This window comes from Pseudorasbora parva, chromosome 8, assembly GCF_024679245.1.
Source record: "Pseudorasbora parva isolate DD20220531a chromosome 8, ASM2467924v1, whole genome shotgun sequence".
NCBI classification, from domain to species: Eukaryota; Metazoa; Chordata; class Actinopteri; order Cypriniformes; family Gobionidae; genus Pseudorasbora; species Pseudorasbora parva.
In genome coordinates, this window is record NC_090179.1 from 17,403,842 (window position 1) to 17,548,020 (window position 144,179).

At 39.7% G+C, this 144,179-nt stretch overlaps 4 protein-coding genes and 1 long non-coding RNA gene across 13 annotated transcripts; 2 read left to right on the top strand and 3 right to left on the bottom strand.

The window, feature by feature from the left end:
• Positions 1-1,923: 1,923 nt before the first annotated feature.
• On the top strand, positions 1,924-19,489 carry LOC137084203 (B-cell receptor CD22-like). Of its 4 annotated transcripts, none has more exons than XM_067450238.1 (18): positions 1,943-2,002; positions 2,602-2,645; positions 2,751-3,161; positions 4,651-4,971; positions 5,071-5,325; positions 5,447-5,713; positions 5,887-6,147; positions 6,253-6,534; positions 6,701-6,964; positions 9,627-9,881; positions 10,227-10,314; positions 10,506-10,614; positions 10,821-10,901; positions 10,938-10,996; positions 18,024-18,081; positions 18,164-18,267; positions 18,373-18,424; positions 18,591-19,489. In XM_067450238.1, exons 2-18 carry the CDS (start codon positions 2,612-2,614, stop codon positions 18,825-18,827), a joined length of 3,138 nt encoding a protein of 1,045 aa, XP_067306339.1. In that variant the 5' UTR covers positions 1,943-2,002; positions 2,602-2,611; the 3' UTR covers positions 18,828-19,489. The 4 variants fall into 4 exon arrangements, with proteins under 4 accessions (XP_067306338.1, XP_067306339.1, XP_067306342.1 ...); XM_067450241.1 differs by having other exon boundaries at positions 10,506-10,569; XM_067450237.1 differs by having other exon boundaries at positions 1,924-2,002; positions 2,605-2,645; positions 10,821-10,996.
• LOC137084204 (uncharacterized) lies at positions 12,102-15,891 on the top strand. The gene is made up of 5 exons (XR_010906717.1): positions 12,102-12,349; positions 13,054-13,098; positions 13,986-14,130; positions 14,967-15,059; positions 15,484-15,891. It is a non-coding gene; the product is annotated as an uncharacterized lncRNA (long non-coding RNA).
• Positions 19,490-37,764: 18,275 nt separating the features above from the next.
• si:ch73-380l3.4 (sialoadhesin) lies at positions 37,765-59,902 on the bottom strand. 2 transcript variants are annotated; one of them, XM_067450247.1, is made up of 11 exons: positions 59,808-59,902; positions 59,636-59,686; positions 54,279-54,659; positions 49,648-49,935; positions 49,253-49,546; positions 44,283-44,315; positions 40,362-40,658; positions 40,082-40,184; positions 38,335-38,403; positions 38,114-38,132; positions 37,765-37,988 (listed from the first exon to the last, which is right to left on the bottom strand). In XM_067450247.1, exons 2-11 carry the CDS (start codon positions 59,670-59,672, stop codon positions 37,926-37,928), a joined length of 1,584 nt encoding a protein of 527 aa, XP_067306348.1. In that variant the 5' UTR covers positions 59,673-59,686; positions 59,808-59,902; the 3' UTR covers positions 37,765-37,925. The 2 variants fall into 2 exon arrangements, with proteins under 2 accessions (XP_067306348.1, XP_067306349.1); XM_067450248.1 differs by lacking the exon at positions 49,648-49,935.
• A 45,773-nt stretch (positions 59,903-105,675) lies between these two features.
• Positions 105,676-109,713, bottom strand: si:ch73-380l3.3 (sialic acid-binding Ig-like lectin 13). The gene is made up of 9 exons (XM_067451623.1): positions 109,526-109,713; positions 108,814-109,197; positions 108,438-108,725; positions 108,204-108,333; positions 108,054-108,101; positions 107,910-107,936; positions 106,170-106,226; positions 105,970-105,988; positions 105,676-105,863 (listed from the first exon to the last, which is right to left on the bottom strand). Exons 1-9 carry the CDS (start codon positions 109,560-109,562, stop codon positions 105,807-105,809), a joined length of 1,047 nt encoding a protein of 348 aa, XP_067307724.1. The 5' UTR covers positions 109,563-109,713; the 3' UTR covers positions 105,676-105,806.
• Positions 109,714-110,790: 1,077 nt separating this feature from the next.
• On the bottom strand, positions 110,791-139,087 carry LOC137084205 (sialoadhesin-like). Of its 5 annotated transcripts, XM_067450242.1 has the most exons (21): positions 138,952-139,087; positions 138,690-138,744; positions 136,145-136,528; positions 130,253-130,540; positions 129,859-130,152; positions 129,132-129,512; positions 128,507-128,794; positions 128,124-128,417; positions 125,691-125,726; positions 125,264-125,605; positions 124,862-125,158; positions 124,579-124,696; positions 124,131-124,169; positions 122,256-122,282; positions 122,077-122,139; positions 121,940-121,984; positions 121,798-121,824; positions 121,668-121,712; positions 115,492-115,560; positions 115,156-115,174; positions 110,791-115,028 (listed from the first exon to the last, which is right to left on the bottom strand). In XM_067450242.1, exons 2-21 carry the CDS (start codon positions 138,727-138,729, stop codon positions 114,981-114,983), a joined length of 3,144 nt encoding a protein of 1,047 aa, XP_067306343.1. In that variant the 5' UTR covers positions 138,730-138,744; positions 138,952-139,087; the 3' UTR covers positions 110,791-114,980. The 5 variants fall into 5 exon arrangements, with proteins under 5 accessions (XP_067306343.1, XP_067306344.1, XP_067306345.1 ...); XM_067450243.1 differs by lacking the exon at positions 130,253-130,540; XM_067450244.1 differs by lacking the exons at positions 136,145-136,528; positions 138,690-138,744; positions 138,952-139,087 and adding an exon at positions 134,060-134,123.
• Between the last annotated feature and the right edge of the window lie 5,092 nt (positions 139,088-144,179).

Below are 144,179 nucleotides of genomic sequence, written 5' to 3' on the forward strand. Positions count from 1 at the left end.
CACTCCGAGAGAAACAGTTCAGTTCAAGACGATGCTATCACGCATGCAGTATCTCAGCTCACCAGTTCTCACAGCAAAACATGTCTCAGTTCAGTGAACTGTTGGAGTTACAACATATACTTCAAAATATTAGTTTATTTATAGTCTGAGGGACTGTCACTCATGTCAGAAAGTGAGTAACTATAGTAACTTGTGAGATCAGCGCTGATTTGAGACGCGAACCGTTTAGAACGATTCAGTCCGATTTGGTGAACTGGTACGACCGGATCACTGAAAAGATCCGGTTAAAAAGAACGATTCGTTCGCGAACCGGACATCCAGTGGCTATTGTTTAGGGTTCTTGCCACCACGAGACAAATCGGCATTGCAAATTGAACATATAGCTCGACTTGAATTGCCTTCTTGTGACTGAAAGTACTGCCAAACAACACATTTTCTGTTCACAAGTTCCATTTTCACTTTCTCACAGCCTACTGCATTCGAACGGTCCACCTAGTAAACACATTGCCATAATCAACCACGGCATCATGTTCGACCAGTATCGCGTAGTGCAAGCGGGTTCGGTTCGGTGGAAAAAAATTCTAAGGTTCGGCAGAAACCGAACCCAGTCAAAAAGCCCAATATTCGGCCGAATCCAAACCCGAATCCTGGATTCGGTGCATCCCTAATAATAAATCAGAATATTAGAATGATTTCTTAAGTATCATGTGATAGACTGGATGTCATGTGACACTGAAGACTGGAGTAACGATCCTGAAAATTCAGCTTTGCATCACAGAAATAAATGATAATGTAAAGTATAATACATTGATAACCAAATATTTTAATTTTTAATAGTATATCACAATAAAAAATAAAAAAAAAATAAAAAATCTGTATTTTTGATCAAATAAATGTAGGCTTGATGAGCAGAAGAATCTTCTTTCAAAAACATTACAAATAGTAATGTGCCCAAACTTTTGGCCTAAGTGTACTATACACCATAGTTTCTCCCCCCCCCCCCCCCCCCCCCCCAATGGTAGTCAATGGCTGCGGAGATCTGCTTGGTTACAAACATTCTTCCAAATATATTCCTTTGTATTCAGCAGAACAACAAAATCATGTGTTTAAGAGAACAAATCCATCTTCCTGAGAAATTGATGCAACATGGTATCCGTAATAAAAATGGAACAGTGTGTGCAGACAAAATACAATAAACGTTGTCATGTTTCAATTTACCAAATCATATTGATGATATTCTTTGGCTCTGGCATGTTTTATTCTCAACATTTGAGATGCTGTGGCAATGAAATTGGTCCGCTGGTTAGTCCAGTTATCCATTCGTATATGTTTTTTTGTTGTTGTTGCAAATCGAAGGGATTTATTTGTTAAATGTGTTTCCATCATAGTTTATGTGCATGTCTATTTTATCAGGTAAAATTGTATCTGCCTAAATTGAACACATACACTTTTTATGGGCATTTGTATGTTTCCATCAAGTGTTTTTTTTAGGCAATATCCCAAAATGTGCATAAAAATAGGTGGATGGAAACATAGCTAATGAACTACACTATCTTAGAAATAAGATAGCCCTCATTGAACCCACAACTGTAGGATGTGGTTTGGTCATTCAGTAAATTATGTTGAATTACAGTATATCCTTATGGTCATACAGTATTTACATTCTGAAAGACACTCACGTTGACTTTATGAAAGACACTCACGTTGACTTTTCCAAGCTGCACATGATACACCTACATTAAAAGGGGGTTTTATTTTCTGAATAGTTTCGAAACAGAATTAACTGCTGCCACAGGAAGTGAGCTTCACGCTTGGGTGACAGAATTAAAATATCTCTTTATCGCCACCAAGAATATGTGCTTTTTGCCTATTTCTTTTATGTCTGAATGTTCATGCATGCAAATATAACAAGTTAGAAATACACATGGATGAAGTTCTCCTTTTGTTTCTCGGTTTGAATGTTGTTAAGCTGCCCATTGAGAACAACGCATTTGATCTGAAGGTAAGATCATTTTAATTGCCTTTCATTATTGTTTATCTTAATAAAACACATTTAGTTGTCAAATTACTTACGCAATCCTGCATGACAAGCACTGTGCTTCTTCAAAACAAAACTTTCTGACATGAGATTGTGTCATTTTAGTGTGAACTAATGCTGTTTGATGTCAATTGCGCTGTTAATATGAATAGATGCATTACTATGTGTTAAGATGAACTAATGCTGAAAAAGGGTGTTGTTCATGGTTAGTTCATGTTAACTAATGCAACCTTATTGTAAAGTGTTACCTGGAGGGGATGGCCTGATGTACGTGTTACTGCAGCGTAAATAAAATAAGGTGACAAATTCAATAATAAATAAAAAACATAGAACATTTTCAATTAATAAGTTCGGTGTTGTCAAAATCACATTTTACGGCAGGCATCTGTTCCACAAGGATGAGCAAAAAAGGAAGGAAAAAAAACAGTCTGACTCATTCACAGCTGTGCCCTCCAAAATACACACATTCACCCACACACACAACAACAAACAGCAAATGTGCCATCAGAGTTTTAAAGACACTGGTGCCCAACTTAATAATATAAATGTCTTTATTTCATTAGCAGCTGAAGTATGGTTCCTGAAGGGATTCTTCTGCTTCTGTTTGGTATGCATTGTCTGGATTATGTACTGAATATGTTGATTTTTATAAAATGACTGTCCTAATTTGTTGGAATACATTAAACTGTTACCGATGTTGTTTTTCCTACAGTTATTCTTACAAGTTCCTTCGCAGACTTGTTGAAAGTTAAAATAAATATGCTTGAAAAAACAACTGAGGAAGGGTCAAGTATAACCATCCCCTGTGGTTATTTAAAACAAAAGGAACAGTCGAATCTGAAACTGCTGTGGTTTAAAGATCCATATTTTGATACAAAATCAGAAATGTTTAATGGGACTATTGTATACAGCAACACAAAAGAACGCCCCCAGTCACCAGATTATTCCAACAGAGTGGAGTACATGACTAATTTAACATCAACCATGCAAATAAAGGAATGGATACAATGTGATTTAAGAATCACAAATCTACAAAAAACAGACAGTGGGAACTACAGCTTTAGATTCATTGGTTCAGAAAAAAATAAGTACATGAGTAAAGCTATGACTCTCACAGTCAAAGGTGAGCAATGTTTTTCTGAATGGGACTCATTTGTTGTTTCCTTGTATGAAAAAATAAATAAATCTGTCTTCATTTACTTATCCTCTATCCGTATTCCATGGAACATGCTGCTCTTTTCTTTAGACAATGAAACAATGTGACCAAGGTTCTCCAAAAATTACAACCAACAAGTAATAATAAAGAATATAATAAATCCATACAATCCTGACATTAAGGGTGCGTTCACACTTGTCATGTTTGGTTCGATTAAAACAAACCCTGGTGCGATTGCTCGTTTAGTGCGGTTCATTTGAACATATGTGAAAGCTGCCATCCGAACCCTGGCGCGGGCCAAACAAGCGGACCAAGGCCGATAAAAAGACGGGTCTCGGTCCGCTTCCAAACAAACTCTGGTGTGGTTCGATTGATATATGAACGGAACACGGGCCAAAGACATGTAAATGAACCAAAAACCAGACTTAATGTCACAGGATGCGACGCATAGTCAGATCGGTGTATCCAAACGTGCATGTTTCGAGAATGCTAGAAAAAACACACAAAAAGCATACCCGGTTCTTCTCATCAAAGGACCCGTGTTGCCCATTTGACGGTACAGATGACGGAACTGCCATCTCTTTTGAATAAAAGACGCCCGTCTCTTTTCTCCATACAACGGAGGAAATCCTGTTGCTGTTTTAAATGTTTTGAGCATTTTATGAGCTCTTCATGAGTTCTCTGCGGGTAAAAATAATGCCATAGGAACATGCATAAAATTACTGCATTTAACCCAGCACACAGCATTGTTTTGAATGTTCGGTAAGCAAGCTCCTACATCATATAAGCTGACCAATCAGGTTGTGAGCGTCACCCTATGCCTTTGGTTCGGTAACTTTAGGGTTGCTGTTAAACTGGCCAGTGTGAACGCTTAGCGGACCAGGACTATATGTTTTGTTTTTGTTTTTTGGTCCAGACCAAACTAACCGAACTACAAGTGTGAACTAAGTCTTCATGAAGAGTCCAAATTACGTACTAAGAACGTTTGCGTTAAGTTAATGTTATTTCTGCATTCGCTCTAAGTGTTATACATTTTTTTTCTTGATTATGCAAACTTTAAGGGAACATTATTATTATTTTTATTTTTTTATTATAATTTTACAAAAATTATGGGAAGAGAACTTCAATGTTCTGAAACAAGTAGTAACGCACAAATGACAAATGTCCAACTCAAATATTTCAGAAAAAAAAAAAAGTTCCACAAACATGTATAAATTGTTCTAATGCTAACATTTTGAGAATATTAAGACCAGATAACTTTGAACAAACTTTTTGGAAAGAGGCTTTCCAAAATGTTAACCAACATTCTGAGAAGAATGTTCACTGTTGGCTGATGCCAAACACTGGTTCTCATATGTCTCAAAATGTGCCAAATTCTAAATAAGAATGTTTTTTTGGTTTTTTTGTTTTGTTTTTTTTTAATCACCTGTACTCCATAATCTACTCTTTATTTCAGACAACCCTTGTAAGGTGCATGTTAAACCACCAGAGCTAGAGAATCCACTCAAGGAATTCGAAGAGTTTACTGTCTACTGTTCCACATTTAGTTCCTGCTTGAAATATCCCGAGTGGCTCATCCATGCAGGACAAAAGCAAGAATGGACGTCCTCCTCATTAACCGATATGATCATAGAGACTGAGGAGGAAGAAGAGGGCAGAAATGTCACCAAACTAAAATTCAATGTGACATGGATGGATGACAAAAGAATTCTGTCTTGTCGTCCAGCCCAATCTCAGGACATATTCCAGATCAGGAATATCACCCTGTCTGTGGAATGTGAGTGTCTATGGAAACAAACACTGTGCATTTACTGTAACTGACCAATGTGATGACTGTTCACTCAATGAGCCACCTTCATCTCTTTTTCTTCTCCAGATGCACCTAAAGAGACAACTGCAATTGTGAGCTCCAGTGTTGTGAAGGAGGGAGATTATGTCACTCTCTCCTGCACCAGCAGAGGAAACCCTAATGTTGCCTTCTCATGGCTCAAAGATGAGAAGTCATTGTCTCAGGATGTGTCTAACTTGACACTAAATCATGTGAAACCAAAAGACAGTGGAAATTATTCTTGTACAGCTACAAACAAGCATGGATCAATGAAATCAAATATCATTATAATTGATGTGAAATGTGAGTTTTATGTTTTATGTAAACAAGAAAAACCATCCCCATTTAATCATCTGCTCAATCATTATAATGTTAACTCTAATAATTATTTCTTGTAATCAAAATGCATTTTGCATGCCTTCAGATGGTCCAAATTATGTCACAGTGGAACCTCTGGTCAAAGTTGAAGATCTCAAAGAGGGAGACACACTGATACTTAAATGTTCAGTCCAAGAAAGTAACCCGCCAGCCACGCAGTTTAAATGGTACTTTAAGAACAATGTGCTACAACAAACCAACAACATATTAACCATCTATAACATTGCAGCAGGCAATATAGGATCTTACCATTGCCAGGCTGGTAATGCTTTAAAAAGCGTGACGTCAAAAAAAATCCAGGTATCTGTAAAGTGTAAGTATTACTGTGATTAATAATGAAGATGTGTAATTAATTTTCAGCAAAATTAACTATAATGTATGTTAGATGCTGAGTCGCTTCACTTAAGTCAATTATAATTATATATGTCTACCAAAGTCTGCATGTAGATTACAGTGTGGTAAGCTTTCTAAATCATTTTTAAACAGATTCGCCACAAAACATTGAAATACAAGGCAACGACTTTGTACGAGTGAACTCTAGACTGACTTTGACATGCTCTGCTGAAGCTAACCCTAAACCAGTGTACACGTGGAATCACATAAATGGACTGTCTAATTTCCCATTATCATCTCAAACTGGACAGTTAAACATTGACAATGTGACCATTCAACATGCAGGGCAGTACACATGTGATGTTAAAAACACCATTGGAACCAAATCACGCTCCATTAATGTTGATGTGCATTGTAAGTCTGTTTTGTTCCTAAATCTAAAGTCAAGGTGAATCATTTCACATGTCACACATCCCAATCATTTTGTCTCTTCTTCACACGTCTCCATGAACTATGCAGATCCTCCATCTAAGCTCAGTTTGAATATGAAAAGTGAGGTGAGAGAGTTTGAAGAACTCTCCATTGTCTGCACGGTGCAAAGCTTTCCTAAGTCAAAGATCACGGTGACAAGATCTCAGTATGTTCTCAGAAATATTCAAAGCACTCGAGGGAACATCACTGAATCTGCAAACTATTTAACCGTATACTTGAACGTAACTGAGTCAGATGCAGGAAGGTACAAGTGCAAAGCCGAGAATTCAGAGGGGAATCTAGAAACTGAACGGCATCTAACTGTGTTGTGTAAGTATCAAAACTAAAATACCTACAATTATTTAAGATATTTCAAGGACTTGTGGCTTATTTCAAGGAACATTATATGCTTTAATTAAAACTGATCAATGAGACTTTTAGCATTTCTTCAACTAAAAAAATGTGGATTTCATCTTCTTATATATCACGTTTGTAGATGCACCTAAAAATGTGACTGCAAGTTCTAAAGGAGAACAGACGTTTGGGAGTCAGCTGACTCTTACATGCAATGCTCGCGCCAAACCTGCTCCATCCTCATATGAGTGGATGAAAAGATTCAATGGACAATTTAAGACAGTTGGACATGAACAGAAACTGCACTTTGATTCCCTGAATATCTCTGACTCTGGTCAGTTCATCTGTATTGCAATTAATTCCATTGGAAAAACAAGATCCCAATCAGTGGAAATCAGGGTGAAATGTGAGTATTTTTCCATAATTATTATTTGACACAATCTTTTAGAAGCAAAAAGGATTCTTTGACTTTTCTGAAAGAAATGTTTTTGTTGTTGTTGTTTTTCACTGGTTTAAGTAGTCTAATAAATAAGGAAGCTGGAAAAAGAAAAAAAAGGTCAGACCTGCATTTTTTCTTCCTAAGAACTGGACTTTATATCACACAATTCTGAATTTTACCCTCAGTTCTGCCTTCCTTCCTTCCTTGTTTTTGTTTTTTTTGTGCAATTCTGTCTTGATAACATGGAATTGCAAGTTTATATCACGCAATTGTAAGATGAAAAAATTCTGAATTTGTAAGAAAAAGTCAAAGCTATACAAAAAGTAGAACTGAAAAAAGGCAGGAAAAAAAAAGCAGAACTGCAAGAAAAAGAATCAGAATTGTGAGAAGTCAGAGCTGTGGAACAACAAATCAGAATGTTGAGATATAAACTCAACATTTGTGATAAAAAACGTCCCACTGGCAAGAATACAATTCAGAATCCCCCCCCCCCCCACACACACACACACACACATACAATTCTGACTTGTTTATATAACAATTCTAAGAAAAAAGTAACTCCATTCCACCGAATGGGTGACATTTGCTGGTTGTAAAATTCAAAATTAAACTTTATTTAATTTATTTTTTCAACACTGAATCCAATACTACACATATTTAACTCTTCAAAATCTGTATTGGTCAATCTCAGGTAACTTTATTTAATATTTTACAAGGTTTCGAAGCAGAGGATGGATGCATGTTTTCTCAGTCCTGTTACTAAAACCCATGTGCCGTTTAAAAAGCATGTTTAAAACCATGTTAATTCATTCCTTTGTTTTCCCTTCAAGAAAGTGTATATTTTAAAGAAATGTTTGGTTATATCTTCAAATAATTAATATTTGTGACTAAATAACACTCTATATGAAGACAAAGTGTATTTAAAAAAAAAAAATATTTATATTTTTTTCATTTTAAAGAAGACTGAAGCCACAAGTTTACTTTTTTTCAATAATTTGATTTATTAAACAATTGTGTAAATGATGTACTAAACAAAACTGATAAAAACAGTGGTTTAACTGTATTTTTTTAGAAAAAAAGTAAAATTTTGTAAAAGGAATGAACATTTTGTAACAGGAATGAGGACCGTGTAACAGGAATGAGTGTCCATAATGTGTGTCCATGTGAGTGTGAGAGGGAGATTGTACATAGCCGTGTGTGCATGTGAGTGAGTGAGATATCTGTGTTGAAGGGATGTACTATGTGATAGTAGTACTTGACAGCAAAGGAGGTGGAAAGAGAAAGATAGAGAGAGCGAGAAGGAAGGAGAGAGGGAAGGAAAGACAAAAAGGGTGAAAAGAGAGGGTTGCGGGTGTGTCTCGGTCCTTTCCTTGCAGCATGCCATGGGTGTGTGTTGCTGGCACCTGCATAGTATGGGTTTTATCCATCTTCTATAAAAGATAAGAAAGACAAAGACAAAAACGTTTAAGTCACTTCGTGGTGAACTGGCTGCCTGTAAGTATGGTATTCACATTGTAAAAATAATCCTAAATGTCTAAAATTTTTCATAATTTCAACTGTAAAACTCATAAATCAGGGGAATATTATATCAACTTACATTCAAACTTTTAAATCAACAAAAAAGAGGACTCTACTCACTCCTGTTACTTTTACTCAGTCCTGTTATTTTTCATATGAGTAACAGGACTGAAAGTAACAGGATTGAGTTTTAAAGCAAAAAAATTGCAAAAACATGCCAAATTGCCACTTGGCTAAGTAGCTAATAGCATGAGGACAGTGAGCAAATTGTAGTGACTTACCTTAAGTTAATATTTTTAAAATAAACAAATAACCTAAGAAATAATTTAAGTAACAGGACAGTACAATGAGATATGACCTTCTTAGTCAAAGTTACAATTTCATCAAATATACAGAAATAAAAATGAGAGGACTTACTTTTGGTCTTCCCATGGGCTATATAAGATTCAGATGATGCAACTTCCTGTTAAAAAGCTCCTTTAGTGGCATGTTCCAAGTTTTTAGAGGGGGCAATGTGTGAGAGTAACAGGACTGAGTGAAAACATAGGGACACGACTAAAATGTTTATTTTATATAACATATTATGGATTTTTTAAATTAAATTTTTATTTGTTTAAGCATAGATGTTATGGATTTACACAACAATGCAAAAAAAAAAATGATTTCTGAACGATTTTAATGATAATATTTCATGATAAAGTTTAGATTTAGATACCGGGGACATGTAAAAAATTCTATTTTTTGTGTTCTTAGTAGTTTTTATTAATGTTTTAAATTGTATATTTTACATTCACAGTTAGATTAATGTTCAGGACACGTTGCTTAATAATAATACGTATTTTAGAGTTAATTTCCATGTAAATGTGTACATACAAAGTCCTGGGGACTGAAATGTTACCCATTCGGTGATATCATTAGATAAAAAATTACCTTTTTCATTTTATATTCTGTGACAGAAACAAGCTTTCAAAAAGGATTGACTTTGTCATGATAGTTTCTTGAATGGATTAATATTACACAACTTTCAATTCTAACAATATCACATCATGGATGTTTGGATCACATAAATGTTGATTATGAAGGTTCCTGTCTGTTTGCCTGTTTTCTGCAGATACTCCAAACATAAATATTATTCATAACATGACAGATGAGCGGACTTGGGAGTTTACAGTGTATCTGACCTGCAGTGCAGATGCGTATCCTCCCGCCACTGACTACAAATGGTACAGAAAGGAGGACAACACGACCGTCCTGTCAGACCAACAGAACTTCACTGTTCTACCTCAGAACCCAGGAACATATTACTGTACAGCGACCAATAGTATTGGAAAATCCCAATCCAAAAACATTGTGTTATTTCTCAGCAGTGAGTATGAAGAGCACATGCACAGAAAGCACTTGGGGAAGAGTTTCTCGTCTTAATGCCCCGGCTTAATTACTCGTTTTATAATCGAGCATGTCTTGCAGTTTAGAACAGTCTATTACTAGACTATAGACTATTTTATGACAATTTCTGATCTAACTGATTTGGACATTAAGTTTGGGCTTTTAGGGAGGGATGAAAGCACACCATATGCCATTTGCAATATTTTGGACTATTTTAAAAATTTACCTAGGTTAGGTTATGAATTTGAGGTTAGATTAAGATGATCAGGGTTGTGTTTTGGAAATGATGTGATCATGATTTCTCCATAAAACTCTCTTATTTTAGGTAACTCTCTTAAGGTGTTCTACCAGATAATCGTACCTGTCTTTCTCCTGTTGATGCTCATTGCTGCGGCCATGTTTCTGATACACAGGTACATACGTATTTCTTCTCTTCTTCTTCTTTAAGTGAAGAAAATAATCTTAAAATAAGCTTGCATCATGAATTAATTTGTCTTCATATTAGTGGTCCTTTAAGATGTTGATTTTGGTTTGTGACTGTTACTTAGGACTATTTCCTTTTTCCAGTCACCATCTTCCAATCATTGTGGTCATTATTTTTCAGGACTATCATCAAGGCAAGATTGGATCAGCAAAGTGGAGCAGATAATCCATTGTGTTTTTTCCCAGTAATCCTGTCACGCTCTTCTACAGTGGCAAACTTACTTTTATTGGTTATTTGAATTAATTTTGTTTCAGTAACTGGGTTAGTTACTCGAACACAGTTTAATAAGCATGGCTTTATATATATATATATATATATATATATATATATATATATATATATATATATATATATATTGGTTAAGTTTTGCTTATTAAGCAAGTATCTGTTTACTTAATAAAATATGTGTTCTGTTTGGAATATTTGGAATATCAGGGATCGCAAAATAACACCCGGGGAAATATGTCAATGGAAGACATTCCTGATCCATGTCATGGAATAAGGGTTAATCCATCACATCCAACACCCCATTCCCAAGATCCTACACAAACGCATCCAACACCCCATTCCCAAGATCCTACACAAACGCAGGACCTCAATCCCAATCCAAGGTAACAGCTACAGAATTGATGGAGACATTAAAAGGATAGTTTACCTCAAGTTTTTTCTTATATGCATGCCTTTTTTCTTCAGTAGAACAGTAGAGGGACTGGGTATAGTTGTAACATGGGGAGAGTTGCAACACTACCAATTCCATAAATCACAGATAAGATAGGAGTTATATGACAGTTTCCGTTTCCTCTGGCTTCCTTTACGATCCCATATGGATGTTTTCCAGTCTGTATTGCTATCACTCCTGAAGCTACATAATATTTTTTTTGAATTATTTATTATTTTTTTAATATTTGTTAACATCTCACAAAGTTTGTGAAGAAAGGTTTAAGAATTTTTTTGCCATTTGTAGTAGACATGTAGCTAAAAAAAGGTTAGGTGCTAAAGAAAAAAAGTGTTACAACCATACCTGGTCTCCCCTAAAGAAGATTTTTAGCTGAAACTGTGGTCCTTGGTTATTCATATAATAAAGTCAATGGATACTGTCACTTTGAGAAATAAAAAAACAGATACAGGCAAAACAAAACTAATACTCATTGCTCCTGATGATATATTGAGGTCTTATGAAGCGAAACAACTGGTCTGTAATCTCAGCAAATGTTCCTGACCAAGGTCACGGCTAGCTGTTAGATAATGACGTGTGCAGGAGCAAACTCACACGTGAGCTGACGCTGCGGTTCTTTATAACAGAGAGGAAAGTTGTTCTTGTATTGTTCATCAAAGTGGCACTTGTGCTTATCATAGATACCACAACCTATATGGACTGCATTTATATTTATATAGCGCTTTTAACAGACCCTATGGCCATCCAGAGCGCTTTACATTTTTGCCTCACATTCACCCATTCATTCACCAACGGCGATGTCAGCCATGTAAGGCGCCATCCAGCTCGTCTGGAGCAGCTGGGGTTAGGTGTCTTGCTCAAGGACACCTCGACACTTGGTCAGGTGGAACCGGGGATCGAACCACCAACCTTTCGGTTTGTAGACAACCTACATGAGCCACTGCCACCCCATTTCATTATATGAAAAATGAAATGTGGTGGAATGGTTAAGTTTAAGGGTAATGGGTTTATAAGTACACTGTTATCCCTGAAATTGTTTTAATTCAAATTATTTAGGTACAATAAACATAAACTCCAACAGATTTGCTCAATAACAACATGTTTTTAGTTTGTTGTACGATTTGCATGATGTTGTTCATTCTATTCTGGTTGTTTAAATTGAATGTACTGAACAGAGCCTATTTTGGTCTGTTGTCAATGCGACGCAATACAAGGAAGACGCTGATTGGCTCTTTGAACTGACGTCAGGCATGGACGCAGCTGCGCGCATTTTTATCAACGTTTGCTGGTGAGTAGGACATGTCATTTTACATTTTGGTCTCAAACAGCTATAATACTATTAATCCCTAATAAATAAGATGTATAACAGTTAGCCAGTAAAACTAAATGTAAGTTTAGGCTGTGTCAATACATGTCACATAGTAACTGTTACATGTCAACGTTCGTCACCGATCAATTGCATCCGCCACTTTTTACAACGTTAATTCTTACGACATGCTCTCTGGGAAAGTGATAATCACATTTAAAATTGAATACTTATTCTTTTTTGGTCAATAATTCTCATCAAACAAACAACTGCACGCTTCAACAGCTGAGATATTCAAACAATATCTCGTTCGGTGGTGTTTGTGAATCTTGGCAGTTTAACTTGCCTTGTTAGAAATGCTCAACGTGGTTTTAACGTAAATACAGCGTAACTTTATTAGTTAGGTTTTATACGTTTTTGCATGTCTTTGTGAGTGAAGTATTAAACAAAACAGCTTCAATTGACAAACCTGAGAAAAAATACTAATCCATATCTGTCTTAAAGAAATGCAACCTCGTGCTCATCAGCGTGGTGTTAGCTAGTACATCAGTTACATGCTAAATAAATAGATGGCTAGATAGTACTTTGTTTCAAGAGACAATTTTGTCAATAACAGATCAAAAGATGTAAATTTGCCTTGTCAGCTAGTAAAAAGCACTCTAATGTGGATTTGTGTTTCTCTGCAGATTTCAAGAAGTTCAAAGCAAGCCTAATAAAGATGATCTGGAAATGTAAGTATTGCATATATGCTTGTGACAAAAGGGGATACTTATTAAAACATTACAGACTTAAACATGGGAGCTATGCAAGAAGCCAGCCTTTTCCATGCTTATATCAGGAATGTTTATGTACTTTTAAGTTTTTTTCAATAGCTTTAAAATACACTTATCTCGTTTTCATACAGCGACTGAAAAACAACAATCCGTGGGGAAATTTGAAGCTAAGTTTCGCTGTCAGCTTTGTGATTTTCTTGAACCCTGTAAGATTACAGAATATTTTGCCCACCTTCGGCACAGACATCTCAAAGACCACCAAAAAGTTAAATGTCCATTTCAAGGCTGTAGCTTTGAAAGCAGGGTATATTCCACATTCAGTGCACACAAAAGTAAGCATCACCAAGATCAAAATGAGAAAATGTTTAAACCAGAGCTAATAGTAAAAATAGAGAGTAATGAAAATGAAAATGATGACAGTGTAGTTGACACTCATGAGTGTGCTGTGCAGGAGATGCTTCCAGATTAATTGGGCCAAGATGATTTCAATGCAGAAGCAAACGAAACACTATCACAAGACTTAGGAGAACAATTGGAACATAATTTAGCAGCTCTTTTAAAAAAAAATGCAAACCCTCCTTCACATACCAGAGAACTCTGTTCAGGAAGTAATTCAACAGCTTTGCCATATAATCCAGTTGTCCCAGCCACTTTTGCACAAGCATGTGAAGGCTGTTTTTCAGAAACACTTTGGACATGTAGATGAGTCAGTTGTGAAAGAGGTAGTTGAGACTGTGGCAGAGAGTGACATATTGTCCAAATCATGGCTAGATAATTATTTGACAGTTGTTAAATCTTCACAGTTCCCTGATGTTAACACATGCTTTTTTGTTTTACTATTTCAGGTGTATCAAGAATTCAGCCGGGTAGTTGGGAAGAACCTTAAAAAAGAATTTTATGGCTCTCTTGATCGTCACTGTCCACAACTGATTCAGGTCAAAGAGAGGTCTCGCTGGGCAGATTTTGAGCGATCTTCTGCATCAAGCCAAGGTTTGTAAATTTAAGTTAATGCCATTGTTTAATTTTGAAAGCCAGATTACTTAAAAGGGATCGTTCACCTAAAAATTTAAATGTAATGTTTATCTGCTTACACCAAGGGCATCCAAGATGTAGGTGGGTTTGTTTCTTCAGCAGAACACAAATGAAAATGTTTAACTCCAACCATTGCAATCTAAACATGCGCAGACAAATCCTTATTAAACACAGTGACTTGTGATGACACATTGATGTCTTAAGACACAGAAAGATCAGTTTGTGCGAGAAAGCGAACAGTATTTATATAATTTTTACCTCTAATACATCACTATGTCCAACAGTCTTAAGCGCGTGATCACTTCCATTGAGTGAGGTCAATGTACACAATATGGTATAGAGATACACGAGAGAGAGATGATCACGCGCTGAAGGCTGTTGGACGTAGTGGTGTGGTAAAAATTATATACTTTTCGGTTTATCCCACAAACCGATTGTTTTTTGTATTAAGACATCAACGTGCCATCATGAGCCGCTGTGTTTAAAAAGGATTTGTCCATGCATGTTTTGTTTTTTTTACTCTCATAGATTCTGCTACCATTCAAATGCATTATATGATTACATTATACAGACAGCAACAGTTGGAGTTAAATCTTAATTTGTGTTCTGCTGAAGAAACAAACACACCTACATCTTGGAGTCCTTTGGTGTAAGCAGATAGACATATAATTTAAATTTTTGGGTGAACTATCCCTTTAAGACTGTTCAGTAACGCAGACAAAATTATGATTAATGTAAATTGCCTTCCTTTTATGTTGACAAATTATATTTTCTTTTCAACCTCCACACCTCAGGCTACTGATATCGTTGACATGCGACGTGTTGCTATGAGAGGGCTTCCGGTACTCCTTGGCGATGACCCAACTGAGTTCTTCAAAGCAGGCTTTGTAAGTATTTTTAATGCAGTTTTACTTTTTGTAATTTTTTTCTTGATGTGCATTTAAAACCCCACCAAAAAACAAAGTTATAGTTTAGTTAAATGATGAATGTAAGGATGAGGTTTTAGTTTTAAGTCATTAAGGATAAATTTAAATTCCTGTCATAACACTTATAAAACTCTAAAATACAATCCTGGTTAATCTCATAATTTTACATAATTTTTAATGTAATCAGTAGTTAATGTCATCCAAAGATTTATACAAATGTAAACGAAAACACACATGTAATGTGTAAATATTACTGACCTTCTGGAAACATTTTTATACATAATTCGCAAAAAAATATGCCTGCATACAACTAATAAAAACATTATCAATAAAATTAATATCTAGTGCTAACATGTGTCTTGGTAATGTTCATGTTCTTGTCCAGGCTTCTGATGATGGAGACTCGTACCAGCATGTGCCAGTTGGAATCCTCAGCTTAGAAAATGAAGATGTGGCTCTGCAACCCCTGTCCTTCTGCCTCCACCCATCCTCGGTGGGAATCATTTTGGGGGGAATGTTGTAATGGACAATTTAGACAACATACCCCAGACCAGGTCTTCTTTTTGGTTTAACTTATGCCCTGCACCTAGACTACCCAAAGTGCATGGGCAACACCTTTTTTTCATTCAGCAAGTTTTGCTTGCTTTGGGCAAGAAGGAGTTGAAGGGCAAGATTCTGGCTGTTACAAATCAGCTTACCATGTAAAAGGGTAAAGAAAAACATACTGTACTTATTAAAATTTTGGGAAAGTTTTGAAATACTGTTGTAAAGATTTACAATTGGGTAATTGGTACTTCACCCATTTTACTTTTGTCACTCTTTGAAAACTGATTTTGATAAGTGAATTCCAATAAATTGTAAGTCCAAATAAATCATTGTTATCCTTTGTCCTTGTTTGATATCTTTATTAAATCATTGACCGTAAATAGCTATTTAAATTAAAGTTTTGGGTTCTGCAACATTCATCCATGATAAATGTTAGCATATACAGGTTGATTGAACTTAAAACATTTATGGAAACTCGTTGCCCTAAAAAAGTTGATTTTGTCTTGTTGAAAAAACAAAAAAATTCCAGTTTAATGTACGTAAAATTTCAATAGCACTGAATTAAAAATTATTAGTTCAATTAACTAAAAGTTTTTAATTAAATGCTGTTAAAATCTTAAGTACATTAAACTGGAAATGTTTTGTTTTTTCAACAAGACAAAATCAACTTTTTTAGGGCAACGAGTTTCCATAAATGTTTTAAGTTCAATCAACCTGTATAGGCTTGCAGTGTAGGGTTATGTGTAAAGGAAGTGTCAACAGTGTAATAAAAAATGTAATTACACAAATTAATAACAGATTAAAGTAAATTCCATTCATGTATTTTTTAAAATGTAAGTACAATGTAAAATCATGAATGTACACAGTACATACAAGTCCCTTGTATCAAATTATTTGTACATAGTAAGGCCACTTAATATAAAGTGAATCCATACATTTGAATAAACCATAGACCGTAAAAAAATATGGACGACTCGACATCATCCGTTTCCGCTTGGCAGATTTGAAGCTTTCAGGCGGCCTTGCACGGCACGGACATCTTGGGACCGAGTCTGCACTGTAGCGATTTCGGGACCGGAGTTGCGCAGTAGAGCGCAGGAAGTAGAGCAGGAAGTACAGTCGCGATATCAAAAGCCCGCCCACACTCTCGCAGATGCAGAACAATTAATTATGTTGGTGTGAAATAAACAGTTATGGAAATGTAGAAATTAAAGCTAAAGCTCCAATCTGCTCCCAAAAATGTCGAAAAAAGTCCGTTAGTGCCTCAGTGACAACTTCACTCAGAGAAGCCGTCAGTCTCAGCTGTCAATCATGACGTCACACAGCCGTTTTTATAACATCAGATAACTAACTCAAACTAAACTTATTTTTAAAACGAACACCTGAAATGAAATCATCGTGATGATAACTGCCTTCAGTGACATAAACTAACTTTGGGGAGAAAATATTTGAAGTGTAATTTTATTATTTAGTTTGCCTCGCGTCCATTAGAAAACACAGAGGGGCGGCTATACTGGGACCTGTCACCGGGGGGCGATCGAGGCACAAAAGCTTCAGTAAATGAGAGGGAGACTGCAGGCTTGGAATAAACCCACAGAATTTGCAGGTAATGGTTAGTGCACAATCAAACTGTTGTGCACCACATACTGTATTTAATTTCACTGCCATGGACATAGAACCAGACAGCGTAGGCCTAACTGAAGTACAAGTGGCCTAACTTTATGTGTAGTTTCATCAGCATAACCCACACATAATTATATACAAGACATTTTTGCTTACCTGTCTATTACAAAAACATGAAAGATTCTGTCAAGTCCAAGTTGGCCTAGAAGCGTTCCATCCCAAAAATGCCACGGCGATATTGATCCAATAGATGTCTTTAATTTTTTGGGAATCTCTGTTCTCGCCAATGATTAATCCTTTCCTGACTGAATGGCACAACAGTGGTGTGCTTCTGCATTTGTTCACACAATTTCTCTGGATTTACAAATCCTTGGGAACTTTTGGGATAATGTAAATACAGAACTGTGCAAGTTTTTTTGGATATTTTCTCAGGACTCTTAGCTGAGGCTGAGGCTGTCTTAGCTGACAATGTTGTACATAAAGTTCATTTTCTTGCACAGACTGAATTTTTAGCTTAATAAGACCTCAATGTATCATCAGGAGCCTTGGGTAGTAATTTTGTTTTGCCTGTATATGTTTTTTTTGACATCTTTAGTGACGGTAGCCATTAAGTTGCATTATAAGTTTCAGCTATTCTTTACTGTTCTACTAAAGAGAAAAAAAGACATTTTCATTTTAGGGTGAATTATCACGTTAATGTCTTTTTCACTAATCTTTATCACTTTTTGTAATGAAAATATATTTTTTCCTCTTAAGGCCGAAATCTAATATCCACACGGTGTATTCTGCCATTAAACTGCCACAAATGAAACTGGTGAGAGAAAGTTTTTCTTTTAATGCAACAGGATGCCATTGCAACATCAAAATTACAAAAAACTGTCTTTTTGTTCTTAAAGGGAAAATGTTCCCCAAAACCACAAAAACCTGAATATGTGGACAATGACTCAGCTGCCTTAAACTATGTCACTCTTGATTTCAAGAGACAAAATGAGCCAAAAAGGTAAATCAAGTATACAATTTGCATTCCCACAAATTAACTGATATAAAATCAAATGAAAACAATAAAAAATGCTTTTGATTAATAAATGTATAATTGTGTTTTTAGAGCACCTGAAGGTTCAGCAGTCTATGCCATGGTAAAAAATAAGCAGTTGAAGGTAAGCTGTGAGAATTTGAACATATTTTTTTTTATCTTCTATTACTTTATATCAACAAAACAACCAGTAAGGATAAACCAAATTTTGATTTGTGGAGAACAGTTTTATACAGCTGTGTAGTATACATGGATAACCTTTTATTATTATTATTTCCTCCTCATCCTAGAATTCCCAATCAGAACACGATTATGAGAATGTTTCTTCTATATGTGCACCAAAACGTCCATTCATCAATGCAGACTGGGAATCTGATACTAGCGAAGAAGATGAAGTGAATTACTCCACTGTGTCTTGTTCTGCCAAACCTATTGTTAAAGAACCCAAACATAATCATAATTTTAGCAGTTCCAGCTCTGATAATGAGGACATAACTGAATATTCAGCCATAAAACATAAACAGTAGGAGTTTCCAAATGAAGTATTAAAACATTAATCTGTATTATAATTAATAATTAGTCTATGTTATTTGAAAGTTAAAATTAAGATTATCATATACAAATTATTATTCTATTAGAGTGATAAGAATCTATCTGGTTTTCATTTTTTCAGTGTCACTTGCAATTGCATTAATACAATATTGAAATATTCATAAATATGCTTAAAGATACTATTCATTCACTGTAAAAAAAAAAAAATCAGGCACCAACTGAAAAAAATTCTGATCACATCTTCATTTATTTGGCCAAATTGAATTTCTATGAATTAAATTGCATCAATTCACAGAAATTAAACTTGGCCAACTGAAAAAAATAGATGTGATCAGTCACTAGAACATTTTCAATGAACATTTTCAATTGGGGCATGAATTTTGTTTTACAGTGGTTGTATCAACATGCCTTATATTTGTGTGATGAATTTAGTGGTGCTTGCTTGGAAAACTGTGTATCCATAAATTAATTGTTTAAATAAAAGAAAACGTCTCCCAAGCTTACTGATTTCAGGAAGGGATGACTGCACAGGTTTATTAAGCAAATCATTGTTCTGCAGTGTGATGCATTTAACATGAAACTTTGTACTATATTTGTGGTTATTGAAGAAATAAAACACATACATTATATTTTGCTCCCCCCCCAAAAAAAGTCACTGTTTGTATTTAATTTCCATGAAGAGGTGCATCAACTTTTGGTCAAGATCTTGTATTTAAGGTCTGGACTCCGAGATGTCTTACACACAGTATAGCCAGTTATGTGGAGCTTGCCGTTTAGTCCCCACCCTTTGGATGTAATGGGTGGAGCTTGACATCTAGCCCCCACTCTTTGTATGTAATGGGTGAAGCTTGACGTCTAGCCTCCACTCTCTGGATGTAATGGGTGGAGCTTGACGTGTGGCCCCCTCTCTCTGGATGTAATGGGTGGAGCTTGACGTCTAGCCCCCACTCTCTGGATGTAATGGGTGGAGCTTGACATTAGCCCCCACTCTTTGTATGTAATGGGTAAAGCATGACGTCTAGCCTCCAGTCTCTGGATGTAATGGGTGGAGCTTGACGTCTGGCCCCCTCTCTCTGGATGTAATGGGTGGAGCTTGACATCTAGCCCCCATTCTCTGGATGTAATGGGTGGAGCTTGACGTCTGGCCCCCTCTCTCTGGATGTAATGGGTGGAGCATGACGTCTAGCCCCCATTCTCTGGATGTAATGGGTGGAGCTTGACGTCTGGCCCCCACTTTTTGGATGTAATGGGTGGAGCTTGACGTCTGGCCCCCACTTTTTGGATGTAATGGGTGGAGCTTGACGTCTGGCCACCACTCTTTGGATGTAATGGGTGGAGCTTGACATCTAGCCCCCACTCTCTGGATGTAATGGGTAGAGCTTGACGTCTAGCCCCCACTCTTCGGATGTAATGGGTGGAGCTTGACATCTAGCCCTCACCCTCTGGATGTAATGGGTGGAGCTTGACGTCTAGCCCCCACTCTCTGGATGTAATGGGCGGATTTTGACATCTAGCCCCCACTCTTTGTATGTACTGGGTGGAGCTTGACATCTAGCGCCCAGTCTCTGGATGTAAGGGGTGGTGCTTGACGTCTAGCCCCTACTCTCTGGACATAATGGGTGGAGCTTGACATCTAGCCCCCACTCTTTGTATGTAATGGGTGGATCATGACATCTAGCCCCCACTACTGAATGTAATGGGTGGAGCTTGATGTCTAGCCCCCACTCATTGGATGTAATGGGTGGAGCTTGACATCTAGCCCCCACTCTTTATATGTAATGGGTGGAGTTTGACGTCTAGCCCCCACTCTTTGTATTTAATGGGTGGAGCTTGACGTCTAGCCCCCACTCTTTGTATTTAATGGGTGGAGCTTGACATCTAGCCCCAACTCTCTGAATGTAATAGGTGGAGCTTGATGTCTAGCTGACGTCTAGCCCCCACTCTCTGGATGTAATGAGTGGAGCTTGATGTCTAGACCCCACTCTCTGGAAGTAATGGGTGGAGCTTGATGTCTAGCCCCCACTCTCTGGATGTAATGAGTGGAGCTCGAAGGTCATGCTATGTCAGGCAATGTAAACTGGCCAAACATACCCATAATTCTTTACGCTCTGATGACGTTGCCGCCCAGTTGGTCACATGACTTGGCAATCTCTATACTGCATCCTACACAGGGGGTGCTTCCCAGTTCTTATTTGTGCATCCTCGTTTCCTTTCCTAGCTTCCTTTCCTCGCTCCTTAGCTCCACCCCTTCAGGATGCGAGGGAAGGACGCGAGGAAAAGACGTGAGGACGGAGGAATTGAATCAAGTGAAATGATATATTCTTGTTCCCTTTCCGTCAATTTATGATGACACCGCTGGATTTAGTAGGGATTCTTCAACATTAGAGATATTTATATTGTGACCTTCAGCCTCCACAAAATACCACATTTGTCCATATTTTAATTAATATTACCAGTTATTATTAACAACAAATTCCAGTTATGAACTGCTTTTTATTCATTGTAGTCTATAGTATTGGTTTTCATTTGTTTTTCTAATTGTTTCGTTCATGTGCTTTGATATAATTCTGCAACTGTCAGTTGTTGTTATTTGACAAACATTTGTGTCTTGTACATGTAAACATAATAATAATGGTGAATAAACTGTGACACGATATGAAGGGGGAGGAGAATTAATGCGTGCTTCACGTTTAGTCAATAAGACACTTCGGTAAAGGAAACACCTGTGTATCCTCGCTCACGACTCCTCAGGAAGACTCCTCACTCCTCGCCTCCTCGCGGTGCAATTAGAGAATTGAGATCTCCTACAAGATGGCTGAACTCCATCGGTTTCCAGGTCATAGCATGGAGGACGGAGGAGCGAGGAAACGAGGAGGGATATTGAGAAGCTCCCAGGATGTGTCCTCTGGAGGACGCAGCCTTCGAAATTTAACAAAATGAGACACAGCTTGAAACAGTTTGTCATAATACTGGTTTGCTTTCTCTCTTTCTCCCGCTGCTGGCCTTTCTCTGTTTCCCCCTTCCTCCAGTTAGTCACACATCCACACTTGATTTCAGCTGTTCCTCATTACCTCATCACGCTCATTCGTGTCTCACCTGTCCCCTCTTTCCCTCTGATTAGCTTCTCTACTTCTAGTCCTTGCCTTTCCTTTGTTCTCTGCCAGATTATTGACTTGTTATTTGAATGTATCAGATCACTCGACCTTGAAGACCCTGTCCTGTCCTGTCCTGTCCTGTCCTGTCCTGTCCTGTCCTGTCCTGTCCTGTCCTGTCCTGTCCTGTCCTGTCCTGTCCTGTCAAGTCCTGTCCTGACCTGACCTGACCTGACCTGACCTGACCTGACCTGACCTGTCAAGTCAAGTCCTGTCCTGTCCTGTTCTGTCTGCCTAACTGTCTTCAGTGTTTGTGTACTTAATCTGTACTCTGCCCAGCTCACCTGCTGCTGAATGCAGTGATCGGCTCCTAGGACTCGTCCTTCTATGGCTGCCGCTGCCTGCCACCGCCTATCCCGTCTACGGACCGGTCAACCCTGCATAGGTCGTCTTCTACTTAAGATGTTTGTTAAAGCTACACTTTCCGTTTGTCAGCCTCAGTGGCTGTTTGCCTTATTTTCATTAAAGAAATTATTACCTGCTTTCGCTTTTGGGTCCTCTCATACTGACTGCATAGAAGCTTTGACTCAATCTGACACCCGTCTCCACTGTGACCCCTGCTGGTCAGAACAGTGTAAATGCAACAAAAACCCAGTCCAAACATGCATAAAAAACCTTTTATGAATCTATTGCAGACATCCCAACCTGTAAAAAGTAATTTCAGGGAGGTATCTCAGTTTGAAGAATATTACTGAATATAAAAAAAATCCATTATTAAAAATAAAATAAAAACCTCCTTTGTTGTTCAGTCGTTGTACAAATAGGATGATTGGTCAGTGTAGTATTTGTCCTACCCCTCCTCCACTGTGATTGGACGGTTAGGTAAAAATTGACAGTGACGAGCACTGTCTATCACCTACCCCAAAATAAAGACTGGGCAAACTAAATAAATATTATTTATTTGAAATATATATTATTATGGTACATAGTGTATCAAATGGAATGTGCTCAGATCAATACTTAAAAAAAAAAATTACTGAGTCTTTCCGAAAAAACAGAGCGGCTGGAGGCGTATCGTGTGGGCGGAGCTAATGAATGACGAGCGTGCACAAAGCGGGACCGCTCCGTCAAAAACACACTTCTTTGGTAACATTGTTGATTTTGTGAAGTCCTGACAGCAGTGACCGTGGGGATCCACTTTTGCGACACTACTGAAGCGTGATGTTGTGATGCTTCCCGTCATTTCTGCGTTCAAATCGGTTGAAATGCAGCGCTGCCTTCCTGGAATGCTATGCGGGGCATTAAAGTCGCTTGACGTCACCCATAGGAATAAAGTGGAGCGCGGCACGACAGAAGTGTTGCACGGACGAGTGGATCTGCACCCTGAGAGCAGTGTTTATGGGCGTGCATTTGCTCTCTCGCTCTAGTCACGCGCGCGCACCCTTCCGGGAGAAGAGCCCGTACGGCCCATACAAGGACCTTCCGCTCTGTCGACGTCAAGTGGACCCATACTCGGAAAAAACTCTCCGAAACTTGTGAGAAACCGGAAGGAGTATTTTTGACACAGAAATACTCCATCAAACGTCCAACTTAGTTTTTGAATATATTAAGACGCATAAGGACGAGCGACACCAGTGAAGGACGAGAGAGGTCCAGGCCTGGACTTTATGTAGTGCTTTTGTCGCCGGTTCACACCTCCTTCCTTCCCTGAACGACAAACTCTGCTACAGTTGTGCAGTGGCGGTTGTGGAAAAACACAGTCACTGCATAGCCTTCCTGACTGAACTTAAAAAGGATGCTGTGCCTTCTATGTTAGATCTGACAGGAGTGCCTCAACACACTTATGTAAATAAAAAGTTTTTTTACTGTGTCACTACTGCTTTGATACAGCCGTGTTGTAACATATCGTTTGATATGTTTTAATTCGATATGATTTTTGATTTGTTTGATTTGTTGAAAAGAACAATAGAGTAAATCCATAAACACTATATTGTATCTTGATAAGCACTGCTTGCAATCATACAAAACCAAATATGGTAAGTGATATGTCAGTTTATCAGATGCCATCTACTTTGTTCTCAGAATAACAAGATAGGGGGTGCTTAGGGTGGTATGGCCATAAGGATAAGCTGCTGCCAAATTTGGGCCATTTAAGTCATTAAAACTTTCTTATTTATTTTTATTTAATTTCTTTCTTTCTTTGCCCATGAGCCAAAAAAGCTTACAGCACCTGGTATTCCCAGGCGGTCACCCATCTGAATACTAACCAGGCCCGACTCTGCTTAGCTTCTGAGATCGGATGAGATCAGGCACACTCTTAGAAGATTAGGTTCTATATAGCACCTTAAAACGTTCTATCGGCGCTACGTAGTTGGAACCACTAAAAGGTTCACTGCAAAAAATGCTTTTCTTACTTAGTATTTTTGTCTTCCTTTATTAAAGCAAAAATGCTTACAGCACCTGATAGTTCAAGTTCATTTATTTATATAGCACATTTAAACAGCCGCAAGACAGACCAAAGTGCTTTACAGAGCAAGCATATAAAAATAAAAGCAGCAAAACATACATAAGAACATAGAGAACAACTAAGCTAAGATTAAGAATAGAATCAAGAAGCAAATGTAAAATAATAAGAACAGTCTAAGATAATTAATCAATATGCTAACGAGAATAGATATGTTTTGACCAGAGACTTAAAAACAGAGAGGTTGGGAGCAGTTCTGATCTCCAGGGGCATGGTGTTCCACAGACGAGGCCCTGCCACCGCAAAAGCACGCTCCCCACTACGCTTAAGTCTGACACGAGGGACTACCAGCAGCGCCTGGTCGTGGGATCTGAGACTTCTGGACGGAATGTACGGATGAATAAGTTCAGAGAGATAAACCGGTGCTAGGTTGTGTAAAGATTTGAAGACGAAGAAAAGAATTTTGAAATCTATTCTCTGCCGGACTGGTAACCAATGTAAAGATCTGAGGATGGGAGAGATATGATCATATTGGCGACAATTATGGATGAGTCTGGCCGCCGCATTTTGGACTAATTGAAGACGGGAGATTTGAGAAACTGATATACTGCAATATAGTGAGTTGCAATAATCCAGTCGACACGTGATGAAAGCATGAACCGCCATTTTCAGAGTTATAGGAGTGAGAAAGCCTTTGATTTTAGATAGTAAGCAAAGTTGATAGAAACCAGATGAGACTACAGATGAGATGTGTTTATCAAACTATCAAACAAAAGACTGGTCAACAAGAACACCTAAGTTCCGCACTCCTGTAGATTTAAAAGGAGATAGACTCCCCAAGTCTGGGCATGTGTACTGGGACCTTTCACTTGGGCTGAAAACAATGACCTCGGTCTTATTATCAATAAGGGATAGGACATTTTGAGATAGCCAAGCCTCCACCTCCTTTAAGCATATCATTACAAGCCTTTTTATGACTTTCCTCTTTTTGGATTTTATTTTAGCCTCATGATATTCCCAGGTGGTCTCCCATCCAAGTACTAACCAGGTCCAACCATGCTTAGCTTCTGAGATCGGGCGTGCTCAGGGTGGCATGGCCATAAGCGAAAGCTGCTGCCAAATTTTGGCCATTTAAGGCATTTAAACACTCTTATTTATTTGAATTGAATTATTTTCTTTCTTCGCCCATGAAACAGAAATGCTTACAGCACCTGGTATTCCCAGGCCGTCTCCCATCCAAGTACTAACCAGGCACGACCCTGCTTGGCTTCTGAGATCAGACGAGAGCAGGCATGCTCAAGGTGGTGTGGCCAATTCGAAATTAAATTTGAAATTTGGGCCATTTAAGGCATTCAAACACTTATTTATTTTAGTTAAAAATTTTCTTTCTTTGGCCATGAAAGAAAAATGCTTACAGCACCTGGTATTCCCAGGCGGTCACCCATCTAAGTACTAACCAGATCCTGCTTATCTTCCGAGATCAGACATGCTCAAGGTGGTATGGCCATAAGCGAAAGCTGCTGCCAAATTTAGGCCATTTAAGGTATTCAAACACTCTCATTTAATTTAATTCTTTTTTTTTTTTTACTTTCTTCGCCCATGAAAAAAAATGCTTACAGCACCTGGTTTTCCCAGGCAGTCCCATACGGAAATGTAATATATGTCTATATATGAAATATCAATATATGCAATATATGTGATATATAAAGTAAAAACATATATGAAACATATTAGAAATTGGAACAATTCCATATATTGACATATAAATGTATCCCATATATTATGTATGTTAATGTATGTATAATACATATTTTGACATATAGGTCTCATATATGAAATATCCTAATATGCTCATATAGAGTAAAAACATAAATGCACATATATGCACAGCATCAGAAATTTCATATATTGACATATATCTTTAGTCCACATATTATATATGTTTAAATTATATATGTGACAAATCATTATCACTGTCAAATGCCGCAGAGTCTTAAAATCTATACTATGTATAAAACAAATGACATTTAAAATATAAAATATTTATAATGTTACTTATTGTCAGGTGAGGCAAGAGATGAAGGACTCAAGGGTGCAGAGGTTAATGGGCTTTTTATTAGACTTCAAAAATAAGCAATCGAAACAAACAAACCCCTACATGCTTGTAACTGGCTCATCTTAGTTTTTTATACAATAAGAAATCCTCAAAAAAAACGGGAATTCACTTTTGCCAATAGTTTGTGTTCAAACTAACTGTAAGATTCTCAATGAGGGAGTGAAAATAAATTGTATCTATTTAACCACTGAATGAGATAACATAGTAACAATTAGCACATGGATGGAAATCTAAGACAGCATTGTGAATATCAAAGCTCAACACTATAAGTAAACAAATAAACAGTAAATCAATTCCAAACCCAAAATACTAGTGATACACAAACAAAAAACAGTACCAAACAATTCAAAATGCCCTAGAGGGAAAAGGATATACAGTCTGCAATGCAAGTCTCTTGAGTGTTGTAGAAGGCCCAGTCCCAGCAGGCAATGAAGATATACAATCCTAAATCCTAGATTAGACACTGGCACAATCCAACACAGGTCAGAAGTAGGTATCAGTGCACTCAAGCCCCATAACAGAGTCCTCTGCGAGCTTCTCTGGAAACTGCCAAACACTATGAATTAACATTTTTATGGGTACATAAAAATGTGCATTTGAACAAGATTGTAAAGCATTAAAATGTACAATTCACTTAACTCTCAAACACAATGTGATTCCAGGCATTTTCACCCATTCTCCATTGCCATGCCTCTCCTCTATGCTACTCGTAAACTTAAAACCACTTCCTCCATTTGTTGCCCTCTAGAGGACAGGATGAAAAATGTCACCCATGTACCAGAGTAACTGTACATGCTACACAGAACAAAACATGAAAGTACACGCCATGGTTAATGATGAGCACAAGCCGCATGCTAAACAACCCTAAACACATGGACAAAAGAGTGTATACTGCCCAAGCAAAACTAGATGCTCACACGAGACCAAGCGAATGCTCAAACTGTACACTCACAACGGGGAGAAAAACACACATGGAGCTTTTAATGTCCAAAGCCTGAAACAAAACCAAATTATGAAATTCCAGGATTCAAACACCACTATATAAATCCATATAAAATCCTATACAAGCATACTGAATGTTTGCATATATTATGTTTAAATAAACTTGCATATATAAATTCGACATATATTGTTTACATATATGGCATTAACCTACAGTACCATATAAAAAATCATATAAATAATTTTTATATATGTATATATAATAATTATTCTATGGGTATTTCATACATGGTATAAACCTATATCTTCATATATCGTGAGAATGTATATATGCGCTAATAATGTATTGCCTTATATGAAACATATATGACATCACTACTCGGATATAGGGACATATATGTACATATATTACATATCTGTATGGGGTCTCCCATCCAAGTACTAACCAGGCACGACCCTGCTTAGCTTCCGAGATCAGATGAGATTGGGCATGCTTTTTTTATTATTATTATTTTTTTTAATAGATCAGTCATTATAAAACATTACAGATTTTTTTCAAGACATTCTCTTTCCAATCATATAAAATCAACCTTCATACCTTTAAAAACAAAATTCATACCTTTTTACAAATTCAGTTCTAATCCATTTGGTGTATATTTATAAACGGATCATTTTCACCTATCAGTTTATCCAGCATCTGCATCTTCCCCTCACTCTTAAAATACTCTTCCAACGTCTTAAATACTCAACCAGAACAAAGAACAATAAACATTTAGCACCCAGATATTTATGCAGCTTTTGGCTCTTTTCACAGACCCAAATGGTCCCACCTATCCTTGAGGCCTGACAGCAAATGTTTATCAAAAGATCTTTATGTCCCCACACCAGAGGAACAAACCCAGTTGTCCTTCTTTTACGACTTGTTTTACTAGTGCGGGAATGTAACCTGTTCCACTGATGTGAGAATGAAACCTGTTTACCAATCACACCAAAAGTATTTATATTGACCATACAAAAGAGATACTTGTGGCAGTATCTGTGAGATTTGCATGTTTGTGTGACCCTGATACAGAGGGCGAGAGGGTCATATCTCAGCAGGGGTGAGGAAATAGGATTGGACCAGGTGGAGTCTTGTTTTCTCTTGTATTCAGAGAGTGAAGTTTTATTGTCTTATTGCAGCTTTGATCCCTTGAGTTTGTTCTCAGGTGAAATCCATTCGTACACATCCATCCATTATCTTCCACTTATCCAGGGCCGGGTCGCAGGGGCAACAGTCTAAGCAGAGACGCCCAGACTTCCTTCTCCCTAGTCATTTCCTCCAGCTCCTCCGGGGGAACCCCGAGGCGTTCCCAGGCCAGCCGGGAGACATAATCCCTCCAGCGTGTCCTAGGTCTTCCCTGGGGCCTCTTCCTGGTGGGACATGCCCAGAACACCTCCCTGGGAAGGCATCCAGGAGACATCCGAAATAGATGCCCGAGCCACCTCAGCTGGCTCCTCTCGATGTGGAGGAGCAACGGCTCTACTCTGAGCTCCTGCCGAGTGACCGAGCTTCTCACCCTATCTCTAAGGGAGCGCCCAGCCACCCTGTGGAGAAAGCTCATTTCAGCCACCTGTATCCGGGATCTTGTCCTTTCGGTCATGACCCACAGCTCATGACCATAGGTGAGAGTAGGAACGTAGATTGACCGGTAAATCGAGAGCTTCTATGTCATATTACATTCCTCGCAACAGTCAAGAAAACATTTATCACACTTTGTTTTTCACAATCTATGTTGACTCTTAATAAGAACAATTCTGTTCATTCTCAATTTCATCTCTCTTATCCCCCAATAATTATTTTACCACAGTTTTCATTTTCAGTTTAAAAGCTTATAATTCTGTACATGACGAGAACATATGAAAAATTCCTTCCTCTTTTATTAAACAAACTTTACACATAGCATTATCAGTTAATCCCATTTTATGCAGTTTTAATTCTGAGAATATTATATTGTCTTATATGAAAATCTAAGTTTTCCAATCTTGCATCCATATACCATTTCCTCATATTTTTCCATAACATTCTTTCATCAAAATCGTTAAAGACTTTTTCCCAAAACTTAACTGCCGCCGGCACTTTAAACACTGAATTCCTAAAAAAATATGTATAATTCTTTCACCGAACTTTGATTAAAAGGAACGTCTTCTCCTTTCTCTTTTATAAACACCTTCATTTCCCCCCTTTCAATTCCATTTTCTTTCTCAATCGTCTTTATCTATTGTCCAGGAATCGCTTCCTTTACCTGTTCATACTGCTTTTCCAAGATTTTCACATTTATATCCTCTTCAACCTCTTTCACCTCATCCACAATTGCATGGAGTGGGAAAAATCCTTCTTTTACTTCGTATAAAATGTCTTTCACTCGCTTAAATCCAGCCTTAATCCACTGTTTAAAATACAACTCTTTTCCATTATATAAAACATTGTTATTTAAGAAAAATGGTTGATTTAACATTTCTTCTCTTCTCCTAGGAATCATACCCACATTTATTTCTCTTAACAGACACAAAATGCAATTAAAATGTCTGTTCAACATGAACAGGGCCCTTACATGACAACGAGATGAGTTTCTTTAGAAATTACCGTTTCTTTCGAAAATTCTAGAGAAGGTCGTATACGGACAGTTGAATCCATTTTTAGAACGTCATCATGTTCATGAAGTGTTTCAGTCTGTTTTTTAAGCCCTACATAGCACAGAAACTGCTCTGTTGAAGGTTTTTTAACAACTTACTACTTGCTACTGACTCCCGAAACTTGATTTTAATTACACTCGATCTCTCGGCTGCATTTGACATGGTAATAAAATCTTAATCTCACGCCTAGAGCAATGTGTAGGGATTACGGACACTGCATTGAGTGAGTTTAGCTCCACCCTGTCTGAGAGAACGTTCACAGTTCATATGTGGGGTCCTCCAGGGTTCTATTTTGGGGCCTATATCGTTTTCCCTTTACATGCTGCCCTTGGGGAATATTATAAGGAAAAATGGTATTTCCTTCCACTATTATGCAGACGATATGCAAATGAGGAGGTCCACATTGGTTGTTAGACTTGGACCTTAGTGAACGCCTCGGTTACGTATGTAACCCTCGTTCCCTGAGGAGAGAACGGAGACGTAACGTCAGTGACTGACGAATGGGGGTTTCGCTTAGAAGCATATAATCTCCGAGACTAGAAAGCGCCCAATGTCAGTGCCAATGCCATGGGCATGCGAGATTTGCATGCGTAACTCCGCCTACCCACATGGGTATATAAGGAAGTAGCTGGCATAATTGCATTATGTTTTACCTGCTGAGGAGCCAAGTTGAACTCCGTTTCAGCGGTACAGCGGATGTGGCAGCAGGACGTTACGTCTCCGTTCCCTCCTCAGGGAACGAGGGTTACATACGTAACCGAGACGTTCCCTTTCGTTCTGTCACTCCGACGTAACGTCAGTGACTGACGAATGGGGGTCCCAATGTAATCATGCCACTCGGCTGTCTTCCAGTGCCCTGCGCAAGCGTGAGAGCCCTGATGCAAGTTAGGACGGTCAAAGGCCTCTACTTAACGCAGGAATACCAAGGTACACTGGGAGGCATATTCCAGGAGGAGATATGCGCCAAGATGCCTCCCCGTAGGGAGGACTTAAGAATACACGTATGACCCGAGGGGCTGCATACGGAAGATCTCTGGGGTACCAGCCGCAGGTGGATTTTTAACCCCAGGGGGTTACACCCACCGTGGTTACACAGCTCAGGGAGGCTTACGGTGGAAATACACATATGGGGGTCGCCGGAGGGGAACCATGCACATGGGGCACCTGGCCTGACATGAGTGTATGGGCTAAGGGCAGATTTACTGGCGTCGGCGTCGTCAGTGCTGAAGGAGCTCAGGGCTCTCGGGGAGCTCACCTGAGAAGAATATCGCACGTATCCAGTCCGTGGAGTGGAATGGCGAGCAAGCGAAGACACCTGAGCCAATCCATTACCGGCCACTTGTAGAGGCAAGTACATAGTCAGATACAGGCTCCACTCGGAGATTATAGAATCTGGCGAATGTGTTTGGTGTCGACCAGCCTGCAGCTCTGCAGATGTCTGTCAGCAGAGCGCCATGCGCTAAAGCCCAAGAGGAGGCCACACTCCGAGTGGAGTGGGCCCTGACCCCAAGGGGACATGGACCCTGCTGCTGGTAAGCCAAAACAATGGTGTCCACTATCCAGTGAGACAGCCTTTGCTTTGAGAGAGCCTTCCCTTTCAGCTTCCCACCATAACAGACAAAGAGCTGGTCTGAGGTCCTGAAACACTGCGTCCTGTCTACGTAAGCGCGAAGGGCGCGTACTGGACAGAGCAGTGCCAAGGCTGGGTCTGCCTCCTCCAAAGGCAGCGCTTGCAGGTTCACCACCTGGTCTCTGAACGGAGTGGTGGGAACCTTGGGCACATATCCAGGCCGGGGTCTCAGGATCACGTGAGAGTCAGCCGGCCCGAATTCCAGGCATGCTTCGTCAACCGAAAATGCCTGCAGGTCCCCTACCCTCTTGATGGAGGCCAATGCGGTCAGGAGCGCTGTCTTCATAGACAAGAACTTAACATCTACTGACCGCAAAGGCTCAAATGGGGCCCTATGCAGAGCACTTAGAACTACTGAGAGGTCCCAAGCGGGTACGAGAGGAGCGCGAGAAGGATTTAGTCTCCTCGCACCCCTCAGGAACCTGATGACCAGGTCGTGCTTACTTACCGGTTTACTGTCCAAGAGGTCATGGTAAGCAGCGATAGCGGCCACATAAACCTTCAGGGTGGAAGGAGACAGCCTTCGATCCAACCCTTCTTGGAGAAATGAGAGCACAGACCCGATCGGGCATTTCCAGGGGTCTTCTTGGTGGGAAGAACACCAACTGACGAAGAGGTTCCACTTCAACGCATAGGCCTGTCTCGTGGACTCAACCAGAGCGGAAGTGATGGTAGCCACCACAGTAGGTGGTAGGGTACTCAAACCTGCCGTGTCCCGTCCAGGAGCCACATGTGGAGATTTCAAAGATCGGGACGTGGGTGCCACAGGGTGCCCTGTCTCTGAGAGAGGAGATCCTGTCTCAGAGAAATTGGCCAGGGAGGGGCTGTCGCAAGGAGTACTAGTTCTGGGAACCAGGTCCGGCCGTGCCAGTACGGGGCGACCAAAGTGACCTGCTCCTTGTCCTCCCTGACCTTGCACAAAACACGTGCAAGAAGGCTCACTGGGGGCAACGCATATTTGCGTAGGCCCTGCGGCCAGCTGTGCGCCAGTGCATCCGTGCCGCGCGTGCCCTCGGTCAGGGAATAGTACAGGCTGCAATGGGACGAGTCGTGGGAGGCAAACAGATCTACCTGTGCGTCCCCGAACTGATCCCAGATCAGCTGGACCGACTGGGGATGGAGTCTCCTCTCCCCAGGGATTGACTGAATCCGTGAGAGCTGCACGGTTCAGGATCCCCGGGATATGGACAGCACTGTAACGACAATGACTTATGAGTTTAATGTCTCGGGGAATAATTAACTCAAAAGGGATTTAATATTCAATATTCATGAATTTATGAATATAATTTGCCAGTCGTTCATTACGTATTAAAATTTTCCGATAGGGAAAATTGTTTAATTAAATACAAGTAACCCTTTACGGAATTGCTTGAAATTATCCTACTAAGTTTGTCCTGCAAATTAGTTATAGACTTTACAAATCAATTCTCAATAAGGGATTACTGCTTTACGAGCGCATAAGAAACATTAACTTTACTGATCAGGACAAGTTCAATATTTCAAATGGTCATACAGTTTACTTTACTAACATAGTAGCATACGCAGTTAGGTAACGTTAGATCGCAAGTTTCATTAACTTTGTGTATGTGGCAGAATAACAGATTCAACTCATTAAATGTCTTTTGGAGGTTTAATAAACACAGACTAAAAATAACACTACAATTCACACAGAAAGTACATACTAAATATGCATCAAGAGAGTAGAAGTATAGATATTAACGAAAGAATACATAAAAGAGAATAATGAATAGACTTAAATTAGAGAGAGATAAAAGAGAGAGAGAGAGAGATGAGAGAGAGAGAGAGAGAGAGAGAGAGAGAGAGAGAGAGAGAGAGAGACAAAGAGAGTGGGGGGGGGTAAGAAGCAGCTTTCCTTCAGTTCATCAAATACAACCTTCACGGAGTTAACTTGTCCCAACGGGAAAATAACACACCCTCTTTACAGCAGTTTGAATTTGGAAGATAATACTTGCTCTAGTTGTGGCTTCTCGCGTGTGTGCGTTTGTTCCGAGTTCAAATGCCCTGCATGTCCGGTGGTTCTTTACGAGGTCGAAAGGGAGCGGCTGGTTGCTTTCTAGAGACGCTCCGTGTCCTCCTTCTGAAGAATGCCCTTGGGGCTAGTAAGTTGATGACTCAGTAGGGAAGCGAGGAGAACCAGGGAAGAGGGGAAGAGGGAAAGAGCTGGGGCCTGCTTGGAGGGCCTGCATTGGTGGCATGGCTTAAGTGCCAGCCACCGTGGATGTTGGCTCCCACAGGGAGAGAGTTGGAGAAGTAAGAGCGCAAGAGATTTTCAGAGAAGAGAGAGAAGATTGTCTCCACTGGTCTTTTAAGGTCTGGAAGTAGTCCCACCCTCCAGGGTTAGACTTAACCAATGAGATTGTTGGGATTTCCAGGCGGGAAATTCCTCAGCAGATTTTATGGCTCTTTGTTTCAAAGCTCGACTCAGTGGGTCTCTGACCATTCATACTGTAATTAATGCAACAAACACACACTGCATTTTCTGAATAAGTGATATACATGGAAGTGTAAGTCGTGAAGTGAGCATTAATTTGATAGGAGACATGACATATATGAGGTTATCTGAACTAGTACTTTGTTAAGACAAAGACAAAAAGATGCAAAATACCATACAGAATAAACATTTTACAAGACAGTTATGTGTTTACATATAATGTCCTGGGGTGCATGTTCATTTATAGATGGTTTGTCTATAATTTGAGGCAAAAGCTCTGTGTCTTAAACTCTTTGTGTCTGAAACTTCATGTGGCCAAATTCTTTTGGGCCATAAAACATCTTATCAGATGGTTTTCCAGGGTAACGAAGAATCTTTCTCTGTTGTGTTGGGGGAAGGTCTGTCAGTAAGCACAACGCTTTCAAAAACATATTTGTTAAATGTAACTGGCGATTGTGTGTTTGATTCGCCTGAGTCGCTACAGCACGAAGGGACCTCAGGTGCTTATGACTCCATAAAACGAGATGGCGGGTGAGTTGGGACATGCAGCGGGAGCGTAGACCGCCCTGGTGGTTGATGTACGCTACTACGGCCGTGTTGTCCGACCTGACTAGAACGTGTTGACCCTTCAGCAACATTAGGAAGCGGTGCAGGGCGAACCGTACTGCCAGCAACTTGAGGCAATTGATATGCAGGTGGCGCTGGCTCTCTGTCCATTGCACATGGCACCCCAACCCGTGGGGGACGCATCTGTTGATACAACAACATGTCTGGAAACTCGTTCTAAGGGCACACCTGCCCGTAGAAAGCTGAGGTTCGACCACTGGGTGAGTGTCTGTCTGCAGGCCAGAGTCACTGGGACCTGGAGCGTGCCAGACTGCCATGCCCATCTCGGGACTCGATCGCGAAGCCAATGCTGAAGCGGTCTCATATGAAGCAATCCGAGCGGCGTCGCCACGGCTGCAGATGCCATATGCCCCAGGAGCCTCTGAAACAGTTTCAGTGGAACCGCACTCTTGCTCTATAACTGACAGAGGCAAGTCAGCAGTGACTGCGTGCGCTCGCCGTTAAGCTGCGCGCACATGGCGACCGAGTCGATCTCCATACCGAGAAAAGAGATCCTCTGCACTGGGCAGAGTTTGCTCTTCTCCCAGTTGACCCGAAGGCCCAGACGAGCTAAGTGGTGGAGAACCAGGTCTCTGTGTTCGCACACCCGGTCCCGAGAGTGAGCCAGTCATCGAGATAGTTCAGGATGCGAACCCCTTGTTGCCTGAGTGGCGCAAGGGCTGCCTCGACAATCTTCGTGAAGACGCGAGGGGACAGAGCTAGCCTGAATGGTAGTACGGCATACTGATATGCCCGCCCTTCGAATGCAAACCGTAGGAACGGTCTGTGTCGCGGAAGGATGGACACATGGAAGTACGCATCCTTCAGGTCGATCGCTGCAAACCAATCGCATGAACGAACGCATTCGAAAGCGTTTCGCAGTCAACATCCTGAACGGAAGCCTGTAAAGGGATCGGTTCAGGATGCGAAGGTCCAAGAACGGCCGTAACCCACCGGATTTCTTCGGTACAATGAAGTAAGGGCTGTAGAAGCCGGACTTCATCTCGGCTGGAGGGACGAGCTCGACCGCGCCCTTGGGGACTCTCCCAACTTGCCTCTCTTCATTGGTTACCTGTCCAATTCAGAGCTTTAAGGTCCGCTGACCATTTGCTCTTAGTTGCTCCACAGGCAAAGTTGAAGACCAGGGGGGACCGAGCCTTTTCCGTGGTGGCCCCGAAGCTCTGGAATAGTTTGCCTCTTTAGATTAGGCAGGCTCAAACACTTGCTGTTTTCAAATCTAATTTAAAGACGTATTTGTATAGTTTGGCTTTTTACACTATTTGAGTACTGCTCTGTTATTGTTTACTTGTGTTTTGCTGTTTACAGAGTGTTCACATGTGAAATGTGACAGAGGGAAATATAGAGAATGAATATGAGGGGACTTAATGATTGAATGCATTGTTTGTAGCTTATTCACTAAATCACGTTTAATTTAAAAGTTATCTGACCATACGTTTTCTTTACATAAATACTTTAGACCTAAAGTACCATTTAAAAGTTTTAGACCTGTATATTTAAAAAAACAATAAAAAAAATCTGTTTTTCTCACCAAGGCTGGATTTATTTTGATCCAAAATAGTAAAAACAGTAATGTTGTGAAATATTTTTACAATTTAAATAAATGTATTGTCTAGCTAGTTTACCAAAACAAAAACGCTCCCCATCCAACCTGGTGTACAGTAGTAGTTTGACATTCTGACAGTAAAACCATCATCTGTGACTCTGACAAGAGGGTCTGTTTCAAGATATGTATAATACACCTGTGGTACATTTAAGTACCAAGCACAAAATGTGTTACACAGCTAGTTGTTATTTCTGAACCAGCTTTTTTGTCTGATAATGATTATGCATGTTTCCTTTCACATCCATTGTACAAAGATTAATATTTCTGAGAACAGTTGTTTTAATAACAATCCGTTCATTCAGGAACAACTTTGTGAAACAATATTTAACTAATATACAGCTACACAATTTGCTGTTTAATAAAGTACTGCATATTCTACAGACTTGCTGTTTGCCTAACAAAATGTTTTTACAGTTTGAATAAATTACTGCAGTTGACCCTTGTCTCTGATTGGCCTCTTGCACTAGATCCCATCCCTTCAGTCTATAATACCCTGCTCTAATCTGAATGCTGAAACACTTGGTTATCTATTTTCAAACATATAATTTAGGTGGTGATATTTTGGGAAATGATGATTGTGAATCAAACATATAATTTAGGTGGTGATATATTCACACAGACCACAGGGTGAGCACCCCCTGCTGGCCTCACCAACACCTCTACCAGCAGCAACCTGGTTTGGCCTGGTTTGACCAGGGGGTTTCAATGGGCGTGGCGTTCCCCGAAGTCTCATCTACGATGACGCAGTGTCTCGTTCCCACTCAGGGAACATGGGTTATATTCATAACCCGAGACGTTTTCCCAGTTGGTCTCCCATCCAGGTACTGACCAGGCTCAGTCCTGCTTAGCTTCATTGGGAAACCAGTCTTGGGCTACAGTGTGATATGGCTGCTGGTTGATATATGTTATATGTTGCAAATTCATTCAGCTATTTTTTGTGCAAGCAAGCAGTGTTAGTTTCTGTAGAGGAAGTTAGCAGCTATAAAAAGATAATGATGCCATCAACACTTGCAGTGATCTTTGGTCTATCAATGTCCAGAACAAATGCAAATTAGTTATTTAGAGAACACATCAGATGATTTTTCTGATGATATACATATAACAAGTGATGCTTCTCTAGATAGAGATGACTCATCCTGCACTATAGACTTTTGCTACACAAATTCTAGAATGAGACTCTTCTCTCTCTGTTAATTTAAGCAAATAAATCATCTAATGCTAGATTGTAAAACACTTTCTGATTCATTTTATATTTATTTATGGTTATGTTCTCAGACAAACATGCTGGAAAGCATTGATACATGACAGAGTTGAGCAGAGACAAAGCATTAAGAAAATCAATGAAGTCCGTACATGCTACTGACTCAAAAAACAGACAGTGATTATATTTCTAAAAGTATACAATCTGCTCCACTTATTTTGAGCAAAAAACAACAACAAAACACACTGTTTAACCTTGTTTTGTACATTATCATCAGACATTTCCGTACACGTTGAGTTCTTCCATGTTGGCGTAATCAGCCTCATAATTGTAACCCTTAATGTAATATTTGAAGAAAAAAAAAAGAAAAGGAAAAAAGACAGAAATCAATAACTTATTTTAGGGCAGATTTTGAAATATTAGAATTTGAACATGTTTTCACACAAAAATAATATACTCACTGAGTCGGATTTTGGCTCACTGAGGTTGATAGTGAAAAGAAAAGGACACAAAAAAAAAACATTTATATTTGCTTCCATCATGGCAACTGTTAAGTTAAAGGAATATTAAAGTGGTATGTGAACTTTTATAATGACACTCTGCTCATATACTGAATAGTATAACTTTGCTAAATAACATGCTGGGTAATGGGTTTAGACCTTGAAAGACAAATTCCATGTACCTCTTTGGTGATGGAATATGAGGTTTGGAGAAAGGCTTGTTTCCTGACACTGTACATGCGTTGTTTGGCCTGTGAAAAGATAATTTTAATCAGTGAGTGTTGTGTAGAAGCAAGAATGTGTGAGGCTGTGAATTGTATGAAGATAAGTAGTTATGTAAAACAAATGATGGAAATTAAATGGTTCAGTGTACCAATACAACTGTAAACATTTTTTTCAAATGTGTCAACACTGTGGTGATATCAAACTGATATGTTAAAAATGTACTAATCATAACTGAATCAATGTGTACCAGTACATTTGTTAAAGTTAATTACCTTTTATTTTATTAGAAACATTCACGGAAAACTTCTTCATTTTAAGAATACAATACTGACTTGTAATGTGCTCTCAGATTTGCATTGTTTCTGGGTGATTGCAATAAAAAGAGAAAATAAAACTGTCAAATTGGAGCATTTTATTACATAAATTCAAAGGTTAAGGTTGCATCCTTTAGGCCGGGGACACACTGCAAGCATGCCGTGAGTGTCTTGGCTGCGTGGCATGTCCGTTTTTACGGACATTAATTAAGAAGCGAACATTGAAGTATAATATTCTATATATATATAACCTCTCCTGTTCGAACTGCCCATACCAAGCGGGACTCAAACTTGGGTCCACTGGCATGAAAGTCGGATGCTCTAACAATGAGGCTAAGGCCGGAGACACACTGCAAGCGTGGCGTGAGCGTGGCGTTTTCTCTGTCTTTGCACACCAGAGTCGTGTTTGACGCGGCGTTGCTGCTGCTATTAATGTACAGGAAAGTCCCAAAGGAAAGTAACAAAGTCCTATACTTCATGTTAAATATAAATATATTGCCTATTGATACAGCAAAGACAACGTCGGCAGTAGCCTATTGACCATACATATCTATGGTATTGATTTCAAAATAGGCTACAGAACATTTTGTTCTATATTGACAGGTTTAGTATTTCAAAATAGATAATTATGTTGTTTTTTATTATTACAATTAGGCCTATATCTGCCTTTATGTTAACCTATAGACTTTCAAAGCTGAAAATGTAATTTATTAATATGTATTCGTGTCAAAATGACATATAAACATCATTTCCTATTCTGTTTTGCCTAGAAACGCTTCCAACACGCTCGCGTGTCGCGTGAAAAATAGGCGTCTCTTCTATTTGAAGCATGCACGCCGAGCGCCCGTGTCACGCAGGCACACTGCGTGCTCTAACCGGTTAACATGGGAGCCAAAATAAAAATGGACACGCCATGCAGCCGAGACACTCACGGCATGCTTGCAGTGTGTCCCCGGCCTAAAGGATGCAACCTCTAGTGTCAGTCACTAGAGCGTCTTTTGAGGACAGAGGAGTGAGGTTTACTTGCACAGTGACTACTCGTTGGCCTCCGTTACACATACCTTTGTTCGGATTGTGTTTCTGACCCTTGCATTTCACGACAATGCTGTCTGCAATCAATAAGGACGATGCAAAAGTGAGATACAGCTTCACTTTATGTTTGTCATCCTTGCTGTTACGGTCTAAAATATTTATTTCAATTTTTGAGCAGCACTATCTAAATATTATCTAACCCACGTTTGGCGATAATCTGATAAATTATCTAGGAAGAAATTACAAAAAGAAGCAATGCAATTTTGACCTCAGGATGGCACTAGTCAGTTTGAGATAGATATTTTAAACACAGATTTTCTGAAGGATTAGTATTTGCAAAAAAAAAAAACATACAAACCTGTGTCGCCTTTTATATATGAAGACTCCAGTAAGTATGCAAATGAGGATGAAGATAAGTGAAGAAGCAATGACATATGGCTCAAATCCAACCCCTTGAACTCCTATGATAAAATTATTGTTGAAAGGATTATTAGTCACATATCACATCATAAACTTCAGGTTATTTTTGTCCAGTCATAATAAAAAACAGACCAATGCAAAAAGCAAATCGGATTTACAGAAATCTCAAGAAAAGGTCCTAAAAAAAACTTATTGTAACTGTATCAGTCTGTACTTACTCTTAACAATCAGTGAGGCAGTACTGTTCTGTGTTTTATCACCCCAAAATTTGGCACTGCAGACAATTTCCTCTTTCTCTTCATTTCCAGTTGGAATGAAGGTCACAGCGGACATTGTTTCACAAACGCCTCCACCCATGTGATTGTGGCTAATAGTTTCTTGGACTGTTGGGACGCTCCAGCTGATTTTGGGAGGGTGAGAGGAGCATGTGTGGTTGACTGAGCATTTGACGGTGATGCGCGTCCCGGGCTCGGTGTCTTCAGGGAGGGACGACATCACAGGTTTGTCAGGAAATGCTTTAAAATTTCAAGAAGCACAAAACAGTATATTAGTTATGGGATTTGATGAATGAATTACACTTGGTGTAAATGCAGTTCCCTTTATCGAGGGAATTTGCGTCGTCAAATGACCACACTCTGGGGAATGCCCTCGGCGTGATGTCTCTGAAGCATGAATGAAATCTGTCACCAATCTGATTGGTGCTACGTCATGACGTAGTAAGTGACGGCATATGCGGAAGTTATAAGAGGACCCCTTCACATAGTAAAGACAGCTTTTGCTCTTCAGCGGAGGCGCTCTGTGTGAAGAGCATATTGTTTGTCTATTTATTGTTTGTCACCATGACGGGGAGAATAGAGACTAGTAGAATATATCGGCGCATGGTCATGCCTCTCGAATATTTCGGCTTGGGCCCTGCGTACCGTGGGAAGGGGTTACAGACTGCAGTTCAGAGTTCCACCACCGAAGTTCAACGGTGTGGTCTGGACCGTGGTCCCCCAGGTCCAGAGGCATGTTATTGAACAGGAAGTACGTATTCCTCCGCCAGACAGGGAGTCGGGTTTTTACAGCCGGTACTTCATTGTTCCCAAGAAGGATGGGGGGTTGCATCCAATAATAGATCTGAGGTACTTGAATCTGTCTCTGAGGAGATTCAGGTTCAAGATGCTCACCATTCCAGCCATCGTGAGTCAGATCCAGTTCTGAGCGTACCAGTATCGGGTTCTTCTTTTTGGCCTAGCTCTTTCCCCCCGCACCTTCACCAAGTGCATGGATGCAGCGCTGGCCCCGATCAGGCTCCAGGGCATCCGTGTACTCAATTATATCGAAGACTGGCTCATATTGGCCCAGTAGCGAGAGAAGGTGGTTCGGCATCAAGATGTCATTCTCTCCCATCTCAGGTGCTTGGGGCTGAGACTGAACACAAAAAGCATGTTAACGCCCTACCAGAGGACCACGTTCCTGGGAGTCTTATGGGACTCAACTACGATGCGGGCTCGAATGTCCCCCGCTCATGTCGAGTCCATAGGGGCGGAAGTCTCAGCTATGAAGCTAGGCCACAGCCGCACTGTGAAGCAGTTCCAGAGATTTCTGGGCCTCATGGCAGCAGCGTCCAATGTGATTCCGTTCGGCCTGCTATACATGAGACCCCTCCATTGGTGGCTGGGAACCAGGGGGTTTACAGAGAGGGGAAATCCTTTTCATATGATCAGGGTAATCCGCAGATGCCTTCGTTTCCTCGTCATATGGAAGAATGGGTTCCTGTCCCAAGGGCCAGTGTTGGGAGCGTCATGTTGCAGGAAGATCCTCTCAACAGAAGCATTTTTCTTGGCACATCAATTGCCTAGAAATGTTGGCGGTTTACAAGGCTCTGAGGAGCTTTCTCCCGGACCTCCACAGCCCCCATGTCCTGATACGGTCTGACAATATGTCTGTGGTATCATATCTGAATCATCAGGGGGTCATCTGAGGTCGCGCCCACTATGCAAGTTGGCGCATCAGATCCAGGTCCAGATCGAGGGAGCAGACGTCCTGTCGAGGCAGGGGCTGAGGCCTGGGGAGTGGCGACTCCACCCGGAGGTGGTGGAGGCCATGTGCGAGAGGTTTGGCCCAGTGGAGGTGGATCTGTTCACGTCTCGAGAGACGACCCACTGTCCACTGTGTTTCTCCCTCAGGCATCTGGCCCCCCTGGGGCTGGATGCCATGACACAGACGTGGCCGAGGTTATGTCTGTATGCATTTCCCCCGATCGCTCTGCTCCCGGGAGTTCTGGAGCGGGTCCACCGGGAGGGCATCAGCCTTCTTCTAGTTGCACCCCGGTGGCCGACCCGGGTTTGGTTCTCCGACATTGTGGCACTTCTAGACAGCCTTCCATGGCAGGTCCCTCTGAGGAGGGACCTGCTGTCTCAGCCAGGGGGCATGATCTTTTACCCCAGGCCCGAGCTGTGGGACCTCTGGGTCTGCCCCTTGAGGGGGCTCAGTACCTAGGGGAGGGCCTGACAGCCGATGTCGTGGAGACCATTCTCAGCTCTAGAGCTCCCTCTACGAGGAGACTGTACAACCTTAAGTGGAATGTCTTTTCCAACTGGTGTCGAGAACGGGTTCCTCCAGGACTGTTTCTCCGCTGGGCTAACCCCATCCACTCTGAAGGTGTATGTGGCTGCCATAGGGGCTTTACACTCGCCTATAGATTCTGGACCATTGGGGAGGCACCACTTGGTTGTACGGTTCCTACGTGGGGCCCGGAGGTTGAGGCCTGCGGCTCATTCCAGAGTCCCAGCCTGGGATCTGGCAGTGGTTTTTGAAGGGTTAGCTGAGGCCCCCTTTGAGCCACTGGAGTCGGCCGAGGCGAGAAACCTGACCCTTAAGGTGGCCTTTCTCCTCGCCATCACTTTTCTGAGGAGAGTTGGGGACCTCCAGGCATTGGCGGTGACGCCAACTTTTGTCCTGGAGTTTGCCCCAGGCGGGGTGAAAGCCATCTTACACCCCAGACCGGGCTATGTGCCCAAGGTTCCATCTGTGGGAATGAGGTCAGTGCTTCTTCAGGCTTTTCATCCTCTGCCTCACACGACGGCTGAGGAAGCTAGGCTGCACCTGCTCTGCCCGGTTAGGGCCTTGAGAATTTATTATGAGAGGTCAGCACAGTGGAGGACATTGCACCAGCTGTTGGTGTGTTTTGGCCCATCTAAGAAGGGGCTGCCTGCTGCAAAACAGATGATCAGTAATTGGAATTGACTATAGCCGTGAAGTGAGGGATCACTTCACGAGGGGCTTGGCCTCCTCGGTGGCCCTCCTTTCGGGAGCTTTGCTTATTGAGTATTGGCATACTCTTTGTTTTCTTTTTCTGCTCTGAAGCAGAACGGTCCATTGTCATGCATTTCCACATCATCCATCTCAGGGTACAGTTCTGCTCATCCGGGTTTCTTAGGAACCTTGTGCGGCCTTTGAAGTTCTCTAAGATGTTGCCTGCATTAGTGTGGGGCGGCAGTGGCTCAGTGGTTCATGTAGGTTGTCTACAAACCAGAAGGTTGGTGGTTCAATCCCCGGTTCCACCTGACCAAGTGTCGAAGTGTCCATGAGCAAGACACCTAACCCCAGCTGCTCCCGACGAGCTGATGGCGCCTTACATGGCTGACATCGCCGTCGGTGTATGAATGGGTGAATGTGAGGCAAAAATGTAAAGCGCTTTGGATAAAAGCGCTATATAAATGCAGTCCAGTCCATTTGTGTGGAACATGTAGCCACCTATTTTGGTGACCCAAAGAATCTGGAGGCCGGTGACATATTCCTTTTCAATGTTGAAACTGCACGGTATTACCACACAGGAATGAGTCAACGCTGTGATCATGGGCATCACGTCCGCCTCATATTGGAAATGAGCTAAAATTATATATCACCCATACAATGGATTAATTAAAATTATTACAGAACTGAAATGATTATTAATTATTATCCAAAGGGCTATGAGTGTAGAACAATAGTATAAATATGAGAGTAGCTTAAAGCTGTGAGTCCAACAAAGCCAGCATTTTTTTTTTTTTTAATAGGAGTGCCAAATATTTTTAAATGCCAGCAGCATGACAAGATGCTGAGCATCTATAGGCTTTGGTGGACACACAATGTAAGAAGGAAAAGCCACATACTTTCATTTAGGATCTGGACTGGTTTTTGATACTCTGTAAGAGAATAAGCAGAAAAAAATAAGTAACACTTTTTAAAGTTGCTCTATTTTTTATTTTATGGTTGTTTTTGATGTAAGTAAAGTGTGATAATTGAGCCTTAAGTTGTGAATGCAGCAACAATCCTCAATACTCAAGGGGGCGATAGTTTCCTTCAAATATTTGTGCCATTAAACCCATGTCTGAAATTTCCCCCATACCCTTATGGGGCACTATTTGAGGAGACAGCAATTTGTAGTGTCTGAAAACATAGTGGATGTTATCGAGTGCACTCATTCAATCACACAATGCACAGTAATAACAAGCGTACAACCGATGTACACTCAACGGCTAGAGAATACCCATAATTATTTGTGAGAGTCGCGTGTCGCATAACTTCCTATGTTTGACTAGAAAATGGCACCCGCAGCTGAATCACCCTTCCTGGTCCAATGTGGCTACAGCGTAATATCACACATGTATACATTCTTTTTAATTGATTATTAAATCAATCAATCTTTTAATTACTATTAAGTTTCAATCAAATGATTATTACACAGCAAGTTGCATCTCTGTCAAGTGTCTGTAAAATGTATCTCCAGACATTATGACCGGCGGAAAAAAATCGGTTTTCTTTTAAACTAAAGTTGCGGCTATATCATAACCCCTCACACCAGCGCTTGTCAATGTGGACATATTTTGTTGTTGTAGTCTCTGGTATTTTGCTGTTGTTGTTGTTGTTGTTGTTGTTCTCTTTAATTTAATTTTCTACTGTCAAACAATAGCCCAGGCCAGTGTTGCCACCTTGTGGAACAACTGATTAGCACAAAATAAAATTCAATGGTCCAAGCACAATGGCTTGAGTAGCAGTAGATGATAACATGGTATATAGTTAATTATACATCGGACATGTCTCTTTTCAAAGAAAATATGAGTCTTTAAGTGTTTATTTGTGGAAGTAATATTAAATGTAGGCTGCTATACTAAAATAATGCTACAATAATACACTACAATAATACACTACAAATAATATAGTGTTTCTTCTTCAATTGGACATACTGCAGTCATGTCTGCAACTGACAAATATGATACAATATCATTAAAATTAAAATGAAGAATTTATGATCTATTTTATAGTATTTTGGAGATCACAGATTTTGCAAGCTTATTATACTGTGCTTTATATAACTCTATGAAATAGTGAATTGATATCCTTATCCTTATAGCCTTATTTCATGCTTCAACAGTTGAATTTTCAACTTCCGTTTTTTATGGCAGGCGGGAAGGTCCAAAAATAAGACTAATAACTTGTCTTGGGAAATCACTATACCATATCCAGTAACTACTGACTTACCCTCTGAGAGGCCGGCGGGTATCTGTATAAGTACTTTCCTCAAATGACTGCCGACTGACTCTCCTCACGCAGCAGGCGACTCACTTTCCTCACACAGCGAATCACTTTCCTCACACAGCGACTGACTTTCCTCACACAGCAAATCACTTTCCTCGCAGGACGACTGACTTTCCTCACACAGCAATATACAATATTATAATTCAATCTAAAATCGTGTTGTTACCTCTCAAACTGTTGTTCATTTTTTTTTTTTTTTTTACAATGTAACTACACACAAAACATGACACGTAGTAAGAAAAATTATTTAATGTATATAGGGCCTACAATTTAATCATAGCCTAATTGTTTCAAAATGGTTGAAATCTCTGCAGCTTGTCAATAAAACAATAGAGATTCAGAAGGAATCAAATAGAGACTTCAAACGAATTAAAAGACTTTTGGAGTTTCCAATACTGACAAAAAGTAAAAAAATACACAAAATGTTACTTCTGTAGGCCTATCTGAATAGGCTAAATAATAATAATAAATAATAAATAATAAATAATAAATAATAATAATAATAAATGCCATAAAAATCACGATTGCTTGGGCAGGATCTGGCTATACCTGTCAAGTGAAAATTCCAAACATGATGCTTGTTATTAATCTATTGTATTTATAACATTATTTTATTATGTAGGCCTACAATAATTTTCACTCAAACTAATTAAAAAGTCGGTCGAATCCAAAAAGCTCTAAACGAATTTTAGAATTGTTAAGAGGGCAAATCGACCATTTAAAATACAAAAATAAAACGTTTAGGTTACAGCTGCATCTGTCTCTGATAAAAAAAATGTTGCAGCAATTTGATGCTTTTGATCGATTAACTTCTATTTTTTGTTTGAGTGATCTAAATTCATACGTTTTTAGCCTCGTCAAACCGCAGCTGTCTTCAATGCATGTTTAAGGCTAACGTTACAGATTGTTTCAATATGACTGAACATTTTATTGTAGGCTATAGCCTAATCTTTTTTATGGATAGGCTACTCAAATGTTGCACACAGGAAAAAGCGGTCCGTTTTCCAAACCTATGGGCTTCGTCATATAGGCAGTTACAAGCAGTCCTGTCAGACAAACTGTCCCACTTCAGCATGATCTTCTGATTAATATTTCAACACCCGCAGGTAAAATTACAGTAGACACGAATTTATATCTCAGAATTCTGACTTTATAACTCACAATTGTGATTTTAAAAAAAGGTCAGAATTGTGGCTTTTTTCTCACAATTACGAGTTATAAAGTCAGAATTCTGAGATAAATAGTGGCAATTAGGCTACTATTTTTTTTTTTTTTTTTTAGTGGGCGGAAACGAGCTTCCATGTATATTCGAGTGGAAAAGGTGGATAGGAAACTTGTCTACAGCTTCACCTGCGGGTGTTGAAATAAGAAGAACATGCTGGGTGAGGACAGTTTGTCTAACAGGACTGCTTGTAACTGCCTTTATGACGAAACCCATGGGTTTGGACAAAGGACCGCTCAATTTTCCTGTGTACAACATTTTAGTAGCCTATTTATAAAAAAAGATTATTAGCCTACAATAAAACGTCCTTAACCTTGCATTCAAGCCAGCTGCGGTTTGATGAGGCTAAAAACGTATGAATGTAGATCACTCAAACAAAAAATATAAGATATTTGTTCTGGTTTCAGAGCTCAATAACATCTAATCGATCAAAAGCATCAAATCGCTGCAACATTTTTTTTCAAATCAGCGGATAGCTGTAACCTAAACGTTTTATTTTTGTAGCCTGTTTAACTTTTTAAAATGGTCTATTTGCCCTCTTAACAATTCTAAAATTCGTTTAGAGTTTTTTGGATTCAACCGACTTTTTAATTTGTTGAGTGAAAATTATTGTATAGGCCTACGTAATAAAATAATGTAAATACAATGCATTAATAACAAGCGTCATGTTTGGGATTTTCACTTGACAGGTATAGCCAGATCCTGCCCAAGCAATCGTGATTTTTATGGCATTTATTTTATTTAGCCTATTCAGATAGGCCTACAGAAGTAACATTTTGTGTATTTTTTTTTACTTTTTGTCAGTATTGGAAACTCTAAAAATTCTTTTAATTCGTTTGAAAGTTTGTTTCATTGAGCTGCAGAGATTTCAACCGTTTTTAAACAATTATATGATTAAATTGTAGGCCCTATATACATTAAATCATTTTTTTCTTACTACGTGTCATGTTTTGTATGCAGCTATTATTTTTCTGATGAACTTAATATATTGTAAAAAAATAAATAAAAAAAAACTCACAAAAATAGGATGAATGAAGTTTGAGAGGTAACAACACGATTTTAGATTTAATTATAATATTGTACATGAGTCAAGAAAGTGAGACGCTTTGTGAGGAAAGTCCGTGATTCGCTGTGTGAGGAAGTCAGTCGCTGTGGGAGGAAAGTGAGTCGCTGTGTGAGGAAAGTGATTCGCTGTGTGAGGAAAGTGAGTCGCTGTGTGAGGAAAGTGATTCGCTGTGTGAGGAAAGTGATTCGCTGTGTGAGGAAAGTGAGTCGCTGTGTGAGGAAAGTCAGTCGCCGTGTGAGGAAAGTGAGTCGCTGTGTGTGGAAAGTGATTCGCTGTGTGAGGAAAGTGAGTCGCTGTGTGTGGAAAGTGATTCGCTGTGTGAGGAAAGTGAGTCGCTGTGTGAGGAAAGTAAGTCGCCGTGTGAGGAAAGTCAGTCGCCGTGTGAGGAAAGTGAGTCGCTGTGTGAGGAAAGTGATTCGCTGTGTGAGGAAAGTGAGTCGCTGTGTGAGGAAAGTGAGTCGCTGTGTGAGGAAAGTGATTCGCTGTGTGAGGAAAGTGATTCGCTGTGTGAGGAAAGTGAGTCGCTGTGTGAGGAAAGTAAGTCGCTGTGTGAGGAAAGTCAGTCGCCGTGTGAGGAAAGTGAGTCGCTGTGTGAGGAAAGTGATTTGCTGTGTGAGGAAAGTAAGTCGCTGTGTGAGGAAAGTGATTTGCTGTGTGAGGAAAGTGAGTCAGTTGTCAGCCATGTGAGGAAAGTACTTATACAGATCCACCGCCGGCCTCTCAGTGGGTAAGTCAGTGATTTCCCGAGACAAGTTATTAGTCTTATTTTTGGACCTTCCTGCCTGCCATAGTTTTTTAGTTATGCAGTAATGATACATTAGTATATCACTTGTTAAATGGTTATTTACCAGTTACATGCAGTCCTGTGAATCAGTTTGTTTGCACTCCACCAAAATTGTTTTAGCACCAGCCACTACTGGTGTACAATGTAGCCTAAACACCGTTACAAAATAGGGTGGCACGTGCACTTGCGTATTATTCAGGTGATGTAAATACTGAAGTGTTTTTACTTTAAAGTGATACTTTAAGCTTAACAGAGTGAGACCAACTCCTATTTATTTAAATAAGCAATTACAGAAATCTCAGAATCTTACTGACAAACTAACATTTAAATAACATAGTCAGCAATACAATCTCATGTTATGAACTGTCTCATAAATCTTGTTTCTAATGACTTAAAAATGTATTCACATTGCTGTGTTCAAAGATAGGATAGCACTTTAATAAATCATATATGCTGCTTATAATTTACTCACGTTGCACATGTACAACAACATGGGTTTCAGTGTTTCTTCCAGAAAATTTTGCAGTGCAAATCAGTTTCTTCCCATGGTCTTCTTTTGCACCCAGAAAGTTTATAATGGAATAGGTGACCCGATCTACCCCGGAAAGTGTTTTGCTCCCCGTTGAGACCTGCATGTTCTTATAGTTCCATGTGATGGTTGGAGTCTCTCTCTGGCAGGAGTGATAGACGGAGCAAGTGAAGGTCTTTGCAAAACCTTCTGTGACATCTGCCAGTTCAGGCTCAATCGTTATTCTTTGATGAACACCTGAAAATGAAACTTAAACATTGTAATAGGTCCAAATGTGACATTTAAATTTAAGTTATAACTAATAGCACACAAAGCAGTTTATATGTGTGTTTACTCACATGTGGCACTTTTGATTTGTGTAGCTGTGACTTTACTGACACCATAATGTTTTACTGAACACTCAATAGTCAAGCGTTCTTTCTTTACGACGCCTGTGCGTGTCAGAGTTATTTTCCACAGGCCGTCTTTAATATGTTCATTGTCTAATTGATCAGTTCCTTCTATTCCATTCAGAATGATGTCTGGTTTGCTGTATGGACATGTGTGGAAAGTTGAACATGCTACTGTGATGATGTCACCCATCTGTTCACCTCCAGAAATATTGATGCTGGGCTGCTGTGGATAATCTATAATACAATTATCATAATACATTATAATTTTCATCATATATATATATATATATATATATATATATATATATATATATATATATATATATATATATATATATATATATATATATGTGTGTGTGTGTGTGTGTGTGTGTGTGTGTGTGTGTGTGTGTGTGTGTACAGTGAAATTTTATTATACAACTAAATACATGCAAAAAATGTATTTAGACGGTTAAAATGTCTGAATTTTATTGCATGAGATGGACAGAATGGCATCTGCAAACAAATGAAACTAGAGATTTTCTCAAAACTAACTTCCCTTTTTCAGGCACTTTGTAAATTATTTTAAACAAGGGTCAGTTTTTGAGGATCTAATAATAATAATAATAATAATAATAATAATAATAATTCATTACATTTATATAGCGCTTTTCTAGGCACTCAAAGCGCTTTACATAGAAGGGGGAATCTCCTCAACCACCACCAATGTGCAGCATCCACTTGGATGATGCGACGGCAGCCATTTTGCGCCAGAACGCTCACCACACACCAGCTGATTGGTGGAGAGGAGACCGAGTGATTAAGCCAATCAGGAGAGGGGGATTATTAGGAGGCCATGATGGACAGAGGCCAGTGGGCAAATTTGGCCAGGATGCCGGGGTTACACCCCTACTCTTTATCGAAGGACATCCGGGGATTTTTAATGACCACAGAGAGTCAGGACCTCGGTTTAACGTCTCATCCAAAGGACGGTGCTCATTGTCAGTATAGTGTCCCCATCACTATACTGGGGCGTTAGGACCCACACAGACCACAGGGTGAGCACCCCCTGCTGGCCTCACTAACACCTCTACCAGCAGCTACCTGGTTTTCCCAGTTGGTCTCCCATCCAGGTACTGACCAGGCTCGGCCCTGCTTAGCTTCAGTGGGAAACCAGTCTTGGGCTACAGGGTGATATGGCTGCTGGATCTATGAAGTTAGTTCATATCATCTCATGTCACTGCAGAATAACCACTGGTAGCCTAGGTCTGCACAAAAACTAAAGGTTAAAGGGATAGTTCACCCAAAAATGAAAATTTGATCTTTATCTTCTTACCCCCAGGACATCCACACCAGATTGTGTACATTGTACATTGTCCTCACCAGAAGTGATTGTGCACTGAAAGCTGTTGGACATAGTGGTGTGATAGAGGTAAGAAATTATTAAAATACTGTTCAGTTTCTCACACAAACCACTCGTTTTTTGTCGTAGGAAATTACTGTTTCGTGACAAGCCGCAGGGTTTAATTTGGATTTGTCATTGCATTTTTTTTTTTTTACTCTCATAGATTATGTTACCATTCACATGCATTATACGACTGACAGACTGCAACGGTTGGAGTTAAAAATCTTCATTTTGTGTTCTACCAAAGAAACAAAGTCACCTATATCTTGGATGTCCTGGAGTAAGCAGATAAACATAAAATTTTCATTTTTGGATAAACTATCACTTTAACCAAGTGCAAATAGCGTGCCTTGTTGGCAAGTGCTATTTGCACTAGCTCTGTCTAACAATGCCTGGTTGTGCCAAACAATATATATATATATATATATATATATATATATATATATATATATATATATATATATATATATATATATAAAAAAAAAAAAAAAACACTCATAATTCAACAACTTTAGTGCCACAATCAGCAAAGAGTATGGCTATTGGATCTTTGTTTTGACGTTATTAACCCGGATTCAAATCCGCCTTTTGCCGAGCTCACTCGTCTCTCTTTTCTTATCACAAATCACATCGGACGGCATTTATTTTCAATAAAAATTAGGAAAATGTTCTAAACGTGGAACTAAAGTGCCTAACGAAATGTTTAATTATAATAAAAGCATTTATTGGGTATGGTTAGTGGTGTAGGACGGGCTTTTATTGTCCCTTTAACACGGCATCCATTTAATAATTTAAACAAAAATAACAATTCACACTCTGTTATTATTGCATCCTGTTAATTTACAACAATACTGAGCTGTAAATAGTATGTATCTGTCAAGATAAAGTATAAATTACATGTAATGTTCTGTATTTTTACAGGATATTCCCGTTTTTTCTTTATACAGTGAAATGCCTGTTATTTTAAAGATATTTCCTGTAATTGAAATTTTGACTATTAAATTTACAGGAATTGCTTGTATTTTGGTATTACATCTAATTTCCGTTATTTTGAAAGAGGAAATTTCTGTATTTTTACATAAGATTGATTAATATTTTACAGATTTCTTATTATTTTTTTATTTGTATATACAGAAATCAGCAGTCATTCAACATTTGAAACGTTTATTATTGTGTTTAACACATTAAAGGGGGGGGGGGGGGGTGAAATGCTGTTTCATGCATACTGAGCTTTTTACACTGTTAAAGACTTGGATTCCCATCCTAAACATAGACAAAGTTTCAAAAACTAATGCTGGACATTTGATGGAGTATATCTTTGTCAAAAATACTCCTTCCGGTTTCTCACAAATTTCGGGGAGATTTTTTTCCTAGTATGGCTCGATTTGACGTTAATAGAACGGAAGGTCCTTGTATGGGCCGCACGGGCTCTTCTCCCGGTAGGGTGTGCACGCGCGTGACTAGAGCGAGAGAGGAAATACACGGCCATAAACACTCGCTCAGATGCAGATCCACTCGTCCGTGAACACTTATGATGCGCCGCGCTCCCGCTCCACTTTACTCCTATGGGTGATATCAACACTTCAGCACAGCATTCCGGGAAGGCAGCGCTGCATTTGAACCGATTTGAACGCAGAAATGACGGGAAGCTTCACAACATCGTGGATTTCCATGGTCAATGCTGTCACAGGACTTCACCAAATCATACCAAAGAAGTGTGTTTTTGACAGAGCGGTCCCAGCGATAAAGGTTCGGTCCTGTTTTGGAAGCAGCCGGTGAGTAAAACTGCTTCAAATGTCTATGAAGTTGGCTCGTCGCCTGAGTAAACATCAGTAAACGACACGATCGCGTGCTTCGTCATTCAAATGCGCTAACGGACTCCATTGTTGTTCTTTGTATAACGTTACACTAGTCTGACGTGCAAAACCGTTTTGCTTGCTACTGCTAAGGTTTAGTCGCATACAATAGTCCATAAACCGAATCATGTCCTCATAAACTGCGAGTAAAGACACACAAATTTTGAAAGGCCACTAAATACAGTACATACCAGAGACAGACATCCTGCTGTTGCTGTTTCTCCTGTTCAATTTATTTCAGCCTGATTCTTGATTAGCTGAATCCGATCAATAGTATACATGGTTCGATAGCATACTTGGGTTTCTCCAAGCTTGAGGACGTCACCGCTTTGTGTGTGCTCGTCATTCTTTAGCTCTGCCAACACGATACGCCTCCAGGCGCTCGTTTTTTTCCGGAAAGACTCGGTACAGCCTATATTTCTTTTATAAATATAATAAAACTAAAGACTTTTCGGAGATATGAAGGATGCAATACTACTCTATAGGTACTCAAGATTGACATGAGATTGACTGAATGGGGCGTATGACCTGAGGGAAAGACTCTCTGGCTCAGGAATAAATCCAGGATCTTCTTGCTGTGAGGAGCCAGTGTTTCCCACTGAGACACTGTGCTGCCCTTAATCACAGATATAAGAGACACTTTGACTATTTCTGTCAGAGTCAGACGTCTACAGAGGCACTTACTGAGAATTAACAGAGGTTTAGATGTTGATATTTATGGTTCGTTTGTTTAAGTGTTTTCTTTAGTTGGGCTTTTGCTGTAACTGTGTCTGTGAAACACAATAGTTGTGGCTGAGAAAGCAAAGCTAAAGTGACATCAGGTGTTGTCAGTTGATGATAACTAAATCATCAGACCATGAGCATCTGATGTTGTTTTTTGAGTTCTTGTTTGGCACAATAATAATAATAATAATTCATTACATTTATATAGCGCTTTTCTAGACACCTACAATAGTAATTTGTTTATAGCCTCTATAATATTGTGAATCTGGAGTATTGGCACCAATAGTATTAAAATGATCACCTATCCTGAAGGATGATAAAAAAAAAGTATGTGCACCCAACGTTTTGAGAAAATTGTCAACGTTGTTGTGAATCATAGGCCAAAAATCATAGGCCTTCCTCAGGGAACGAGGGTTACATACGTAACCGAGACGATTTCAGTTTTACTTCATTTATTTATTTTTTATTCAATGTGTTACTTGCTATTTTCTTATAATTGTTTGTTAAATTTAGAATTGATTTCTGAGTGAATTGCTTTTACACATTTTTTTTGTGCAGTTAGACAATCACAGATATTACAGTGAAATAATATTATTCCAATAATATTTACATACCACTGACAAGAATTGTAGAGGTGACATCATAAAATTTGTAGGTGCGCAATCCGACATTTTCAGGGTCAATCCATGCATATAATTTCTCTCCATGGTGGGCCTTTTCCAGGTTTTTGATCAGCAGACTGCAATCCCCACTTGAGTAACTATATAGGTCAGTTTTTCCTCTAAACTTCGCAACGACATCATTTGCATGCAAAGGATCATAAACTAAAGGATAACCTTTAGAGACCCACTGATACCACACAACTCTCCGTGGGTTTTTGGGTGGGTATGATGTGTAAGAGAAAGAACATGGTATAACCAGACAGGAACCACAGAGGCCATGAATGTCTTTTGGCATTTTCACTTCCCATGCTAAAGTATCATACAACAGAACAGCTGTGAAAAACAAAAAAAAAACATTAATGGCTGAGTGGAAGATTAAGCAAAAAAAAAAAAAAAAACATATTAATTACATACAACACTTTTCTCTTCGTTGTATTCTATATTTTCTGCTTATTCACTGCTGTAAAATGATGGAACTTGTGTTTTTATTTCCATGCACAGGACAAATAATTGATAATTAAATAATTGTTTGAATTATTTCCAACATCTATTTTGAAGTTGAATACACCTAATCACTCTATAATATGAACACTCACAGATACCTGCATCACCAGCTGCTTTTTTCTTTATGTTTTGATTTTGATTTTTGCTTTGCTGCCCCTCAAGCATGCCTAAATTTAGGTGTTATCATAAAATGTTACACACTAAAAAACGTTGGGTTATTTTTTGTACCCAACCGTTGGGTTACACATATTGGGTCAATATGTTGGGTTATTTTGCAAAATGTTGGGTTATTTTAACATCGTTAAAGTAATAACCCGGCCGTTGGGTTAAATACGGTTTCCCCAGTGACGGTTCAAATTTTAACCGTCCAGTTACTGGCAACAGAAGACGCTGCTGCAGCCTGATTATGAAATGAAAGGTAAGACATGCCATTTTTTTATGAATACAACTCTTATAACATTATGTATTGTGTACTGAAACGTTGAATATAGTCGAAAACTGAATTTTATTTAAAAAAATCCCTTTAATGCTCTCTGGAAAAATGAGATAGATTGGAAATAAACCATAGCTATCCCAGTTAGCTCGCTAGCAGTAATAAAGTAAAAACATTATTCTAGTGTACCTATTTAGAAACTTAATACGGTGATACAGAAAGTAAGTAACTAATGCCTAGTCTGAAATCACTATCTAAAGCCGCGCGGAGCATTATCAGCTCGGCCCGTGCAGCGCGAGCTCAGACCCGGTCACACGACACCACAGCAGCGCTGTGAGATCCAGGGAGAAGCGTTTGAATTCGCCGAATATCCAACAGTATAACTTACTACTCTAAATATCTGTTGTGAGATGAATGAGTGCAGATATTCACAACAGCATTGACGCAGAAAACTGAAATATTGTGCTAACAATTTTAACGTTAGTTCACAACAGTTAGAATGTTTTCCAACCCACAAATTACCTAGTTTTACCGTAGTAAGTTAACACAAACTGCAACTATGATAATTTGGCAGAAATGTGGTAGGCCCATATTCATAATGAATGTTGTCATATGAATATATATTATGCATGTTACTATTAAACGTATTACAGGAGTAGCTAAATCATACAACCATAGTACGTTTTCTTATGAAGCTATGACAGTTTTTGCCTTTATTTTAAATATGTTGTACTAAATGTGTTATATACCTGTGTTTTAGACCAATGGATTCATTTGTGAAGCAAAGACTAGAACAGTTGAACCTCTGCCATTTAATTAAAGGTGAGTACGATATTGAAACAAGTTGTACACAATTATTTTTTAAAGACTAGTTTACTTTTCTGGTTATTTTTTCCCCCTGCTTCGTTCTAATGCAGAGGAAGGATTGGATCTCAGTGGTTCTCGACTCTAGTCCTGGAGTATCACCAATAGTACACAAGTTCGACGTCTTCCTTATCTGACGCACATTTCCGGGTTTGGAGTCTCTACTAACAAGTTGGTAAGTTGAATAACATTAGATAGGCCAATGTGCAGTGCAGGGTCTACTACAGAACCAGGTTATTTGGGAAACAACCAGTTTATTATTATTTTTTCAGCTGTCTTTTCTCATTTTCATACAGTATGTTTTAATTTCAATAAGTTGTTTTGGTTGTGTCTAAGTGCATATGAAATCAGGTCCACACATTTGGTATAGGTGAAAACTGTTTTTTTCTCTTTTTCTTTAAACTTGTCTTTCATGGATGATCATGGAGAAATTGCCTTTAAAACCCATCCTGCCATCATCGCCATACCTCACAAATGGACAACATGGTGTGTCCAACATATGCTGAAATGAAGAGAAGCTTAATTACATTCACCCATCAGCCTGTAAGTAAAAGCAACACTATCAAATTAGCTTTGATAAAGTGCACTGCTCATATGCATCCATTTATTATTTCCTTTAGTGATTTTGCTTGTTAATAGATTATCCAATAGTTTACCCAAAAAATATCCCATAATGTACTCACCCTCAAGTCATCCTAGGTGTATATGACATTCTTCTTTCAGACGAACACAATCAGTTATTAATAAATGTCCTGACTAATCCAAGCATTATAATGGTCAAAATTTGAAGCCCAAAAAAAGTGCATCGATCCATTATGAAAGTAATCCATAAGGCTCCATGAGGTTAATAAGGGCCTTCTGAGGTGAATCGATGGGTTTTTGTAGAAAAATATCCATATTTAAAACTTTATAGACTAAAATAACAAATTTTCGACAGACAGCCTTCCTTATTCAACTTACAAAGAAACTGTAACGCCTCTCGCAAATCAAAACGGTTACGCTACGTCCAACTTAATCGTCTCGACATTTACGTTTTTTTACGCTACGTCCGACGTTATTCTCACAGCAGTTACGCTTTTTTCAGAAGTTGAATACTTAATGCGGTCCATTGGAAGCTAGATATTTTACTTTATAACGTGTTAAATATGGATATTTTTCTTACACAATCCCATCAATTCACTTCAATGGGTTCTTATTAATCTCCGGAGCCGTGTGAAGCACTTTTATAATGGATGGATGCATTTTTGGGCTTCAAATTATGGGCTTCCATTATAAAGCTTTGAAGAGCCAGGATATTTATTAATATAACTCAGATTGTATTTGTCTGAAAGAAGAATGTCATACACACCTAGGCTGGCTTGAGGGTGAGTAAATCATGGAATCATTTTCATTTTTGGGTAAACTATCTCATGAATTACCCTCGTGTCGTTGTAAGACTTTCGTTGTTCTTTGAAACACAAATGTTAAAGAAATCTGCAAGGTTTCTGTCCCTCCATTGACGACCTACGCAACTACCACTTTAAGACCCAGGACAGACAGCTTTAAAGTAATCCATGGGATTCAAGTGGTCTAACCTCAGTTTTATGAAGCGACACGAGTGCTTTTTGCAACAACAACACAAAAAAAAAACATAACACAACAACATTTGCTCTCTTTTCAACACAACACGCATGCGTCTAGGGGCTCTCGTGAACGTGTTGAGATTAATGTTTTGTAAATAAAGTGGTAAATTATGGTTAAGGGATAGAATATACGCTTGTCACTTCATAAAACTGAGGTTGAATTACTGGAGTCACATGGATTACTTTCATGTCTTTACTGCCTTTCTAGGCCTTTCTGTGTTCCGAAGATGAACCAAAGTCTTACGGGTTTGAAACAGCATGAGGATTAGTATGTTTATTGGTGAAAAATGAACAGCAGATGTAATGACTAATTAGTGACAATTTCTTTAATTCAGTACAACACTGCTTCATTGCAACTTTGACGTAATTTAACACTGCTGATGTTGTCACAGTGCAAGCAAACTGAACTTTTTTTTATTCTTTTAAGGTTGGAACTAACATGGTGCATTAGCTGAACAGTGAGACAAGCCAGGATCCACATGACGATGCTTGGGGACAAAGAGACCTCGCTGATTTTTTTCATTTTCACTGTGGAGGCAGTTGAACAGAAGACCTTATTTCAAGCACTGGCTGTATGTTTCAGATTTTTTATTTATTTATGACATGAACTATCCAAAGACCTCTGCCCCATTTGGGAGATTTTGTAGCATGCAAACTTGAATATATATTTTGCTGCCTCATTAAAAACTTTGATTATCATAATTTGTATTTGTTTTGCTACATATGTTTACAACACATCAAGGCATACAGTGTACAATGTAGATTTTTTTAATAAAGTTGTTTATTTCTGGAAGACTTTAATATTATGAATTTGTGTATTCTGTCCATATTTGTATAGGTTTTTAATTTAATATTTGTTGTGTTATTTTTTAATTTTTGTTTTGTATATACACCTTTTATGTATGTTTACCTTATGTACATTTTTGTGTATTATGTGTGCTGTGTATTTTGAATTTACTATTTACACATTTATGTATATTTACAATAAATATTTACTCCCCAATATTTAGTTTGACATTTACAATATATATTTTAAAGCACATTTATTGTTTTATACAAATAAAAAATCTGTATTTGAAAACAATGGGTATTTTATTTATTAAAATAATGGCATGAATAAAAATAAAAATTTAACTCAACTGTTGGGTTACTTTTAACCCAACTGTTTTTTAACCCAATGCATTGGGTTAAAATAACCCAACGTTGGGTAGGTGCTATATCAACCCACAGTTGGGTTACGTGTTGGGTTATTTTTAACCCAACATTTTTAAGTGAGTAGTAAATGAAAATGCCCCACTGCATGGAGAATGGCCATTAGCATTACACAGACATACATGTATATTATGTGAGGATTATGCATGCATTTTGCTTGGATAGAGTCGAACTTGTATTACATACATTGCGTTATACATTCAGAGGGTTTGGCCCACTTTAAACACTTTTTACAATGCTGTGAATGCACCTTGTATCTGTCTGTAGTTAAATATAGGTTGTGGATATATGGATTAGAGCGATCGCTTGACATATTACATTTATTACCTATCTTTTGCTCAAGAAGTGAGCAAATCTGATACCAGCATTATAGTGTTTAGCACAAATTGTTTTAAATTGAAATGAAGTGTGCTAGGAATCTTTTTTATCAATCATGTGCGGGTAAGCACTACAAATGCAAGGCCTGAAATTTAGCTAGATTTTATAAAAGTAGCGCAAGAAAAGACAAAAGAAATCTTCAGAAATAAAAATACGAAATAACCTGACATTAGAAAAGCCACTGAACTCAGAACATTTGACATATTTACTTTCAGCGAAATATTTTCATGCTGTACACCCTTATCAATTATCAATTAAACATACTGTATCAGAGAAAGAATACAAAAATGATATACCTTGTAAAAGCAAATGAGCCAGCAGAGGTCTCATCATGTTCTTGGGTTTTACTTTAGATGAAATAAAAAACAACATAAGTCTTCAGTTAAATCAAATGCATCACAAAGTATCCTAAAATCACCTGGACATGTTAAATATAATGTAACATACTCTCATCTTTTTTATTCTTACCTTTAATGCAGTTTGATTTGCAAATAAGTAGATTGAAAGGGCACGGTCATCCCAGTGCAAAATGCAAGAAACTGTGAGGAAAAAGTCAAAAATGCTGTTTATAAGAAAGATCTGAAAAAAGAAGAAGTGCAAACTATACTCTTACACCCTTCAACCAAAGAGGTAGAGAGAGAGAGAGAGAGAGAGAGAGAGAGAGAGAGAGAGAGAGAGAGAGAGAGAGAGAGAGAGAGAGAGAGAGAGAGAGAGAGAGAGAGAGGTCAAGCAGGTTTGCACTGCACAACATCAGGAAGATCAGGCCATTACTAACAGAGCATGCAACACAGCTTTGTGTCCAGGCCCTGGTCCTTTCTAGGCTTGACTACTGCAATGCACTTCTGTGCAATCAAAATGCTTCAAATGATTCAGAATGCAGCAGCAAGTCTTTTCTTCAACAAGCCCAAAATTGCACATATCAAACCTCTCTTCATCTCTTTACAGTGGCTACCACTTGCAACTTGCATTAAGTTCAAGGCGTTGACACTTGCTTACAGATCCACCACAAACTTAGCACCAGCATACTACCACTCGTTCCTACGAGTCTACACCCCCACCAGCGGCTATCACTCAGCAAAGGAGCGAAGGCTCGTGGTTCCACCAGAGAAGGGCACGAAATCACTCTCCAGAACAGTTTTGTTTACTGTTCATTTCTGATGGAACTATCTCCCCACCTCCATCCGGAATGCTGAATCCCTGACTGAAATTCAAAAGACAACTCATCTCTTCCATGAGCACTTAATCTCATAAAAAAAGAAGAAGAAAATCCTCTATTCCCTCCATATTCTAGCTTATGCTACTCTAAGCAATATCCAAAACTAACTATTTCAGGGACTTTTTGTCATTATTCGCCTATTCATGACAAATAATTCCTCAGTTGTAAGTCGCTTTGGATAAAAGCATCTGCTAAATGAAGGAATGTAAATGTAGGCCAGTAAGGGTGCTGTCCTGCTAGCACGTTTGATGCGGACCCAGGTTTGACTGACGTCAGAGTTCGGTTGGTTTGGATGATGTGAACGCTGTCTTCCGAACTCAGGTGCGCACCCACAAACCGTACTCGAGTTTAAAAGCTTAAAAAGGGTGATTTGGAGTTCGGTTCATGTGAATTCCGGTCACAGTTCGCTGCTGATGGGCACGCAATCTATATTGCGGAAGTGAACTGATATTAATGACATATGATCTGATAAAAATGTGTTTATGGGTTTTTCACTCATTTTCAGCATTCTTTAGAGCGTCTGCATTAGATTTGCAGCAGACTGAAGCTTTGATAACAAAACCAGTGGTTCAAAAACAAAAAATAAAAGTTTAGTGAGAAACACTATTCATGTTGCCACCTTCTCGCTCACCATCGTTACAAAGCAACGGGGTAAACAGCTGCTGATTTGATGATGCAAATGCAACCCGTTTAAGACCCAAATAATATAATGTGAACACAGTCTAATGGGGGCAGGAGGAGGGGGGAGCAATCAAACCTGGATTTGTTTCAGGCAACTCAACCAAGAGTGAAAGCTCCCTAAGAGCTGTGGATATAAACCTCACTTCCCTGATCACAAGAGGTGCTCTAGAGACTGACGCTAGAGACTGCGGGCTTTAGCCTCCTTGTTAGAGGTTCAAACTGGAGAGGCTACATTGGTGGCCTGTACGGGGATGGCAGTACAGGTTGGTGCAAATAGCCACTGCCTTAATTATGACACTTGCTCACGTGGATGATCGGTTTCTTATCTCTTTCAGACTGTATTTTGAACCTGGCTTCGCCCTCCTACGTACTTCCACTCAATTTTCATTTTTGAAAATGTTCAAGATTTTTTGAGATTGCACTATATTCTCTGTTTTTTTCAGATCAAATTTTAACCAGTCCAATCATCAAACAGACAGTGGTAGTGGCTGAGAATGATATTGTTGATGCCGTGTGCAAGTTTGAGATGACATATATCATGACCAAACGTTAATGATAGTTTTAAAATTCAACAGAGTACCTGCCTTCAAGGAAGTTAAAGGGTTAGTTCACCCAAAAATGAAATTTATTTCATTAATGACTCACCCTAATGTCATTCCACACCCGTAAGACCTCCGTTCATCTTCAGAACACAGTTTAAGATAATTTATATTTAGTCCAAAAGCTTTTCTGTTCCTTCATGAAAGTGTATGCACACTGTACTGTCCATGTCCAGAAAGGGAATAAAAACATCATCAAAGTAGTCCATATGTGACATCAGTTAGTTCATTAGAATCTCTTGAAGCATCAAAAATATATTTTGGTCCAAAAATAACAAAAACTACGACTTTTTTCTGCATTGTCTTCTCTTCCTTTTTGTGTTCAAACCTCAAATAAAGATCCAAATAGCCATGAATCAGCGGATTGATTCAAGATTCGCAAATGTCACGTGATTTCAGCAGTTTGGCACAAATCATAAATCAATACGCTGATTCATAACCATTCGAATCTTTATTTGAAGATTGAAAACAAACCAAAGAGAAGACAATGCTGAATAAAGTCGTAGTTTTTTGTTATTTTTGGACCAAAAAGTATTTCCAATGCTTCAAGAGATTCTAATTAACCAACTGATGTCACAAATGGACTACTTTAATGATGTTTTTATTCCCTTTCTGGACATGGAAGATATACTATTAATACACTTTCATTGAAGGAACAGAAAAGCTCTCGGACTAAATTTAAGATATCTTAAACTGTGCTCAGAAGATGAACAGAGGTCTTACGGGGGTGGAACAACATTAGGGTGAATGACAACTCCAGAGAATTTTTAAGTTTATCTTTTTCTCATTATACCTTTGTGAGTACAGTCTATAGAAAAAAAAAAGAAAAAAAAAACGAGCTGGATTGGAGTTTGCAACACGGAGGTATTACAGTTAATGCCCAGAGCCCCCCGACCCCCCAACCCCCCCGCCCCCGCTAAAACGGCAAGTTTTGGGGGCATAGAAGCAAAGGGTGTCTTTGTGCTTCTTAACAGACACAAAATGCAATTAAAATGTCTGTCCAACATAAACAGGGCCCGTACATGACAACAAGATGTGTTTAGCCACTTAGCCATTGTTAAAATGTACCTAAACAGTTTTTGACGGCTAGCTGTATCTCGCGCTGAAGTCCCATGGGAACGCATCCGAGCCGAAAAAAAAGGCAAATTGTCCAGTTGGGAAGAGTGTCATGTGCGTAAAGCATAATTATTTTATTACTGCACATCTTTCCTCAAGCCATGTGTGCCCAAATGGAAGGATAAATAAAGTTTACTTTACCTCCACATTGGTTGCACTTTGGTTGTCTTCGACCACGGAATGGCATTTTTCTTCAGCCAGCCCGCTGTGTTGTATCTGAGTAAGTTAGTCATCCTTGTCAAAGCGTTCGCTGCAAATTTTCGCATTCTGTTGCCACAATTCGGAAAGGCACATACTTGACTGTCTGTCTACAACTCTGCCTCATGGAAAGTTCTGATGATGTGTGATATACAGGTCCTTCTCAAAAAATTAGCATATTGTGATAAAGTTCATTATTTTCCATTATGTAATGATAAAAATTAAACTTTCATATATTTTAGATTCATTGCACATCAATTGAAATATTTCAGGTCTTTTATTGTTTTAATACTGATGATTTTGGCATACAGCTCATGAAAACCCCAAATTCCTATCTCAAAAAATTAGCATATTTCATTTGACCAATAAAGAAAAGTTTTTTTTAATACAAAAAAAAAGTCAACTTTCAAATAATTATGTTCAGTTATGCACTCAATACTTGGTCTGGAATCCTTTTGCAGAAATGACTGCTTCAATGCGGCGTGGCATGGAGGCGATCAGCCTGTGGCACTGCTGAGGTGTTATGGAGGCCCAGGATGCTTCGATAGCGGCCTTAAGCTCATCCAGAGTGTTGGTCTTGCATCTCTCTACTTTCTCTTCACAATATCCCACAGATTCTCTATGGGGTTCAGGTCAAGAGAGTTGGCAGGCCAGTTGAGTACAGTAATACCATGGTCAGTAAACCATTTACCAGTGGTTTTGGCACTGTGAGCAGGTGCCAGGTCGTGCTGAAAAACCAAATCTTCATCTCCATAAAGCTTTTCAGCAGATGGAAGCATGAAGTGCTCCAAAATCTCCTGATAGCTAGCTGCATTGACCCTGCCCTTGATAAAACACAGTGGACCAACACCAGCAGCTGACATGGCACCCCAGACCATCACTGACTGTAGGTACTTGACACTGGACTTCAGGCATTTTGGCATTTCCTTCTCCCCAGTCTTCCTCCAGACTCTGGCACCTTGATTTCCGAATAACATGCAAAATTTGCTTTTATCCGAAAAAAGTACTTTGGACCACTGAGCAACAGTCCAGTGCTGCTTCTCTGTAGCCCAAAAGTGACTTGACCTGGGGAATGCGGCACCTGAAGCCCATTTCCTGCAAACAACTGTGCACGGTGGCTCTGGATGTTTCTACTCCAGACTAGTAATTCTACTCCACTGCTTCCGCAGGTCCCCCAATGTCTGGAATCGGTCCTTCTCCACAATCTTCCTCAGGGTGCAGTCACCTCTTCTCGTTGTGCAGCGTTTTTTGCCACACTTTTTCCTTCCCACAGACTTCCCACTGAGGTGCCTTGATACACCACTCTGGGAACAGCCTATTCGTTCAGAAATGTATTTCTGTGTCTTACCCTCTCGCTTGAGGGTGTCAATGATGGCCTTCTGGACAGTAGTCAGGTCGGCAGTCTTACCCATGATTGCGGTTTTGAGTAATGAACCAGGCTGGGAGTTTTTAAAAGCCTCAGGAATCTTTTGCAGGTGTTTAGAGTTAATTAGCTGATTCAGATGATTAGGTTAATAGCTCGTTTAGAGAACCTTTTCATGATATGCTAATTTTTTGAGATAGGAATTTGGGGTTTTCATGAGCTATATGCCAAAATCATCAGTATTAAAACAACAAAAGACCTGAAATATTTTAGTTGGTGTGCAATGTATCTAAAATATATGAAAGTTTATTATTTTATCATTACATTATGGAAAATAATGAGCTTTATTACAATATGCAAATTTTTTTAGAAGGACCTGTATGCGTGAACAGTGTGCACGGTGCTATTATTGCTTTTCTGTGTGAAATAAATTATGGCCGCCGCGGATGACGGGCTGCGTGCGAATTATTGATCCTGATGTCAAGCCGGTAATGTTAGCTAACAAGCCGTGTTTTTTCAGTTTCTTTGGATGTTCTGTTGGTCATTATTTTTGTTTGTTTAAGAGTATTTGTGCCGGCTGATTTTGATTATTTTCACCATTTGCCTAAACGGTGACACGTGAGTGCAGTATCCTCAATAAATAGTCAAATTGCCCTCTTCCCAACAAACACTATGAAAGCAAAGTTCGTAGTAGTATTGCGTACAGTGCATTATTGTATTTTGTGTGTGTGTGTGTGTGTGTGTGTGTGTGTGTGTGTGTGTGTGTGTGTGTGTGTGTGTGTGTGTTTGTGTGTGTGTGTGTGTGTGTGTGTGTGGACACAAATGTGTATTATGACACAGGTATTACAAGGAGAGGGTGAAATATGAGGACATTGGCCATGTCCCCACTTTTCAAAAGCTTATAAATCATACAGGATGAGGTTTTTTTTAGAAAGTAAAAATGCAGAATGTTTCCTGGGATGGGTAGGTTTAGGGGTAGTGTGTGTGTGTGTGTGTGTGTGTGTGTGTGTGTGTGTGTGTGTGTGTGTGTGTGTGTGTGTGTGATGGGTAGGTTTAGGGGCAGTGGCAGTGAAGGCGGATAGAAAATACGGTTTGTACGGTATAAAAACCATTGCGCCTATGGAATGTCCCCATATGTCACATAAACAAATGTGTGTGTGTGTGTGTGTGTGTGTGTGTGTGTGTGTGTGTGTGTGTGTGTGTGTGTGTGTGTGTTGTTATGGCGACGGCGTGGGGTTTGTTGATCTTGTGTGTGGCGTGGGGCTTGTTGATCTTGTGTGTGTGCTGTTGTTATGGCGTGGGGCGAGTTGATCGTTAGTAAAGGCCCTGACTGAAACCCCACGGTGCGCTACTGGATATATGTAATTTTTTATATACAGTATTGTTTAAAATAATAGCAGTACAATGTGACTAACCAGAATAATCAAGGTTTCTAGTATATTTTTTATTGCTACGTGGCAAACAAGTTACCAGTAGGTTCAGTAGATTGTCAGAAAACAAACAAGACCCAGCATTCATGATATGCACGCTCTTAAGGCTGTGCAATTGGGCAATTAGTTGAAAGGGGTGTGTTCAAAAAAAAAGCAGTGTCTACCTTTGACTGTACAAACTCAAAACTACTTTGTACAAACTTTTTTTTTTCTGGGATTTAGCAATCCTGTGAATCACTAAACTAATATTTAGTTGTATGACCACAGTTTTTTAAAACTGCTTGACATCTGTGTGGCATGGAGTCAACCAACTTGTGGCACCTCTCAGCTGTTATTCCACTCCATGATTCTTTAACAACATTCCACAATTCATTCACATTTCTTGGTTTTGCTTCAGAAACAGCATTTTTGATATCACCCCACAAGTTCTCAATTGGATTAAGGTCTGGAGATTGGGCTGGCCACTCCATAACATTAATTTTGTTGGTTTGGAACCAAGACTTTGCCCGTTTACTAGTGTGTTTTGGGTCATTGTCTTGTTGAAACAACCATTTCAAGGGCATGTCCTCTTCAGCATAGGGCAACATGACCTCTTCAAGTATTTTAACATATGCAAACTGATCCATGATCCCTGGTATGCGATAAATAGGCCCAACACCATAGTAGGAGAAACATGGCCATATCATGATGCTTGCACCTCCATGCTTCACTGTCTTCACTGTGTACTGTGGCTTGAATTCAGAGTTTGGGGGTCGTCTCACAAACTGCCTGTGGCCCTTGGACCCAAAAAGAACAATTTTACTCTCATCAGTCCACAAAATGTTCCATTTCTCTTTAGGCCAGTTGATGTGTTCTTTGGCAAATTGTAACCTCTTCTGCACATGCCTTTTTTTTAACAGAGGGACTTTGCGGGGGAATCTTGAAAATAGATTAGCTTCACACAGACGTCTTCTAACTGTCACAGTACTTACAGGTAACTCCAGACTGTCTTTGATCATCCTGGAGGTGATCATTGGCTGAGCCTTTGCCATTCTGGTTATTCTTCTATCCATTTTGATGGTTGTCTTCCGTTTTCTTCCACGTCTCTCTGGTTTTGCTCTCCATTTTAAGGCATTGGAGATCATTTTAGCTGAACAGCCTATCATTTTTTTGCACCTCTTTATAGGTTTTCCCCTCTCTAATCAACTTTTTAATCAAAGTACGCTGTTCTTCTGAACAATGTCTTGAACGACCCATTTTCCTCAGCTTTCAAATGCATGTTCAACAAGTGTTGGCTTCATCCTTAAATAGGGGCCACCTGATTCACACCTGTTTCTTCACTAAATTGATGACCTCAGTGATTGAATGCCACACTGCTATTTTTTTGAACACACCCCTTTCAACTAATTCAACTAATTGCCCAATTGCACAGCCTTAAGAGCGTGCATATCATGAATGCTGGGTCTCATTTGTTTTCTGAGAATCTACTGAACCTACTGGTAACTTGTTTGCCACGTAGCAATAAAAAAATATACGAAAAACATTGATTATTCTGGTTAGTCACATTGTACTGCTATTATTTTGAACAATACTGTATATTTAGGCCACTTTCTTTTATCAATTGCTAGCAGGATTTAAAGAGAGTTGTAATCAGCATAAAAAAAGTGTTATAACAGTGTTACACACAAATAATGTGTGAATATAACATATCTGTATTAAAATGATTGATACACAAGTTTTTTGAATGGAAATAAATAAGTACTTAAAGTTTGTGTCTTGTTCATCATATTTATTTTCATTAAAAAAACAACAATATAACTTGTTTATTAGCAACACAGAGCATAAGTGTGAATCACGCCTGATCCACTAAGATCAGTGTCTTGCTTGGCTGCACTTTTTTCACACATCTTCTCTGCAACCACTGAGGCAATGCTCATCTCGAGTCTAATGTGGTGCAACACATATGATACAAGTGTTAAGGTTAAAAAGTTAAAGATACACTATGTATATTTTGGTACTGTGATGTAGCACAGGCTAATCCCAAGAATCACACTAAAACAGTTTGATGAGATCTTTATTTTGTTTGTTTTACTCCAGCAGCAGTCACATGAAAGGTGCACATTCCATTGTACTGCTAGCAAAGTGAAGCGTACAAGATGAGTTTGGAAAACAATGTTTGTAAATTAATATGTATATCTCTTTGTCTTACCGGTTCCTGGAAATACCTAATGGGAGGGGCTCGTGAGCAGGAAATTTGTTATATCTCATCCAGAAGGGGAGGAGTTTTGTCTGTTAAGGATATTGAGACCTAAAGGGTATTAATTTATGTGTTTGAAGATTTTTCCATGTGTATTTCAACTGGTTAAAAATGACCATAGTCACTGTATTGTTGGAAAGTTTGCAAATCCCCTGTAATATGTTAATTGTCTAGTTTCTAATTGATGAAGAATTAGGATTGGCCAGTTTGAAAAATGAACGCCGGATTCCAGCTATAAAACAACAGTTGAAATGAGAGAAGGGGGGTGAAGGGGTGTTTTGTTAGATAGAAGCTAACTGTGAAACTCCATTTTCTTCACGTTTGTTCTTTTGTGTCATTTGTTGTTAAGTGTTGATTTGCACTTTGAACAAATTTGTTTTTTTTTTTTATTATCCTGGTATATTTTGAGTTATACTCACACTTACACCTGAACATTTTTTTTATTCCCCTTTGTTACCTTTTTTCTGGAAATTTGTGGCACCCTGAAATAAAATTGAATTTTTTTTTCCTTGGACATTCATGGACTTTTTGCAATTTTTTTCCTGCTTGTTAGTCACTGCACGGACCATCCTACAACAGTACACTATGTATATTTTGGCCATGTAGCTGTTTAAAAAAAATGCATTTTGCAGAAAGCCATTGTTTTGACCGCATGTTCTTTGGCTCTGCATGACTGTGGATGACAACACGATCTCATGGTAATGCGTAACAACAGTATGAGTGTGCAATCTCATGGAATGAATATGGCAAAATGAGTTTTGCCGTGCAAATGCTACACAGTTTTTTGCGTGCATATGATACGCACAGGGCCGGCGCTAGCCATTTGGGTGCCCTAAGAACAAATGCTTGGCGGTCCCCCCCCCCCCCCCCCCCCCCACACACACACACACCCCAATATATAATTTATATATACGAAATAATAATTATAAACAGTACACAAACATATATCATGTAGACACAAACTTTTATTTTGGAAGATTAATCTTTTTCCAGCCCTAATAATTTGACAACTCTGTGAATATGAAAATATACAAACACTGAGATTGTTTTTTTTTTTTTTTTCTAATTGCAGTTTCACCAACAGATGTCGCCCTTGGCCGAACCTCTTGAATATGACCGCATGCCATAGTACAACAATGAAAAATATTTATCTAAGCGGTCTAATTTGGCAAAATCACATCACGTTCAGTTGCAGAGTTTTTCTAAAGTTCAGACTGAGGCAGATAGACATTGTATTGAAGCGAAGAAATTAGAATAGGGAACTTTCTGCACTAATAGCTATATGCACATGTGACACATCTGTAACGTACAGGGAAAATTTGCTTTATTTGTCATTCAAATATGACGATGAGGACCCCAACGATTGGTCTTCCTTTCCTTCTCAAATAAACTGCATCTTTAACAGCCCAAGTTTCACAATTTCCCTGGACCCCGTTAAAATAAAAGACTCAACATGCAGGGCTAAAAGCCACGGATCTTTTGCACTCAGTGTTGCCAACTATTTTCCAAGGAAAGTAGCTAAAGCCTGCCCAAAAAGTCGCTAAATGTCGCTAGATGACGTCATGCGTCAATTAGCATACCCGTGACGTCATCACGCCGTCCTTGCATTCAGCCTGCCTAACGTGTTTTCTCTCCTAATCCATGCTTATTTATTGTATTTTAAAATAATATAATACAGCCAACTGTCCACTAAATGTTTTCATTTCCTATACCCTTTTGGCATTCAATTGGAGTATGATGATATAGTGAATTTAAAAAAATGTATATGTGTAAAATCTGAATCGAGAAACTGGATGAAATAAAGCTCTCTGATTGTGAGTAATATAAGCAATAAGCACAAGAGAAGAATGTAACTCATCATAACTAATTTCTTTAAATATAAAACAAAAGAAGCAGATATCATTAAGTGAGAAATACGTGGCAACCCTGTGTGCTCATGTATAGCTCATTCATTCACGTCTGTTAACTGCTGTCTGCGTAAGTTTACGCACTTTATGTCGTGTATATGAGATGCTCTTGGGTAGAATTAGGGTGGTGGGGTGGGGGGTTTGTAAGTATAATACGCCATAAAGTGCGTATCATATGCACACGAAAAACTGCGTACCATATGCACAGCAAAACTCATTTTGGCATATACATTCCACAAGATTGCACAGTCGTACTATTGATACGCATTTTCGTGAGATCGGGCGCGTGGATAAACATAACCCTTCAAAATGCTTTACAATGAACTGTTAGAGAGCTACATGTGTTAATTTGATAATTTAAAGTATCTGTTCAATAAACACGTAGAGTAATAAAAACTCGATCTCTGCTCAATGTGGCAACTAACCTATGTCACTCCAATACCATACATGCCTCGAATTAGCCAGAGCAGCTTTACTCTTTATGCTGTAGTGATCAACAGGAGACCCATTAATCAGTCATGATGAAAAGGACAGGACTCTTAAACTCGCACCTCCAAAACAAGTTCCAAAAGGAACTAAGTGGGTTAGGGGATAAGCCGGCAAAAATAGCCAGGTACAATTTGTAGAAGGGAAGAATGAGCATATCATTAATAACAGCCTAATCCAAGCACCGTTTGGTCATTGTTCAGTCCCTTAGTCTTGAGACCAAGGTTTGAATGACCACAGATTCTCAGATTCACCAAACCAGTTTTGCTACATGGCTTGAAGCTACAAAAGACACAAAAAATGGACACACAATGGACAAAATGGAGCAATTCTTCATATCTAATAAAGATCTGTGTATACTTAATGAGTGCTCTTTGGCTGGTGCCCCATAGGAAGGAATCATCTGAAACCCATCGGATGCCACACTGAGAGATTTTTATTTTGAATGCAATTTTCTTTTTTTCAAAATTGGGTTTTAACATAAAGTGTAGGACAAAAAAAAAAATGTGATTCATAGTAGCAAGACTTTCACTAATGTTTAAGTACATGGGAAAGTACAACCATAGCTGTTTAAGTACAACCATAGCTTACCCTCTCTTAACTCTACAAAGCCATTTCACCCATCAAAATAAACCACATACACTCTGTTCAGAAATATCTGTTTATTAACAGTTGTATTACTGTATATTTTTACAGAAATTGTCCATAGAACATAATTTACGGGTGTATTTCTGTTTATTTATGTTTCGAATTGCATTATGGGACTTGATCTCTGCGGCAACTGCCAACTGACGCGGCCAGAGACGGACGTTTTACCCAGACGGGTAACACTTTACTTGAAGGGGTGTGCAAAAGACTGACATGACACCTTCATAATCATGACATGATACATGTCATGAATATGAAGGAGTTTTATGCATGTTTATAACAACTGTCATTAAGTGTCATTCGCTTAATTATGCCATTTTTAATGCAATGATGACATTTCAGAGTTGTCTTTGTTATGACAACTTGACATAAACCAATACATCATAACCTGTCAGTGTCTTTGTCATGACAACTTGACATTACCAAGACAACATAACCTGTCATAAACAGACATTAATCTGCTATGTCATTTCATGTCTGTTTATGTCATGTCATAAACAGACATGAAATGACATAGCAGATTAATTATCAAATTTAAGAAACTACTTAGCTTTTTGGGTTTACATTACATTAGTTGCTAGGCAACGTGGGGGAGAAGACGCTGGCGTTGTCTGTTCGCCGCTTCTCCACCCACAAATCATGTTAACTTTACTATTAAATTTAGATTTTATTTTATTTTCTTATGTTTGTGACTAGTCTAACAGTCAGAGCTACAATTGGGACTGTTGCTGATTGCTGGCAGCCACTGAGAGGACGTTGTTTGCCGTTTTTTCACCGCTTCTCTTCTGTTTTTGTTCGAATTTGTGGTTGGTTAGGTTTAAAGGACAAATGATGTTGCTCGCTGCGGCTGCTTTCTCTTCTGGGTTTCGGCTGCTCACTGGTGGTCTCCCTCGGGCTTGAACTGGATGGTGGCTGAAATTTGCACCAGGCTAGCGTCATCAGCATCCGGCATGATGTTGAGATGTAATTTTTACTTGTTATTCATGTATTGTTATTTTTTCCCTTTGTTGCACTTTGAGATTCTTCGGAATGAAAAGTGCGTTATAAATAAAATCTATTATTATTATTATTATTATTATTATTATTATTAAACTGTCATGTGGTTGGTTTTGACATTGGCTGTCATTAGGCAATTATAATGTCATGATTTTTGTATAAATTTAATTTGTCATTAAGTGTCAATACTCTGTCAAATTATTTTATAACATTGCCGTGAATATATTTCTTGACCTAAACTACAGTGGTACAAGTTGAATTTGTCATTAACATGTCATTAAGTGTTAATACTGTGTCAAATTATTTCATAACATTGTCATGAATATATTTCTTGACCTAAACTACAGTGGCACAAGTTGAATTTGTCATTAACATGTCATTAAGTGTCAATACTCTGTCAAATTATTTTATAACAGTGTCATGAATATTTAGCTTGACCTGAAATATGGGATCATAAAGGAAATCGTACAGAGTCATGAAAAACTATTAATATAACTCAAAATGATAGAGTGGCACAGACATTTACACCTATATGATGATGTCTATGGTGGCACCACTGGTTATGTGTACGCTGTAACAGTTGTTGGCAGAGCCTCAGTCAGGTTAGTTTGTTCCCTTTCGTTCAGTCACTCTGACGTAACGTCAGTGACTGACGAATGGGGGTTTCGCCTAGAAGCCAATCATCTTCGAGATCTTAGAAAACGCCCAATGGCAGTGCCAATGCCATGGGCATGCGAGATTTGCATGCGTAACTCCGCCTACCCACCTGGGTATATAAGGAAGTAGCTGGCATGAATCGCATTATGTTTCTGCTTCGGAGCCAAGAGCATCTCTTCACTCCGGCAAGCCTGAATTCTGAAGTCCTCTCTTCAGTCTTCGAGACGAGCGGTTCTCCAGGGTGTTGGGTGTAACGGTGCGTTCCAGCGATCTCACATTGCCAGCCTGCTGATCTGTGCAGTGATCTGCAGCAGCTGTGTGTGTTTTCCCTGGGCGCTTCGGCACTCTGCAGAGCTTCCTCTCACAAAAAGAGCTTGCGTGTGGCACGTCTTTTTCAAGACGGGTTGCCCGCGCACTTCCGGGTGCGGTCGATATCTGTTGCTGTCTTTGGGACGCATTCACTGCTCGACGTGTTTGGGCCCAGCACGTTCGGACAGTGTTTGTGGATGTGCTGTGTTCCCTCTGTGGGAACATGACCATCGCGATGTTGTGGTCGAGACTCAATAATCTCTGTAAAGAGAGAGAGTCCCCTCTGCCACACCCCGATCTACCATCTCTGAGAGAGGTGGTACTTTGGCTGGTGGCCTGGGTGACCTGAGGGCGGTGCTGTGGTATTAAGAACCCCAACGATCATTCCTCGGGCCACTCCCGCCCTCTTGCACATCGCTTTCAGTGAGTGTTGGACTGAAGCAGCAGGACCGTCTGCTGACGCCCCGTTCGTTTCGTTCATACTCCAGATAGCGGCGAGAGGTCGATTGCCGCATCTCAAGGTGGGCTAGAGTCCTTTGGGGATGACGATTCGGCTATGCTCCGCCTCCGGGTGTGGTAGCACTGTAGAATCTGACCTAGAGTTGACAGCCATGTTATCTCGGGCAGCCGCGAGCCTCGGGCTGGTGTGAATCTCCACCCTGTCACAATGTGCTCGCGGTTGGGCGATTGGTTTTTGGAGGTGGCACCCGACAGCTGCGGGCCCCGCCCCCAATGCCATTTCGCTCCTGAGATGCATGAGGAGTGCACGCAGTCCGGGAGATCTCCGGGTCTTCCCGCGACCGTTCGGTGGTCTCCTCCGCCTTCTCTGCCCTCGAGAGGTCGCGGCCTAAGGGTACACTGGGGTCCCTCCCCCTCAGTCAGGTGCTCTGTTGCGCACTACGGTGTCCACTGAGTGCTTTGACTTGACGCGGTGAGGCTATTCTAAGCGCCCTCCCAAGCCTGTTGGCTCGTCTATTTCGGTGGCGTAGTCCAGCAGTGCTATGGGGTAAGCTGCCGCCCCGATGCGTATGCACGAGGACAGAGCTGATCCAGGGCTATGAGCCCCCTCGCAGACCAGACCCCAGTGGAACGCGAGTCCTTCCCTGGTCTCCTCTGTCGGGCCGCAGTCGTTACCAGTGCCCTGACACTGGGCCGCTATGCCACCCGAGTCCGGGCCGGTAACACTGCCTCTAGAAAGGCGTGCCGCCACCGATACCGCTCACCAGTAGGTGACCACACGCCCCCTGGGTCAGGAGATGTCCACAGCTGTGGTCCGGGAAAGACAATTGGCCTTACTTGGTGGATGTGGGAAGGCTGAGTGAGCCCGCCTCCTCAGCTCGCCCATATCCCAGGCCGGCCTTATCGGCGGCACGGTCAGGGACTGCGCCCAACAGTTCTTGGCCGTCCCCAGAGGCAGACTGAGGCCATCTGCCCCGGCGGCCCACTGCTGCACCTAAGCGCCGCCGGCACAGTTGCCCCAGCCTCCTCGCCGCCAGGGCGACTTCCGGCGACCCCCTCCCGCGTGGCCACAGCAGCAGCCTTCACCCTGGCCATGCCGCGGAGCGCGCTGCAGGAAGCCGTCCCAGTCCACGCCAGCCCCGCTGCTTTCTATAAAAATACAAAAAAAGAGGCCAGCGGCGCTCCGGACGTGGACAGCTCTGGGATGGGCAGTTCTTTCAGAGGACGGTGGCAGGTCCGCCCCTTCCCCCGGTGGAGGGCCGGGGGAGAATCCTTTGTCCAGCTGCTGGCCCACGGGTCAGCAACACCCTTTGTAAGAAGGAACTGATTAACCCATCCTTGAGCACCCAGAGACCGGTGACGGCAGTGTGCGCCGCCTCCGGGCCATGCCACTCTCGTCCCTCTCTGTCGCCAGCCCCCTCTCAGAGCAGACCCAATGGAACGCGAGTCGTTCCCTGGTCTCCTCTGTCAGGACGCAGCCGTTACCGCCGCCCCGACACCGGGCTGCTACGCCACCCGAGTCCGGGCCGGTAACGCTGCCTCGCTGCCCCACCGAGGGTACGCCGGTGCTCCGCATGACCCCGTTGGTACACTCCCTGGGAGCGTGGCTACAGCTGCCGGGACTGTCCCGCTGGGTCGCACGGACCATCCGGCTCGGCTATGCGATTCAGTTCGCGCGAGCTCCTCCCCGCTTCCGGGGTGTCCGGTACACCATGATGGGGTCCAATGCCCCAGTCATGCGTGCGGAGATTGCGACCCAACTGGCGAGGGGCGCGGTCGAGCTCGTCCCTCCAGCCGAGATGAAGTCCGGCTTCTACAGCCCTTACTTCATTGTACCGAAGAAATCCGGTAGGTTACGACCGATCCTGGACCTTCGCGTCCTGAACCGATCCCTGTACAGGCTTCCGTTCAGGATGTTGACTGTGAAACGCCTTTTTGAATGCGTTCGTCCATGCGATTGGTTTGCAGCGATCGACCTGAAGGACGCGTACTTCCATGTGTCCATCCTTCCACAACACAGACCGTTCCTACGGTTTGCGTTCGAAGGGCGGGCATATCAGTATGCCGTACTACCATTTGGGCTAGCTCTGTCCCCTCGCGTCTTCACGAAGATTGTCGAGGCAGCCCTGGTGCCACTCAGGCAGCAAGGGGTTCGCATCCTGAACTATCTCGATGACTGGCTCATACTGGGCCACTGTCGGGACTGGGTGTGCGAACACAGAGACCTGGTTCGCCACCACTTAGCTCGTCTGGGCCTTCGGGTCAACTGGGAGAAGAGCAAACTCTGCCTTGGCAGAGGATCTCTTTTCTCGGTATGGAGATCGACTTGGTCGCCATGTGTGCGCAGCTTACCGGCGTGCGCACGCAGTCACTGCTGACTTGCCTCCGTCAGATAGAGAGCAAGAGTGTGGTTCCACTGAAACTGTTTCAGAGGCTCCTGGGGCATATGGCATCTGCAGCCGCGGTGATGCCGCTCGGATTGCTTCATATGAGACCGCTTCAGCACTGGCTTAGCGATCGAGTCCTGAGATGGGCATGGCAGTCTGGCACGCTCCGGGTCCCAGTGACTCGGGCCTGCAGACAGACACTCACCCAGTGGTCGAACCTCAGCTTTCTACGGGCAGGTGTGCCCTTAGAACGAGTTTCCCGGCATGTTGTTGTGTCAAAAGATGCGTCCACCACGGGCTGGGGTGCCATGTGCAATGGACATGCAGCTGCCGGCTCTTGGTCAGAGAGCCAGAGCCGCCTGCATATCAATTGCCTCGAGTTGCTGGCAGTACGGTTCGCCCTGCACCGCTTCCTAGCATTGTTGAAGGGTCAACACGTTCTAGTCAGATCGGACAACACGGCTGCGGTCTACGCTCCCGCCGCATGTCTCAACCCGCCCACCATCTCGTTCTATGGAGTCAGAAGCGCCTGAGGTCCCTTCGTGCTGTCCATATCCCGGGGATCCTGAACCGTGCAGCCGACGAGCTCTCACAGTTTCAGCCAATCCCTGGGGAGTGGAGACTCGATCCCCAGTCGGTCCAGCTGATCTGGAATCAGTTCGGGGACGCACAGGTAGATCTGTTTGCCCCCACGACTTGTCCCATTGCAGCCTGTACTATTCCCTGACCGAGGGCACGCTTGGCACGGATGCACTGGCGCACAGCTGGCCGCAGGGCCTACGCAAGTATGCGTTTCCCCCAGTGAGCCTTCTTGCACGTGTTTTGTGCAAGGTCAGGGAGGACAAGGAGCAGGTCACGTTGGTTGCCCCGTACTGGCACGGCCGGACCTGGTTCCCAGAATTAGTTCTCCTTGCGACAGCCCCTCCCTGGCCGATTCCTCTGAGACAGGATCTCCTCTCTCAGAGACGGGGCACCCTGTGGCACCCGCGTCCCGATCTTGGAACCTCCACGTGTGGCTCCTGGACGGGACGCGGCAGGTTTGAGTACCCTACCACCTACAGTGGTGGCTACCATCATTTCCGCTCGGGCCGAGTCCATGAGACAGGCCTATGCGTTGAAGTGGAACCTCTTCGTCAATTGGTGCTCTTCTCGCCAAGAAGACCCCTGGAAATGCCCGATCGGGTCTGTGCTCTCTTTCTCCAAGAAGGGTTGGATTGAAAGCTGTCTCCATCCACCCTGAAGGTTTATGTGGCCGCTATCGCCGCTTATCATGACCTCTTGGACGGTAAAACGGTAAGTAAGCACGACCTGGTCATCAGGTTCCTGAGGGGTGTGAGGAGACTACTTCCTCCTCGTGCTCCTCTCGTACCCGCTTGGGACCTCTCAGTAGTTCTAAGTGCTCTGAGGGCCCCATTTGAGCCTTTGCGGTCAGTAGATGTTAAGTACTTGTCTATGAAGACAGCGCTCCTGACCGCATTGGCCTCCATCAAGAGGGTAGGGGACCTGCAGGCATTTTCGGTTGACGAAGCGTGCCTAGGCTGACTCTCACGTGATCCTGAGACCCTGGCCTGGATATGTGCCCAAGGTTCCCACCACTTCGTTCGGAGACCAGGTGGTGAACCTGCAAGCGCTGCCCTTGGAGGAGGCAGACCCAGCCTTGGCATTGCTCTGTCCAGTACGCGCCCTTCGCGCTTACGTAGACAGGACACAGTGTTTCAGGACCTCAGACCAGCTCTTTGTCTGTTATGGTGGGAAGCTGAAAGGGAAGGCTCTCTCAAAGCAAAGGCTGTCTCACTGGTAGTGGACACCATTGTTTTGGCTTACTAGCAGCAGGGACGTCCATGTCCCCTTGGGGTCAGGGCCCACTCCACTCGGAGTGTGGCCTCCTCTTGGGCTTTAGCACATGGCGCTCCGCTGACAGACATCTGCAGAGCTGCAGGCTGGGCGACACCAAACACATTCGCCAGGTTTTATAACCTCTGAGTGAAGCCTGTATCCGACTATGTACTCGCCTCTACAAGTGGCCGGTAATGGATTGGCTCAGGTGTCTTCACTTGCTCGCCATTCCACTCCACGGACTGGATACGTGCAATATTCTTCTCAGGTGAGCTCCCCGAGAGCCCTGAGCTCCTCCAGCACTGACGACGCCGATGCCAGTAAGTCTGCCCTTAGCAGACACTCGTGTCCGGCCAGGTGCCCCGTGTGCATGGTTCCCCTCCGGTGACCCCCACATGTGTATTCCACCGTAAGCCTCCCTGAGCGGGTGTATTCCCTTGGCAACTTGCCACCCCTGGGGTTAAAAATCCACCTGCGGCTGGTACCCCAGTGATCTTCCGTATGCAGCCCCTCGGGTCATACGTGTATTCTTAAGTCCTCCCTACGGGGTGGCATCTTGGCGCATATCTCCTTCTGGAATATGCCTCCCAGTGTACCTTGGTATTCCTGCGTTAAGTAGAGGCCTTTGACCGTCCTAACTTGCATCAGGGCTCTCACGCTTGCGCAGGGCACTGGAAGACAGCCAAGTGGCGTTATTTCATTGGGACCCCCATTCGTCAGTCACTGACGTTACGTCGGAGTGACTGAACGCAAGGGAACGTCTCGGTTACGTATGTAACCCTCGTTCCCTGAGGAGGGAACGGAGACATAACGTCCCGCTGCCACTTCCGCTGTACCGCTGGAACGGCCAAGAGTTCAGTCTTGGCTCCTCAGCAGGTAACATAATGCAATTCATGCCAGCTACTTCCTTATATACCCAGTTGGGTAGGCGTTGTTACGCATGCAAATCTCGCATGCCCATGGCATTGGCGCTGCCATTGGGCATTTTCTAAGATCTCGAAGATGATTGGCTTCTAGGCGAAACTCCCATTCGTCAGTCACTGACGTTACGTCTCCGTTCCCTCCTCAGGGAACGAGGGTTACATACGTAACCGAGACGTTTAGGTGTTTAATGTCAGTTTAGTTTGCAGTAAGTAAAAACAATTCACAACAAGGTTATTTTGGGTTTAATATACTTTATTTAAACTTTCGCTCACTCTTTAATGAATAGTTTGAGTTTATTCTTACCATTTCTTAGTGATGGGACATCTGAAGCGAGGCTCCGGAGCTTGTGTCGAGCAAAAAGGGGCGTTCCAGATGAAGCCCCGATTCGAGGCTTGTATCGTTTCCGTTAAAATCACGTGACGATGACAAACGAGGCCTCGTTTTCTGTAGAATACGTCATTGCTTCATTCTGAGTATCGCTTTCGGACAAAAGTAGATTATTAGAGTAAATTAGCCTTTATCTAGTTGTAATACCTATACTACGTAATTATATATATATATATATATATATATATATATATATATATATATATATATATATATATATATATATATATATATATATATATATATATCCCTGTTGCAGTTTGCTGTTCCACAATTCCAGTCCCATAAGCTCACAATAATTTATTTACAATCATTCTGGGCATTTACTGTCATCACTAACCCAAAGAACTACTGAGTATTTGAACACAAAATTGTGTGTTTGTGTGAGTTGTGTGTACATAGGTTAATACAAGCAGAGTATAATACTTTATTAATACACAGGCAATAGAAAAAGGGTGTGCCCAAGCTATGATAATTTGGTTGCTCAGGATGAATAGATTTGTGTGCGATGCATTCCTTTGCACAGCAGGTGTCACTAGGGAGCACACTGTTTCATGAGGCTTCAGGTAAATGAACCTTTTGGTGAACCAATGGGCTTTCATAATTAAACCCTTTCATAGCATAGGCTATCACAAATATCTATCACTTTATTGTGAAAAATAAGTAAAAAACTAAAACATATATTATATCTTTAATTAAATACTGGTCTTCTGAACTTACAACATTTTGAGCTGCAAAAAATAAATTTGCACATAATTGAAAGTGATATCTTAATACTTTTAATTGTTTTCTATAACATGGGCTTTAAAGAAGGTCATGTGCTATGTTTGCAAAGATCACGTATGACACTTCTTTAAACTAATTATTTATTGATAGAATTCAAATGGATAAAAAAAAAAAAAATTCACATGATTTTATAAAAGTGGCTGTTTATAATAAACTTCCATAAATTATTTGCACGCATGTTACTCTTACCTGACACTGAAATTAAAATCATTGTTGCGGTCTCTGTGATTTGGCTTAATTTATTTTTAAGAGACATATAAGGATAATACAACTTCAGCATTTGGACAGTATTCTGCACTCATTTTGAAATTGACATTTGACATCATCTGACATAAAATGAATGAATAAAATGTAATTGATCTCATAGATGTGTGTTGTGGTTCCTGATCTTAGCAGCACCAGTTGCTGCAGTAAATGAGATGAATTCAAATGACTTTGACATAGTCCCTTTATTTATTTTTTCTCATATTAAATACCTATTGGCCTGCTGTGCACAGTTAAGCTGATGCCACCGGGGTGGCGGTGCCACGGGCTTGGGCCCGTCATCGCTGCTCGCAGCTTTAATATACAGTTATCTTTCATTATTGTTATGGTTCTTGGTATGAGTTTGCCTTCAGGGTATTTTTACATGACAGCTGTGTACTAAATTTAGCATAAAATGCAAAATCACCAAGATATCCCAGCTTAATCCCTTATCCTAGTTTTGTGCAATAGGCACAAGTTTTTGTTGCTGAATTGATTTCGGACAGTTTTTGAATAACTAAAAATATATGTGTGTCTATATGCTTGACTTTAATTGATCACTGAAATAGCATTGAATGAAGTGGGTTCAATATGAAATTAAATAAATAAAAAGTAGCTTAGATGTAGTAAACTACCTTTGTCAAGTTGCTGTAGCTTAGCTTGCTACATTTCCCAGGGGGTTAGCTTCAGTGTAGTGAAGCTTAATTTAATGTAGAGCAATTGGTGGCTTAGCTCACTACATTTTCCAAGTAGCTTGCCCAACACTGTGCTGGAACTGAAGCCTGCATGCCCTCCATGACCTGTCTGAACATCTGAACATTTAGAAGCCAGATCACATGCAATAAAATATATTTTAAAATGTGTGTTTTTTTTTTGGTTTTTTTTGTGTGTGTGTATTTACATTACACCGGTCATTAACACACACTCTCTCAGTGCAGTGCAAACCTGCTTGACCAGGCTAACTTTTAAATGTGGTCTTTAAAGGACAGCTGGTCATCAAAGCTTGAAGGGGTAATCAACATCTGTTACACATTCATCTCTCTCTCTCTCTCTCTCTCTCTCTCTCTCTCTCTCTCTCTCTCTCTCTCTCTCTCTCTCTCTCTCTCTATATATATATATATATATATTTTTTTTTTCTTTTTTTTTCACCACTTTATAAATATTAACATTATTTTTTTAATATTCATATTTCAAAGTACCACCAGATATACATAAGGTACTGTGAATGCCTAGAAAAATAATAAAATAACAAATATATACATACAAATAAATATATATATACAAAAAATATTCTATATATAAATAACTTCTAGCCATTCACAGTAAATCAGGTGATACTTTCATATATATATATATATATATATATATATATATATATTTCAAGAAATGTTCAATTTTTTTAACACATTACAATATGGTTTGATTAGTTACCGTTACATTAGTTTCCAACCATTTCACCCTTTGAAAATGTTCTAAATGTTGTGGCACCCCCTCGGATACATTACGGAAATCCAGCAGTTAGTTAACGGCTGCAAGGATTGTCTGGAATCAAGGCCTACCCAGAGGAAAGAACCACTTCTAACCCACTTCTAATTTTATGAATTTTCATAATGAATAACAGTCAATAACTTTACTGTAATTGACTGTACCATCACCAAACTCAGCTGACATGTCGCCGCTGCCCAGATAGTTATAGCACAGCAGTTGTTTTCGAAAAAGAATAATAAATCATATTTTTTATGAATTTTCATAATGAACAATATTCAATAACTTTACTGTAATTCACTGTACCTTCACCAAACTCAGCTGACACGTCACCGCTGCCCAGATAGTTATAGCACAGATTACAGATGGATTTCCACATGACTGGATATAAAATTACAGTTAATGTAACTGTTCATTCTTTTTAATTTCCTAAACATCTTTTTAAACACCATCATTATAATGCATTTTTTATTGTTTCTAAAGTAAAATATATAGCATTATAATGTGCGTTATATTTGCTGGTAGGCTCATCTGTAGCCAGCTAAAATGAAATTAGCCTATCTGTTTGCACACAATGAAAAAGAAAAAAAAAAAACTTTGTACACAGTCCCTAACTGGTTTTCCACGCTACATTGTACATTCAGTGGACATTCGCAAGTAAGAATGCCTTTAAAATAATACTGGTACATTTTTTTCGATTTTGAAAAGTGGTGTGGGTTGACAATCATTGCTTCACAATATCATATCGCTGTTTACCATTCGCAAACATTAATTTATTGCACATTTATTGAGATAGTTATTGAACGCGAATGTGCGAATATAAAACCAACTTTACTGACGTCGGTAAATATAGCATTTATTATAATGGGTTTATATTAAGATTGTTCACTTAAATTAAGTGTTTTTTTAAAGCCTAATAAATATTGAAATTGGTAGCTTTCATTTATACTGTAATGCAATGTCATAATGTTTCATAGAGACATTAGTATCAGTGATACTGGCCTTCATTCATAAAAAGATGCAAATACAACAAAAATTTACAATATGTTGTCTTTAAATTGTTTCTACATTAATTTGGAGATTAACTGAAATTATTACAATATCGAAATATTAAAAATGCCCATGTTTTTAAATCATGATTTATCTTGATTAATTACAGAAAAAAATGTGATTAATTAGTTAATTTGTTTAAATCGATTCCAAGCACTAATTTTAATATGAAAAAAAAAAAAATGTATTTTTGTAACAGTAGTGTTTACAACAGCAAAATCACTATAGCCTCTAAACTCAATAATATATCTCTGAAAATAATACTTTAAAATGTATTATTAAAGGGGGGGTGAAACACTCAGTTTCAGTCAGTGTCATGTCAATCTTGAGTACCTATAGAGTAGCATTGCATCCTGCATATCTCCGAAAAGTCTTTATTTTTTTTATAATTATATAAGAAAGATGCGCTGTTCCGAGTCTTTCCGAAAAAAGCCGAGCGGGTGGGGGCGTATCGTGTGAGCGGAGCTAAATAATGACGTATACGCGCCGCTGTTATTGTGTTGAGTGCGTCGTAAAGCTGTGTCATCCCTAACAGCGGAAAAAAACTTTATTCAAAAAAAAAATATGGCTTTTAATCAGATACAGCCATAAATCTATAATCCGGAATCAGACCCAGAGGCTACAGTTGAACAGGAGCAGCAGCAAAAACGACTAGAGCAGGACGTCTGTATGTGGTACAAGTTATACACTAACTATATAATATGCTTAGCGACTTGTGTTATTTACATATTTATACTTGAATTATATCGTCGTATTTTTGTCTTTGAAGGTGTACATGTGGGAAGTGCAGTTGTGCACGTGTGTGTGTGTGTGTTTACGCGTGGTTTGTGTAGACAATTGTAGTAAGCGGACTGGTTTTGCACAGCAGGCTAGTGTTTACATAGAAAGACACGGAATAGTAGCACATTTGAATGAAGAAGCGTGCTTATTTAGTTCAACATATTTCCCCACTCTTTGTGTATTGTTGTTTGGAGTGCTTTTACAATACACAAACATAAAGTTACACATATAGTGGCCAGCTAAACAAATGTACACGCACTACACATCGCATGCTCCATTGATCAATTAACTATACGTGATCATGTTTGGGCTACTTGATGGGCATAGGCAAAAACACAGACATTTGAAGCAGTCTTACTCACCACCTGCGGTTCTAACGTTGGGACCTTTATCGTTGGGACTGCTCCATCCTTCAGCATTAGGCGATCGGAAAATCCGGCGTTGAACTGGGCCTTGTTTATGAAACAGTCAGCACCGAAATGCAGTGAACAGACATAAACCTTTGCGCAACTCAGTTGCTGATCCGGAAAAGCAAATTACATCCACTGTTGCCTTAACGCAGGTTTTTTTGGCAATCTGTACAGGACTGTCTTGGTCTGGCAACCAAAAACTCACTTTTTTGGTGACATTGTTAATTTCTTGAAGTCACATCACCTGTGCAGCGCAGCCTACGAGCCCTGCTTTGATGGGCGTAGCCTGTTGCTTTCGCTCTCTCTCTCACGCTCTTCCGGTAGAATTGTCCGTACGGCCCATACAAGGAAATTCCGACCTTTTAACGTCAAGTGGACCCATGATCGAAAAAAACTTGCCGAAACTTATGACTAACCGGAAGTAGTATTTTTGACAAAGAAATACTCCCATCAAACGTCCACCTTAACTTTTGAAACTTTGTCTATGTTTAGTATGGGATTCCAAGTCTTTAACAGTGTAAGAACCCCCCCCCCCTTAAAAATATCAATGTCAATATAAAATGAACCTGACCTAACATCAAAGTGCAGAGTACATGAGATATGGCCCTAGTAGATTTCAGGAAAAGGTATGAAAATACCCAGTTTATGAATATGAAGGAGTTTTTATGAATGTTTATGACAACTGTCATTAAGTGTCATTCGCTCAATTATGTCATTTTTACTGCAAAGATGACATTATGTGAGATGTCTTTGTTATGACAACTTTAAATTTTAAAGTTTGTCACTATCACTAACAAAGACATCTTACATGATGTCATCTTTGCATTAAAAATGACATAATTAAGCGAATGACACTTAATGACAATTGTCATAAAACATACATAAAAACTCCTTCATATTCATGACGTGTCATGTCATGATTATGAATGTGTCATGTCAGTCTGATGCACACCCCTTCAATTAAAGTGTTACCACTTGTTTTAATGTCTATAGTCTCAGATATACCCCAGCAGTATCAGCAGCAACAACAACAGCAAAGGCAGCAAACCCACTAAAGGATTTATTTAGGAACTTAAGATTAAGATTTTACCAGAAAAGGTTTTAGAAGTTAATGTTAAAAGTCTTGTATAATATTGCTGTTTTTTTTTTTTTTTGGTTGTTTTTTATTTGTATTGCATAAATGTAACTCTTGTATATTTGTAATTCAGTTTTTGCCATGAAAATAGCCACAGATACTGACATGACGTTAAATAAAAATATTCTGTACTGTGCGTAACGGTTAACTTTTGACCTTTTAAAGGTTTCTTTTCAAAACTGCATCACAGCATTTGCTGCCATATCAATACAGAAACATCCGTATTGAAACGCGTATCAGAAAGGAATGTGTGACAATATATTGCTGTATTGATATTTTGAGCACAGCCCGATTAAAAGCCTTGTTCCATGTGCCCCTTTTATACTTTGAGCACCTGCACCTCCAACGGTTTCTGCACGGCCCTGTTGAAAGGGCACGGTCATCACAGTGCAAAATGCAAGAAACTGTGAGGAAGAGTCAAAAATGTTGTTTATAAGAAAGATCTGAAAAAAGAAGAAGTGCAAACTATACCCTTCAACCAGAGAGAGAGAGAGAGAGAGAGAGAGAGAGAGAGAGAGAGAGAGAGAGAGAGAGAGATGAATGTGTAACAGATGTTGATTACCCCTTCAAGCTTTGATGACCAGCTGTCCTTTAAAGACCACATTTAAAAGTTAGCCTGGTCAAGCAGGTTTGCACTGCACAACATCAGGAAGATCAGGCCATTACTAACAAAGCATGCATCACAGCTTTGTGTCCAGTCTAGGCTTGACTACTGCAATGCACTTCTGTGCAATCAAAACGCTTCAAATGATTCAGAATGCAGCAGCACGTCCTTTCTTTAACAAGCCCAAAGGGGCCCATATCAAACCTCTCTTCATCTCTTTACAGTGGCTACCACTTGCAACTTGCATTAAGTTCAGGGCGTTGACGCTTGCTTACAGATCCACCACAAACTTAGCACCAGCATACTACCACTCGTTCCTACGAGTCTACACCCCCACCAGCGGCTATCACTCAGCAAAGGAGTGAAGGCTTGTGGTTCCACCAGAGAAAGGCACGAAATCACTCTCCAGAACAGTTTTGTTTACTGTTTATTTCTGATGGAACTATCTCCCCACCTCCATCCGGAATGCTGAATCCCTGACCGAAATTCAAAAGACAACTCATCTCTTCCATGAGCACTTAATCTCAAAGGGGGGTGAAATGCTGTTTCATGCATACTGGGCTTTTTACACTGTTAAAGACTTGGATTCCCATCCTAAACATAGACAAAGTTTCAAAAACTAATGTTGGACATTTGATGGAGTATTTCTGTGTCAAAAATACTCCTTCCAGTTTCTCACAAGTTTCGGAGAGTTTTTTTCGAGTATGGGTCGACTTGACGCTAATAAGAGCGGAAGGTCCTTGTATGGGCCGTACGGGCTCTTCTCCCGGTAGGGAGAAGAGGAATTGCACGCCCATAAACACTGCTCTCAAGCTGCAGATCCAGTCATCCGTGAACACTTATGTCGGTTATAGTCCGCGCCGCGCTCCACTTCATTCCTCCACTTTGAAATCAAGCGACTTCAACGCATCAGCACAGCATTCCGGGAAGGCGTTGCATTTGAACTGATTTGAACGCAGAAATGACGGGAAGCTTCACAGCATCGCTTCAGTCGCATCGCAAAGTGGATCTCCACTCCAAGAAGTGTGTTTTTGACGGAGCGGTCCCAGCGATAAAGGATCGGTCCTGCTTTGGAAGCAGGCGGTGAGTAAAACTGCTTCAAATGTCTGTGCTGTTGCTTATCGTCGCGTGAGTAAACATCAGTAAACGACACGATCGTGTGCTTCGTCTTTCAAATGCGATAACAGACTCTATTGTTGTTCTATATATAATGTTACACTAGTCTGACGTGACGTGCAAAACCGTTTTGCTTGCTACTACTAAGGTTTAGTCGCATACAATAGTCCATAAACCGAATCATGTCCTCATAAACTGAGAGTTAAGACACACAAATGTTGACAGGCCACTAAATACAGTACATACCACAGAGACGGACGTCCTGCTTTTGCTGTTTCTCCTGTTCAATTTATTTCAGCCTCCGGATCTGATTCTGGATCATATATCTGTATTAGCTGAGATCGATAGCAAGGGTTTCTCCACGCTTGAGGACGTCACCGCTTTGTTCGCGATCATCATTCTTTAGCTCCGCCCACACGATACGCCTCCAGGCGCTCGTTTTTTTCCAGAAAGACTCGGTACAGCCTATATTTCTTTTGTAAATATAATAAAACTAAAGACTTTTCGGAGATGTGAAGGATGCAATACTACTCTATAGGTACTCAAGATTGACATGAGATTGACTGAAACTGAGTGTTTCACCCCCCCTTTAATAAAAATCCTCTATTCCCTCCATATTCTAGCTTATGCTACTCTAAGCAATATTCAATAATATTCAGCAATATTATTTGTCATGAATAGTCGCCTATTCATGACAAATAATGCCTTAGTTGTAAGTCACATTGAATAAAAGCATCTGCTAAATGAAGGAATATAAATGTAGGCCAATGTAGGCCATGTGTGGTTTATGGGTTTCACTCATTTTCAGCATTCTTTCATTTTCAGCATTCTTTAGAGCATCTGATTTAGATTTGCAGAAGATAGACAGAAGGACCATTACGTACTGAAGCTTTGATAACAAAACCAATTGTTCAAAAACAAAAAAATAAAAGTGAAGTGAGAAACACTATTCATGTTGCTACCTTCTCGCTCGCCATTGTTAACAAGCAACGGGGTAAACAGCTGCTGCTTTGATGATGCAAATGCAACACGTTTCAGACCCAAATAATATAATATGAACACAGTCTAGTGGGGGCAGGAGGAGGGGGGAGCAATCAAACCTGGATTCGGTTCAGGCAACTCAACCAAGAGTGAAAGCTCCCTAAGAGCTGTGGATATAAACCCCACTTCCCTGATCACAAGAGGTGCTCTAGAGACTGACGCTAAAGAGTCTTTAGCCTCCTTGTTAGAGGTTCAAACTGGAGAGGCTACATTGGTGGCCTGTACGGGGATGGCAGTACAGGTTGGTGCAAATAGCCACTGCCTTAATTATGACACTTGCTCACATGGATGATCGGTTTCTTATCTCTTTCAGATTGTATTTTGAACCTGGCTTCGGCCTCCTACGTATTTCCACTCAATTTTCCTTTTGGAAAATATTCAAGATTTTTTGAGATTGCGCTATATTCTCTTTTTTTTTTTTTTTTTTTTTCAGATCAAATTTTAACCAGTCCAATCATCAAACAGACAGTGGTATTGGCTGAGAACGATATTGTTGATGTCATGTGCAAGTTTGAGATGACATATATCATGACCAAACATTAATGATAGTTTTAAAATTCAACAGAGTACCTGCCTTCAAGGAAGTTAAAGGGTTAGTTCACCCAAAAATGACTCACCCTAATGTTATTCCACACCCGTAAGACCTCCGTTCATCTTCGGAACACAGTTTAAGATAATTTATATTTAGTCCAAAAGCTTTTCTGTTTCTTCATGAAAGTCTTTGCACACTATACTGTCCATGTCCAGAAAGGGAATAAAAACATAATCAAAGTAGTCCATATGTGACATCAGTTAGTTCATGTCACATGCCTGTCCTGTCTTGTGTGCACATGTGGGTTTTGTCATGTCTACTGTCAACCCCGCCCTTCTTGTTATCTGATTATTGGTTTATTTGCCCCACCTGTTCTCCCTCATTATCTGCCTTGTTTGTTCCCTTTATATCTCCTTGTGTTTGTCAGTCTGTGTTGGATCCTTGTGTAATGTCTGCGTCTCCTGTTCCCCCAGTGACTTCTGTTGGTATGTTTTGAGTTTTAGTTTATGTTCTATTATGTGTTTTGCCCCCTCGTGGGTGTTTGTTTTGTATTTATGTTTTATTTGTTATAAATAAATATATCCTTTTCTGCACTTGAGTCCTCGCACCATTTCCTTTGTGTGTACGTGACAGAAGGATCCAACCCTACTATGAGGACTCAGCAGAGAAGGCCTCCCTCGGTGCCAGTTCCGGGGGTCCCGAGTCCGGGAGCCCTGAGTCCAGACATGGCCTGGAAGGCTGTAATAGGAGGCTTTGTGGTGGCAGTCCTGCATGCTTGGGAGAAGCACAGGGTGTCATCCACAACTCCGGTGGTCCCTGTGCCGGTGGATCGTGCTCCGGTGGTCCCTGTGTCGGTGGATCGTGTTCCGGTGGTCCCTGCTCCGGTGGTCCCTGCGCCGGTGGATCGTGCTCCGGTGGTCCCTGTGCCGGTGGATCGTGTTCCGGTGGTCCCTGTGCCGGTGGATCGTGTTCCGGTGGTCCCTATGCCGGTGGATCGTGTTCCGGTGGTCCCTGTGCCGGTGGACTCCGTTCCGGTGGTCCCGAGTCCGGAAACGGCCTGGAGGGCTGTGATGGGATGCTTTGTGGTGGCAGTCCTGCATGCTTGGGAAAAGCACAGGGTGTCATCCACCACTCCGGTGGTCCCAGTGCCGGTGGATCGTGTTCCGGTGGTCCCTGTGCCGGTGGATCATGTTCCGGTGGTCCCTGTGCCGGTGGACTCCGTTCCGGTGGTCCCGAGTCCGGAAACGGCCTGGAGGGCTGTGATGGGATGCTTTGTGGTGGCAGTCCTGCATGCGTGGAAGGAGCACAGGGCTTTATCCGAAGCCCCGGAGGCAGTTCCGGTGGTCCCAGTTCCGGTGGATCGTGTGCCGGTGGTCTCAGTTCCGGCGGATCGTGTTCCGGTGGTCCCTGTGCCGGTGGATCGTGTTCCGGTGGTGCCGGTGGATCGTGTTCCGGTGGTCCCAGTTCCGGCAGATCATGTTCCGGTGGTCCCAATGCCAGCAGATCGTATTCCGATGGTCCCAGTGCCGGTGGATACTGCTGGACTGGAGAAGTTTCCCCAACGCCCTGCCTGCGCCGCTGAGGCGCCCTGCTCTCCCTGCGCCGCTGAGGCGCCCTGCTCTCCGTGCGCCGCTGAGGCGCCCTGCTCTCCGTGCGCCGCTGAGGCGCCCTGCTCTCCGTGTGCCGCTGAGGCGTCCTGCTCTCCGTGCGCCGCTGAGGCGTCCTGCTCTCACCGCTCCTCCCTGGCGCCCCCTGCACTCACCGCGCCACCCAGGAGTCCTGCTCTCACCGCGCCGCCCTGGCCACCTGAACTCTGCGGGCCGCCTGAACTCGGTGGGCCTCCCGACCTCGGCGGGCCGTCCTGGCCATTCGAACTTTGTGTGCCACCGTGGCCTCTTGAACTTTTTGTTTTCCTTGTCCCTCCCTTGTTTACCCCTCCCTTGTCTGTTTCTTCCTGGTCAGTCCCTCCCGTGCCCCCCTGGTCAGTCCCTCCCGTGCCCCCCTGGTCAGTCCCTCCCGTGCCCCCCTGGTCTGTCCCTCCCGTGCCCCCCTGGTCTGTCCCTCCCGTGCCCCCCTGGTCTGTCCCGCCCGTCCCTAGTGGAGCGTCTGGTAGCCGCTCCTTAAGGAGGGGGTAATGTCACATGCCTGTCCTGTCTTGTGTGCACATGTGGGTTTTGTCATGTCTACTGTCAACCCCGCCCTTCTTGTTATCTGATTATTGGTTTATTTGCCCCACCTGTTCTCCCTCATTATCTGCCTTGTTTGTTACCTTTATATCTCCTTGTGTTTGTCAGTCTGTGTTGGATCCTTGTGTAATGTCTGCGTCTCCCGTTCCCCCAGTGACTTCTGTTGGTATGTTTTGAGTTTTAGTTTATGTTCTATTATGTGTTTTGCCCCCTTGTGGGTGTTTGTTTTGTATTTATGTTTTATTTGTTATAAATAAATATATCCTTTTCTGCACTTGAGTCCTCGCACCATTTCCTTTGTGTGTACGTGACAGTTCATTAGAATCTCTTGAAGCATCAAAAATATATTTTGGTCCAAAAATAACAAAAACTACGACTTTATTTTGCATTGTCTTCTCTTCCTTTTTTGTGTTCAAACCTCAAATAAAGATCCAAATAGTCATGAATCAGCGGATTGATTCAAGATTCACAAATGACACGTGATTTCAGCAGTTTGGCAGTTTGACACGAATAATAAATCAATACGCTGATTCATAACTGTTCTAATCTTTATTTTGAGGATTGAAAACAAACCAAAGAGAAGACAATGCTGAATAAAGTCGTAGTTTTTGTTATTTTTGGACCAAAAAGTATTTCCAATGCTTCAAGAGATTCTAATTAACTAACTAATGTCAATCAATCAATCAACTTTATTTATATAGCGCTTTTACAATCACGATTGTGTCAAAGCAGCTTCACAGTGTCAAACAGGGTAATATTGCGACAAAATTAGATTTGGCTGTACAGCCGTACTGGAGAAAACAGTGATGTTATCAGCTTATTTTAATTTATCATATAGCGACAATGTTGGCAGATCAGTATTATAGTTTATAGAATTAAATAAGACCTAATTCATATATTTTATTTGTATAATAAGATGAATAACTTTAATCATATTTTTAGTGTCCCCAACTGAGCAAGCCAAGCCAAAGGCGACAGTGGCAAGGAACCAAAACTCCATCGGGGCATGATGGAGAAAAATAAACCTTGGGAGAAACCAGACTCAGTCGGGGTGCCAGTTCTCCTCTGGCCTATTAACACACCGTGTAAGATTATTATTCTGGCAACCTTACAGGTCGGAAATCATATTAGATCGGATTATTCAAAATTTTCAGGGTATCACGGAAGAGACAGATTTATTTAGGATGGGGCGTCAATTACACAAGAGTATGAATACATGAAAGATCGGAATTATTGCGCCGAAGACGGGTTTTGAGCATGTCGTGCCAGTGAGGCAAATTCGGAGGAGACACCATTTGACACGGCTCAGCAGACACTCCAGGATGCGTTGGTCATGTCCAGGCAGGTCCACCATCCGATCCGGACAGGGCCCAGATCCGGGATAAACCTCGGGATAAACAGAGAGACTAACATTAGCGTAGATGTCACTCTTTTTATGATGTAACGAGTACATCAGGTGTTATGGGAAGTGTTCCCGGTTCCGGCTGACCTAGTTAATGCAGCCTAACAATCAGTCAATTGAATTGAATAATGAAAGTTAAAAATGTTCTATGTGTATGCCTTAGTAAAGAGATGTGTTTTTAGTCTAGATTTAAACTGACAGAGTGTGTCTGCTTCCCGAACAATGCTAGGAAGACTATTCCACAATTTAGGAGCTAAATAGGAAAATGATCGACCGCCTGCAGTTGATTTAGATATTCTAGGTATTATCAACTGGCCAGAGTTTTGAGACCGCAATCGACGTGATGGGGTATAATGCGTTAAGAGCTCGCTTAAGTACCGGGGAGCTAAACTATTTAGTGCTTTGTAAGTAATAAGCAAGATTTTAAAATGTATGCGATGTTTAATAGGGAGCCAGTGCAGTGTTGACAGAACTGGACTAATATGATCATACTTCCTGGTTCTAGTAAGAACTCTAGCTGCTGCATTTTGGACTAGCTGGAGTTTGTTTATTAAGCGAGCAGGGCAACCACCCAGTAGAGCATTACAATAATCTAGCCTTGAGCTCATGAACGCATGTACTAACTGTTCAGCATTTTGCATTGAAAGCATGTGCCGTAATTTAGATATATTTTTAAGATGATAGAATGCGGTTTTACAGATGCTAGAAACGTGGCTTTCAAATGAAAGATTGGTATCAAAGAGCACACCCAGGTTCCTCACTGACGACGAGGGCTTGACAGAGCACTCATCAAGTGTTAGACAGTATTCTCGGTTACTACTTGTGGAGCTTTTCTGTCCAATAATTAAAAATTCAGTTTTATCTGAATTAAGTTGCAGAAAATTACTATTCATCCAATTTTTTATATCAGCTATGCATTCTGTTAATCTTGTGAATTGGTAGGTTTCATCCGGGCGTGAGGAAATATAGAGCTGAGTATCGTCAGCATAACAATGAAAACTAACGCCATGTTTCCTAATGATATCTCCCAGTGGTAGCATATACAGGGTGAAAAGCAACGGTCCTAACACTGAGCCTTGCGGTACCCCATACTGAACTTGTGATCGGTGTGACATCTCTTCATTTACTGCTACAAACTGATAACGGTCAGATAAGTACGATTTAAACCATGCCAAAGCAGTTCCACTAACGCCAACATAATTTTCGATTCTATTCAGAAGAATATTGTGATCGATAGTATCAAATGCAGCGCTAAGATCGAGTAACACTAATAGAGAGATACAACCACGATCAGATGATAAGAGTAAATCATTTGTAACTCTAATTAGAGCAGTCTCAGTGCTATGATACGGTCTAAATCCTGACTGGAAATCCTCACATATACCATTTCTTTCTAAAAAAGAACATAATTGTGAAGACACAGCCTTTTCTAGTATTTTTGATAGAAACGGTAGATTCGAGATTGGCCTGTAATTGACTAATTCTTTAGGATCAAGTTGTGTTTTTTTAATAAGTGGTTTAATTATAGCCAACTTAAAAGTTTTCGGTACATATCCTAATGTCAAAGATGAATTAATGATATTAAGCAGAGGATCTATGACCTCTGGAAGTATCTCTTTTAATAGCCTAGTCGGTATAGGGTCAAGCATACATGTTGTTGATTTTGATGATTTTACAAGTTTAGCCAGTTCTTCTCCTCCTATAGCAGTGAATGAGTGTAATTTTTCCTCAGTGACCCTACAATGCTCTGTCTGAAGTGATACTGTAATAGACGGCTGCATGGTTATAATTTTATTCCTAATATTATCAATCTTACTAGTAAAGAAGTTCATAAAGTCATTACTGCTGTGTTGTTTACAAACATCAGAAGCTGAAGCTTTATTTTTTGATAATTTAGCCACTGTATCGAATAAATACTTAGGGTTGTGTTTGTTTTCTTCTAAAAGAGATGAGAAATAAGCAGATCTAGCAGTTTTTATGGCCTTTCTGTATGCAATCATGCTCTCTTTCCACAAATTGCGAAAAACCTCTAGTTTTGTTTTCTTCCAGCTGCGCTCCATTTTTCTGGCTGCTGTTTTAAGGGCCCGAGTGTGCTCGTTGTACCACGGCGTTGGATTATTTGCTTTAATCTTCTTTAAGCGCCGGGGAGCAACTATGTCTAAAGTGCTAGTAAGGATAGAGTCCATAGTTTCGGTTGCAGCATCAAGTTCATCTTGGCTATCTGTAATGCTGAGGAGATGGAACTGATGAGGAAGATTATGTACAAAGCAATCTTTAGTCGCAGCGGTTATCGTCCTGCCATATTTGAAGCGAGGGGATGGCTTTGCAGCCTTAGGTAAATTAAGTATACATGATATTAGGTAATGATCTGAGATGTCATCGCTCTGCTGCAGAATTTTAACAGTATCAACATTTATTCCATGTGACATTATTAGATCTAAAGTATGATTAAGGCGATGAGTGGGTCCTGATACGTGTTGTCTAACTCCAATAGAGTTTAGAATGTCTCTAAATGCCAATCCCAATGCGTCTTTTTCATTGTCTACGTGGATATTAAAATCCCCAACAATTAGTACTTTATCTACAGCTAATACTAACTCCGATACAAAACCAGCAAATTCTTTGATAAAGTCTGTATTGTGCCCTGGTGGCCTGTATACAGTAGCCAACACAAATGTCAGAAGGGATTTATCATTTACACTACACAGTGTTACATAAAGCACCAAAACTTCAAAGGAATTATATTTGAAACTAGACTTCTGAGTTATACTGAAAATATTATTATAAATTACAGCCACACCTCCCCCTTTACCTTTCAGACGTGGGTCATGTTTGTAACAATAATCTCGGGGGGTGCACTCATTTAAAGTAATGTAATCATCAGGTTTTAGCCAGGTTTCTGTCAAACACAGCACATCTAAGTTATGATCTATAATCATATCATTGACAACAAGCGTTTTTGGCGAAAGGGATCGAATATTCAGCAACCCAAGCTTTATCAATTGTTCATCCGTATTATATCTGTTGTTTATTTGTTGGACATCAATTAAATTTTTACTGTTGAATGGTTTTGATGGTTTTTTGTATTTACTAATTCGGGGAACAGACACAGTCTCTATGTGATAATATCTAGGTGAAAGAGTCTCTATGTGCTGGGATTTAGCTGACTTTGGTGACGTGAGACAGCTAGCAGACGGTTGGTTTAGCCAGTTTGTCTGCTTCCTGACCTGGGCCCCAGTGAGTCAAGGTTTAGCTCTAAGACTATGTGCCAAATTACTAGAGAGAAGAGCAGCACCAGCCCAGGAGGGATGAATGCCGTCCATCTTCAACAGGTCAGGTCTGCCCCAAAAACTTTTCCAATTGTCTATGAACCCTATGTTATTTTGCAGACACCACTTAGACAACCAGCCATTGAGTGATGATAATCTGCTAACTATTTCATCACTCCTTTTCGTGGGGAGAGGTCCAGAGAAATATACGGCTTTTGACATCGTACTTGCGAGATTACACACCTCTTTAATGTTAATTTTGGTGATCTCCGACTGGCGAAGTCGAACATCATTAGTGCCAACGTGAATAATAATCTTAGAGAATTTACGATTAGCTTTAGCCAGCACTTTTAAATTTGCTTTGATGTCAGGCGCTCTGGCTCCCGGTAAACATGTGACTATGGTGGCTGGTGTCTCTATTTTCACATTCCGTGTAATAGAATCGCCAATAACTAGGGCACTTTCAACAGGATCCTCAGTGGGTGCGTCACTGAGTGGGGAGAACCTGTTTGATGTTCTAATCGGAACGGAAGAGCGGTTTTTTGATCCGCGACTATGCTTTCTCATCGTCACCCAGCCCTGCTGCGCGGGCTCAGCCGGAACCAAACAATGAGTGTTCACTAAGCTAGTCGCATCCAAAGCAGTATCTAAAGCTGTTACATTCTCACTACTCTCACATAAAGCTTGGATGCGTGTCTCTAAATCTGAAATCTTCTCCGTCAGCCTGATTAATTCCTTACATTTATCACATGTGAAGCCCTGTTCGCCAACGGAGATAGATATGCTAAACATGTAGCATGCAGTGCAAGTGACAATGACAGGAGAAGAAGACATGGCTTACCGTATTTGTTGATGAATCCAAAACTTACCACAGTTGTCTGATGGAGTCTTTTTAATAATCCAACTCACCACAGTTGTCTATAGAACTCAGAAAACAGGAGACCTGGATGCTGGGATGGAAAGCTACCAGGCTAGCGAAAAGCTAACGTGTGGTAGTGATTTAGATTAAAAGCTAGTAATGTCAAATTTAAATTGATAGGCTATATTAAACACTATATGGTGATGAGTAAGTTATATTTAGCAGTGTAAATTACAAAGAAAATATATCAAATAGAGATTCAAACACAGCTATACAGAGCTACAAACACTGTGGTGGCAGCAGCAGCAGGCAGACAGACAGGAGCAATCGATCAGGAACAATCAATCAGCCAGGAAAAAAAAAGGCATAATGTCACAAATGGACTACTTTAATGATGTTTTTATTCCCTTTCTGGACATGGAAGATATACTATTAATACACTTTCATTGAAGGAACAGAAAAGCTCTCGGACTAAATATAAAATATCTTCTCTGTTCAGAAGATGAACAGAGGTCTTACGGGTGTGGAACAACATTAGGGTGATTGACAACTCCGGGAAATTTTAAGTTTATCTTAATCATTATACCTTTGTGAGAACAGTTTATAGAAGAAAAAAAAATGAGCCAGATTGGAGTTTGCAACACGGAGCTATTACAGTTAATGCCCAGAGCCGCCACCCCCACATCCCCACCCCCCTACATGACAACGAGATGCGTTTAGCCACTTAGCCACTGTTAAAATGTACCTAAACGCTGTTATAGACGGTTAGCTGTATCTCGCGCTGAAGTCCCATGGGAACGCAGTTGTAGCCGAAAAAAAAGGCATATTGTCCAGTTAAGAAGAGGGCCGTGTGTGTAAAGAATATTTATTTTATTACTGCACATCTTTCCTTTAAGCCTTGTGTGCCCAAATGGAAGGATAAATAAGGTTTACTTTACCTCCACAGTGGTTGCACTTTGGTTGTCTTTGACCACGGAATGGCATTTCTTGGCATTTCTTCAACCAGCCCGCTGTGTTGTGTCTGTGTTAGTCATCCTTGTCAAAGCGTTCGCTGCAAATTTTCGCATTCTGTTGCCACAATTCGGAAAGGCACATACGTGACTGTCTGTCTACAACTCTGCCTCATGGAAAGTTCTGATGATGTGTGATATATGCATGCACAGTGTGCACGGTGCTATCATTGCTTTCAGAATGCAATGATTGAATGAAGATATATGTATTTTATATATATATATTTAGGCCACTTTCTTAAATCAATTGCTAGCAGGATTGAGGATTGATTTGAAGAGAGTTTTAATCAGAATAGCAAAAAGTGTTATAACAGTGTTACACACAAATTATGTGTCAATATAACATATCTGTATTAAAATTATTGATACAAGTTTTTTGAATGGAAATAAATAAGTACTTACATTTTGTGTCTTGTTCATCATATTTATTTTCATAACTTTTTTATTAGCAACACAGAGCATAAGTGTGAATCATGCCTGATCCACTAAGATAAGTGTCTTTCTTGGCTGCACTTTTTTCACACCTCTTCTCTGCAACCCCTGAGGCAACGCTCATCTCAAATAAGCCTAATGTGGTGCAACACATTAGATACAAGTGTTAAGGTTAAAAAGTTAAAGATACACTATGTATATTTTGGCCATGTAGCTGTTTAAAAAAAGAGTCATGCATTTTGCAGAAGGACATTGTTTTTACCGCATGTTCTTTGGCTCTGCATGACTGTGGATGACAACACGATCTCATGGTAATGCGTATCAATAGTACGAGTGTGAATCTTGTGGAATGGATACGGTAAAATAAGTTTTGCCATGCAAATGCTACGCAGTTTTTTGCGTGCATATGATACGCACTTTATGTCGTGTATATGACATGTTCTTGGGTAGAATTAGGGTGGTGGGGTGGGGGGTTCGTAAGTATAATACGCCATAAAGTGCGTATCATATGCACACGAAAAACCGTGTACCATATGCACGGCAAAACTCATTTTGGTGTATACATTCCACAAGATTGCACACTCGTACTATTGGTACGCATTTTCGTGAGATCGGGCTCGTGGATGAACATAACGCCCCTTTCACACATACTCCGTCTGCAGCGCGTGTCCGGTGCGTATTTTTTACAGTACCCATTTTAACGGATAACAGCTTTCCAAAAAATGTTGTTTAAATGTAGGCTAGTACGGTAGCCTGACTTCTATGAAAGAGTAAACAAAGAGAATTGCAATTCTGACGAGCCATGTTCAGTAACAACTTTTGGATTTTAAATCAAAAATCATTAATAAATGTTGTGTTTGTGGTATGTAACAGCGAATCAGTTGCGGACTGCAAACGCAGCATATGTGAAAGCACAACAGGGCGTACGGATCCTGCAACGCACACGCAACGCAACACGCACCGCACACACACACTGCAGACGGAGTGTGTGTGAAACGGGCGTAACCCTTCAAAATAGATAATGCTTTACAATTAACTGTTAGAGAGCTACATGTGGCAATTTAAAGTATCTGTTCAATAAACACGTAGAGTAATAAAAACTCTATCTCTGCTCATTGTGACAACTAACCTATGCCACTCCAATACCATACATGCCTCGAATTAGCCAGAGCAGCTTTACTCTTTATGCTGTAGTGATCAACAGGAGACCCATTAGTCATGATGAAAAGGACAGGAGTCTTAAACTCACACCTCCAAAACAAGTTCCACAAGGAAGTAAGTGGGTTAGGGGATACACCTGCAAAGATAGCCAGGTACAATATTTAGAAGGGAAGAATGAGCATATCATTAATAACAGCCTAATCCAAGCACCGTTTGGTCATTGTTCAGTTCCTTAGTCTTGAGACCAAGGTTTGAATGACCACAGATTCTCGGACTCACCAAACCAGTTTTGTTACATGGCTTGAAGCTACAAAAGATTAAAAAAATGGACATACAATGGACAAAATTGAGCAATTCTTCTTCATATCTAAAAAAAGATCGAATGAGTGCTCCTTGGCTGGTGCCCCATAGGAAGACGCCATCTGAAACACTGAGATCTGGGAAACCCCATTGGATGTCACACTGAGACATTTTTACGTTGAATGCAATTTTCTTTTTTTTTCAAAATTGGGTTTTAACATATAGTTTAGGACAAAATTCATAGTAGCAAGACTTTCACTAATGTTTAAGAACACGGGAATTTCAAAAAAAAAAAAAAAAAAAAAAAAAAAAACAACCTTAGCTTTCCCTCTCTTAACTCTACAAAGCCATTTCACCCATCAAAATAAACCACATGCCGTTTATAATAAAGGTGAATCAATGCACATTTCCCACCAGTTCTGTGTAAAGTATGGCACTTAGCTATGCTGCAAAGTGTGCTGTGCTTGCTCTTCTAAATATAAGCTACAAGGTACACTAGCTATCTAAACATACAAAGGGTGATCAAGTTCAGAGACTATGCCCATGATAAACAATGGAAAAACGTACTTCACTACCTAATTCCTGTCCTCTTCATAGTAACATTAGCTAGTCCCCTTGTGTAGTGATTCAGCTTTTAAATTTTGGTTTTCATATTTTCATGTTCAGTTCAGACTTTTATTTTTAAATAGCGATATAGAGCCCTGCACGGGCCTCAAATCTAGGCCCTAGCCCGGCCCTGGCCCGAGACGCTGAGGCCCTAGCCCGGCCCGTGTCCGACAGCTTATCAAATTTCTCGGCCCGAGTCCGACTGGAGCCCGTTTTTTTCTTTTTTTTCTTTTTTTTTCTTTCAGCCATTAAAATAGTTCTGTTTTGTTTTTAATGTCAAAGTAGTTATATTTCGTTTCGTTTCTTTATTGAGTTAATTTAGAAAAATGTTTAGAGCATTTTTTTGTTTGTTAAATTATAGTTTTAATTTTTTTTTAAGTGACGACCAAGCGACCAGCGGCCGACAGTGAGTTAACCGCATATTAAATCTATTTAGTCTCTCAAATCAACTCTTGACTTGTCTTGCCTATAATAAAATCCATAAATATAAAACACTTCAAGCATCACAATGTTAGTTAATTTCGCCAACTATTACCACCAGTAGCCTAAAAGGCATTTTTGACGAGCTGAGGCAGGCTGATTCTGCTCGCGGCTCTCGCAAACGGAGCTAAACAATCTAAAAACAAATAATAAAAAAAAAGAACATGCAGGTTGTCTTATAGCCTACCTTACACCTACGCAAAATGAATATAAATCCGATCTTCAATTCCCGTGGTATATGCTCATTTAACGGAGTTTACAGCAACCGAAGCAAAAGATTCAAGATGCATTTTATTCAGCAGCTTATTTCAAATTCAAAGACCACATAAGAGAGCGCGCACTGGTAAGATCATAAGTCTCATTCATTTTTATTGAAGATGATTGTGTTTTTGAGCATCTAAGACTTATTTTAAGTTTCATTTACGGCCATTTGCGTTGGCTTGCAGTAGTCATTTGCGGCGATGCGTGCAGTGCCATCATATCTATCTGACTACAACATATAGCCCATAACACGCTCTCACACGTTTATTTTTTAACCGTTTGCCAGGAGTAAAATGTATACATGTGGTTTAAACAACCAGATAGGCTACATTTACATTTGTCCAGTTTCGTCTGAAATGCTTTCATCCTTCTGAATTGGTTGTTTAGTGATCGGACTACATTGATAGCCCTGTTCATTAATAGCAGCAGACGACCCGTGGATGACACGCAACAGAAACGCCACGCTCACACCACGCTTGCAGTGTGTCTCCGGCCTTAACTCTAGCAGCTGCGCTGAAGAAACGCACGCTGCTGCTGCTGGCGCGGACTCTGAACATGCTCTGAACACTGTGCGAGCCATCTTGACAGTCGCGTTAGCTATAATGGTCTCTTGTTCACCAGCGCAGAACATCTCATTGTTCCTTTTAATTAATAAAATAAATCTAAAAAGAAGGAGAAGCCTAAAAAAGGCCCGAAGCCCGGCCCGCGTTTTAGGTATGACGTGAAAATTGGCCCGAAGCCCAGCCCGAGGGGCGTAAAAAAGTCGGGGCCCGTCGGGCTCGGGCATAAATGCAGGCCTCTATAGCGATATACAAAAAAAGGGTATTATATTTAAAGCTGCAGTCCGTAGTTTTTCCTCTTTGTCGCCATCTCTGTTCGAAAACTGCAATTGCAGTTATTCGCGGAATTATCAACTCTACGTGAGTAGTGCCCCGGTCGGCACAGCGTGGAGGAATTAAATGTGCAGCTGTCAGGAGAAGCGTCAGTCACCGGTGTGGATACTGTCATCCACAATCACAGACTTAACTCTTTGAAAGTATGACCGACATAAGAATGTCACCTGAACAAGTAAGTAGCTCATCCTCTTTTGTTCTGACCAACTAAGGAGAAAAAAACACTGGAATACATTGTAATGATTAATCTAACGATCGTTTATCATACCACGTCTGCAAATGCTACTTTTTCAAACTGTTAATGTTATCAGGATGGCTACATTTAATGTGTATTAGGGCTACCTGTAGTACAATTTCCATTTCTGTGCAGTCTAATTTCTAATCGTCATATAACAACACATTAATGTGGAGTAGAGGTGAAGCTTCCTCTCATAGCAAGCACAAAATAACTGATGTTACCATAATGCACATAGCAAAACGAGAAAGGCACAACAAAAGAAAACTCATAAACTCGCTTAATTCAACCATTAAAATGTCTTACCTGTTCAGCAGAAAAAAAGCTGAAAAAACCCTTCAAAGCACAGAGTTCACGCCACCTTTAAAGGGGGGGTGAAACACTCAGTTTCAGTCAATCTCATGTCAATCTTGAGTACCTATAGAGTAGTATTGCATCCTTCATATCTCCGAAAAGTCTTTAGTTTTATCATATTTATAAAAGAAATATAGGCTGTACCGAGTCTTTCCGGAAAAAAACGAGTGCCTGGAGGCGTATCGTGTGGGCGGAGCTAAAGAATGACAAGCGCGCAAAGCGGTGACGTCCTCAAGCGTGGAGAAACCGGAGAAACCCATCTATCTCAGCTTATACAGATAATGATCCACAATCAAATCTGAGGGAGAAATAAATTGAACAGGAGAAACGGCAACAGCAGGACGTCCGTCTCTGTGGTATGTAAGTTACTGTATTTAATGGCCTCTCCACATTTCTGTGTGTTTACTCGCCGTGTATGAGGACATGATTCGGTTTATGGACTATTGTATGCGACTAGACCTTAGAAGTAGCAAGCAAAACGGTTTTGCACTTCAGACTAGTGTAACGTTATACAGAGAACAACAATGGAGTAACCGTTAGCGCATTTGAATGACGAAGCACGCGATCGTGTCGTTTACTGATGTTTACTCATGCGACGGTAGCCAATAGCAGAGACATTTGAAGCAGTTTAAGTTAACTCACCGTCGAAGCTTTATCGCTGGGACCGCTCCGTCAAAAACACACTTCTTTGGTATGATTTGGTAAAGTCCTGTGACAGCAGTGGCGTGTAAATCAGTGCAGCAGTGCTGCCTTCCCGGAATGCTGTGCTGAAGCGTTGAAGTCGCTCGACGTCACCCATAGGAATAAAGTGGAGCGCGGCGCCACATAAGTGTTCACGGACGACTGGATCTGCATCTGAGAGACTGTTTACAGCGTGCTCTAGTCACGCGCGCGCGCACCCTACAGGGAGAAGAGCCAGTACAGCCCATACAAGGACCTTCCTCTCTTATTAACGTCAAGTAGACCCATACTCGAAAAAAACTCGCCGAAACTTGTGAGAAACCGGAAGGAGTATTTTTGACACAGAAATACTCCATCAAACGTCCAACATTAGTTTTTGAAACTTTGTCTATGTTTAGGATGGGAATCCAAGTCTTTAACAGTGTAAAAAGCTCAGTATGCATGAAACAGCATTTCAAAAAAGCCAACTTCAAAAAAAAGAGACTTCACCCGGGTGATGCGAAAACAAGGATAATTAAAGGGGGGGCCCTTTAATTATCCTTGTTTTCGCATCACCCGGGTGAAGTCTCTTTTTTTTCACTCCGAAGTCCGAAGACTTTTGCATTTTACAACGGATGAATCTCCAGTAGTCACTGGTCATCGTTTGAACCTTTTTGGATCCGCCGTCAAATTGATAAGTTTAATTATATCAAGTGGTGTGAGAAAAGGCTATCTCCACTTCTAACATCCTCACATGCGATAGCATGCTAACCATGACACCTTCTTTATGTGTACAGATGTGACGTAATGACGCAAACATATGCTTGAATTTCCCGGGGAAATCCACCAGTACCACTGGAATTAAAAATATTATTACAAGCTTACTGCTGTAAATCGAGCTACAGTAAGCAGATAGTTTTGAACACTGGCTAGTTATGTAATTGCTCAAAAATGTATTTTGGATAATTTTTCAACTTTAACTATAAAGAAAAAAAATGATAGATTCACCATTTGTGATTTGGTGGTGAGCTATACTGGACATGTTCTTTTTATTTTAATTAGAGGTTGAATTCAAATCAAATTATGCCTAACTGCCCATTCTACGTGAATTGGATGTCTAATTCATAACATGTATGAAAATTATGCAGATATGTGGTTCTGATCAATTTAACCATATAGGGGAATTGAGGCATCATTTTCCCTTAAAATTCTACAAATAATACCCCACAATGACAATGTTAAAGAAGTTTGTATGAAATCTTTGCAAATTTATTACAAATTAACACATTTAACAAAACAGCACATATAAAAAATTCACAGCCTAATGACACTCAAAATAGAGCTCAGATGCATCCTTTTTCCACTGAACATGCTTGATATTCTTCTACACCTTGACTGGAGTCTACCTGTGGTAATTTCTGATCCACACACTTGTCATGCTTTTTTTTGAACAGTTTGAACCAATAATCCTTTCTGAGCTTGGGGATATAGTTCATACAATTAAGCAGATATTAATCAGTTATCCTCATTTATCTCACAAAGTAATATTTTAGATAAATTCCAGTCTGGTTTTAGAGCACATCATAGCACCAACAATGCACTATTCAAGGTATCAAACAATCTACTCCTGGCTTTGGACTCTGGTAAACCTGCTGTTTTAATGTTATTTCAACCAAGAATGTTTTAATGTATATAATTCAGTCAATTCAATTCATTTGATTCAGTCTAAGGGATGAAGTTGGCATTAGGAGCAGTGCATGGCAGTGGTTTTCATCATACCTCTCTGATAGATCAGTCAAGGTTATGATTGGAATCTCGTCCTCTCCTTATGCACCGCTCAGCTATGGGGTACTTTATAGGGGTCCCTCTTGGGACCTATTTCATTTAGTTTGTATATGCTCCCTTTGGGTTCGATTATGAGAAAATATAATATCGCATACCATTGTTACACTGATGTTACTCGTGCCTTCATCACTTCCAGGCATGATTATTGCAATGTGCTATATATGATTTATATGGGTCTCAATCAATCATTACTGAATCGCTTGCAATTAGTCCAGAATGCAGCCATGAGGCTGCTGACTGGTACTAACAGGAGCGAAAACATCACTCCCGTCCTAGCATCTCTTCAGTTGCAGCGTAGGATCCATTTGAAGGTTTTATTATTTAGATCTTCTGACAAAAAATGTCCTGCATATACCTTGCTCTCACTTGACCTGATCTGTTTTTTTCTGTAGCCGGTCCTAGATTGTGGAATATCATACCCCAGGACATTAGATCTACACCTTCCTTTCCTGTTTTTAAATCCTGCCTAAAGACGTATCTCTACTAATTGGCTTTTGAATTAAATTAATCTTTGTGTGTTTTATTGTGTTAGATTGGTTTTATGTGTTGAATGTTGTTGTTTTTTTTGTGCATTTTTTTATGGGGACATTTGGTCCCCACAATGTAATATAAACAAGGGCACACATACACACACACACACACACACACACACACACACACACACAGACGCGCACGCCCGCACACACACAAACACACCAATAAGGCATCAGGCATAACATTATGACCACCGTCCTGATATTGTGTTGATATTGTGTGAAACAACTGTATGACTCTGCTCTGACACAGTATTTCGTGTGACAAAGCTGTCCTGGAGCCAAAGCCAAACTCTGCAGGACAGTGGCTCTTTAGCACAGGACTTGTCTACCCCTGCTTGAAGTAGAGGGAAACAATGGTATAATTGTATAATTACCTAAAGGTACAGTTGTACGTTTTGTGACCCAAGGAACAAAATTGTACCTCCACTCTACTTTTTTTTTCTCAGTGTGCAGTAGGCCTAAAATTTTTACAAAAAGCCAAGCTCCTCTGACAGTCATTGTTGTCGAAAACCTCTTGTTTAGTCAATTTTGAACATGCAGAAATTGGAACAAAAATGTATTTTGATGATCTTTTGAGAAATGTGATGAATTGACTTATGCTATTAAAAATAATATGTGATATTTGTTATGTATACCTTGCAAATTATCTTAAGATTGCAATGTTTGTGTCTCTGACTGTTAGCTTATAGCAGCTATGAAAAAGATACTGACATCATTAACACCTACCATGGTCTTTGGTCTGTTAATGCCTTAAATACAATGGCAATTATATAGAGAACACATTAGGTGGCTTTGCTGATGATTTATAATGGATGACATATAGCAAGTGATGCTTATTAAGTCTTTAATGCCATATTCATTAATGGATATATTGTTAATAATACATGAACAGAATGAGACTAACATAATAATGTCTGCTGTATGTGGTTACTGTATGATCAAAAATGTGTTTTGTTCATTATCAGATGTTTCCATACATGTTGAGATCCTCCATGTTATTGTATTCAGAATCATGATCCTTATTTAAGGGGGGAAAACAGGGATAAAAAGACAGCATTTTAAATCATAGAATCTGAATATGTTATTCACGGTTTAATAATGGGAGCAATAAATAATATACTCACTGAGCAGGATTTTGGCTCACTGAGGTGCATGGTAAAAAGAATGAAAACACAATTGTTACATGAATATCTGCATACATCATGGCAACTGTTGTTACAGGAATCTTGAAGTGGCATTGGAACTTTCATAATGAAACTGCTCATATACTAAATTGATTGGTCTTTTTTTGTTGTTGTGTAAAGGTATTTTGAATGCACTCTACCTCTTTGGTGATGGCATACGAGGTTTAGAGAAAGGCTTGTTTCCACACGTGTTGGTTCTGTAAAGTGAAAAGTTTCATATAAGTAATGCCCTTCACGAGGCCTTATTACAAGACTCCAGCAATGTGTTAATATGTGTTGATTTTTGATGGTAAGACACTTATGAAAAATATAATAATTTCACCATTTTCGCCCCTCTAAGAATCACCTGTTGCACATACAGTGGCACTGTTTTTAATTAATAATTTGGACTACACTGGAAAAAAAAATCAGGTCTACAATTGAACCTTTTCAAGTGACTGATCACATCTAAATTGTTCAGTTAGCCAAATTGAATTTCTGTGAATTAAATTGCATCAATTCGCAGAATTTCAATTCGGCCAACAGACAAATTTAGATGTGATCCGTCACTGGAACATTTTTTAATTGGAGCAATTTTTTTATTTATTTTTTATTTTTGTTTTTCTTACATTTTTCTTACAGTTTTCTTACAGCGATTTTTTTCAAAAACTACATCGATTGAATAAATAATTCACTCATAAAGACAGTTACTCAATTAGAAAGTGCACTACTCTTGCTACTTTTACGGTGGCTGCATCCAAAATGGCATGCTTCCCTATTATATATAATAGGCGAAAAACAAGAAAGTATATCCAAATTCACAGTATAGTAAATGAGTAGGCAAAAAGTACCCAGATGACTAATTACTTCTGACAAAAATCTGAAGTGTGTATACAATGGACACTTTACTATCCTATAAGGCTAAGGGAGAGGATTTCTGAATGGCTGTGAACTGACGCAACTGAAAATGTCACGTAATGACAATAGTGAATGTAATGTGTCCAGGTATATTGTACAATATAGAATTGACTTTTTGGGATTTCAGACCATATTTTTATTTGCCAGAAATATAAAAGTAGTATGCTAGTATGGATAAAATTTGAGGACAGTGTAGTCTTCGCCTAATAACATCATCCTATTCTGATGTAAGCACGCACGGAAGGAAAAACTTTTACGTTAGTAGACATGCTTGGGAAGTAAACAGTTCGAAACCAACTCTTCTCTGTCTGTGTAATCTTTCTTTTATCAAACAAAGGAGACACTACAGAGAGGATATGTCCCTACCACTTTTTTTGGCTCTGTCTATATTGCCCCACTCACACACACACACACACACACACACACACTTTTTGAAACTTATCACAGCACAGAGGTAGTACATAATAGAAAGAAACGTCTCCATTTGAATAGAGATTTGTTCGTTTGTGTTAAATACAACGAGAAGTGTTGTTTTTGCGAGTGTTCATTGCCGCTGTTATCAGTTCTCTCTCAGCGTTCTTCACACAGACAAGCGCTTCAATATATCACTTAACTCGGTGCGGACACTCTATTTATTCTGGTGAAATCACAAAACAAAATTCACACAAACGTGTGCCTGCTCTTGATTTAGAATCACTGATGAACACTTTTAGCTTCAATGAGAAAAAAACACAATTTACTACAAAAGAAGCTATACAATAGACTACAAAAATTCCATGTGAATCTGCAATTGTATTAATGACATCACTTATATTAGGCCACAATAGATGTAAGGATGAAACTATAACATTAAAAAGGACTTCTGTGTTGATTCATTAACACTGCTCTTCTTTCAGACATACTCCGTTGGGGGAAACATTTTAAATTTAGTCTCAGGACCAAACACATAAAAATAAATTCAACTGAATTAAGAAAATTCCAACCTTGAAAATCTGTTCCAACGTGATCTCCTACATCAGAGAGTAAGATATTATATTATAAATGTAAAGATTGTATCCTATAGCATGAATCAATCGGTTTTCAAGAAATTTTTTTTTGAATAAAAGACATGAATATATGATACATACCTCTGTTCGATTTGTGTTACTGACCCTTGTGTATAATCATGAGGCTGTCTACAATCAATAATGACAATATGAGAGCAATGTTCACTGAAGAGAACGTTTTTATAAAGAACAAGTATTAGCTTAAAGTAATATACACACGCAAAGGGTTACCTGTGTCGTCTCTTGTATATGATAACTCCAGCAATTATGCAAGTGAGGACGAACACAAGTGAGGGCATTAGGTAATGAAGCCCAATAGTCTTCAGTCCAACAGTTTTTTCTGTCTCATAATTTAAAGGGACTAAACGGATTAGATTAATCCTTATTAATGCACAACATAAAGTATCATAACTAATAATTCAAAAGACGAGTGCAGACATGTTCATATACACATAAATCACTTACACTGAGCACTTTTGCTCTTTGTAGTTGTCACTGTTATGCTGCCATAATGTGTTACAGAACACTCAATAGTGGAGCTTTCTTCCTGTACGATGCCTGTGCGTGTCAGAGTGATTTTCCACAGGCCGTCATTAATATGCTCATCGTCTAATTGATCTGCTCCTTCAGTACCGTTCAGAATAATGTTTGGTTTGCTGAATGGACACGTGTGGAAAGTTGAACATGTTATTGTAATTGTCTCACCCATCCATTCACCTCCATAAATATTGATGCTAGGCTGCTGTGGACTTGCTAAAAAATAGCAGAAATGTAATTATTAGGCAATGCACTCTCAAAAACAAATCAGGAGTCAAAATTTAAAGAGATTTATAGTACTTGCCATCAACTACAATTGTGGAGGTGACATCATAAAATGCATAGGTGCTCGATCCAACGTGTTCAGGGTCAATCCATGCATACAGTGTCTCTCCATGGTGGGTCTGTTCCAGGTTTTTGATCAGCAGACTGCAATCCCAATATGATGGGTTTCCATATAGGTCAGTTTTTCCTCTAAACTTCGCAATGACATCATTTGCATGCAAAGGATCATAAACTAAAGGATAACCTTTAGAGACCCACTGATACCACACAACTCTTCGTGGGTTTTGGGGTGGGTATGATGTGTAAGAGAAAGAACATGGTATAACCAGACAGGAACCACGGAGGACATGAATGTCTTTTGGCATTTTCACTTCCCATGCTAAAGTATCATACAGCAGAACAGCTGTGGGGAAAAAAATTTGGTGTCATTAAGGAGTATTTAAGCAGATTATTATTATAGACTACAATATAACAGAACTAGCAAACTGAAAATAAAATTCTGCGAGAGCTGAAATTAGTTCATCATTTTTAATTCTAGTAAATCAAATTCTAAAACATTCAGTCTTTTAAATAGCATATACTGTTTTTGCTGTCTTGTTCATTTGTTTTTTGCCATACTTTTTTTATGAGTGTATCATATATCCTTCTTAAGTCATTTAAAATACTTTATTTAATTTGAGGAATAATTGTACAGCAACAGAAAAGTAAATTTTAAAGAAAACACACTGTACCTTGGAAAAGTAAATGAAGTATCAAAGATCCCGTCATACTCCCACAAAATATTGCTGTTTGATATGAAACAGATGAAATGTTGATAGCAAGCAAAACAGTGTTCTATCAGGTACGTCTCAACAATGGAAATGGCTCTTTAGGGACTTTCACAAGTTATATTGCATTGCAAATTCTTTTGCTGTTTTCAGCTGTGCGCTGTAACCAAGAAACTACCAAAATAGGAAGTGAAAGTAGCTTCAAAATAAGTGAGACTGCTCTTATGACTTTTGCTTAAAGGTGAACTATGTAGTATTTTTGCAGTAAAATATCCAAAAACCACTAGGCCAGTGTTATATATTTTGTTCAGTTGAGTACCTACAATATCCCAGATGTTTCCAACTATTTGTAAATTGTGAGAAAATTGCTATTTTAACTAAGGACAGGGACGTTTCAACATTGCATTTGAGAGAGTCGCCTGTCAATTGCATCATATCTGCGTTACCCTCGGTTTCGGCTATTATTTGGCAGGAGCGCTTTACTCTTAGCAGTGTGAACAAGTGAACCCACGGAGTAACGTCATAACATCGTTTTAAACACACTTAAATGTATCTAATATGATAAACAGAGCTCCATTACCTCAAAATCATAACCGGAAGAGCTGATCTGTGCAGGCGCCCGGCAATTGAGTCCCGTCCCGTCATAATAAAAGTCCCGGTATTTGCAAGGCGGGTATTTGTTTAACAGTCGCTCCAGCAGCTTTGCTCAGGTCCATAACACTCGGTCCTGCTCTGCTTTAGACTACAGTAACGTTAATAACCGCATGCATGAACGTGATTTCTGCCCGAGTCCTATTTTTCACCGGCTGTGATGAGAAGACCACATCTCCCAAGATGCTGCGCTCACACTTAGCGTCATCAAACTACGCATTTGTTTTGCATAGGCGCCCTCCAGTGGACTAAAGCTGCATAGTGCACCTTTAAATGTAACAAATTGTTTCCCTTTAAAAAATTCATAGGCTCCTGCTCAAACAAGTGGATCGGGACAGAATCTAGTAACAAGGACAGCAAAATATAAAATTCATAAAGTGAAAGAAGGCTTAGAGTTAGGGTCAAAGAGAAGAGGGGAGCTATGTTGTAATTGCTTAGATGACTACACTGAGCTGGGTTGGACTACACTTTCCAGCATGCAAAAAAAAAAAAAACTTGAAATGACAAATGATGCCTAGCAAGCAACATTGAGACAATTAAACAAAAGAATGAGAACACTTAAACCAAATGTATGTTACTTTATTTATAGAAAGGTGGTACAAGCATAATTTTCACACACACACAAAAAGTTTTGTGATTTTTTTTTCTTTTCGTAAAATACTTCTTTATACAGAATAATGAAGCGTAAAAGAATGTTAAAGTCAATACAAACTACCTACTACAGACTATTTATGTATTTAAGGTTCTAAAATTAAACTGAAGCATATACCGTATATATAACACGCAATATATATACCGTAATTCCTCAAATAAAGACCGGGGCCTTTATTTACCTGAACTGCTGATGGGAACCGGCTTTTATTTGAAGCAGGCTTTTATTAGGGGCAGGCCTGTATTTCTAATTCCATCTGTTTGAAATATAATTGCTTTATGTAAACCGTTTTCAATTTAAAGTTATTGTTCCAGTGGACAAATATCTTTGATTTTTTTAAGAAACATTTGCAAAAATATCACCATACAACAAAATAATATGCATTTTTTGTAATTCCATGCACAGCTCCGCATCCGAAGATGAACGAGTTCTCAGCGAATCTAGCCAAGCATGACATCTCATCAGTTTGCACATACAAAGTAGGTGCTTAAATTTACTGAATGAGCCTACAAAAGCAGAAATAAGCCATTTTAAATAAAGATCCAGGTTTAAGCAAATAAATAAATCACGACATTAAAGTTTAGTGAAATTAGGAAAGATTTAAGAGATTGTTAATTTAGTGCATATTTTGTTCTCATGTCACATGTAATAATATCAAGCCAAGGTTTACTGAGTTTTACATGATTCTTTTGTGGAGTGGTTTTTGGTGAAATGTACTAAAATAAATCTACACCGTACACCTGTGTACGTTGGCCCATTTCTTCTCGACGCGTTGGTTTATAGAACAATTACTCCAAATCGCCCTCTAACGTTTCAAAGAATATCACAATGCTGAGCGCGTCAAGAGGCTAATATTAGGTGCGTCTTAATCAGCTCCAGGGACGTGCACAGGATTTTTGAGGGGCAGTTGCTCTGACCTAAAAAAAGGGCATCCCCCCTTATCATCTGTCCACTTACATATTATTATTATTGCCATTATCATTATTATTTCAATGCCCCTTGTGGTATTTATGTTCTGCTCAGGAAAAATATAATAGGTGGGGCTATTTTTTTACAGGGGGGTCTGGGGGTTTCTCCCCCAAGAATTTTTTTTATTTTGTAGATGTGATTTCCTGCATTATGGTGTGTTTGAGGCCATTTCCCTTGCCTATACCAATAAAGAACTCAAACCAGTCAATATCAATAGTCTAATAAAAAAAGACAATATTAATTTAACTGCCATCAACAGTTTATGATTGTCTGTTTGTTATACCTTTCCGACAACGTTAAGTCTCTCCCGACAACCGCGACAATCTCCTTCTAGTGCCACTCATGCAGGCTCAGCCAGGGCGGTTAGAAGGATTTTGGGGGCCCCAAGCAAAATGGACATGGCTAACCTTCTACAGATAAACGGTTAATGATTAAAATTTTTTTGTAAAACTTTAAGAAACCATTTTTAAAACATCTATAAACATTACATAGACAGACCAAATATTCCTAACACTTTGTTAAGGGTTACTAGTCGGTTTGTAAACTGTCTATAAACATTATCTGGATGGTTATTATACAGTTGCAACAGATGACTATAATACCTGTTAAATAGTTAATAAACAGTAACAGTAAAACATGTTGGTTGTCCTGATACTGTACTTCAAAATGCAACAGTGTAAAAATTTCCACACAGAATAAAGTAACTGTTCAAGATCCATTGGTAACTTATAAAAATAATATCATATTTGCATAAACTGTTAGTATATCCCGACACTAGCACATTAAGATAAGTTATGGGGGAAAAAATCATGTTCCTCTGCCTGACCTTTCTGGTTAAATAATGTTTATAATAATAGTTAATGCTATATTAACTATTCCAGGTTATTTATGCATAGCATAAAAATAGTTAGTAGCCTATAGCATGCTATGCCACTTTCATCAAAACCTATTACAAAGCTATAACAATTTTAGGTCATTAAATACGATAAACAGTTATTCTGGAACACATCTGCGTCTTCCTTATCCCGTTAAAAAACATTTAACAGTATGTAACCATATTCCGTCCGTTTGAAAAAAAGTCTCACTTACTGTTCGTTACAAGCAGCATTTGCCGTCAGGCAGGTAACGTTAGCTAGCATAAACATATTTTTGCTAGCCTACCTGCTGCAAAATTACACCATTTTTGTACAAATAGAGTTATTTTATATAGTGTAATTTATCACTTACCACTATCTTGTTTTTTCTCTTTTTTCTTTTCTGGATTCCTAAAGCATAATTCCGCTTCATGATCGCCGAGGAGGTTTTGTATTTGCCGGCAGCAGAGTTCGCGTGGTTGGGTGGCTGCTGTCAGCGACGACGACGACTGAGAGGGCCCCCTTGAGGGGGATTCCGATAACAGTGTCATTGCACTTTACTGCATTGACTATGAAAGGGGCGCTCAAGCAGTTTGTCGTTGCATTTTATTCTTAACCTGTCGTTGTCTTGAGGCCCCAGGCCAGCTCGGGGCCCAAGCAATTGCTTGACTTTCACTTTCGGACGGGTACCCGAATATGGAAGTGAACGAGGCTTTGCGATTTTTTTTTTTTTGTGTCTAGGCCTACGTGAAATTCTGCATCCATTTTTTTATTTATTTTTTTCCACCTCGGAAGGGCAATGTGAGTCGAGAAGGGCATATGGGCAGTTGCCCGGGCAACCTGAGCAACCCCCCTGTGCACATCCCTGATCAGCTCCCTAGTTCAGTAGTCAGGGCACTGATCAGGACATACCGGTAAGTCAATGGCCTGACTCCCTGATCAGTGCCCTGACTACTGACGGAGCAGATTGAGGCGCACGCATTGTGAAGATCAATGTTTGTAGCCTGCCTGACACGGCATTTTCACAGACGTCGCATCTCTCATAGACTACAGTAGCCTATTTAAAATGGCACATGCATCCGTTATATTCTCAATTTAATTTACAAAACAATCCCTGTAAAGTTGAAGAGGCCGATTAGTGTGTGTGTCGCACTGGCATGACTCGCATCAGGGCGCGTGGCATCAGGATGGTTTCGCATTAAATTAACACCATTCATGAGATTATCCACTAATTTTCCCCCGGCCTTTATTTGAGACCGGCCTTTATTTGTTAGTGCTGACCACGCCCCCGGCCACTATCAGAGGCCCAGCGGTTAATTGACTACAGGCTTTTATTTGAGGAAATACGGGATATATATATAAAGGACTAAATGATTATTAGGAACACCATACTACTGTTTGACCCCCTTTCAACTTCAAAACTGCCTTAATTCTACGTGGCATTAATTCACCAAGGTGCTGAAGGCATTCTTTAGAAATGTTGGCCCATATTGATAGGATAGCTTTTTGCAGTTGATGGAGATTTGTGGGATGCACATCCAGGACACAAAGCTCCACATCCAAAAGAAGCTCTATTGGGTTGAGATCTGGTGACTGTGGGGGCCATTTTAGTACAGTCAACTCATTGTCATGTTCAATTTGAAATGTTTCAAGCTTTGTGACATGGTACAGTATCTTGCTGAAAGTAACCATCAGAGGATGGGTACATTGTGGTCATAAAAGGATGGACATGGTCAGAAACAATGCTCAGGTAGGCCGTGGCATTTAAATGATGGCGAATTGCCACTAAGGAGCCTAAAGTGTGCCAAGAAAACATCCCCCACACCATTGAGACTCATCAGACCCGGCAACATTTTTCCAGTCTTTATTTGTCCAATTTTGGTGAGCTTGTGCAAATTGTAGTGGAGATAAGTGTGACCCGGTGGGCTCTTCTGCTGTTGTAGCCCATCCGCCTCAAGGTTGTGCACTAACAACCAAGCCACACTCAAAATTGCTTAAATCACCTTTCTTTCCCATTCTGACATTCAGTTTGGAGTTCATGAGATTGTCTTGACCAGGACCACACCCCTAAATGCATTGAAGCAACTGCCATGTGATGGGTTGATTAGATAATTGCACTAATGAGAAATTTAACAAGTGTTCCTAATAATCATTTAGGTGAGAGTGTGTATGTATATATATATACATTTCATATTTTTGTGAATAAACAATGATGAACAGAGGGACATGACAGGAAAATTATGCGATCTGGAACTCTGAGCACATGCTCAGCCTCAATTATGTTTCATATTCATCAGTATTTTCTATATTGGTTGGTGCAAGCAGCATCATAATCATGACCCTTAAAGGAAGATTTAAAGAGATACAGTAGGTCAGTGGTCAGGGATATTTCAGCATATTTGAAAGGATAGAAATTGAATGTGATTTCATGCTGCAAGAGAGTAAAATTAAGTGATAAATGTACTCACGCGGTAGGATTTTGGCTCACTGAGATGCACGGGGGGAAAAAGATGGTAAAAGTCGCATAAATATTGGAATTTATCATAACTGTTAAACTAAATGTATTTAATAGACTTTTTTTTAAATCACCTGCCATATGGCTAAGGAGCATGACATGTACAGCTTCTGTACAAATTCTACAGTTTGTTCTTCCATCATAACAAATTATGTTAAAGAACAAGCTCAGGAATTTTGAAGTGGCATGAGGATTTTTGTCACTTTTATTACATTTTATTGTACAGGGTAGTATTGCTGTGTATGGTGAATATAATGAATTTAGAGCTTGAGGGACTTTATCACTGTACCTCTTTGGTGATGGAATATGAGGTTTGGAGAAAGGCTTGCTTCCTAACACTGTGCATGTGTTGTTTGCCCTGTGAAGAAAGAAGGTTCATTATTAGGGATGTAACAATATATCGTGCCACAATATATCGCAACACAAAAAAATCAACAATACAGTTCCTTCTAAAAAAAATTGTATATTGCGATAAAGTTCATTATTTTCCATAATGTAATGATACAAATTAAACTTTCATATAGTTTAGATTCATTGCACTCCAACTGAAATATTTCAGGTCTTTTATTGTTTTAATACTGATGATTTTGGCATATAGCTCATGAAAACCCAAAATTCCTATCTCAAAAAAATAGCATATCATGAAAAGATTCTCTAAACGAGCTATTAACCTAATCATCTGAATCAACTAATTAACTCTAAACACCTGCAAAAGATTCCTGAGGCTTTTAAAAACTCCCAGCCTGGTTCATTACTCAAAACCGCAATCATGGGTAAGACTGCCGACCTGACTGCTGTCCAGAAGGCCATCATTGACACCCTCAAGTGAGAGGGTAAGACACAGAAAGACATTTCTGAACGAATAGGCTGTTCCCAGAGTGCTGTATCAAGGCACCTCAGTGGGAAGTCTGTGGGAAGGAAAAAGTGTGGCAAAAAACGCTGCACAACGAGAAGAGGTGACGGGACCCTGAGGAAGATTGTGGAGAAGGACCGATTCCAGACCTTGGGGGACCTGCGGAAGCAGTGGACTGAGTCTGGAGTAGAAACATCCAGAGCCACCATGCACAGGCGTGTGCAGGAAATGGGCTTCAGGTGCCGCATTCCCCAGGTTAAGCCACTTTTGGGCTACAGAGAAGCAGCACTGGACTGTTGCTCAGTGGTCCAAAGTACTTTTTTCGGATGAAAGCAAATTTTGCATGTCATTCAGAAATCAAGGTGCCAGAGTCTGGAGGAAAACTGGGGAGAAGGAAATGCCAAAATGCCTGAAGTCCAGTGTCAAGTACCCACAGTCAGTGATGGTCTGGGGTGCCATGTCAGCTGCTGGTGTTGGTCCACTGTGTTTTATCAAGGGCAGGGTCAATGCAGCTAGCTATCAGGAGATTTTGGAGCACTTCATGCTTCCATCTGCTGAAAAGCTTTATGGAGATGAAGGTTTGGTTTTTCAGCACGACCTGGCACCTGCTCACAGTGCCAAAACCACTGGTAAATGGTTTACTGACCATGGTATTACTGTGCTCAATTGGCCTGCCAACTCTCCTGACCTGAACCCCATAGAGAATCTGTGGGATATTGTGAAGAGAAAGTTGAGAGACGCAAGACCCAACACTCTGGATGAGCTTAAGGCCGCTATCGAAGCATCCTGGGCCTCCATAACACCTCAGCAGTGCCACAGGCTGATCGCCTCCATGCCACGCCGCATTGAAGCAGTCATTTCTGCAAAAGGATTCCCGGCCAAGTATTGAGTGCATAACTGAACATAATTATTTGAAGGTTGACTTTTTTTGTATTAAAAACACCTTTTTTTTATTGGTCGGATGAAATATGCTAATTTTTTGAGAGAGGAATTTGGGGTTTTCATGAGCTGTATGCCAAAATCATCAGTATTAAAACAATTAAAGACCTGAAATAGTTCAGTTGTTGTGCAATGAATCTAAAATATATGAAAGTTAAATTTTTATCATAACATTAAGGAAAATAATGAACTTTATCACAATATGCAATTTTTTTGAGAAGGACCTATATGCATCATGAATAATGAAATTACTGGTGAAAATTACTGTGTGAGAAAAAATTCTAGTTTACAGACTTTTGGTTTACTACATTATATGTCATGATAATTGTAATGTTTAAAACTGCAATGGGGGAATATCTGTGGGTGCTGATAATGCCAAATGTTTGTGTTACTAGTAAAAAGTGGGCTACATTATTTTAAATCTATTTGTTTTATTCCTGGCGAACCTACTGTGTTTTCAAACCGCAAGGTTGCGCAACAAATAAAGCTTGTCTGTCAGTATGAATGAATGAGCTGTCGATTTTCCTTCATCTTTTATTTTGAGACATCATGAGAATAATGTAACGCTGCATTCTTTTCCTCATGATTATTTTATTTTTTCCGTTTGCATTACACTGTATAAAACAGTATAAAAAAGGACAACATGTACTGTACATTGGTGGTCTGTTCTCTCGATTTAATTTAAGATAAAGTAACATTCCATTAATAATTCACTGGAATTCATGAAGAATCTCTCATTTTTCTCCTCTTTTCAGGATTGTTTTTACAGGTAAGTACAATTTATTATCTTTCAAAATAACGGAAATAACTTTAAAGTAGTAATATGCAATGTTTAAGTTAATAAACATTTGATTAGGGTAACGTGTATTAAATAATACAGATATACACCAAATTAGGCATAACATTATGACCACCTTCCTAATTGTGTTGGTCCCCCTTTTGCATTCAAAACAGCCCTGACCAAGTCAAGGTGTGGACTTCACTAGATCCCTGAAAGTGTGCTGTGGTATCTGTCACCAAGATGTTAACAGCAGATCCTTTAAGTCCTGTAGGTTGCGAGGTGGGGCCTCCAGAGGCTTGTTTGTTCAGCACATCCCACAGATGCTCGATTCGATTGAGATCAGGGGAATTTGGAGGCCAGGTCAACACCTCAAACTAGTTGTGCTCCTCAAACCATTCCTGAACCATTTTTGCTTGGTGGCAGGGTGCATTATCCTGCTGAAAAAAGGCCACAGCCACCAGGGAATACGGTTTCCATGAAAGGGTGTATGGTATGTGGTCTGCAACAATGCTTAGGTAGGTGGTACACAACATCCATTTGGCAGGACCCAAGGTTTCCCAGCAGAACATTGCCTAAAGCATCACACTGCTTCTGCCGGCTTGCCGGCTTGCCTGCTTCCCATAGTGCATCCTGGTGCCATATGTTCCCCAGGTAAGAAACACACACACACCTGGCTATACATGTGATGTAAAAGAAAACGTGATTCATCAGACCAGGCTACCTTCTTCCATTGCTCCGTGGTCAAGTTCTGTTGGTCACATGCCCACAGTTGGCGCTTTCGGTGGTGGATAGGGGTCAGCATGGGCACCCTGAATAGTCTGCAGCTATACAGCCCCATATGCAGCAAACTTTGATGAACTGTATTCGGACACCTTTTTATCAAAACCATCATTAACTTCTTTAGCAATATGAGCTACAGTAGCTCATCTGTTTTATCAGACCACATGGGCCAGCCTTCGCTCCCAACGCGCATCAATGAGCTCAACGTGCATCAACGTGCCTTCATTGGACCTTTTGATAGATTCTGACCACTGCAGACCGGGAACACCCCACAAGAGCTGCAGTTTTGGAGATTCTCTAACTCAGTCGCCTAGCCATCACAATTTGGCCCTTATCAAACTTACTCAAATCATTAAGCTTGCCCATTTTTCCTGCTTCAAACTCACCAACTTTGAGGACAAAATGTCCACTTGCTGCCTAATATATCCCACCCACTAACAGGTGCCTTTATGGAGATATAATCCATGTTATTCACTTCACCTGTCATAATAGGCATAATGCTATGCCTGATCGGTGTATATTACGTGTCATGATCACCAGTGAGAGTGCCATGTAGTCCAGTAGAGAGCACTTCATCTCAGACTATAGCCATAAAACCAGCTAGCTGTTAGCTATCCCTATATAAGCCAGATTAACTCATTCATTCATTTGTCATGATCACCAATAGATTGCCCTCTTTTGGACTACACTGGCACTCTCACTATGATCATGACAATAGCCGGCTTAACGCAAAGGCAAACTAGGCACGTGCCTAGGGCCCGGTTGGCAGGATGGGGCCCAGACAGAGGGAGAAAAATAATAATAATAATATTAATAATAATAAAAAATAAAATATAAATTACAAATGTCCTTTCTACAATTTTATTTCAATATTTATTAATTAACTAAAAATAGTGACGATGTTTACCTTAACCATAGATTGTTACATTACGTCACATTAACGGCAGCCAGTTAAGTCCGAGGAGACGTCAGCAGCGGCCAAAGCGGGACAACAAAGCTAGCAGCAGGTGTGTTTTGAGTAGGCTAACATTCAAGATGCTTTCGGGTGCGGCAAAACGTAAAAAGAAAAAAAACGAGGAACAAAAGAAGAGACAGCAGGGGGCTTTACAGATGTTTCTCGCGCAGCCATCCGACAGCTGTGAACCTGCTCGAGTCAGCAGAGCCAGAGGCCGAGCCAGGCCTGGAGACACGGCCCAAAGACTCGGTGGAAGATGCGGCGGAAAATATTCCCAGTGCACAAAGTTTTGCACAATGCGCTATTTTAAGATTGAACCGTTCTGACAAACAGTTTATGACATCCATCCAGAACTTCTGTATATCAGAACATTCCCATAGACAGTGAATTAGAGTTCCTTTATAATTTTGGAATTTTGTACATATCAGGAATATTGCTAGACATATGATTGAGTTTTTCAGGTGGACTGAAGCGAAGAGTTTCCAGAAGATGGCACCACGAGCTTGTGCAGCGAGAACAGAATACGGACCGTGTGCGTGTATTAGAAAATGTAATATTCTGCGGTCAATTTTTTGTAATTGTTTAAGGCAATTTGACGATTTCAGTCATCATACAGTAGCCAGCCCTTCCATAAAGCGCACGTGCCTCTCACTCTCACAATGGTCGCTATGGTTGATTTGACGAGAGTCACGCACATGACGCATGGACACACAGGACTGATTATTGATCTTAGCCAATCACGTTGACAGGAAAAGAAACATAGGTTTAGGGAAAATAGCGCAGTAAAAGTATCGATACATCACTTAAAAATTTACTCAAGTAAAAGTACACTTTTTAAACTAGGCCTACTTAAAAAAGTACAATTCCTGAGAAAAACTACTCAATTGCAGTAACAAGAGTATTTGTAATTCGTTACTTTACACCACTGTTTTTAGACACTTTCTAAATGGTCTTGATAAATGTGAAGGGGTCATGTTTGCCTTCTTGTTCTTAATTACAACATTTATAAATGTTGTAAGATATTGCATTTTGCAGAAAATCGTAATTAAATGTGTTGATTAAATGTAAACAGAGCAAATAAACGTATTAAACTTACATAGTTTACTGACACCTATTGGTTATTTACTGGTACTACTGCCTTAACAATGACACTCCCAATGGATGAGGAATAATTTAATAGCATTTAATAGAGCCGTGTAATGACGTATAAATAATGGATATCAAAAAAATAGTCTGATAGACTGTTTAATATACAACATAACCAATTTGTAACCAAAGACTGGGCTATGTAAAATGTGAATTAACTTTTATTAGTAACTTAAGGTAAGTTTCAGATTTCAATTCATAAATAACATCGATGGAGGGGGGCCAAAAAAATGCAGCCTGCCTAGTGTAGTCCATTTATTTAATCCGGCTCTGACAATACTATAGTGAAATTTTTACCCGTCTGTAATTGCTATGGAAATAATCACACTTTTGGTTTATTCATGGTCTGTTGGAAGTACCTTGTTGATACTTTTACACTTTTAAATGTCCTTTTAATGTTCTATGGTGGAGAGTAAGTAGAATAATGTCATCTTATTGCAGTAAAAAAAGAAGGTATTATTGTGTTCATAGAGCGAGTCTTTCACTGAATTTTACAGCTTAACAGAAGTTACACACATAATTTGTGCAAAGCGTCATAGGGTGTAGGACTATGCTGGATATAGTCAGTGAAAGAGTGCAAGCATATTAATCTAAATTAATTCTGTATTTTAATCTTCAGAATCATTAATTATTTTTATTCTGGTGTCAGCATTATACTGTGCATTTGATTACCAGCACCAAGTCCAAACCTAGTCATGTCCACCCCCATTGTAATACATAATTTAGCATTTATTCAACAGTAAATAATATTTAGTATAATAATAATATTGCTGTATATTCAGTATCGCGATATGTATTGAATTGTGACATGAGGATGTCATTACACTCCTATTCATCAGTGATGGTAATTTGGTAATTTGTATAGAGGGGATTTTATTAAGTAATTGGAATTTTTTTTTTTTAATAATAAAAAAAAAAGCATGAATACAAAGAAAAGTTTTTTCTTTGTATGTTAGAATTTTTTTTTTTTTTTTACTGAATTCTGTTTTCTTTAAAGAATAAGAAACTGACTTGTATTCTGCTCTCAGATTTGCATTGTTTCTGGGTGGTTGGTGCCTAAAAAAGAGAATGAAGTTATCAAATTTTAAAGTTTTATTTAAAAAAAAACATGACAAAAAATGAAAATGTACATATTAATTACCTAGAAAATCGGCTCCAGATGCTCCGTCTGTTGAGAGATATTATGTTTAAATAGTCATATGATATTTTAAAAGTCTGATTACAACCATAAAATGTGCATAGTTTATGCAATTTTTAATGTAATATGTATATTTTCAACCTGCCTTTGTTCAGGCTTTGGTGGCCTTTCAGGAACATTTCCAGTGCACCTGTAGATTGTAGAAGTTTAGTGCATTAGAAACAAAGACAAACACTATTTTTTAATTATTTTTTTTATTTGAACTTTTTATTTTGCACTTGCCTGATATCACTCCTGTTCCCCCTGTTATTCCAAGCTGCTCTACCATCAGTCATATTAAAATGACTGGGGGGGGGGGGGGGGGGGGGGGTGGGAATGTTAAATTTAGTATCAGGAACAAATACAAAGATACAAACAAAAGTTCAGTAAAAAAATAAAAAAATATATAAAAAAATTCCAACCTTGAGAATCTGTTCCAAGCGGATCTCCTACATCAGAATAGGGTTAAAATTGATACATTATTATCCAATTAAAGGTTTAGTCCCACTTTATATTAGGTGACCTAAATTACTATGTACTTAAATCACAAAATAAGTAAAATGCACTAATTGTGTTCATATTGTATTGCAGAACACTTTTGCTGATATTGAGGTGGGATACGGGTAAAGTTAGAGACAGGTGTGCAACTTGTACAAACATGGCATTATATGACCCCTTTAAGGATACATTTAGGGACAGACAGGTGTGGCGGTATGGGTAAGTTTAAGGGTAAAGTTAGGGACAGGTGTGGCGGTATGGGTAAGTTTAAGGGTAAAGTTAGGGACAGGTGTGGTGGTATGGGTAAGTTTAAGGGTAAAGTTATGGACAGGTGTGGTGGTATGGGTAAGTTTAAGGGTAAAGTTAGGGACAGGTGTGGTGGTATGGGTAAGTTTAAGGGTAAAGTTAGGGACAGGTGTGGTGGTATGGGTAAGTTTAAGGGTAAAGTTAGGGACAGGTGTGGTGGTATGGGTAAGTTTAAGGGTAAAGTTAGGGACAGGTGTGGCGGTATGGGTAAGTTTAAGGGTAAAGTTAGGGACAGGTGTGGTGGTATGGGTAAGTTTAAGGGTAAAGTTAGGGACAGGTGTGGTGGTATGGGTAAGTTTAAGGGTAAAGTTAGGGACAGGTGTGGTGGTATGGGTAAGTTTAAGGGTAAAGTTAGGGACAGGGTATGGGTAAGATTAAGGGTAAAGTTAGGGACAGGTGTGGTGGTATGGGTAAGTTTAAGGGTAAAGTTAGGGACAGGTGTGGTGGTATGGGTAAGTTTAAGGGTAAAGTTAGGGACAGGTGTGGTGGTATGGGTAAGTTTAAGGGTAAAGTTAGGGACAGGTGTGGTGGTATGGGTAAGTTTAAGGGTAAAGTTAGGGACAGGTGTGGTGGTATGGGTAAGTTTAAGGGTAAAGTTAGGGACAGGTGTGGTGGTATGGGTAAGTTTAAGGGTAAAGTTAGGGACAGGTGTGGTGGTATGGGTAAGTTTAAGGGTAAAGTTAGGGACAGGTGTGGTGGTATGGGTAAGTTTAAGGGTAAAGTTATGGACAGGTGTGGTGGTATGGGTAAGTTTAAGGGTAAAGTTAGGGACAGGTGTGGTGGTATGGGTAAGTTTAAGGGTAAAGTTAGGGACAGGTGTGGTGGTATGGGTAAGTTTAAGGGTAAAGTTAGGGACAGGTGTGGTGGTATGGGTAAGTTTAAGGGTAAAGTTAGGGACAGGTGTGGTGGTATGGGTAAGTTTAAGGGTAAAGTTAGGGACAGGTGTGGTGGTATGGGTAAGTTTAAGGGTAAAGTTAGGGACAGGTGTGGTGGTATGGGTAAGTTTAAGGGTAAAGTTAGGGACAGGTGTGGTGGTATGGGTGAGTTTAAGGGTAAAGTTAGGGACAGGTGTGGTGGTATGGGTAAGTTTAAGGGTAAAGTTAGGGACAGGTGTGGTGGTATGGGTAAGTTTAAGGGTAAAGTTAGGGACAGGTGTGGTGGTGTGGGTAAGTTTAAGGGTAAAGTTAGGGACAGGTGTGGTGGTATGGGTAAGTTTAAGGGTAAAGTTAGGGACAGGTGTGGTGGTATGGGTAAGTTTAAGGGTAAAGTTAGGGACAGGTGTGGTGGTATGGGTAAGTTTAAGGGTAAAGTTAGGGACAGGTGTGGTGGTATGGGTAAGGTAAAAGGTGGATTAAGATATAGGGGAAGGGTCAACAGTGTTATATGTCAAATTATTAATTTAAATTTTAGTACACAGTATTTAAAGACACCTCTAGGTTTAAATATATGAATTAATCAGTGCAATTAATTAAATATAAATATGAAACACATACCTATGTTCAGATTGTGTTTGTGACCCTTGCATATCTTGCCTACAATCAATAATTACAATGTGAAAGTGAGACACTGGCAATGCTGACTGATACAACTATAAAATAAGCAGTGGCAGATCCATTATTTAAATTTACTCAATAAGTTCTAATGAATCCAAAGACACCCTTTTGTCATTAAACACAAGTTTTATGATTTTAAGTCAAGCTTTTCAAAAAGTTATGTGAAAAGAATAAATAATTAAGATTTATTAACCAGTAGGTGGTGCTGTGTCTATACTGTTAAAAGTAGCTTCAAGATGGTAATGCCATGCACACAATTTTGTTTCAATTCCTTAAAGCATTTTTAAGTTACATCCTCACTTTCTGTTTGGCATCCAGTTTGAAATATAGACCTCAAATGTCAATTCAGAAATTCTAAAGGGTGGGAATAAATCGTGCAAACAGTTACCTGTGTCGTCTCTTGTATATGCAGACTCCAGCAAGTACACAAATGAGGATGAACACAAGGGATGGAGCAATGGCATATAGCCCGATAGCCTCCGATTTAATCGCTTGAACTTCTATTTCTAAAAGAATTAATAGTCACATCTCTCAAACATCATACAGCAGTTTCTTTTGCAAAGATATTAAAACATATTAAAACATGGACTGATGCATAAGCTGATCTCATTACCATGGATACAATCATCCACCAAAACCTCTTGAATGTAACTGTATCAGTCTGTACTTACTCTTAACACTCAGTGAGGCAGTATTGTTCTGTGTTTTACCACCCCAAAATTTGGCACTGCAGACAATTTCGTCTTTCTCTTCATATCCAGTTGGAAGGAAGGTCACAGTGGACACTGTTTCCCAAACGCCTCCACCCATGTGATTGTGGCTGATAGTTTCTTGGACTGTTGGGACGCTCCAGCTGATTTTGGGAGGGTGAGAGGAGCATGTGTGGTTGACTGAGCATTTGACGGTGATGCGCGTCCCGGGCTCGATGTCTTCAGGAAGGGGCGACATCACAGGTTTATCAGGAGATGCTTTAAAACAAGAAAAACAAACATGGTATATTAGTTATAGTTAGTTATGTGTTGCATCTTTAAAAGCATTTTTATAATCCATAGTGAGTGGTTATATTTCCTCACCCCGCATTATAATGAACACACAGCTGTTGTTGAAACTGTATTTCTCGTTTTCTTTTTCTGCTCTGAAGCAGAACGGCCCATTGTCATGAGTTTGCACATTATCCATCTCCACAGTACAGTTCTGCTCATCCGGGTTTCCCAGGAGCCTTGTGCGGCGTCTGAAGTTGTCTAAGACCTCATGTGAGTCAGTGTGGAACATGTAGCCACCTTTTTTGGTGACCCAAAGAACGCGAAGTCGAGTGGCATATTCCTCTTCCATCTTGAAACTGCACGGTATTACCACACAGGAACGAGGCAACGCAGTGATCCTGGGTATCACATCTGCCTCATATTGGAAATGAGCTAAAATGATACCATATTATTACAGAACTGAAATATGAGTGCAGTGTAATATTATAAATATGAGAGTAAGGGGAAAAAAACATACTTTCATTCAGGATTGGATCCACTGGTTTTTGATACTCTGCAAGAGAAACGAGGGTAAACAATTATGTTTGGTTTTGGCGTAAGTGAAATGTGACATTTAGCCTTGGCCTAGAAACCTAAGTTAAGACATTTAAAGTTTAAGTAAGCAAAACTTGAAGATTTTTATCTTGTACTTTGTAAAATTATCAACTTTAATATTTTTAATAGTGGAAACTTAGCTAGCTTTAACTAGCTAAATCAGTAAATGCTACCTTGCTAAATTGTAATAATGCTTTGACAGTATTAGCATAGCATTTGCTAAATGGGTATGACAATGTGATAAGCAGCAAGGCAGAGGGGAACGGGACGAGGCCGGTTGTGAGGGATAATGAGCGCCAGCTACGCGCCACACCGGTCTCGTGTCTCAAGGAGAAGCTCGGTCGCATAAAAGGAGAAGCGACGACAGTGAAGGACAAGAGAGGACCAGGCCTGGATTTTATGTTGTGTTGTGTTTGCTTATGTGAGTGCACGGCAGCGGTCCATGAGGAATTTCACAAAATTATGAAAAATACCACTTGAAGAAAAAGTTAATATTTGCATGTTTCCCTTTTAAAATACTTTGTCAGTGACATGCCAGTCAGACAATTATTTTATTTTCTCTGCAATAAATACGTACGCCTATCTGTCTCCATAAAAAATAGCCTAAACATCCTATGTTCACATTATTTTATAAATTATGAATTTTATTTGATTGAAAGTGTGTAAAATTAACAAAATATTTTGAATTAAAATAACACTTTATTAAAACATTTTTTTAGCTTTATGGATATTTTGATATTTATTCTACAACATAGAAACGATATTAAATTATTTTCAGCAATGTAATATGTAAGGCACAAAGGGTATTTATAGTCCATATCTAATATATTTCAATGTCTTGTAGCTTTGACATTATGGGAATATGCATGCAAATTATATGCAGATGAGGTCATGCATAGTAAAACTAAGCATTGTAAGCTCCATATATGGTGATTTCGGGGAGGAGACAGGGTGGAGATGCACATAATGCACAATCTTCTGCTGGCTGTGATTTATAAAGGAATATTTGCGCACGTTCTGGCATACACATGGTTTTATAAATAAATAAAAAATTGTGCTCAGGCAAAATCTAGCGTACACTTTTATGCTACCTTCACACCGGACGCGAATAGAGCGTCAAACTCGCGTCTACCGTGTCTAGTTTGACACGTGAACATTTTGAATCTATTCGCGCGTCCGCAGCGAATTGGACACACATAGAAATCGAGCAATTGAAGCGAAATAGAGGCGCATTCAAGGCGCTCCAGGAGAAATGTGTCATAAAACCCCACTCTGCCTCTTTTAATTTTAAGCGCTTAAAAAATATTAAGCATTAACAGCCACACAATTGTGGTTCGGCCAACGCATTGACGTTACCTGGATTACCTGGATCTGTACTGCATGTATATTTTTATATCCTTAAAAAATTTAAAGTTATGAAACTTCACTTTGCCCTCAGTCAAAACGATTTGGTAGGCAACAATAGATTGATTAGACCACAGATCGCCCATTAGATGTAAACAAGACGATTTATATCTCATGTTTAACCACTACAGAGACATCCGAGCCAGCGGCAAACGGCAGAAGGGCTAGGCGAGGAAAGGCTGCTCTCGCTGGGATTAACGAGCTCTGAGCGCCCGGTGATCGCCTGGATCACAACTCCAAAAACGCAAGATAATTTTTTTTAAATAGGTGCTGTCTTTATAAATAAACCACATATTTTAGCTTTAAACAACTACATTACCCACAGAAAACTACATTTAGTGACAAAATAACAGTACTTTTTAATTATGCAGGGTTTCTCATTACGGCACTTTACCATGTGACAGCAGCAAGCATGCTCCTCATTGGTTAACACGGCGTGAAATGACAGCAAAGTTAAAAACGTAGACACAAATTCACGCATGAATGCACAAAAAGCACCATTCGCGCTTAACGTGGGTATGGCTTCAAATTCATCATTCGAAGTGGTGAACTGGACGCGCAAATGAGGCGGAATCGTGTCCATGGCGCCACGCAAAATGCGTCTATCGCGCCGCAGGACCTCCAGACGGGCATCAACGCACTTTTCCATTGACTTAACATGGAAAAAATTCGCTCCAGATGCTCTATTCTCGTCCGGTGTGAATCTACCTTTAGGGTGAAATCTATGGAAAGTTTTATAAATGAGTCCCCAGGATGGTACAATGCATGGTACACAAATAAATGCACGAAATATCAACCACAGTTTAGTATGCAGACATTACAACAAGGCAAATAGAATAGTGAAATTTACACAAAAATGAAAAATAATTTATCAAAACAATTCTAACAACAAAAAAAAAGATTACGACAAGAGATGTAGAGTTCACACACGAGACCCTAACAAATTACTTACGCTGTACACGTAAAACAACATAGGTTTCAGTGTTTCCTCCAGAAATTTTTGCAGAACATATCAATTTTTTCCCATTGTCGTCTTTTTCACCCAGAAAGGTTATGTTGGAAAAGGTGACCCGATCTACCCCGGAAAGTGTTTTGCTCCCCGTTGAGACCTGCATGTTCTCATAGTTCCATGTGATGGTTGGAGTCTCTCTCTGGCAGGAGTGATAGACGGAGCAAGTGAAGGTCTTTGCGACGCCTTCTGTGACATCTGCCAGATCAGGCTCAATCATTATTTTTTGATGAACACCTGAAATTGAAATTAAACCTCGAAATAGGTCCAAATGTGAATGCTAATGCTAATATAAGACAAAGCAGTATATATTAATTTTCACTTACATTGCGCATTTTTGACCTGCTTAGCTTCCACTGTTAAGCCACCATGATGTGTTACTGAACACTCAATAGTGGAGCTTTCTGCCTGTACGACGCCAGTGCGTGTCAGAGTTATTTTCCACAGGCCGTCTTTAATATGCTCATTGTCTAATTGATCGGTTCCTTCTATTCCTCTCAGAATGATGTTTGGTTTGCTGTATGGACACGTGTGGGCAGTTGAACATACTATTGTGATGCTGTCACTCATCCTGTCACCTCCATAAATACTGAGGCTGGGTTGCTGTGGACTTGCTGATTTATAATTGACAGAAACATTATAATTATTACATCATAAACTTCAAAATATTTGGATTTCAGTGCTTTAAATAAATAAGTAAAAACAACAACAAAAACAAGTGGAATATTAAAATGATGCTATAGCTTTTTTTTCTGTGCCACTTAAAAAAACAAACAACAACAACAAAAAAAAGAAACACTTCCCATTATGTATTTTATTGAAGACTTAAAAAATGAAAGCTTTTTGTGGCAAATTATCCTTTCATTTGAAAAGTTAAATAAATACATTACTAAAGTTGGCCAATCACTAATATTAAAGCGAAAGAATATTATACAAAGAATATTTGCATACCGTCAACAAGGATTGTAGAAGTGACATCATAAAATTTGTATTTTTGCCATGGAACATTTTCAGGGTCAATCCTTGTGTATAATGTCTCTCCATGGTGGGTCTGTTCCAGGTTTTTGATCAGTAGACTGCAATTCCCACTTGAGTCTCCAAATAGCTCAGTTTTTCCTCTAAACTTCTCAATGACATCATTTTCATGCAAAGGATCATAAACTAAAGGATTACCTTTAGAGACCCACTGATACCACACAACTCTTCGTGGGTTTTGGGGTGGGTATGATGTGTAAGAGAAAGAACATGGTATAACCAGACAGGAACCTCTGACACCGTGAATGTCTTTTGGCATTTTCACTTCCCATCCCATTGCATCATAATGCACAGTACCTGTGGGACAAAAGTTGGAGAACATTCATGGCTGATTGCTACAATAGAATTTATAGAACAAGAAGAATAAAGTGCAGTAAACTGTAAAGCTAGTTGTGCTTAAAACCACTGTTTTTATGATTATGATAATAAATAAAATACTATAAGAAAAATGACCAGTTTGCAGTATAAATGGATATTAAATACCACATTTTGAACTTGATGAACATACAATTATGTAAAACTAAAAAGGTTTTTATAGTAAAATAATTTGTTCTAATTAACCACAATTTTGTATGTAGACATTACAAGGCAGATTTTGAAAAATGAATATTCTTACAAATCAACATTCTTACAAATGACTCACGCTGTATGCGTAAAACAACAGAAGCTTCGATGTTTCCTCCAGAAAATGTTGCAGTGCAAATCAATTTCTTCCCATGGTCTTCTTTTGCACCCAGGAAGTTTATGGTGGAATAGGTGACTCGATCTAAACCGGAAAGTGTTTTGCTCCCCGTTGAGACCTGCATGTTCTTATAGTTCCATGTGATGGTTGGATTCTCTCTCTGGCAGGAGTGATAGACGGAACAAGTGAAGGTCTTTGCATCGCCCTCTGTGACATCTGCCAGTTCAGGCTCAATCAAAATTCTTTGATGAACACCTGAAAATAAACTGAAATCTTATAATAGGTCCAACTGTGACATTTAAATTTAAGTTATAACTAATAGCACACTAAGTAGTTTATATGTGTGTTTACTCACATTTGGCAATTTTGATTTTTGTAGCTGTGACTTTACTGACACCATAATGTTTTACTGAACACTCAATAGTCAAGCGTTCTGTCTTTACTTTTCCTGTGCGTGTCAGAGTTGATCTGCACTGGCCAGCATTATTACAGTTATTGTCTATTTTGTCAGTTCCTTCTATTCCGTTCAGAATGATGTTCGGTTGGCTGTATGGACATGTGTGGAAAGTTGAACATGCTACTGTGATGATGTCACCCATCTTTTCACCTCCATAAATAATGATGCTGGGCTGCTGTGGATGAACTATAAATCATGACATATTATTATTATTATTCATTTTTTACAGTAGGCCAAAGTGTTTTTGGACAAAAATGTCTGATTTTCATTATATTAGATCTGCAGTCTGCTTTTCGTAAAGCTAGCTTTTTTGTGGATGTATGAAGTTAGCAGAATAACCACTATGTAGTTTATACTTTTAAAAATGAAAAATAGCCCATGATTTACTCACCCTCAAGTCATCCTATGTGTATATGACATTCTTCTTTTAGACAAATGAAATCGGAGTTATATTAAAAAGTATTGGCTAATCTAAGCTTTATAATGGCATTGAATTTCATTTTTTAAATATGTAAAAATGCATCCATCCAACAAATAACTGCTCCACATGGCTCCAGGGGATTAATAATAGTGTTCTGAAGCAAAGTGATGTGTTTGTGTAAGAAACTTTGAAACTTTATAAAATAAAACATCTAGCTTCCGCCAAAAAAAAAAAAAAAAAAAAAAACTGGTGTGAAATGTCGTCAGGTGCAACGTCTGACGACATTGCAAGCATTTTGAAGTCCGAGAGGTGCTTCAATTTTGTCACAAGTTGAATACAGAAGGCGATGTGGTGAAAGCTAGATAATATCCCAAATGTTTCCAACCATTTGTAAATTGTGAGAAAATTGCTAATTTAAACAAGGAGCCTGAGGGAGTCTCCTGTCAATTGTGTCATATCTGTGTTACCCTCGGTTTCCGGTTTTATTCTGCAGAAACGCTTTACTTTTAGCAGTGTAAACAAGTGTCACAGCAACCGCTGAGCGAACATACAGAGTAACGTCATAACATTATTTTAAACACACTTAAATGTATCTAATATGATAAACAGAGCTGTGTTACCTCATATTAATGACCAGAAAAGTGGAAAATGCGCCGGCGACATTGCAAAAGTCCCGTTGCTCGCGAGCCGTGTGTTTGCGTAACAATCACTCCAGCGGCCTTGCTCAGCTCCTTTAAAGGTGGGGTAAGTTTTATTTCAAAACCATTTTAGAAAAAGGACTTGGGCCGAGTGGAATAACAAACTTGTAGCCAATCAGCAGGTAAGGGGCATGTCTTTTAATGATGGTGAGAAGAGCGCTTGCTCTCGCTCTGTGCACGTCATTATTCAAAACACAAGAGTCACACATGACGGACATTAGCCAAGAACTAGCCTAAAATATGCTGGCTTTTGCTTCACTATGCTCGTGTGTCATGTTCACCGGTTTGTCCATTTGTGATCGTATTGTGGCTCACTTCAGCGATGATGAAGACCCGTTCATTTCCACACCGAAGTATCTAAATCTCATCACTGCGTGCTTCAAGCATCAGCTCACAAAATGTGTCCGACAAGTAAGATACTATACTCCTAATATATGTTTGTTTCCTCTTTTCATGATCTATATAACCCTTATCCGGTCATAATTGTAATATGTTGTTAGCGGGACTGTCGTGCTTGTGTGCTATAGAGTTGTTAATGAGAACTGTTTGTGTTTTTGTGATCGCTATAACTCTAATCTGGTCCTAATTGTAGTATGTTGTTAGCTGCACTACAGTCCCTGACAAAAGTCTTGTCGCTTGTGTACAAATTGACCTAAAGTGCCGCTGAAATATATTTCTAATCAAGATTTTTTTACAAGAAATGGCTCATTTTAATCCCACCAGCTTTTGTGATAATGTTTCAGTGAAAAACTAAACTTTCAAAAAGTATTCTAATATTCACAGCTTGGTAAAGCCCATTGAGTCAATTTTTGCTAAGACATAAGTGTTGTCACCTTGTCATATGAGCTTCCCCTGTGACTAATAAAGGATCAATTAGGTCTCAGGTGTGTATAAAAGAACCCCAGTACGCTAGACATTCACATCAACTGCAACTAGACCTCTGCAAACATGCCTAAAATTCACCCTGAGTCTAAAGTTTTGATTATCAAGAGGCTGAAGACCAGATCCACTGCTGATGTGGCAGACACCTTCAATGTCTGCCAAAGCTTCAAGTACAGAGGATTAAAAAAAGATTTGAAGAGACTGGAGACGTTTTTGACAAGCCCAGGTCAGGCAGACCCCGCAAGACAACTGCTCGAGAGGACCGTTTGTTGGCTCAAAAATCCAAGGCCAGCCCATTTTCCACTGCAGCAGAGCTCCACGAGACCTGGTCACCTGAAGTCCCTGTGTCAACCAGAACAGTTTGTAGGATTCTGCCTCGAAATGGCCTCCATGGTCGAATCAGTGCCCAGAAGCCAACACTAAACAAAAGACAATTGAAAAACCGTGTGGCATTTGCCAAGGCCCACAGCCTGCTAAAAGGATGGACGCAGGAAAAGTGGCAGAAGGAGGATTTTCAGATGAATCTTCTGTTGAATTACACCACAGTCGCCGCAAATATTGCAGGAGACCTACTGGTGCCCGAATGGATCTGAGATTCACCCAGAAAACAGTGAAGTTTGGTGGCGGAAAAATCATGGTCTGGGGTTACATCCAGTATGGGGGTGTGCGAGAGATCTGCAGGGTGGAAGGCAACATCAATAGTCTAAAATACCAAGAAATCTTAGCTACCTCTTATATCCCCAACCATAAAAGAGGCCAAATTCTGCAGCAGGATGGTGCTCCATCGCATACTTCCATCTCCACAGGCGAAGGCGAAGAAGATCAAGATGCTCCAGGATTGGCCAGCCCAGTCACCAGACATGAACATCATTGAGCATATGTGGGATAGGATGAAAGAGGACGCATGGAAGACGAAACCAAAGAATATTAATGAACTCTGGGAGGCATGCAAGACTGCTTTCTTAGCTATTCCTGATGACTTCATCAATAAATTTTATGAATCCTTGCCAAACCGCATGGATGCAGTCCTTAAAGCTCATGGAACTCATACAAAATATTAAATTTGGATCTCACAGCACCACAACTTAATTTGCTGACATATTTTTGTATTTGCAGTAAATTTGTTCAATTTCTGTATAGACAACAAAACTTTTGTCTTGCCAAAATTTGACCTTTCTGTCTTGATTAAATTATAAATATTTTTTTCTGTGAAAATTATTTATTTCAGTGCATTAAACATCATTTGGGAGGGTTTTAGATTTTCATATGAGCTATTTCTAACACCAATGTATTAATTAAAAGTCAGGTTAATATCAGGTATTTCTAGAAAATAGATAAGCGAAAAGACTTTTGTCAGGGACTATATTGTGCTTGTGTTCTATCGAGTTGTTCATGAGAATGGTTTATGTTTTTGTGATCGCTATAACCCAAATTTTGTCATATTTTTTAATATGTCGTTAGCTGGACTGTCGGCTCATGTACTATTGAGTTGTTCATGAAAACGGTTTGTGTTTTTGTGATGGAAGGGGTGACTTTTTCATTGAATATTCAACCAAGATTAGTTACACACAGATTCTGCCATAGTCTTTGCCTGGGTTACGTATGTGTGAGGCGGAGCTATAAAAATAGGGCCCTTTTGGGGGTAGGGGTGTGTTTGTTTTGGTGGTTTGAAATATCAACAATGGTTAACCAGAAATCACTTACCCCACCTTTAACACTCGGTCCTGCTCTGCTTCATACTACAGTAATGTTAATAATCGCATCCATGAACATGATTTCTGCCTGAGTCCTATCCCGATTCTTTTCCACTGGCTGTGAGGTGAAGACCACATGTCTGAGCTCAAACTTGAGGATTCTGAAGAAGATTCTGAGCTCATACTTGGCATCATCAAACTGCAGTTTTGCTTTGAATAGGTGACCTCTATCAGACGGAAAAATGAAATAGTGCAGCTTTAACCCCCTGGAGCCGTGTGGAACAGTTATATGATGAATGGATGCACTTTTATGAACTCCAAAAACGTAACAAAAATTCACTGCCATTATAAAGCTTATAGTGCATTATAAGAGCCAGGACTTTTTCCAACTGATTTAATTCATCTGAAAGAATAAGATGATTTAAGGATGATTGGGGTAATTTTCATTTTTGGGTGAAATCCTAATCCATACAAAATATTTCACAATGTTTAACAACCAGAATGTTTCCAAGGATTTTTGTCTTAATGTTAAACAATATTTATTGCTTTATTTCATTAAATCAGCACTAGGTAACTTTTCAACATTAATAATATATTTTCAAGACTCTTGTGATGATACATCGACTTACAATAGGTTGAATGACATGTCTGCCATGGCTTGATGGGATCTGTATCGTTTTTAATCGTACTTTTAAACTTCGGGTTTCGGGTAGTAACCAAAGAACAAAAAGAACTACAAAATTCGACTGCTTTACGGCATATACGTCACTTCCACCAACACCCACACTTCCTTAAATTCGGACGTGCAAGCCCAACTTTGTTCGTCGGATAATATAATCATGTCCGAAGCAGCACAGACAAATAAGAAAGAAAAGGTTTTGTTGGAGGAAAGCAACAAGAGGAAACGAAAAAGTGATGGGATTAAAGGCAGGACGAGGATCAACATTGGACCAGCGTTTGCTCGTTGGCGTGAGCTGAAGGAGGCGTGCCCGACCGATGCTGTCCTGCTTGTTACGGTGAGCTACCACTCAAACATTGAATTGAAGTATCATATTGATTCTGTAAAATGGTAACCAATAGACTACTATAATGGCTGGCTTGTAAACGTGAGCATCGTGATTATTTGGCGTTTGAAAAAAATAAAACCCATGAAATTATATTCATATGACATGCTGAAACATATGCCACTGACTGTACCTGGGATGAAGACATTTCACATGCGACGCCAGAAGAACACCTGCATGTGAACTCCTCCTGCAGTATTCAGGGGAACTGTTCGTGCTGCACCAACCCGCGGGCCGCTTTTATGAAGTTATTTGGCCCGCCCCTCACCACTGTATATATTTTTACAACCCGCCCCCCACACGCGACCATTAAATAGACATACGGGGTCCGCGGGTTATGAGACGACCCGCGCATTACTAGTTATGGGCTATCAGGGTTGTCATGTCAACAAATGCACGCGCGATGGCATCCCCTGTTGTAGGATGACAGAGCTTACGACAGTAGTTGAGGACATTATTTTTTCCCAACTGTAGGGGGACCCCGAGAGCAAAAGTTGCCAAGTGCTGCTTTAAATGTTTTGAGTGAGAAGAGAGATTGTGTTGTAATATTTATTTAAAGCTGCTGTCCGTAACTTTTTTTTTGTGTATAAGATTTACAAAAATTATATAATGAGAATGTACAACATGAATCCATTTTCTAAACCGTGTTTTTGTCTTACCCTGAATCATTATGGTACACTTATAATAAGTGTTTATATTGGGACTATTTCAGGCCAGACTGGTAGGTACCTCTACGGAGGAGCACAGTCCCTGCTTGATCTGCCATAGACATAAACAGAGAGAAGTAGCTCCAGCTGCAATGTTCTTCCGCAAGACGCATGCAGTTCTGTTTATTAACCACTAGAGTGCAAAAAGTTACGGACTGCAGCTTTAAATAAATGCATTAAGTTTTTATTTTATTGTATATATATATAAGGCAAGTATAATACTTTGAAATGTTATTTTAAACAAATAAACTGATGAGAAGAAAGTCAATTTGAGATAGGCACTTCATTGTGTCTTGGTATTGACATATATTGTTATTTGCATACCGTCAACAAGTATTGTAGAGGTGACATCATAGAATGCATAGGTGCTCTTTCCAACATTTTCAGGGTCAATCCATGCATATAATTTCTCTCCATGGTGAGCCAGTTCTACTCTTTTGATCAGCAGACTGCAATCCCGATATGATGGGTTTCCATATAAACTAGTTTTCCCTCTGAACTTCCCAATGACATCAGATGGATACCAGTCATCATAAACTAAAGGATAACCTCTAGAGACCCACTGATACCACACAACTCTACGTGGGTTTGTGGGTGGGTATAATGAGTAAGAGAAAGAGCATGGTATAACCAGACAGGAACCCTGGAGGCCATGAATGTCTTTTGGCATTTTCACTTGCCATGCTAAAGTGTCATAGAGCAGAACCGCTGTGGGATAACAGGTGAAATTTGGAGAAAATTAATTGCTGAAACTTTAATTTAGTTAAAGTAAACACTTCTGCATGACAATATTCTACATCCCTTAAACCTACCCAAAACCTAAACGTAACAACTACCCTAACTATTAATAAGCATAGGAGTTTACTGTGGCAAAAGTCGTAGTTAATAGTTAGTTAATAGTGAGAATGTGACCAAAAACTAAACTGATAACATTCCATAAACATAATTTTGGTTTTAAAACAAGTGTTTGAAAATACGGTAACGCTTTAGATTACGGCCCGGAAAGTACTGCATAATTAAAGTGAACAATATGTAATATTGGGGGAATAATGGTGTAACTTTCAGAAAAATTTACAAATTATTTATACTGTAAGTATATATTTTAATTAAGCTGTAATTATACTGTATGTATTTTTTAATTAAGGGGTAATTATACTGTAAGTATTTTTTAATTAAGGGGTAATTATACTGTAAGTATTTTTTAATTAAGGGGTAATTATCCGTGTAGTTACGGGGTAAGTATAGATGTGCGGGCTGTAAATTAAAGTGGCTCTTGTTCCCCTCTTGTTTCATGTAGTTATGTGGTAAGTACAATACAAACATAAATACAATCTGATATCACTCAGAAACCTTTATTTAAAAAATGAAAAATAAAAACTTTTTTTTTAAACAGATTTAGAACACATTAATTTCTCTTGCTTGGCTTCATCCTCCTCATCCTCCTCTTCTTTTTCTTCCTTGCCAGAGATGAATCTTAAGAAGGATCCCACATGTCTCTAGCTAGTATTCTGTAACTGATACACTGAAAAGACAGTGCGCGCAGAAATGTCCTCACCGTTTATTCGGCTTTTACCCTCATGCCATCCAAGATGTATACGAATTAATTCCCTCAGATGAACACAGAAAAATAAATAATCTCTGCTTATTAAAACTCATTTGGGTTTCTAAGAGTTAAGGCATCAAACAGCACATACATCAATAAAATAACAATATATCGCATCCAACCAGCAGTTATCTACGTGTGCATGCAAGGGTTGATTTAACACGAAGCATCAAGCGTGACGTGCGTGCGCCGAAAAACTATGGTCATTTGGATGTCTGATGCTGTCGTTTTTTTTTTTTTTTTTTTGCTGTCGTCTCATGCACGCGCTGGTTCAAGCTTTGGCTCGAGATCGAGATCGAGATCGCACTGGCTCAAGATCGTATGGATTACTGTAGATATTGCTGTATGTGCTGTTTGATGCCTTAACTCTTAGAAACACAAATGAGTTTTAATTAGCAGAGATTATTTATTTTTCTGTGTTCATCTGAGGAAATAAAGTCGTATACATCTCGGATGGCATGAGGGTAAAAGACGAGTAAACGGTGAGGACATTTCTGCACGCACTGTATTTTCAGTTACAGAATACTAGCTAGAGACATGTGGGATCCTTCTTAAGTTTCATCTCTGGCATGGAAGAAAAAGAAGAGGAACATGAGGAGGATGAAGCCAAGCAAGAGAAATGAATGTGTTCTAAATCATTTATTTATTTTTTTTTAAATAAAGGTTTCTGAGTGATATCAGATTGTATTTGTGTTTTTATTGTACTTACCCTGTAATTACATGAAACAAGAGGGGAACAAGAGACACTTTAATTTACCCACACAGATAATTACCCCTTAATTAAAAAATAATTACAGTATAATTACCGCTTAATTAAAAAATACTTACAGTAAAAATAATTTGTACATTTTCCTAATAGTTACCCCTTTATTTCCCCAATATTACATATTGTTCCCATATACTTACTTTATAGTTACACTATAATTAGCGAAACTTATGCTGTAAATTCACTTTAATTATGCAGTACTTTCCAGGCTGTAATCTAAAGCCTTACCGAAAATACGTATTGAAGGTCAAGAAGTGTTAGTTCTCTTTACATTTAAATGAAGTTGGTTAAGAATTCCTTTACTGATGTCATAGAAGCTCTACAAATGCATACGCTTAATTTAGGCACGGCCTTTATGTGCAACTATTGGACTGGAAATTACCAAGAGGCAGAAAAGACAGCAGAGAAATCTTCAGAAATAAAGACACCTAATAATCTAACCTGAGAAAAGCTACTGCACCTACTTTATGAAGAATGAAACAAAATAACACATTCCATACCTTGTAAAAGCAAATGAGCAAGCACAGGTCCCATGATCATGTTCCTTTCTTAGCCCTAGGTGAAATCAAAACAATGGAAAAAAATAACACTTCAAAATAAATTGCAACCAATTTTCAAAAACTGACCACCAAAACAAGAACAGGCTGGGCTTAAATTTATAGAAACTGACATCTTAAGTCTTCTGGTAAATATAATGCAGCCTAAAATCACTTTGTAAAAAATCAGTAAAATCACTTCTAAAATTCCCCTTTTCCCCCTTACCTTCTTAATGCAGTCTTATTTGCAAGGAAGTGTGAAACATACCCTCACTCTAAGCCATAGTTCAGAGAGTGACAGAGATGAAATTATGTATGATTTTCTTGTACATCTGTTTTGCTTAACTAAGACAGTCGACACCACACATATTGAAACAAATGAAGCTCTAGCCTCACCCACTGCCACTTTAACCCATTTCTGGCCAAATTTTTTCTGAATGGTTTCATGCATATAGTCATGAAAATGTTCTGCAATTATTTTCCCCAGGTTTTTTCTTTTTCTTTTTTTTTCTTCTCGAAAATCATATTTGAATGTGTGGCAACTACTATAGTTGCTTGTGGGCAAATGTCTTGTATGCACCCCCTTCAATGTCAAATTTGTATAGGAGGAGAACATTTGGCATCTAACTCAAAATTATTGCTTTTAACAGATCAATATTTATTCATAAACATACATTTAATCCATAATCCATACTTTTTTTATATAAGTTGAACATTCAATGTAAACTCAAAAAGCTGAATCTAACTTATAATCATTTTGAATATGAAAACACAACAAACAACAAATAAAGTCTTAAAGTGGTGGAACATAGTGCAGAACAAAGTGCAGCCATTAAGTTGCCCCAACAGGGCCCTGTGTTTCAAAAAAAAAAAAAAAAAAAAAAAAAAGCAACAAAATTCTATCTTTAAAAAAAATTAAAAAATTTAAAAAAAAGAAATAAGAAAAAGAAAATAGTCCTATATAATATTCAATGACTGACTTTAGAAGGTGATTTCATATAATAATTATTGCTGGGCAACGATTAAAATGTTTAATCGAGATTTATCACATGATTTTCTGTGATTAATTGTGATTAATCGCCACAGTGTGCGCAAAATTCAATAATGAATACAAAAGTGTTGCTAAATGAACAAAAGTGCAATAACATATGGTTTGCAAACACTTTAAACAAATAAGGTGCGTTTTACAGCAGTTAAAAGTTAGTAACAGTTACAATATTTCTTGTAAATATCAACTTAAACATGAATTTTATCAAATTAAATTAAATTGGCATACATATATTGATTCTGTAGTAATATTCTCATCAGTGTTCTGTCAGCTTTTACATAGGCCTACTTAAATCTGCATATTAGTGATATTCACCCCAGGGCGTAATTTTAAAAAGGCCATTTTTTAAAAACTTATTGAATGTATGCATCATCTTTCATGTAAAAATTCATACATTTGATTAATAAACTCAGTTATAATAGTAAAAACACTATAGGCTGTTACCGATCAAATTAAAACATTTAAACTGCAAAAAATACAGCTGCAATAAATAATGTTATAAGATCGATGCTCTAAATAAAACATGCAATCATACTTTTAAACATAACCACCAATAGGGGGCAGCAAGTGATCGTCTTCATAAGTGAGTCATTGAGTCGTTTATTCAAATGATTAATTCAAAACGCTGAATCATTTAGTAACAAACCATGCTGAGTGTTGGTTTCCTTTGGAACTATTTTCGTCGGTGAAATCATGGGTGAAATGGAACAAAAAAGGTTGTTTGGATCTAAAATTTAAGTAAGTTAATATTAATTAGACTACTTGTTTATTGAACTAGGCTACACCATTCATGCTTCACGATTGCAAAGTCGACTTGAGTTACAATATCATAAATATCTACAACTACTAAAAGCTCAGTTTTACCCCAGTATGTTTCTTCTGTGAGTTTATATTGTTGCTCAATTGTTTTGATTTCTCCCTGAATTTCTCTCACAGAGACACAGTCAGCGCGAGCCTCAACGTCACTTGTTAACGTACCAGAGGCAGCGATACACTCATCAATCGCTGTTTACATTGAATATAATAAAAACAAAAAAAATCTTAATCATTCTCGCGTTTCTGTTTATTTTTATATTTTATTTGTCCCAGACAAAGAATGTCAAGCCCTTGGCTTAGGCTACAGACAGCACTGTATTCTCCTGTGACCAATGGATTGTCTGTATGTGTATTTAGAGGCAGTGAGCAACGGCCTTTCAATATAATAATAAATAACTATGTTAATGTGCGATAAAATAATTGTTGGCCTTAATTAATTAATGCGTTAACGTGATAACTTGTTAACTTGCCCAGCCCTAATAATAATGTAAATGTAAACTCATTAGGCTACTTGTCTTAATTTCCACATTATAACATAATTGTACTAGTCATAAAAAGTATTTACAAGATATAATATCCTAAAATATTATATTTTTCCCTATCAAATAATTAAGGTCTACTTTACAGTTGTCACAGAAATGCCAGGCTCCCATGTCACGTTATCCCAACACACACCCTCTCCTGAGTTTTGATCACCCCCACCTGCACCTCATTAGGACTAGCACATAAGCACCACAGTCACAGTCACTCTTTGTCCGTTCTCGTTTATGCAAGGTACTCAACCAAGCTACAAACAACGGACTCGCCTCGCTACTCTGACCAAGTTTCCAGCGACTACCCTGTGTCTCCTTCGTCTCCATCGTCTAGTGTCTCCGTGTCCTTCAAACTCCAGCGTCCTGTGGCTAAGTGTTCCTAGTATTCCATTCTCTGTCTCCATCGTCATTCTGACACTGCGTCCCAATTCGCCTACTTATTCTACGTCCTAAAAGTATGTACTCTTTTTGTGAAGAAAAGGTATATACTTTTGAGTGTGTAGCAGAAAAGTATATAAGCTTTGGGACATACTACTTTGCCATCTTTAACGGACTCTGTTGCTTAGTTACGTGCATCCCGTCACCGTTTATCTGCCCTGTCAATCATCGTCAGATTCGTCACAGTTCAAATCCTCCACATTCAGTTGCATCTCCTACCGTATCGAAGAGAAATGTAGCCGCTCGTTGATCTGCCATGTGTGGGTCTTTGTGGGTCAGAGACTCTCCTAATGTGTTTGCAGTTTAAATATAATGATGCATTTAAAAGTTAATGGCCAAACATGTCATTAAAAAAGTTCACAATGCTGCTGCAGGTGAAATATAATGTGGACAACACTGAATAAATATATTTTTGTCAGGTTAAATATTGATAGTTGGTCACTCCTTTATCTAAACTTCTCAACTTAACCGTCGAACTCGCACATCCGTCATGTTTGTAGTTTTTTAACGCTTTTTATCCGCGTTTGTAGTTCTAATCGAATCCTCGTCCAACTCGCAATGGGTTGTGGGCAATATCAGCCGTTAGAGTGCCCATCGATCCATACTTCGTATTCGGACCGGAAATAGTAAACCATCCGGGAATCTTTGGAATACTCTTTTCAACATACTACGATTTGGAACATACTAATTCTATTTTCGAATACTATTTAGGATGGATAGTATGCGAATTGGGACGCAGGAGTCTCTACACATCTCTCACCTGGCTGTCATCACCTCAAGACCCCAATCTGCACTGCACTCCACTTTGCTCACTCTACTGTTCTGCTCAATAACACCTTTATCTCCGTAGTTCTGTACCATAGAGATGTCAGTTATATGTATGTATATATATATAGTCATGAACATATATAGTCACTCTAAGGAAGGTTATTTTAATGTTACTAACAAGTATTTTTTGTTTTAAATACTTATTAGTAACATTGAAATAACCTTCCTTTAAGAGGGGTTGCCTTGGTTATGCTTCTTGGAAGTAAGGGTAGGATGTTGGCCGCCTCATGTGACAAGAAGGAAGTTAATACCTGTTTTCCCCCTTGAAATCTTTATTTGGTTGTTTTCTTGCATGTCATTGAGATATAAAACATGAATAATATCTGGCAAATATATTTGCCAGTGGGCGTAAATGGGTTAACTGGGGTAAGGTGTTTGACGCATTTTGTTTTAAAATAACACAATTATGTGCTTGACAAAGCATGACAAACCCTACATGCAAAAAAGAAGAAAACATCAGCTGTCACTCCAAGTTAGCTTTTCATTTGCTGAGGCATTAAATGCATCCTAAAATCACTAAAATATATTACAATAATTTAAAATGCATTCAATACCTTTTTATGAAGTTTTAATGTTTGGAGTGTATGGGGAATCCAAGTTGTCCTTCTTACTAGGGGTGAATGATTGGAGCACTCATTGGTATCTCAAAGTCACCTCAATGTAAAAAAGTTTGTCACCCTGAATGTGGAATATTTTTCTCTTGTTCACTTAAAATAAAACAAAATTATGATGCATATCTGAATGCATTGGGAAACATATTTAGGAGAAAGGAGTAGGCTGGAATGTATTTAATCTGACACATGCAAGCTTGTCTACTACTAGGTATTAAGTGGTTTTGTGAAGGATGTAGAATCAGTGAGATATAGTATTAGCATGTTATTTAGTTCAGGAAATAGTATAAAAAGGCAGTTCAAATATTTGAGAACAGTTAAATTCACAAATGAGCAATAATAAAAGATCTATAATGAGAAATGATCGCCAGCAACAAAAAGGCAAGTCATTTCTGCTACATTTACTATTACACACTGAGAATACAATTTTCACAAGGGTTCCTCCAACAAAACCTAAAGTAAAATAATTTAAGGGTGTAGCCTTTTTTTTAACCATACAAATGTTCTCCAGTACAGAATAGTGTGAAAGTGTAATGTTAAGAAGTGTCACTATCTGGAAGGTGAACCTTGTGGATGGGCTACTGTATGAATAGGCTACTCAAACCGCTCGTGCAAAACTATTATTAATAACATTCTCACGCCATCAGGACACACATTTTTAATGTGCAACATCGTTTACAATTATAACACATTGCATAATAAGAATATGGTGTCACGGTTCATAGATTCACCAGCTCAATTTGTATATGTGCGTTTGGTTGTGTTGGAGGCGTGGTTACTGATCACTGCAATCATTCACCAGCTGCACCTCATCTCACCTGCCTATTTAATTGCCTCACCTGCAGTCTGCGTTTGTTGATCGTTGCAGTTGTCCCTGTGTGTTTTGTATGCAGTCATTTTCCTGTCCTGTGTCTGTGTGGATTCTTCCTACTCCCAGAGCCTGGCCGAACATCGACACCACGTTGCAGAGGTCCTGCAATGCCTGAGGGACTTCCAGCTCTACCTCAAGGCCGAAAAATGCTCCTTTCATCAGCCCTCAGTGCAGTTCCCTGGCTACCACATTGACCACAATGGCATCCGGATGGACGAGAGGAAGTTAGAGGCCATCAGATCCTTGCCCACATCCATCAAAGAGCTCCAACGTTTCCTCGGGTTTGCCAATTTCTATCACCATTTCATC

Bases quoted from the DNA above. Each gene is read 5' to 3' on its own strand.
- LOC137084205 (XM_067450242.1), bottom strand. From the start codon at position 138,729: ATGATCATGGGACCTGTGCTTGCTCATTTGCTTTTACAAG. The intron at 129,513-129,858 runs GTGAGTCATTTG...TTTGTCCCACAG, and splicing joins TGTTGTTTTACGCATACAGC to GTACTGTGCATTATGATGCA. The intron at 115,561-121,667 runs GTCAGTTTCTTA...CTTTCTTCACAG, and splicing joins AATCTGAGAGCAGAATACAA to GGCAAACAACACATGCACAG.
- si:ch73-380l3.3 (XM_067451623.1), bottom strand. From the start codon at position 109,562: ATGACGGGATCTTTGATACTTCATTTACTTTTCCAAG. The intron at 109,198-109,525 runs GTACAGTGTGTT...TTTTCCCCACAG, and splicing joins ACTTCATTTACTTTTCCAAG to CTGTTCTGCTGTATGATACT. The intron at 108,726-108,813 runs GCAAGTACTATA...GCTATTTTTTAG, and splicing joins CTCCACAATTGTAGTTGATG to CAAGTCCACAGCAGCCTAGC.
- si:ch73-380l3.4 (XM_067450247.1), bottom strand. From the start codon at position 59,672: ATGATGAGACCTCTGCTGGCTCATTTGCTTTTACAAG. The intron at 44,316-49,252 runs GTGAGTAAATTA...ATTCTCTTACAG, and splicing joins TGTTGTTGTACATGTGCAAC to AGTATCAAAAACCAGTCCAG. The intron at 40,659-44,282 runs GTATGTGGCTTT...GAAATTTTAAAG, and splicing joins AGTCCAGATCCTAAATGAAA to CATTTCCTGACAAACCTGTG.
- LOC137084203 (XM_067450237.1), top strand. From the start codon at position 2,612: ATGGTTCCTGAAGGGATTCTTCTGCTTCTGTTTG. The intron at 2,646-2,750 runs GTATGCATTGTC...TTTTTCCTACAG, and splicing joins GATTCTTCTGCTTCTGTTTG to TTATTCTTACAAGTTCCTTC. The intron at 6,148-6,252 runs GTAAGTCTGTTT...TGAACTATGCAG, and splicing joins CATTAATGTTGATGTGCATT to ATCCTCCATCTAAGCTCAGT.